Source organism: Rhineura floridana, chromosome 10, assembly GCF_030035675.1.
Source record: "Rhineura floridana isolate rRhiFlo1 chromosome 10, rRhiFlo1.hap2, whole genome shotgun sequence".
NCBI classification, from domain to species: domain Eukaryota; kingdom Metazoa; phylum Chordata; class Lepidosauria; order Squamata; family Rhineuridae; genus Rhineura; species Rhineura floridana.
The window spans coordinates 83,236,471-83,380,649 of NC_084489.1; the positions used below are offsets into that span (position 1 = coordinate 83,236,471).

General features: G+C 45.3%; 1 protein-coding gene across 2 annotated transcripts; it reads left to right on the plus strand.

The window, feature by feature from the left end:
- The first annotated feature begins 4,058 nt into the window (after positions 1 to 4,058).
- MINDY4 (MINDY lysine 48 deubiquitinase 4) lies at positions 4,059 to 107,396 on the plus strand. Of its 2 annotated transcripts, none has more exons than XM_061587627.1 (18): positions 4,059 to 4,338; positions 6,129 to 6,248; positions 7,526 to 7,743; positions 11,917 to 12,187; positions 16,779 to 17,230; positions 38,035 to 38,093; positions 39,980 to 40,089; positions 41,895 to 42,011; positions 43,298 to 43,386; positions 50,640 to 50,741; positions 52,168 to 52,231; positions 56,505 to 56,570; positions 59,028 to 59,095; positions 73,019 to 73,082; positions 75,194 to 75,355; positions 88,417 to 88,597; positions 93,517 to 93,589; positions 103,438 to 107,396. In XM_061587627.1, the coding sequence occupies exons 1-18, from the start codon at positions 4,276 to 4,278 to the stop codon at positions 103,484 to 103,486; spliced, it is 2,328 nt and encodes a 775-aa protein (XP_061443611.1). In that variant the 5' UTR covers positions 4,059 to 4,275; the 3' UTR covers positions 103,487 to 107,396. The 2 variants fall into 2 exon arrangements, with proteins under 2 accessions (XP_061443611.1, XP_061443612.1); XM_061587628.1 differs by lacking the exon at positions 4,059 to 4,338 and adding an exon at positions 4,615 to 4,694.
- Positions 107,397 to 144,179: the final 36,783 nt, after the last annotated feature.

A 144,179-nucleotide genomic window follows, 5' to 3' on the forward strand; every position in this document is an offset into this window, starting at 1 on the left:
TGCAGATGAGGGCTTCCTGCAGATACCATCTTATCAGGAGGTCCGTTCTACACAGTATAGGCAATGGACCTTTAGTGTGGCAGCACCTACCCTGTGGAATTCCCTCCCCTTAAATATTAGACAGGCACCATCTCTGTTATCTTTTCAGTGCCTATTGAAGACCTTCCTCTTTCAACAAGCCTTTTAAGTAGAGACCTTACCCCAGTCTGCTTCTGTGTGGGAATTGCTTTTTAAGTTGTTTTAAAAGCTTTTTTAAAAAATATGTTTTTAAAGATGTTTTAATGTTTTAAAATATGTTTTTAAGATGTTTTAGAGTGTTTTTAGTGCGTTTTTTTTTGCCACCCTGGGTTCTTACTGAGAGGAAGGGCAGAGTATAAATCTAATAAATAAATAAATAATAAAACAAGGCCCCAAGTTCAATCCCAGCATTCCCAAGTAGGCCTGAGAAAGAATCCTGCCAGAAACCACAGAGAGATGCTGCCAGTCAGTGTAGACAATCCTGAGCTAGGTGGACCTATGCTCTGGTTCCTATTCTTTACCTAGGCAAGCAAGAAACCTTATCAGAGTTCAAGGATGCATTGTAGGCAGGCAAAACCACTCAAGGATAGTGAAAAGTAGGGCCAATGAGGATTGTGACACTGAGGAGGAGGTGTGGGCCAGGGAGAGTCCCAAGGACCAGAGAGAGAGGTCTGGAGGGTTGTATTTGGCCCCTTGGCTTGAGGTGCTCCATCCCATTGACAATGTAAGTGCAGGTCTTCCAAGAAAGCTTCTAGATTTGTTTTTCCCTTGATCTGAAGGGCTGTGGAGTGTTTGAAGTATTTCTTTCTCACAAACATTAAGTATTACATGAAAATCAAGGACAACGCTATATTTGCAAATGGTACTTGGATGCTAATTCCCCAGGTCCTTGCAGAATAGGGGATGGCTTTGTTGAGGTCAGCTTGCCATTTGGGACTGAATTAAGATTTGTTTAAAAACTAAGCTCTGCTCTCTTCCCATTCACTATAATGGAGATCTAAAAATGGCTGCAATTCCCTTCTCCCTTAGATTTGCAAGTGGGAGACATGGCTATCTCTTCTGAGGAGACGAAGCCTGTCAAATTTCAGAACACTAGCTGTAGCGGTTCTCCCGATAGGGTAGACGTAACCATCTTAAGGTGGGTACACTAGGAATCGTAGGGGACAGCTGTGGTTGGTGTAAGGGCATAGATTCCCCATGAATGACTCAGTATAGTATAGTATCTTTATTGTGACTTTTAGCCATAGGCCTTACGCACATATTAAATAGTATAAAAGAAACAACAATTAGCTCTATTAATACAGATATTCATAACATAATAAGAAACATCAATTAGCTATATCGAACAGGGATTCTTTGGCAAAAGCCGCTCTCAATTTTTGGGCGGCGAGCGCGAAATTTGCGACTGCAAGAGTCATTAGATTAAAATTGTCAGAAAGGAGCAAGTTAATCATCTCACAATCAGTATAAGGCGCTAAAAAATCTAATTTTTTTTTTAAAAACTTTCATCTAGGATCTTCGTAAAGTGGGCAGTGAAGCAGATAATGAGCTAGCTCCTCTACGGCTTTACATCCATAAATACATTGGCGTTGGACCAATGGAGTGCCGTTGTATCGTCCCTCTAAGTAGGCAGTAGGCATAGCTTGAAAACGGAGAGCTGTAAATGCTTTCCTGATTGTGGCTCTATCGAACAAGACAAGATAGTTGGATATGAAATGGTTAAGTTTGAAAAGAGGGTACCAAGGTGAAAAAGGGGCTGTTACTATGGACATCCTGTCTTGGCTGGCATCACTATCAAAAATCCAGTTACGGAGGGCGGCTCTGCTAAGTCCCTTAAGTGTGGCTTGGGGGAGATCATATTTGGAAAGTATTACCTGGCACTCTGTTGCCCAACCACCCGCCTGTAATTGTTCAAGCCAGCATTGCTTGATCAAGGCTGAATCCTCCATATTAGAGATTTTAAGCCAATGGCGTATATAGGCTAAATCGATACGTGCTGCTAATGAGGGTAAGCCTAACTCCGCCCTGAGGTGGGCAGAAGGAGTCCCCTTGGGGAGCCCTAACACTTGTCTCATGAATATATTTTGTGTTGGCTCCAGTTTGGTTCTAGCAGTTGTTCCCTACAGTTCTACTCCATATAAAATTTTTGGGAGTATTTTGGTTTTTAATATTTTAATCATGGGGAGGATGAGTTGTCCTCCTTGAGTGAAAAAAAACCTTTTGGCAAGGCCTAAAGCTTGGGAACCGGCTAGAATCGCTACCTTTAGCTGTGGAGCCCAAGAGAGTCTGTTGGATAAATGAATTCCAAGATATTTAAAGGTGGAAACTTGCTCTATAGGGGCCCCATTTAGTGACCAGTAGTTCTTAGTTTTCATGAATTTGCCACAAACCATAATTTTAGACTTGGAATGGTTAATCTTTAAGTTCTGGGAGTGGCAATATTCCTCTAATTTTAGGATCATTCTTTTAAGGCCAATTTTTGTTAGAGAGCATAAGGCCGCGTCATCGGCATATAGTAAGATGGAAATCTTTTTATTGCCTGCCGAGGGGGGGGGGGAAGTAGGCGATGATAGAGCCATTACCATATCGTTGATGAAAAAGTTGAATAAAAAGGGAGCCAGAAGGCAGCCTTGTTTCACCCCTTTGTGGACTGGGACTTTGGATGATAAGGTGCCGTTGTTATCTAAGCGCACCTGAATCGAGTTAGATTGGTGGAGTGACACAGATGGTAAAAAAGACAGGGCTGTGCACATGAGGAGGCCTTCTCTGTGGTGGCCCCCAGGTTGTGGAATGCCCCATCCCACTGGTGTGTTTGGCCTCATTATTGCACACATTTCAAAGTCAGGTCAAGATGCGCCTGTTTGCACAGGCCTGTGGGAGTGGACAAGATCAGACTATCCCTCGCATGGCAGAGCTGTTGCTGTCTCTGCTGCCGATTCTGCTACTTTACAGCCTAGTTACTGCACAGACTATTGACCATTAGTATTGTGTAGCACATGGTTACCCTTTTGCAATGAGGTGTATGTGACCCATCCTGGGATCCCGTGGTGAAGGGCAGGCTATAAATGCATATAAATAAATGAGATCTTGATGCAGACCCGAGCCACATCTGCAGGGAAGCAAGAAAGCGCATTTCTATCAGGGCTGGGAGAGACATTCGTTCTCATTGAAAGGTGAGCATTTTTGTTGTGAAACAGGTGTTCTGAAACAATAAGCGAGCTGAAAAACAGCTTCACCGCTTCTCTGAAGGTCACAAGGCAGTTCTCCAGCCCACTAATGTGTACAAAAATGCATATGGGTATAAACGTGCCTATATTACTGGGGAAAAATAATATGCGAAAATGTGTTGTAGCAGGGGAAAGTGCCCTCCGAAAATGCGCGTATTAGAACACGCAAAAATGCTGATCAGTTTTCATGAGGACTTTTTTTATATTATTGCAAATGTGGAGAACTGAGCATAACACTTGAGAAATAAGAAACAAATGGAAGCCAAAACTGATTGGTTTTGCATAACCTTAACTTGGTGTTTGCATAACCATAATTTGTTGAAAAGGAGTGCTACTCAAAGAACATTGCTGACTTGAATCCACTGAAGGAAAAGCCAAAAAGGCATCTGATTGGCATTGCTGACTCTATCATTTTTTAAAAAAACCAAAATCTGGAGGATGACATGAAATGGACTGCCTTCAAGTTGATCTCGACTTATGGCGACCCTATGAACAGGGTTTTCATGGTAAGTGGTATTCAGAGGAGGTTTACCATTGCCTTCCTCTGAGGCTGAGACGCAGTGACTGGCCCAAGGTCACCCAGTGAGCCTCATGGCTGTGGGGCGATTCGAACCCTGGTCTCCCAGGTCGTAGGCCAGCACCCTCAATCCCCTTCCTAGCATGCGGCTGGGTTACTCTGGCGCACGGACGCATGGAATGCCTCGCACCGCACCCACATGCGCGCTTGCACAAGGCGGCTTCCATTCCAGCCTCCCAGCGGCCTGGCTCCAGCACACCAGGAGGGGGCGCCGAGCATTCCCTCCCGAGGATTCCGATCGCCACAGCAACACACAGCCACGGCAACGCAACAGACTGCCAACGGGGTACGGCAGGCTGCAAGCGGAGCCGAGGGCCTGGAAGCGCCGCAGGGAGTTCATGGCTGTGAGGAAGGGGCCAGGCAATCAGCGAGCCAGGGAAAAAGTCTCTCTCGCCCTCCCTTTTCTCATAACCAGCCAGCACACTCCCCTTTGCATGCTCTGGGAGGAACAGAATGGAATCCTCCTTCCTGGAAGAGGTGGCTGCATCCTTGGTGAGAGAATTTCTCAGCAAAAAGGTAAAAAAAAAAAAAGGAGACCTTTATAGTTGGTTAGAGTAATGCATGTGGTTAGGGTCCCGGGGGGGGGAAGGGAAGGAGCACTGCGTTTTATTAACCAGAGAGCCTAAATCACCTCTACTGTTTCCCCCGGATCTTGGGGAAGATGGATGCGTTGCAAGCCTTCCTGCTCTTTCATCCAGGCTGCAACAAGCGCCTTTCTCCGCCCGGGACTACATATCCCACAATGCACTCTGGTTACAGTGACGACGGAAGCAGATTCGCCCCTCGCGCTCCCAGACCCCGCCCTCCTGCAGAAGGCAGGTGTCACGGAGCGTCTGTGATGTGCGAGATGCGCCAGCAAGAGACGCCTCACGGTGATGCCTAAATATCAGAGGCTGTAGCGTTTACCCAGCTTGTTAGGAAAACTCTGTCCAAATATTATTGAGAGGAGGCTGTACTGAATAGACACTGAAGATGAAATGTACCCCCCACCCGAATGCAGATGCATTAGTGACTTTTCTAGTTAAATTTGGGTGGGTGGGTAGGTGGAAGGCAATAGACCTCCCCAGCTAAGAAATGCTATTAAAAGTCAGCTGTAGCCTCTCACTTTGTGACTATAGTATCTGATCCATGAAAAGCTGCGAAGTCACATCAAAACAAAAGAGAATTCTCAATATTAGGGTTTACTTTTTTAAAAAGTTTATTTCTCCACTTGTGACCAGTATCCATTCCACATATCTAATTTAAGCCAGGGCTATTTATTTATGTGCTTGTTTATTTATGTATTTATTTGCATGCCCCCCCCGTGTACTTTCAGCCACCATTTCATATTTTATTTCTTTGTTTCTTAAAGACATTTATGTACTACTGAATCATTTGCATTTCTTAGCAGTGTACATAAAATCAGGCCATGCATAAAATGAAACAATAATATACAAATCATAAAACCAAACATAGGGCAGCTTACAAGTTCATTAAGTAAACTGCAACTCACAACAACAAAAAGATAAGCTTAAACAACAGATGCTATTGGAGGTTGCTGATTCATAGGGTCACCCTAAGTCGTAATGGACTTGAAGGCACTTGACACACACATCCAGTTTAAACAAAACTTTACAGAAATGGTTTAAAATAATTGAAGTCTGGACAAATGGTTTTACTGGGAACCTTGTAAAAACAGGTTCTTTCTCTGTCTCAGTGAAATACAATCCCTTTCTTTACTCAGGATACAGCTGCCCTGCTGCCTTGCTGAGGATCATGATCCATTACAGAGGCTACAACTTGACTTCAGCAAAGTCAGTTTGTTCTTTAATGTGAAACCTAACACAACCCATACAAGAAAGCCACTCAGCTTCACTAAACAGCAGCCATGAGAGATGCTGAACTAACAACCATTTGTGTAGTTGTGATGAGCGTTGGTCACGGAGGAGGGGTGATCAGCTATACCTGGAGCGCACCACATCGATTGCCTGTGTTGTAAATGTAGTCTTTTGAGTCTTATCAGGTAGAAGAGGTGCCCAGGTCAAGGAGTTCATGACCTCTGCTTCTGAAAAGATCACCACCAATGTCCTGCTCTTGCGAACGATTTGAAGAGTACTGGTTTTAGGCAAATGTTGAGGCTGCGGAGAAGGCAACTTCTGTTGCCAGCATAATCCTTAAAGAGTGTTCCCATTTTCCGAGCAACTTTGCAGAGCTCCACAGGGCTTGCACAGGAGCAAAAGGAGACAACTTAAAGGGCAATTGTTCCTCCCCTCTTTCCCCAGCTGACCTTTTCTGCACAATGTCATTGGCCTCTCTTCCGCACACAGGGTTTGAAAAGGACAATTGTCGTGATGGATGAAGAGTTTCCTCGTACAGCTCTCAGCATCAACAACAGAAATGAGCTTCGCAATGTTTTGCACCTCCAATCTTTGTGCAAACAAAACAAGGTGAAAAAAAAATCCTTTGTACTAGTGCTCCAGATCATTTTGAAAAGCAAGGGCAGTAGTTTTATTTATTTATTTGATTCCATTTATGAATCGCTTCCCATAAACTATTTCAAAGCGCCTGCATGGGGAAAGCATCAACAATAACAATATATTTTTAAAAAACATTCTATACATAAAACCAATTACATGCATATATAAACAATTAAAAATAATGTGATATAAAAAAACCATTAAAAATAATTTGTAAAAACAATTTCAAATCCAATACTAGCATAACACTAGAACTCACGGAAATCCAGTGAAGTTGAATTCAGGACAGACAAAAGAAAGTACTTCATGCAACACATAGTTAAACTATCAAATTCGCTCCCACAAGAGGCAGTGACAGCCACCAACTTGGATGGCTTTAAAAGTGGATCAGACAAATTCATGGAGGAAAATGCTATCAATGGCTAGTAACCACGATGACTATGCTTTTCTTCCATGGCCAGCAATGTGCCCCTGAATACCAATTGCTGGAAACCGCAGGAGGGGTGAGTGCTGTTGCTCTTAGGTCCTGCTTGTAGGCTTCTCGCAGGTATGTGGTTGGCCACTGTGAGAACAGGATGCTGGACTAGATGGACCATTGTCCTGATCCAGCAGGGTCTTCTTATGTTCTTAATACAGATACAGACTGTGAATAAAGTTCTCCACTTAAAAGGCTATTGAAAAAAGGAAGGTCTTCAATAGGTGCCAAAAAGACAGTAGAAATGGAGCCTGTCTGATTTGTAATGGGAGGGAGTTTTGAAGGGGAGGTGCCACCACCTTAAAGGCCTGTTTCCTCTTGATGTGATGGTATCTGCAGGATACCCTCTCCTGCAGAGTGTGGTGATCAGTTGGGTGTATGAGAGGTGAGGCAATCTTTTTTACAAGGCAAAGCAGGGAGGTTTCTAGGGGTCTAGAAAACCAGGTTTAGGTTCAATTGTAGAAGTTTAAAGTTCAAGGTAGCAATTTCAGAAATGTGTGATTTTCCCCACCCAGGGTAGCCTAGACAGAGAGAAGAGATTGTGTGTGGACTGAGTAAGGATTTAAGTAGCACAGCAGTTCCATTGGTGCAGCTGAGAGACTAGCATCTTTTGCCGCATCCTACCTTTGAACTTTTCCATTAGAACAACGTGCAGATAAGAAATTGAACCCAAGCTTGCTCATTTCCTCCTCCCTCCACAGCCATTTCCCTTTTGTGTCCTGTCTTTTAGAGTGTAAGCCTGAGGGCAACTAACTCAGGTATTCTGTTGCAGGCAAAGGAGAGTCCACTGAAAACCCTTCTCGAAATCATCACCAGTTATTTTCTTGACCATTCGAACAACACCAAAGGTATTAAGGGGAGCCCATTAGCCCCACAGAAGAAGCTCTCCCAGCCCAGAGGTACAGAGAACTCTGTACTTAAGAATTATCTCTCCGATGAAGATGTCTGTAGGCAGACAGTGCCTGAAAGAAACAAAATCGAGACCTACAGGTATGCATGCACTTTAGTCTTAAAGCTCTGGGTTGCAATCATCTATCCTTGGCCAATATAGTTACTACTTACACATTAATGTTCATGGTCTGACTCAAGGATAGGGGATTTTTTTCAGCTCATGTGCAACATTCCCTGGTGAGCATCCTTCCTGGGGCTGTGCGTATGTGTGATTGCTGTAAACTGCTTTGATTTTTAAAAAAATTAATAGTGGTATACAAATATTTATATCTATATATAATAACGATGTAATATTTTTCTAAGCCGTCACACAAGGGGACGGGGCACGATGGCAGGCAGTGGAGGAGAGGGAGTGAGGGAAGAAGCAAGGATGGCAGGCGGGCGAGTGTGCGAGCGTGTGTGCGTGCGAGTGGGCGTCAGGATGTGTGAGTGAGCAAGCAGGCGGGGCAGTGAGAGGGTGTCAGGGTGGGTGGGTTTGTGAGTGTTGGGCGGCGGGCAGACTGTTCAGATCTTGTAAGTTCAGTTCTGTGGCTTCCTTTATGGAATCAATCCATCTCTTGTTTGGCCTTCTTCTTTTTCTACTCCCTTCTGTTTTTCCCAGCATTATTGTCTTTTCTAGTGAATCCTGTCTTCTCATTATATGTCCAAAGTATGATAGCCTCAGTTTCATCATTTTAGCTTCTAATTATAGTGTTGGTTTAATTTGTTCTTGTTGTTATGTGCCTTCAAATTGATTACGACTTATGGAGACCCTATCAATCAGCGACCTCCAATAGCATGTCGTGAACCATCCTGTTTAGATATTGTAAGTTCAGTTCTGTGGCTTCCTTGATGGAATCAATCCGTCTCTTGTTTGGCCTTCCTCTTTTTCTACTCTCTTCTGTTTTTCCCAGCATTATTGTCTTTTCGAGTGAATCCTGTCTTCTCATGATGTGTCCAAAGTAGGATAACCTCAGTTTCATCATTTTAGCTTCTAGTGACAGCTCTGGTTTTATTTGTTCTAACTCCCAATTATTTGTCTTTTTTGCTGTCCATGGTATGTGCAAAGCTCTCCTCCTGCACCACATTTCAAAGGAGTTGATTTTTCTCTTATCCGCCTTTTTCACTGTCCAACTTTCACATCCGTACATAGAGATTGGGAATACTATGGTCAATAAATGGCCTAAACAGGGCAGTGGTGAGTGCTGGAGGGCTGTTTTGTGAGTTGCCTGTGGGTGGGTGGGGACGTTTTGGGAGTTGTGTGTGTATATGTTTGGGAGTGCCTGTGTACGTGTTTGGGAGTGCCTGGTGTGTGTGTGTATGTTTGGGAATCCCTCTGTGTGTGTGTGTGGGGGGGGGGTTAGCATGCAAAGCACGCAGGGGCAAAGCTCCTAGTACTTATAGTGTTTTTGTAAGCCATCACAGCGTCATGCAGTGTGACAGCAGAATTCAGTGGGGTTGGGGAGACACTCGGTGTGAGGTAAGTGTAGCAAGGGCCTGAAGCAGGTGAGGATGGCAGGTGGGTGAGCAAGCAAGGTGGGAGAGCGAGGTGGCCTGGGCGAGCCAAGGAGGAAGAGTCAGGACAGCCCAGGGTCTTGCTCTGCTGTTGCTGCTGCCCCCACCTCACCGGCAGCCTCAGAGGTGGAAGGCAACAGGAGGGAAGCAGCGGGAGTGCAGGGTGGTTGCTGAGGCGGTGCCCCAGCCACTCCCCACTGTACCTGCATCACTCGCCTCAGCCGACCCCCTCAGCCGACCGCCTCCCTCCTCCTTACAGGAGAAGGTCTGAAGGGGAGGAGAGGAGGAAGCTTGGTGACTTATTTGGGCGGGGGGGGAGAGAAGAAGAGACACTTGACGATTTATGGGGGGGGCTGTTTGAGAGTCCGTGTGTGTGTGTGTGTGTGTGTGTTTGGGAGTTTCTACGTGTGTGTGGATGTGGGGTGATGCATACAGTGCACAGGGGCAGACAGACAGACAAAATGCCAGTGGTGTGCAGGGCGAGAAGCAACCGAGGGGGGCAGCTATGGATGTGACTCTTACCTTTCTACGGTAGAAAGGTCAGAGTTTTCTGTATGCACACCCAAACGCATGGACGCACACACACTCTTAAATGCACACGCACACACACTGCTCCATCTTGTATTTCTGCAAACCAGAGGCATTATCACAGTTGAAGGACACGTTCCAGCCAGGCGAAAGCACTTCAGGAGGGTGCAGAGTGTTGACCTAAACGAAGAAATTAGACCAGGGTGGGGAACCTGAGGCCTGCCATCCAAATCTGGCCCTCCAGTCCTCTCTGTCTGGTCCTCAGGACTTTCCCCAGGCTATGCTCTCTTCCAGGCCAAGCTTTTTTGCTATTTCTGAACGAGGCTCTCTAAACTTTGCTTTATCTCATTTGAAATTTAAGTCATTTTAAATGTGCGTTTCTTTTCCAGCTAAAAATGCCTGTGGAAAGGATTAGCCTTGCAGGTTGCAAAATGCTGTAGTCCTTTATAAATAAAGGCATTCAAGTTAGACATACTGCCTGTGGACAAATTCATGGAGGATGAAGCTGTCAGTGGCTACCAGCCACAGTGGCTATGTTCTACTTCCTCTGGATACCAGTTCCTGGTAATCACAAATGGGGAGAGTGCTGTTGCGCCTCCGCTCCTGCTTTCGGGCTTCCCTTTGGGGCATCCGTTTGGCACAGTTGTGCGAACAGGATGGGGGACTAGTTGGGCTAGTGGCTTGATGCAGCAACTCGGGTTTTCTTATGTTCTGCATTTGTTAAAGCAGCGCTCCAGGTCAGGCTGAGATGTAATTTAAAATTCCCAACCCTGAACCTCAGCGAACCTTGAATGCTAGTGTTGTAAAGCCATAATATTCAGAAGCACAAAGAGTGCTTCATTGAAAACAGTGAGGGAATTGTACTCTGCAAATTAATTTGAGAAGTGCAATCAAACTCTATAGACCCCCCCCTTCTGTCAAATTAAATGAATGTTCCCGGTGAATTCTGCATCAACAGCTTCCTCTTCTACAAACTCAGCCCCATCCCATTCGAGAGGGGTTTTTTTTGCCTTGAGCTTCCATGGAGCATAGTACACCTCTCAGTACAGCCACTCTCTCTCCCCCCCATGGGTTGCCAGATCTTCCCCTCCCCCCACAGGTTACCAGCACTCCCACCTTGCTCCCTGCACATGAGTCACCAGTGCTGCTCCTCCCTCCTACACAGGTCGACAGAGCTTCCCCTCCCCTTGGGTCACCAGTGCTCCCCTCCCTCCGTCCCCTGGGTTGCCAGCACCCTCCTTCCCCCCATGAGTCACCAGTGCCCACCATCCCTCCCTTCCCCCCAGGGGTCACCAGCACTCCCCCCTCCCTCACCCCACAGGTCACTTAGCCAGCTCTCCCCTCTCTGGGTGGCCAGACCTTCCCCCTCCCTCCCACGGGCCACCAGCCCTGCGCCTCCCCTCCCCTCCAGGTCACTAACCCTCCCCTCCCCACCAAACACATCCATCCACAGGACTCCAGGTCTCCTTCCTCCTGAACCCACCAAGCGACCAACCAAAGGCCAGGCCCAACCAGTAGCCATTGCTCCTTGGTGCCTCGCTCACTGCCCCCACCACCTCTGCCCACTCGCTTGCTCACTCTCCCGCCTGCTGCTGGGTGCCTCCCCCTCTATCAGGAGCTGAGCAACAGGGCTTACTTCTGATTAGGCATGATAAGATAGCCCTGTTAATAAGGCTAAAATAAATTCGGAGAGAAATAGAAAAGGGAATGTAAATTGCTGATGCTTGCTTAGTAATCTCATGTCTGGAATGGCAATCAACCCAACAAATACAATTGGTAGTTACTGTTGTTGTTTTCCATCTGCAAACGAAATGTGTCTGTTGACTCACCCCCACCCCCTATTTGCATTGTTTTTCGTTTCCACTGAAATGAATGGTGTGGAATACTATAATAACAACATAGTTTTTGTTGGAAGCCAAACTGCAGCGGAGTGGAAACAGCGCTGCATGTGGCAAACTTGGATCAGAACAGAAGCTATGCAAATAGTTGATCATGATGACAATAGTCAGAGTTCATGTTTATTTAATTCTAAGTTACCTCAGGTTTTCTTTAAAATATGTCATAAAAGTCACTTTGTGTTAAAACTTTGGTAATTGCACGTTTGTTTACAGACAGTCAGTTTGTTAGGCAGATGATTTGCTAGTCAGTCCATAATTCTTTCAATCTGCGGTGGCATCTGTGTCATTTCAGCTATGAGATTGATGAGGAAATAATTCGTCCAGCTGGCTTGTCCAAGCAGCATCTGTACAAGAACAGTGGACAAAGCAAGACTGGGACAGCATTCGAGAGCAGCTCACCTTCTGACGGAGAGAAAAGGCCGACCCATCGCTATGAGGACTTGCAAACACTTGAGCTGTCTCTGAACACCAGAACTACCATGAGGGAGCAACTCCGAGCCAGGCCTGGCGACCTCTTCACCAGAGGCACAATGGTGGCTGACTCCACGGCCAGCCCTCAAGAGGTTCATCCTAAACATTCAGTCTGATATATATTATTTATTGTGTTTCTAAATCATCTTTCTGAGAGGGAACCCCAGGCAACTTTTGCAATTTGAAATACTTACATTTTAAAAAATGGATATTGAAAAGAGTTACCAAGAGACGGCAGAAGGCGATGTACCCCAGTCTGAGTTAAAAGACATCAGTACCGGGTCATCTACCTGTGGAAGGGATGATATGTTAAGAGCATAGGAAGCTACCTTATATTGAGTCAGGCCATTGGGTCCATCTAGCTCAATATTGTTGACACTGACCGGCAGTGGCTCTGCAGGGTTCAGACATGGGACACTCCCAGCCTCATCTGAGATGCCATTGGGGATTCCAGCAGATGTTCTACCATTGAGCCATCGCCCTTTCCAAGGTAATGGTGACAGTCATCTGCCCGAGAACATGAAGAGTGAGAGTGCTTTGATGTCTCTCTCTTTCAGACAAAGATTGGCAAACGCTGTACCTGGATTGTTTGATTTATTGATTAGGACAGCTCTGTCTCTATACTAACTGTTGCATCCTGAAGGACTCTTGATATGTTAACAATTGGGGGGAGATCAATAGGTCCCAGTGCCCTACATAAACTTTCCCTATGAGGAAAGGAATTGCTTGGGAGGAAAAAACTGGGCCTTCCCCCAGAGACAGGGGTGGGACCTGGCAACACACAGTGTTTGCTCATTGGATGCATATGTGTGCAGGCTTGCTCCTGATTGGCCATCAGAGACAGAGACTGAAAATGGACACCAGAGAGACTGACTGAGTGATCTGATTGATGATGATGATGATGATGATGTGTGTGTGTGTGTGTGTGTGTGTGTGTGTAGGGGACAGAGAGGAGTGTGGACTCTGGCTGGGAGGCAGGGCAATGCTCCATTTTGACCTAAAGAACAACCTCCTCTGAATTACGCTGGGCTAGATGGACCCATAATCTGACTCGATGTAAGGCGGCTTCTGCATATGATGCCATCAGGTATGACTCATCCTGGGGTTCAGGGGCCATGTTTTTTTTATAGATCTTTTAGGAGAGCAACAGCTGGTATAGCACAGTGGGGAGGAGAGCCTGGCTGGGAGTCCAGTCTGTGAGCTCAAATCCCCGCTCGTGTCTCCTGGGTGTCAAAGGCCAGCTAAAAATCACCCCCACAGGGAGTGCCTCAGGGGTTACGTGCCCTGCCACCTGTGCAGCCGTGGGCAAGCTGCATAGTCCCAAGGAGCCCAGTTGCCCCCCAGCTGGCAGCTGCGGCCAAGGAAGGGGTGGCTTGTGCAGCTGTGGCAAGCTGAGCAGGCCCTAGCCAGCTGGGGAGGACTAGCCTCAGAGGGAGGCAATGGTAAACCCCCTCTGAGTACCGCTTACCATGAAATCCCTATTCATAGGGTCGCCATAAGTTGGGATCAACTTGAAGGCAGTCCAGTTCCATTTTTTGGGGGAGCTCAGCTCTGAAGCATCTTGCAGAGGAGGACTGGAGGCTTGTCCATTCGGGCAAGTGGGGCATTGCCCCACCAACCTCAGTCTGCCCTCACCCTGCCCCCACCTGTCTCCCTCCTTACTTACAACGTACCTCTTAGAACGTAGCAGGGAAGAGGACAAAGGCAAGACTAGGATTAATTGGCTCTGCCTGTCACTAGCTTGACCTCTGCTTACTGTTTGGGCTCCCTGCCTTCTGCCCCACCCACCTCAAAGGGCCTCTGCCACCACTGTAGAGAAGAATCAAGGACTAGGGTAGGTCAGTTGTGTTGTAAACATGCTGCTCTTAACGTTGTGAGCTATGCCATTATTCTGGGAGTGACTCAGCAGTGCAAATGTGGAACGTTAGGGCTCTTTGGTGCACAAAAAGGAAATGATTCCTTCAGCTTCCAATTTATTTAACTCTCTAAGGCAGTCGAAGTTTCTCAAACCGTGTTCCAGAGGAGTCCTGGGAGTCCTCAGAAGCTCATCAGGAGCTCCTTCTGACCAGCAACGGTAGACAAACATCCCTTTCCCAGCCTCTTATAACCTCCCCTGGCACACGAGAGAGCTGCGAGGGGTCTAGCTAGTGTTCCGCTTGAATGTGGAACTTGCCTCAAAGTTCTCCGGAACTTTCTGGGGTTCCATGAGAGACCATCATTCTCTGCTTCTTTATATGCCACTTCCCCACAAAGATTGTGCTCAAAGGAACTCACAAAATCGAAAATGAACAGCAACTAACCCCCCCTCCACAAAGAACAATGACAAATGCTGATAAATATATACAACATTCAGAAAAAGATCAATCCAAACATCATTGTATAAAGCAATGCAAATAAACAATTATAAAGTAGGGCTATAGGAAGTGGCCTTATACTGAGTCAGGCCATTGGTCCTTCTAGTTGATCCCAGGCTATGGTCTGAAGGCACATGAGGCCAGCACCTTGCTAAAGCTAAGCAGGGTCAGGTCTCGTCAGCACCTGGATGGGAGACTGCCTGGGTACCATATGTAAGCCGCCTTGGGTTTCTATCATGAAAAGAAAGGCGGGATATAAATGTAATCAATCAATCAATCAATAATAGTTCAGTGTTGTGTACACTTGACTGGCAGTGGCTCTCCAAGGTTTGAGACAGGAGTCTCTCCTAGGCCTCCTTGGAGATGCCGGGGATTGAACTTGGGGCTTCCTGCATACAAAGCAGATACTCTGCCACTGAGCTGCGGCCCTTCCCCAAGTAACAGCTTAAAACTAAACCTTTATTGCACCCTTCACCAACATGGCGCAACATGGTGCACTCTTACTTTTGAGTATGGCTTCCATCATCCATGATCATTGGCCATACAATATCTGGAGAGCACTAGGCTGCTTTGTGGCTTTCTCCACAGTGCGCCTGGCGCCAACATTATTGGCATTATGGTGCCAGGCTGTATATATCTCACCTTTCCTCTAAGGAGCTTGAGGTGATGTACATGGTTCATCTCCTGTCCATTTGCTCCTCACAACAACCCTGTGAAGTAGGTTAGGCTGAGAGAGAGTGACTGGCCTAAGGTCACCCAGGGAGCTGCATGGCTGAGTGGGGATTCAAACCCTTTGTCCCTCATGTCCTAGTCCAACATTCTCACCACTGTGTCACCCTGGCTGTCTTTTGTCCCACAGTAGTGGGGCAAAAGAAATGCGCATGCGTGCCACAGAGGATGGCGGCTGTATCACATCACCAGCAGCTCATATATTGTCTGTCTCCGCACTCCAGCCGATCAGAGACCGACTCGCCTCCTCCTTTCTCCTGTTGAACCCTAGCCATGAAAATCTACCCCAAGTCAAAATATTTTTCTCAGCCACGGAGCACAGTGAGAATCTTGCACTTCTGATGCCCCCAAAATTGGTGGTTGAACAGAAGTACCCTTGAAAAAGCCTTTGGGGTCTTTGCTCGCATTTGAGGATGAGGCTATCAGTGGCAGCTACTAGCCATGATGACTCTGCTCTGCCTTCATGATCAGAGGCAGCATGCTTCTGAATACCAGTTGCTGGGAACCACAGGAGGGGAGACTGCTGTTGTGCTCAGATACTGCATGTGAACATCCCATAATGGGCATCTGGTTGGCCACTGTGAGAACAGGATGCTGGACTAGATGGGCCACTGGCCTGATCCAGCAGCCAGGCTTTGCTTGTGTTCTTCGTTCTTTTTTTGACTTATTTTGACCACCACACAACAGGAGGTCTCAGCAAGCTGGTGATGGGCATCCAAGGGGATCAGAGAAATTCATGAAGGATAAAGCTATTAATGGCTACTAGCCATGATGGCTATGCTGTAGCCACTGTCAGAGCCAACATCTCTCTGAATTCCAGTTGCTGGGACTCACAAGTAGGGAGGGTCTACTCTGGTCCTGCTTGTGGGCTTCCCATAAGCAACTGGTTGGCCACTGTGAGGTTGTTGTTGTTATGTGCCTTCAAGTCAATTACGACTTATGGCAACCCTATGAATCAGTGACCTCCAACAGCATCTGTCATGAACCACCATGTTCAAATCATTTAAGTTCAGGTCTGTGGCTTCCTTTATGGAATCAATCCATCTCTTGTTTGGCCTTCCTCTTTTTCTACTCCCTTCTGTTTTCCCCACATTATTGTCTTTTCTAGTGAATCATGTCTTCTCATGATGTGTCCAAAGTAGGATAACCTCAGTTTCATCATTTTAGCTTGTAGTGATAGTTCTGGTTTAATTTGTTCTAACACCCAAATATCGGTCTTTTTTGTAGTCCATGGTATGAGCAAAGCTCTCCTCCAGCACCACATTTCAAATGAGTTGATTTTTCTCTTACCCGCTTTCTTCACTGTCCAACTTTCACATTCATACATAGAGATTGGGAATACCATGGTCTGAATGATCCTGACCTTGGTGTTCAGTGATACATCATTGCATTTGAGGACCTTTTCTAGTTCTCTCACAGCTGCCCTCCCCAGTCCTAGCCTTCTTCTGATTTCTTGACTATTGTCTCCATTTTGGTTAATGTCTCCATTTTGGATGCTGGATTAAATGGGTCGCTGGACTGATCCAACAGGCTGTTATGTTCTTAGCTGACATACACGTGACTGTAACCATCAGTATTCTCTATTGACAATTTACTGTAGGATTCCTTGAAAAGAAGGCATCAAAAACAACTCTCTGGAATCAGGAGCACAGAACAACCCAGGGAAGGGAACAGCACCAAGAACTCTTTCACTGTGCCGATGGGAGACTCCCAAGAGTGTACAGGAATTTCCAGGCAATCTGCAAATCTCTTGTCTTTGCACAGTAGCGGTTCCCTCAATGAAAGCAAGTATCGTTCACCCAAGCTCCTGGTTGGTCCATGCAGTGCAGGTGATGAAACAGTGAAACATTCGGCCAAAAGTGCAGAGGGCCCGCTTTCCAAACTGATACCAGAACGTCGCCAAGTTGAAGAAAGGAAACCTGCACCCATCTACACAGTGGAGATGAATGAGAGAAGCCAGCGCTTAAACTTTTTTCAGAGGCAGACAGGAGCTGAAAGTGGGAGAAAAGTGAGATCCCCCGCAAAGAGTGAATCTCAATTTATGGAGTGGAGGTAGGATCATGATGGGAGCTGTTTAAGATGACATATGTTTATTTATACATACTTGCATGCAAAAATACTTCACTAGAGTGCTATTGTTTTTGTAGGGTAAGATAACAAAAAAAAATGTTTCTGTTTCTCAGTTGGAAAAGAACCTCCTGCTCAGACTTCAGGTACCCTCCAGATGTTGAACTCCCATTATCCCTGACCACTGTCCATGCTGGCTAGAGCCGAGTCCAATAACATCTGGAAGGCACCAGGTTGAGGAAGGTTGTTCTCTCACTCATTTGAAAATAAGGAAAAAATTCCCCGTTGAAATATGACTTTTAACATTTCAAATCTTTTCAAATATCTTTCTGGGGAAATTTCATTTTCAGGTTTGTTTCGCAAGCAAATTTGACTTTTGGAAGTTTCACTTTGAGAAAGACGAAGGACAAAGTAACATTTTTAGATTGGTGGGGCAGCACCGGAAATGGCCTCTTCTGCGATCAATTGAAAAGTTCCTTTTCCTCTTCAGGGTTGAGCTAGGTATGGGGTTCAGAAGACATGGTTCAGCAAGACTGCACTAAGGCCAGTGCACAGCACTGATTGGCTAGTGATTGTGATGTCATCACCAAGAAACTCCCCCACTGCAATCTCCAGAACAGTGTTGCTCTTTTAAAAAAAAAACTTTTAAAAACAACTACTAATATTATAAATGAACCGATAAATGCATGAACAGCTCACCTGAAGCATAAGGGCAGAGGCTGAGCCAGCGTTTGATATGCTGGTATAAAGGTTTTTCGTTTAAATTGGAAAATCTGTCTCATTCCTTGAAGGTACATTGCCTAATCCATGTACCATGAACTCTCTTTATATTGAGTTATACCCAACTAGGTCATCCTCGGAGTAGACCCATTGAAATCAGTGCACTTACTCTGTATACAACCAATATTGTATGTCACCCCTTTTAACCAGAATCTAACCACTCCCCCCCCCTTAAATTTCATTAGAACGATTATATTTCTAAGATGGAATGCCTACCGTAGGGTCATGTGCCTGGAAGACCATCAGAGGGCACTCTTCGAAAAGCCATTGTCCCTGCTGCTGCTCTGTTTGTGGTTTGCTTCCCCCCCCCTCGCTAACTCCGAGATGTATTGCCAAAACGCTCTGACTCAAAGGTGACTAATGCTGCTGAAATATGTGCTATTGCTGCCCTTTAAGCAGAGGAGTAGCCTCTTCAAAGTTGGTTTGGTGCGTGATCAAGGGATTGTAACATCTTCCATGCAAGGAGAGAGTGAAGTTTGGGAGGGCTTTGAGTTTAGAAAGCAAGACTAAAAACATTTTTAAAAGCTTTCCAAATAGCCTTTAAAAAAAAAAGTTTAAAAACATTTTAAAAATAAAAAGGTTTAAAAACATCTTAAAAAGCAATTGCAGCACTGACACAGACTAGGATAAGGTCACAATGAGCTTCACTGGATGATCCCAAGTTCTAATGTTATGAGAACAAGAGAAGAGGGGGGGAAAACCCACAAAATATCTCTCTGCAGCATGGGCTCCTTTATAAATCTCTAACATATCATTCTCTCCTCCTTAAATCGCCTTGCTTGTTGTTTTGTCTTAATGTGTTTTTAATGTCTGTTTTTATAATATTTTAAAGTTTTTTTAGTGCTTTTGTTTGCTGCCCTGGGCTCCTGCTGGGAGGAAGGGCAGGATATAAATCAATCAATCAAACAAACAAATAAATAAATAGGCAATAGAGGCAGGATCACAGAGCATGTAACCATTCGAGACTTCCCGTAATGTGCATCTGGTTGGCCACTGTGAGACCAGGATGCTGGACTGGGTGAGCCACTGGCCTGATCCAGCAAGGCTCTTCTGATGTTCTTAGAGTTTGCCTTTAGACACATCTCTGGGTCATAGGGAGGAATACAAGACTCCGCCTTACACTGAGTCAGGTCACTGGTCCACCTACCTCTATATTGTCTACACTGACTGGCAGCAACTCTCTTAGGAGCATAGGACTGCGCCTTACACTGAGTCAGGCCACTGGTCCACCTAGCTCCATCTTGTCTGCACTAACTGGCAGCAACTCTCTTAGGAGCATAGGACTCCGCCTTACACTGAGTCAGGCCACTGGTCCACCTACCTCTATATTTTCTACACTGACTGGCAGCAACTCTCTTAGGAGCATAGGACTCCGCCTTACACTGAGTCAGGCCACTGGTCCACCTACCTCTATATTGCCTACACTGACTGGCAGCAACTCTCTTAGGAGCATAGGACTCCGCCTTACACTGAGTCAGGCCACTGGTCCACCTACCTCTATATTGTCTGCACTGACTGGCAGCGGCTTTCTCAGGCAGGAGACCCTCCCAAGCCCAACCTAGAGATGCCATCAGGGATTGAACCTGGGACCTTCTGCATGGCCCTCCCACTGAGCTCCGGCCCTGCCCCACAGTTACAGCCGTGGGGCATCCATTCTCCCCACCTGCCTTTGCCCTCAGGAAGGCCAGTCGAGACATTCTTTTCTTGTTCTTTTCATTCCCGTTTCTCTTGTTCTATTTTTCCCCAATATTTTTTTAAACTGTGGTTTGACATTTTCGAAGGCTCCTGTTGCTGATCAGCCTCGGGCACCTTGTAGTTTGTTGGGTTTTTGCCGACAGTCTAGTGACGGATTAAGAGCAAGAACCACGATGCTCCTTCAAGAGGACTGTCTGCTTAGCAGTGAACATGAGACATCAGTGGGAGAGGGCGGGGCCGGAGGGTTGGATTTCTTTTTCTTTTAAAAGCCGGCTAGAGAAAAGAAGAGTCTGGCTTTTAGGGCAAAGGGAAGGGCTAGTGCAACATGGGATCCCTTTCAGCGGCAGTTTGTTTTGTTAAGAAAATGAGAGTGAAGTGAAATATGGCTTATGCTGGACTTGTGCTGGCCACGCCTGCTCTTCTGCCTTAAGATTTTGGTGCCTGCGCAGCCATAAGGACACAGGAAGGTGCCTTATAGCGAATCAGACTCTTGAGCCATCTAGTCACTGCACACCGACTTGCAGTGGCTCGCCAGGGCTTCAGGCAGGAAGGTCTTTCCAGCCCTGCTTGGAGACTGAGGGTCACGCCAGGTGACAAGGCACTTGGGAAGAGGTGAAAAATCAGGTGGGCGCAGGGACTAGTGCTGCCGGTGAAGTTTACTTGAAGACATCTGCAGGTGCAATGGAACTGTGGAGGCTCATAAAAAAGCATGTAGTTCCCAGGGAGCTGCCTTTGGAGACTATTCCTCATCAAATCGCTACCTTTCCTTTTGTGGTTACAGAGAAATCCAACAGGTGAAGCCCTCACCCCCCCATCCCCATCTCCATGCAGCGATAGCAGGAAAGGTTGCATCCAGAACGTAACTACATCACAGACGGCCCAACTGATTGGGAGTGTGGCTCCTTTCTTGGGGTGGACTGATGATGTCCAGTGTGAGGAGCTTCTCTGTGCGTTCCACCTCTTATTATACAGCCGCGGGAGTGGCTGTATACTAGAGTCAGCATCGATTTTTTGCATTCCGCAATGTTAAATGGAAAATACTCCCCCATGCCATTCAGAGTTCTCATAATATGTTGAAATTAATTAAAAATCAGCCATGTTCATAGAGTCTCTGTAATCCTATTTTTGACCTTGCCCCATCCTCTGACCTTCATCTTCTGCAGTTTAAAAGTTAAAAAAATGCCTGGCTAATTTTTAATTAATTAAAAAATATTAACATTGGAGTCTATGATAGCGCAGGCATGTTCAGTAAGAACAAACTGTCAGTGAGCCAGACTCACAGCTGTTTGACTTGGCTAATCGGGGCCACATCCACACCAGACCTTTATTTCACTTGAGACAGTCTTCCCCCAAAGAATCGTGGGAAGTGTAGTTTGTGAAGGATGCTGAGAGGAGACTCCTATTCCCCTGACAGAGCTCCAGTGGCCAGAGTGGTTTAACAGTCAGCTGCTCTGATTGAAGCTCTGTGAGGGGAACAGGACATCTCCTAGCAACTCTCAGCACCCTTCACTAACTACACTTCCCAGGATTCTTTGGGAACTGAAATGAAATTCAAAGGGATCCTGATAGTCTGGAGCATTGCGCTGAAAACAACAGAATGAAATTTAACGGGCAAGTGCAAAGTTCTGCACCTAGGGGAAAAAAAACCCAAATGCACTGTTATAAGATGGGAGATACTTGATTCAGCAATACGACATGTGAGAAGGATCTTGGGATTGTTTTGATCACAAGCAAACATGAGCCAACAGTGCGATGTAGCTGCAAAAAAGGCAAATGCTATATCAGGCTATATTAACAGAAGTATAATTTCCAAATCACGTGAACTATTGGTTCCCCTCTATTCAGCACTGGTGAGGCCTCATCTTGAGTACTGTGTCCAGTTCTGGACACCACACTTTAAGAAGGATGCAGACAAACTGGAACGGGTTCAGAGGAAGGCAGTGTGGATGATCAGGGGACTGAAAACAAAGCCCGGTGAGGAGAGACTGAAAGAACTGGGCATGTCTAGCCTGGAAAAGAGAAGACTGAGGGGAGATATGATAGCACTCTTCAAGTACATGAAAGGTTGTCACATAGAGGAGGGCCAGGATCTCTTCTCCATCGTCCCCGAATGCAGGACACGGAATAATGGGCTCAAGTTGCAGGAAGCCAGATTTCGACTAAACATTAGGAAAAAAGTCCCAACTGTTAGAGCGGTACAACAGTGGAACCAATGACCTAGGGAAGTGGTGGGCTGTCTAACACTGGAGGCATCAAGAGGCAGCTGGACAGCCATCTGTCAGGGGTGCTTTAATTAGGATTCCTGCATTGAGCAGGGGGTTAGACTTGATGGCCTTGTAGGCCCCTTCCAGCTCTACGATTTTATGATTCTGTGATTCTTCCTCGGAGAATCCCCAGGGATCCAAGCCCTGATGCAGGGATTTCCTTTTCAGATATTCTTGCCCAGTCATTCAACCTTCATGGGTCTGGGCTCTCCCGGATGGTAGAATCTCCTCTCCAATGGCACTTGTCAGGGAAACTAGGGCACCCCTTTGGGGGCAGGGGAACACAGGTTGCTGCCTTATACCAAGCCACAGCATCGGCCCCTCTAGTTCAGTGTTACCTGCACTGACTGGAAGCAGCTCTCCAGGGTTCCAGACAAGGAGTCTCTCCCAGCTCTTCCTGGAGACCCTGGGGATTCCACCATGCATGCATTTTTTTTAAGATGAAGGAGGTGTGAAAATTGGAGGGAGAGATATAAATAATGTAAGATATGCAGACGATACCATACTACCAGCAGAAACCAGTAATGATTTGAAATGAATGCTGATGAAAGTTAAAGAGGAAAGCGCAAAAGCAGGACTACAGCTGAACGTCAAGAAGACTAAAGTAATGACAACAGAAGATTTATGCAACTTTACAGTTGACAATGAGGACACTGACCTGGTCAAGGATTATTAATACCTCGGCACAGTCATTAACCAAAATGGAGACAATACTGAAGAAATCAGAAGATGGCTAGGACTGGGGAGGGCAGCTGTGAGAGAACTAGAAAAGGTCCTCAAATGCAAAAATGTATCACTGAACACTAAAGTCAGGATCATTCAGACCATGATATTCCCGATCTCTATGTATGGATGTGAAAGTTGGACAGTGAAAAAGGCGGAGAAGAGAAAAATAAACTCATTTGAAATGTGGTGTTGGAGGACAGCGTTGCAGATACCATGGACTGTGAAAAAGACAAATAATTGGGTGTTAGAACAAATCAAACCAGAACTGTCACTAGAAGCTAAAATGATGAAACTGAGGTTATCATACTTTGGACGCATAATGAGAAGAACTGATTCACTAGAAAAGACAATAATGCTGGGAAAAACAGAAGGAAGTAGAAAAAGAGGAAGGCCAAATAAGAGATGGATTGATTCCATAAAGGAAGCCACAGACCTGACCTGACAAGATCTGAACAGGGTGTCATGACAGATGCTCTTGGAGGTCACTGATTCATAGGGTCGCCATAAGTCATAATTGACCTGAAGGCACATAACAACAACAAGAATATGCCGCTAGACCAGATGGAGGTAACTGGCTCATTTAATTATACTGCTATTGTCCCATGACCCCACTAAACCTTCCCTACCCCACCCCCTGTATTCACTGTAAAGTCACTGAACTTTTCTCCCGTGAACATTTTATGGACGAAATCTGGTGTTCTTAAATCCATTATCTTTAGGGGAGCTGGTCCAGGTTTACAGCAGAACTGTGAGATTAACTTCAACCCCGTTTCCCTAATTCCTCTCTAATGCTTTGAATCATTGCTGGCATCCCAGCCTGTAAAGTGAAATCCTGTTTGGGTTTGCAGATAAAACTTTCATCTTACTGTTTTTTTCCACAGTCTTGATTTTTCTAAGCTGCTACATGTGGTGAGGGTCTAAACAAGTTAACCCACTGGTAGTGAAAGTTGTGAACAGATTTTGAGACAACTGTTAACATACCACTTCCCCCAAGTGTTTCACTGCTGGGAAAAGTGCATTTGCTGTGGGGACTGAAGAAGCGCTTATCTAATATCTACACCACAGCTTAGTTTTTTCTTCTGCATAAAACTCTAGCAAAGCTTAGCAGTTTGCTCTGTCAAAGCTGATCCTGTGAGACAAGCCTTGGCTATCTATGGGTTGTATCCAGTGCTAATCAGAGTAGAGCCATGAAAATTAATGGACATGATTAACTTGGATCCATTAATTTCAGTAGGCGGACTCTGAGTAGCCCAGGCCTTAGACTCCAGATTTGAGGGCAGCATCCAACTGTCATGCCTTCAGATTGGAATTCTGATTTTCTGTCTCCTGCATCAGGATAGCTTAGGAACATAGGAAGCTCTCTTAAACCAAATCAGGCTGTTTTTTCCTCCAGTATTGTCTACACTGACTGGCATTAGCTCTCCAAGGTTTCAGAAAGGAGTCTCTCTCAGGCCTACCTGGAGATGCTGTGGATTGAACCAAGATTTGCTGGGGAAGGCCCCAAGATTTGCCTTGTATATTTTTTATTATTTAAATCTAGCCTGTTTCTGAATCACTCTGTGGTCTTTCAACTTTGATCTGTGATTAAAAGGAGTTTAGACTAATTCACAAAGGATAAAGCTATCAGTGTCTCCAAGGGATATTGGTTTGAGAGCTTTTTTGGCTAAAGGGCGGGGCATAAATGCCATAACGTAATAAATCAATACCAATGGCTACTAGTCATGCCGTCTGTGCACTAGTAACAGATAAAGGTGGCTTGTTGTCAACAGTTGCTGGAGAGCACAAGTGGGGAGAGTGCTGCTCTGACGCTTGGGTCTTGCTTTCAGGCTTCCCATTGGGCATCTGGTTGGCCATTGTGAGAACAGGATGCTGGACTAGATGGGCCCCTTTTGGCCTGGTCTAGCAGGGGCTGTCCTTATGAGAGTGCTGTTGCACTCATGTTCTGCTCTGGGCTTCCCGTTATGGGCATATGGCTGTACACTGTGAGAGCAGGATGCTGGCCTAGATAGGCCACTGGCCTGATCCAGCAGCCAGACCCTTCTTGTATTTAATGGTGGAATTGTCGCTATTGATTTTTCAAGGGAAGTCCTGTGTGACTGTCAGCTTTGGAAGGAAGTGCCTTTGAGTCTGGGCCCGGCCTCTGAGTACGGCCCTTTTCCCCATCTTCTCTCGCTCCCAAGCTCTAGCAATGGAAGAGAGCGCCACCACAGCACGCCCTTCATTTTCGGGCAATGGCTCCCATTCCCCAGCTTGACGTCAGTGCTGCCTTTGGTACCATGGCAGGCAGGAAACGACGCAGGGAAAGGGCCACCAGCGCCTTCCTTCAGAGACTAAACACCTCACTCTTGTCAACTGCGAGTATGCCGGCCGTCCTAGTTAGCAAGAGAGAGGAAACAATTGCTTTGTGCCACTGAGTAAGCGCGGGTGTTGGAAACAAGCCGGATACAGAACGAAGGGAGCTAAGGATAATGTTCAGACATCGCCTTCGGTTGCACAACTCTTCATAATGAGGCTCGGGGGGAAAGAGACGTTTGAGTCATCTCTCATTGCGATTCTGGATTTCCTCTTCCTGCATGGCCTGGGAGAGGGATGTGTGTGTGTGTGGAAGCTCTCAAGCAGCATCCGTGTGCATTACTCTGTGCCTTTCCTTTCCTTTTCCACTTGGTTCTCGGAGGTCATGATGCCATCCTTTTTCATTCATGTGTTTCATCTTTGGAAGGACGTTTGTAAGGAAGAACCTGATGTCTGGACGGTTGTGAGTCATGATGACGATATGCCTGGGAATAGTGTCTGAAGCAAGAGTGTTCAAGTGGACAAAAGCCCTGCTGGGTGAGGCCAAAGGACCGTCAAGTCCAGCATTCTCTTCTCAGTGAATAAAAATTTACTCCATATCCATGTTGTAAACCGCCCAGAGAGCTTCGGCTATGGGGTGGTATACAAATGCAATAAATAAATATCAGTTGGAGGAGTGATGCTATTTGGGGTGAAGGAAGGGTGTGTGTTTAACCCGGAGAAACAAAGATTAGAGGAGCATCCAGAGGTTGGAAAAGTTACTTTTTTGAACTACAACTCCCATCAGCCCAATCCAGTGGCCATGCTGGGTGGGGCTGATGGGAGTTGTAGTTTAAAAAAGTAACTTTTCCAAGCTCTGTGATGGCCCTTTTCAAATAATGAAGGGAGAGCGACTTAGAAATGTGAAATTTTGTTGCATAAGGACATAGAATCATAGAACCATAAGAAGATCTAGTCCAGCATCCTATTCTCACAGGGCCAGCCACACACCTCCGCGAAGCCTGCAAGCAGGACATGAGCGCAGCAGCACTCTTCCCTACTTGGGATGCCAAGCAACTAACATTCAGAGGCACACTGTCTCTGACTGTGGAGGTAGAAGATAGCCACTGTGACTAGTAGCCATTGATAGCCTTATCCTCCATGAGTTTGTCTCATTTTCTTTTACAGCCATCCAAGTTGGTGGCCATCACTGCCTTCTGTGGGAGCAAATTCCACAGTTTAACAGTGTGCTGTGTGAAGAAGTCTGTCCTGAATCTTCCAACAGGTTGAAGCATGGCCGTGTTCTGAAATGGCAGCCGGTGTTTGCCCAAATCCACCTTGTTTCTGTTGCATTTCTTCAGTCTAGGGAGTCACTCTGGTGTAGGCGTGCACAACTTGTGACCCACTTACATCTGTATGTCTGTCTTTATTTATTTATTTATTTATTGCATTTGTATACCGCCCCATAGCCAAAGCTCTCTGGGCGGTTTACAACAATTAAAAACATTAAAAACAAATAAACAATTTTTTTAAAAACACATTTTTAAAAAGCCATTTAAAAACACATGCTAAAATGCCTGGGAGAAGAGGAAAGTCTTGACCTGGCGCCGAAAAGATAAGAGTGTTGGCGCCAGGCACACCTCGTCAAGGAGATCATTCCATAATTTGGGGGCCACCACTGAGAAGGCCCTCTCCCTTGTTGCCATCCTCCGAACTTCCCTCCGAGTAGGCACCTGGAGTAGGGCCTTGGCTGTTGAGCGTAGTGTACGGGTGAGTTCATTAAGCTAAATGAAGCCCATTAATCATGTCTGCAGCTCGCCAGAGGCTCAGTCACCAGCATGCCTGCCAGAGACTACAAAAACAGAATTGCCAGTGAGGCTGCCATGCAGGGATGGCGGATTGCATTTGGCTTGGGGGCTCACCAGCATTGCAAGCATACTCAAGTGCCTTCAGTGCCACACCAACCACATTGTGCCATTTTAGGGGATATTTTTGATCTCCTGATCTCCCTCATGTAAAAGTACCATCTTGTTGGTTTGAATTAGAGACGGGGAAGAAATCTGATTTACATTTAGACCCAAGTTTCTCAAATTGCACTTTCTGAAACAATATGAGAACCGAAACACAGCCATCCTTTGAAATTTGCACTTATCCATATTTTGTGATGCAGCCCTCCAGCCAAACAGTCTTTACAAGAACGCATTCATGAGGGGATATAAAAATGAATATATTCGTGAAAAATGACATGCAATAAAGAACTATATTAGGAGGAACTGCTTGCAAAAATGTGTAAAATTGTCAAAATGGCATACAAAAATGTGTTTACATGAAAATGTGGATAAATTTTCATGAGGATTTGTTTTTTTTAAATGGCAAATTTCTGCAGAAATGTGAAGAACTGTGTTTAAGATTGGAAAAGTGAGGAACTGGGAGGACTGAAACAGAGGGATCTTTCTATCCCTAGTTCAAATGTAACTTTTCTTCCAAGACTGTTGAAAATGGCTCACATTCTCCAATTCATTGGGATGGCCTAGGGCCCTTTTTCTACCCACATTCATGTCTGCAACATCAGCTGAAAGTATGCATGCATAAAAAAAGGTCATGATGGACAAAATGCCAGGCACAGTTTTCACCATAATGCGAGGCTTCTCACATGCTGAGCTGTGAGAGCCATCAAATGACATTTATATATATGTCGCTTCCGCTTTAGTACTACAAAACTCATGATGCATTGAGACACCCAGGGAGCTTTAAGAATACAAAACCCCTATGGTGCAGAAAAACCCCACAAGAATATCTGGGTAGCTGAGTTAGAGTGAATAATTTGTGCTGGGGTAAGGTGGGCTGGGGAGGGAACAATTTCCACCCTAAAAAGGTGGAAGGTCCTATGGCACCAGTTGCATTTTTAACAGAATGCCGTTATTCCTTTTGCACCCTGCTTTTCAGCCAGAACTGGCTCTGAAAGTGCCTTATAATTAAAATCTATACAGAAAAGTAATTTTTGACTAGGGATATATTGGGGAGGGAGGAGCATTGTCCAGTCTCTTACCTCTAGGGCAGGCATGAGGAACGTCAGGCACAAGGGCCTAATGAGGCTCTCCAGCCCTCTCTGCTTGGCCCTTGGGATTATTTAGTGATCTTCTAGTGTGGCAGCAGCACCTATTCCCTGGGACACTCTGCCTATTAATCTTAGGCAGGCAGCTGCGTCGTGCTGTATCTGATGCCTGCTAAAACCTTTTTGTTCTGGGAGGCGTTCCCAGGAATGTAGTTTTATGATGCAGATTTAAAAATAACTATTGACTTTATTCAACTTGTGGTCATTTTTTTATGTCTATTGGTTTTAAAGTTTGATTTTTATCAGTATTTTCCTATGACTATTTCCTATTGTTTTCTGTCAGTGGTTCCCCAACTCTCCCCCCCCACGGACCAATTGAAAATTGCCCAGAGTCTTGGCAGACAATGGGCAGAGCAGTCTAACTTGTTAGAGGCCGGCCAGAGTGAAGCCAGCGGAGGCGGAGCTGATGGAAGGGGCTGCCACATGCACCTGCCGCTTAGAGGTCTTGTGGAGGGGAGGATGCTGACTGTGCCAGCAGGGCGCAGCGGAAGGAAAGAAAACTCATGTTTCTTTCTGCCACCCCTTTTCCCTGTGTACCGGCTGCCACGGGAGGGAGCCAAACGGAACCTGGATACCGCATAAGTCCCCCCCTCGGTCCCTCCTCTGACATGCCCCCGGGGTGTCCCTTTTTCAGGGGTTCAGCTGGCTCCCCTTATGCCAGGCTGGGCTTCCCTGACCTACTTTTCCTTCAGACCTCCAGCTGAGCCAGGGTGAGGGGCTTATGCTGGTGTAACCCACCTGAGCCGGGACACGGCCGGCTCAGCTGGAGATGTGCCACATCCAGCTCAGTGTAAATAGCAGCTGGATTATGCCCTTAGTGACTTTTCTGCCTGTTGTAGCTGTGTGATTTTTCACGGTATTCCATGTATTACCATGCCAGTTCCATAGAATACAATGCAAAATACAATACTAAATAGTAAAATGCAAGATAGCAAATAAAAGAAGCAAGGAAAATACCATTATTTCTTCATTTGTTTATTTGATTTATATCCTGCCCTTCCTCCCAGCAGGAGCCCATTAAAAAGCAATATGAATATTTCATGCGCTGCACTCACTCTTAGCAGCCAGTGCGTCTGCTGGTTTTCGCCGACACGCTGCGGAGCACCTGACTGAAGCTTGCGGTCTGCTGGTTGTCTGCGGACTTCAGTTTGGGAGTCCCTGTTTTATGTAAACTGCTTAGAGGTGTTGGTTTTTCTTTTAATTACGTAGTATATGAATCTTGTTATACCTTGGCACAGTCATTAACCAAAGTGGAGACAATAGTCAAGAAATCAGAAGAAGGCTAGGACTGGGGAGGGCAGCTGTGAGAGAACTAGAAAAGGTCCTCAAATGCAAAGATGTATCACTGAACACTAAAGTCAGGATCATTCAGACCATGGCATTCCCAATCTCTATGTATGGATGTGAAAGTTGGACAGTGAAAAAGACGGAGAAGAGAAAAACCAACTCATTTGAAATGTGGTATTGGAGGAGAGCTTTGCACATACCATGGACTGCAAAAAAGACCAATAACTGGGTGTTAGAACAAATTAAACCAGAACTACCATTAGAAGCTAAAATGATGAAACTGAGGTCCTCATACTTTGGACACATCATGAGAAGACATGATTCACTAGAAAAGACCATAATGCTGGGAAAAACAGCAGGGAGTAGAAAAAGAGGAAGGCCAAACAAGAGATGGTTTGATTCCATAAAGGAAGCCACAGACCTGAACTTACAAGATCTGAACAGGGTGGTTCACGACAGGTGCTACTGGAGGTCACTGATTCATAGGGTTGCCATAAGTTGTAGTCGACTTGAAGGCACATAACAACAACATGAATCTTGTTAAGTAAAAATAAACAAGCTGCAAGCAACAGCCCTTGCTAGCCCCATTCTGCCCCTGCCTTGAGTGCTTCTGCCTGGCTGGAATGTGTGTCCTTGAACTGTGAGTGTACCTCTTGTTTGCCAGAATCAAGGTGGGGTTATTTGTGTTGGGGGGGTTGTGTGTGTATATATATTGCAGCAGAACTCAGAAATGACTAGTTTGTTAAGACTGCTAGTTGAAAAAATAAAATTTATTACTACAAAGAGGTAAAGTCATACATGCTGAAGCAACTGTGCAGCTTGTATTCAGGAAGCCTTTACTAACTAACTGAGAAGAAAAAACAAAGAGAAGGGAGGAAGGGGAGGAGGAAATCTCGCAAAACTAACAAACACTTTAGACGAGAAGTCAGCAGAGGGAAGAATAGATAGCCTTTCTGTCTACACCCCCCTCCCACTGTTGACAGTCACTGGAACATGTGTTGGTGATTTACTCCCAACAATTTGTGTGTAGAAACCCGTGACACTTTCATGGCTGGAATATAGCCTACTGTACAAAGTGAAGAGTGGCATGTGACACTCCACTGACATTTATATCTGGCCCCACCCACTGGCGCCCCTGGCTCTGCCCACCACTGGCATGTGGCTGCCAGAAGGTTGCCCACAATGGAATGTGACCTGCAGGCTGAAAAAAGGTTCCCCACTCCCTTTGTCTGTGACAGAGAGAGGCTGCCAAGGGACAGGAACCAGTTGATGCTAAAATTGCAAATCTAGCCTTTCATTGATGTAGTCTTTTGTGAAACAGTCCAGGCTCCTCTCTCCAGAGAGAAGGGGCAGAAAGTGCTGAAAAATGTTGCCACTAAATTTATCCACTTGAAGCAAATTTGGAAGTTCCATCAGATGAAAATTTAGCAGGATTTGAAAGGGAATTAGAGCGAGTATCTTCTATGGGTTGTATTCAGCTGAGCTCTGCCCAGAATAGCCCCATTGAAAGCAATGAACCTAAGTTAGTCATGTTTATTACCTTCAGTGAGTAGGACTAGCACTGAAGACCACCAACTATATTTGGAGCTTAGGAAAATCCTTTTGGAGCTCTAGATTAATTTCTGAAGGCATCATGCAATGGAAAACCCATAAAACCCACAGACCAAACAATGCAGTCTAATTTCTCCGATGGTAAAAGGCTGCAGTTTGGTTTTTTTTGAAGTGGCCTGTGCCTGTTGCTTATATTAAAATCCCTTTTGCGTGTGTGTTCTATACTATGGGCTGTTGTAAATAGGAAGCTGTAGAGGAAGAGTGCATTATTGTATGAAAAGAAGGACTTTCTCTATCAGGTTTGCTGTTCATGTAAACACAACGCTTGTGATGCACAGAGATCAAAAGGGAAGGCTTGTCGCTTTGCAGGGAGCACCGTATGGTTTCCTTATAATGAGGCATATTTTTTTCCTGTCCCATGATAGATTGCTTCCTTCTTACAACACGCATGAACCACCACCCTCTCCGGCTGCGTGCTATGTATACAATAGTTATGATTGTGGGACTGTTGAAGTGAAAACAGTATTTAAAACGCTGCCAAATATTCTCCAGCCCCTGAAGTCCTATTGTTGTTGGAGGTGGGCTTTTGGCTTTTGGTTTTTCCTTTGGCATCGGTAACCTGAAAGCAGTACATGTACCCCAGTCATAGTACTTTACTCAGATGCACATCTGCAGCCTATGACACCCTCAGCCAGGAATGGGGAGAAATTGGGTTCAGTTTGCATTTAAAGGCAAACTTACCTAATTTGCATTTTCCGAAACAATATGCAAACCAAAACACAGCCATCTTTTGAAATTTGCACTTCTCTGAATTTTGTGGTGCAGTTCTGCAGCCAAGTAAATGTGCATAAAAATGTATATGCTGGGGTAAAGTGTGCATAAAGATGAATATCTCATCTGAAAATAACATATAAAAGTGCATTGTATTAGGGAAATTGCTTTGCAAAAATGTGTATGTTGAGAAAATTGCATGGAAAAATGTTTATATTAAGATACCCCCACCCCCCGGTGGTGAATTTTCATGAGGAAAAATTGCAAACTGATGTGGAAATGTAGAAAAACAAACTTAAGATTAGAGGTTCAAGGTTCTGGTTTTGGTGTACAAAGCCCTGTGCAACTTGGGACCAGAATATCTGAAAGATCGTTTTACCTCTTATATCCCCAGTCAATCACTGCACTCTGCAGGTGAGGGCCTCCTGCAGATGCCATCTCATCAGGAGGTCCGTTCCTCACGACATAGGAAGCAGACCTTTAGTGTAGTGGCACCTGCCCTGTGGAATTCCCTCCCCTTAAATATTAGACAGGTGCTTTCTGTTATCTTTCTGGCGCCCACTGAAGCCCTTCCTCTTTCAACAAGCCTCTTAAGTAGAGACCTTATCCCAGTCTGAGTCTGTGCTTTTTAAGATGTTTTTAAAGCACTTTTTTTGTTTAAAAAGTATACTTTTAAGATGTTTTGTTTTAATATGTTTTAAAGTCTTTTAGGATGTTTTAAAGTGCTTTTAGTTTTTTTGTTTGCCACCCTGGGCTCCTTCTGGAGGAAGGGCAGGATATAAATTAAATAAATAAATACATAAAAGTGAAAAACTTGAGAGAACCCAAAACTGACAGATTCACCCATGCCTACACTCGGCTGACTGGAGAGATTGTGATGGCAAGAAAGAAGCTGAAAGATTGCATTTGCCCAATTAATATGGGAATGATGAAATTTAGAAGGCCATTCCCCCCCTTTTCTTGAGTTTTACCTGAGGCCTAGATGTATACTGATCCACTAGGTATAGGTGATTGTCCAGTCCACTAAGGATAGTTGATTGCCCAAGCAAGGTGGATGTCAGTAGTCCCAGGTAGACAGGAAGACAAGGCAGGATCAGCACCTTGGAGAGGGACCAGTCTGTGGATTTCAAGACCACAGTTGGTGATCCTGAAGCTGAGGCAGAACATACAAGTTGTCTCAGCAGTGGCTAGGAGCAACATGCAGATGTTTATAGCCTGGACTAGATAGACATTGACTAGAAGCCCTACCCCCCTAAATGCTGCATCTGGCCAGTTACAGGGGTGGTGGCTTCCTCTGTAGACATTGGCTTCTTCTAGCCTCTGGTGTTTCAGGTTGAGGGAATATCTCTTCAGGGCTTTCCTGGTCCTCTGATGAGTATGTAGACCAATTATCAGGAGTGTGGGGGCAGAGCTGTCACCTCAGGGTTCATGGGAGCAGATTCTCTGGTCATTGTGGCTGTACATGTTACAGGCCAAGGTGTGGACCTACCACCCCTTTGGTGCTGCCATCAGAGGAGGACTCTGCCTGTAGGGATTCCTGGCCTGGGGCCATGACCCCACTATACATTGCACTAAGTGTATGCCCACCACTAAATAAAATAGCAACTATGCCCAAGGGATGCTCACATGTAGCACCTGAGACTATATATCCTTGTTATGATATCACAGTCCTATGCATTTTTCTACTACCCACCAGTGGTAGCCAATGATAGCTAATACCCTGGAAGATAGAAACAAAATTCAAAGGGATCTTGATGGGCTGGAGCATTGGGCTGAAAACAAGAGAATAAAATTTAACAGGGATAAGTGCAAAGTTCTACACCTAGGAAAAAGAAACCAAATGCACAGTTATAAGATGAGGGAATACTTGGCTCAGCAATACTACATGCGAGAAGGATCTTGGGATTGTTGTTGACCACAAGCTGAATATGAGCCAACAGTGCAATGTGGCTGCAAAAGATGCAAATGCTATTTTAGGCTGCATTAACAGAAGTATAGTTTCCAAATCACATGAAGTACTAGTTCCCCTCTATTCGGCACTGTTTAGGCCTCATCTTGAGTACTGCATCCAGTTCTGGACACTGCACTTTAAGAAGGATGCAGACAAACTGGAACAAGTTCAGAGGAGGGCAACAAAGATGATCAGGGGACTGGAAACAAAACCCTATGAGGAGAGACTGAAAGAACTGGGCATGTCTAGCCTTCAAAAGAGACTACTGAGGGAAGATAGGATAGCACACTTCAAGTACTTGAAGGGTAGTCACACAGAGGAGGGCCAGATCTCTTCTCGATCGTCCCAGAGTGCAGGATGCGAAATAATGGGCTCAAATTGCCAGAGGCCAGATTTCTGTTGAACATCAGGAAAATTTCCTAACTGTTAGAGTGGTATGACAATGGAACCAATGACCTAGGGAGGTAGTGAGCTCCCCAACCCTGGAGGCATTCAGGAATCAGCTGGACAGCCATCTGTCAGGAATGCTTTGATTTGGATTCCTACATTGAGCAGGGGGCTGGACTCGATGGCCTTAGAGGCCCCTTCCAATTTTACTATTCTATGATTCTGTGATGTGAAACAGAGGGAGCATTAGACATGCATTTCCTGGTTTTGGTGGCAGATGCACATTCAACATCATATATGTTTGGGCCTGAACCCTGCAGGAAAGCAAAATTGTTTTATCACTGCTGAAGGCATGCAGGATTCCCAGGCAATAAGCAGGTATTGGCTTATGAAGATGAATTAAACACAAGCCTTTACCCACACATAGACTCCTTTGGCTCAAGCTGCAATTAAACCAGGGAGTGTCTAATCAACTTGGTCCCCCATTTTGTTAGTCCTTCAAACTGTGTGTTAGTGTCCTGGCTCATTCAGAGTCTGGAAGCCACAGTTTCCCAGTTCAGATAAAATGCAAAAAGCTGTTAGGCTTGCAGCAAATCTGAAGTGATGCAGGCACTCTCTAGACCGCCTCGCTCGCAAATGCCTCCCTCTGAGGAAGGATCCCTTTCTCAGGATAAAGTCGAGAGCACTGGCTCGACAAGAAGAGGAATGCAGGGCAGGTGAGCAGGTGGAGGGAAGGAGGCAGAAGGAGGTGGTGAAGGAGTTGGCAATTGGAGAGAAATGGGAGAGGAGGCAGCAGCGGGTCAGTCTCTGCCGACCATAGTCAGGAAGACTGTGACCAGGTGATCCATGATACCTAAATGTTGATGGGCAACTTCAAGATCTTCACCGTCTCTTCATTTGGTTCTTTATCTAAACCAAACTTGGACAGGAGAACTCTTCAAACAGAGGATGCCTTCAAAGGGAGGACTGTCCTCTGTGAAGTAGGGTACATAGCCATCCTAGTGCATTGCTAGATATCCTAGTAAAAGATGACCCTATTCCACTGCAATTCCACAATTACATATTCTATCATTTTATTCACTTATAGCCCCTTTTGGTTCTATCACATGCCCGGTCTTTTTAAACATTCATGTTGGCTGATTTCTTCTGCCTTGACTCATCCCTAATGCCGGTGATTCATTTTCCACATTGTGCCACATTCATTCCATGTTGTAATTGTGCCGATTGAGTCACGTTTTGTTGAATCAATTCTGTATAGCTTTTCTGGGTGAAAACCAGTGAACTAGTGCTTTATGTTCTTAAGGTACAGAAAGCCTATCAGAGGTCCAGGAGGCACCTCCCCCCCAAAAAAATTCTGCTAGGATGTTCCCTGCTTTGCTCACCTCCCACTGGAAAGCCAAAACGGGAAACGTATGAATTGGAAGGATGTTGTAAGTTGGCAGTTATTGATAGAATAACATTGCAGCCTAATTTGAGCTGGGAATTTTTGGAATCCCAAATCCGGGATAGTGGCTTTTCGCTCTCATTCCCTCTGGGTGTGGAGCTGGTTCCCTACCCCACCCCTAGGTGACAAAGAAATTCCAGGAATAGTTTTTGGAGGAGATCCAAGCACACTTAAAAAGCCTGATGGGGAGAGCAACACAATGTACAAACTAGATGATAATACAAATAAGAATTAATAATGTAAGCAGAGCTCGGCTGCAGGATCAGGCCAGCAGCCCATCTAGTCCACCTTCCTGTTCTCACTGTGGCCAACCAGGTGCCCATTATGGGAAGCCCATAAGCAGGACCTGAGTGCAAGAGCACTCTCCACTTATGCAGCTTCCAGCATCAAGTTCAGAAGCATACTGTTTCTGACTATGGAGGCAGAGAGTAGCCATCAGGGCTAGTAGGCATTGATAGCCTTACCCGCTGTGAAAATAGCATAATCGCCAACTATTTGTGACAAGAGATGTTTCTGAAGGCGTGAGCTGAAATTGTCTCCCTCTATTTCACCAACCCGTTTGCAGGCGACAAAATAGAAGGGGCATTTTGACAGTTGTTTTTTCTACCCAGAGAGGGGATTTGGGGGTAGGGGCAGAATGACTGCCTACCACTGGAGGCTGGCAGCTGCCATTTCCCCCACTCCAGAATACCACATAGTGAATTTCCTAGTGTCATTGTGATGAGGGCTTCTGGGGGAGGGGGAAATGAGAAACGATCTAATTTGTTTGTTTGTTGTTGTTCTGTGCCTTCAAGTCGATTACAACTTATGGCGACCCTATGAATCAGCGACCTCCAATAGCATCTGTCATGAACCACCCTGTTCAGATCTTGTAAGTTCAAGTCTGTGGCTTCCTTTATGGAATCAATCCATCTCTTGTTTGGCCTTCCTCTTTTTCTACTCCCTTCTGTTTTTCCCAGCATTATTGTCTTCTTATGATGTGTCATAAGTATGATAACCTCAGTTTCATCATTTTAGCTTCTAGTGATAGTTCTGGTATAATTTGTTCTAACACCCAATTATTTGTCTTTTTCGCAGTCCATGGTATGCGCAAAGCTCTCCTCCAACACCACCTTTCAAATGAGTTGATTCTTCTCTTATCTACTTTTTTCACTGTCCAACTTTCACATCCATACATAGAGATCGGGAATATCATAATCTGAATGATCCTGACTTTAGTGTTCAGTGATACAACTTTGCATTTGATTGAAATTTGTACTTACCCAAATTTTGCACTACAGTTCTCCAACCAAACAACGCTTACAAAAATGCATATATCGGGGAAAAGTGTGCCTAAAAATGAACATGTGAGTGAATGAATGAGTGAATGAAACTTTATTTTTACCCCGCCCTTTTTCCAAACTGGAACTCAGGGCGGCTTACAAATAAAACTACATGTAGTTAAAAGCATACAAAAACATAAAATTAAAATACAATTAAACTATACGCAACCTTAAAACCATGAAACAGGCACTTAAAATACTAAAAAACAATGTAAAATAATAGCATAAAACAATAAAACAAACCTTATAGAGCCCAGTCCTAAACACCTTCTATGCCAAAAGCCTGTCGGAATAAAAAAGTCTTTACTTGCTGATGGAAGGATGGCAAGGAGGGGGCCATTCGTGCCTCCCTAGGAAGGGAGTTCCAGAACATAGGAGCAGCCACCGAGAAGGCCCATCTCACGTCCCCACCAATCACGCTTGCAAAGGTGTTGGGACTGAGAGAAGGGCCTCTCCTGAAGGGCCCGGGCAGGCTCATACAGGGAGATACTGTCTGACAAGTAGCCTGGACCTAGGCCATATAGGGCTTTATAGGTCAAAACCAGCATTTTGAATTGTGACTGGAAACAGACTGGCAGCCAGTGAAGCTGTTGTAACAAGGGAGTTGTATGGTCCCCGTAACCAGCTCCAGTTAACGCTCTGGCTGCAGCTCTTTGTACCAGTTTAAGTTTCCGAACAGTCTTCAAAGGCAGCCCCACGTAGAGCGTGTTACAGTATTCTAAACGGGATGTAACGTGAGTGAAAGTGACTTACAAAATTGCATTACAAGAGGCTTGCAAAAAATGGGTACGTTAGTCAAAACTGCTTAAAGAAATGTGTTGGTTAAGAGAAATTCACATTAAAATGCTGATGACGTCATGAGGATTTTTAAAAAATAAATAAATAAATAAATAAATCACAAATTGTTGCAGATATGCAATGAACTGAATTTCGGATTGGAAAAAATGAGAAACGGACAGAAGTGAAACTGACAGATTTGTTTTATATATTTATTTATTCTTTGATTTCCTCCTTTCCTCCCAGTAAGAGCCCAGGGATTCATCAATTCCTCCTTGCTCCCTGAATTTTCTTGCAGGGGTGGAAGATTTGGTCCTCCCCATCCGTTCTCCGTGTGGAGCGGGGACCAAACAACTGTTCCCTGTGCTAAAATGGCACTGCTCGTCTCTGTATAGCAGCCTCGTTGATAACCTGCATCCATCTGTGTGCTTCATTTGTTTCTGTCCAGAAAGACACCAGCATCCGCTTCCGGCACAGGCAGCTTAGGCCAAGACACGTTGGAACTAGGTATGTCCTATTCAGTCCTCATCCAGTTTGCTTATGGGGGAAGTGAATTGCACATGTTTGCCTATCTCTGTCTCCGGGGGCTGGCTGGAATTTTACAAGAACGTCAGAAGAGCCCTGCTGGATCAGGCCAGTGGTTCATCTAGTCCGGCATCCTGATCTCACAGTGGCAAACCAGGTGCCATGGGGAATCCAGCAAACAGGCCCTGAGTGCAAAGAGGACTCTCCCCATCTGTGATTCCCCAGCAGTGGTTTTCAGAGACATACTGCCTCCGATGGGGGTAGAACATAGCAGAACATAGCCATTGTGGCTAGTAGCCATCGATAGCCCTCATGAAATTGTCTCATCCCCTTTTGAAGGCATCCAGGTGAATTTCATAGCTTGACTACGCACCGTGTGAAGAAATACTTTCTTTTGTCAGTCCTGAATCTTCCAACGTTCAGCTTCATTGAATGTTCACAAGTTCTAATATTTTGTGTGAGGAAGAAAAACCTTTCTCCATTTCCTCCACATCATGCATTATTTTATACACTTCTACTATGACCCTACAGAGAGCCAGTGTGACGTAGTGGTTAGAGTGTTGGACTACGACCTGGGAGACCAGGGTTTGAATCCCCTCACAACCACGAAGCTCACTGGGTGACCTCGGGCCAGTCACTGCCTCTCAGCCTCAGAGGAAGCCAATGGTAAACCCCTTCTGAATACCGCTTACCATGAAAACCCTATTCCTAGCGGCACCCTAAGTCGGAATTGACTTGAAGGCAGTCCATTTCCATTTTCACTATGTCCCCTTTTACCTTTTCACTGAACTCAAAAGCTCCAAATGTTCGTAGAATTATAGAATAGTAGAGTTGGAAGGGGCCTCTTAGGCCATCTAGTCCAGCCCCCTGCTCAATGCAGGAATCCAAGTTAAAGCATACCCAACCAGTGGCTGCCCAGCTGCCTCTTGAATGCCTCCAGTGTTGGGGAGCCCACCACCTCCCTAGATAAATTGGTTCCATTGTTGTACCGCTCTAACAATTAGGAAGTTTTTTCTGATGTTCAGCCGAAATCTGGCTTCTTGAGCCCATTATTCTGTGTCCTGAACTCTGGGATGATCCAGAAGAGATCCCAGCCCTCCTCTGTGTGGCAACCTTTCAAGTACTTGAAGAGTGCGATCATATCTCCCCTCAGTCTTCTCTTCTCAAGACTAAAGATGCAGAAGGTTGCAGCCTTTCCTCATAGGGGAGTCACTCCATCCCCTTGATCACTTTGGTTGCCCTTTCCTGAACCTTTTCCAGCTCTACAACATTCTTTTTGAGGTGATGTCACCAGAACTGTACACAGTATTCCAAATGCGGCTGCACCATAGCTTTTCATAATGGCATTATGATATTGGCAGTTTTATTTTCAGTCCCTTTCCTAATAATCTCTAGCATGGAACCCACCCTTTTCGCAGATGCTGCACGCTGGGTGGACATCTTCGTCAACTTGTCCTCTATGACCCCAGGATCTCGTAATGAAAATATAAATTCTTCATGCAGGGATTTTTATGCATTTGTCAGTCTCTGGAGGGTGATAGTTGTGTGCATCAGCCAGGAGCTACGGCAAATATGTAGAGTGGCTGGACAGCGAGCCAGATGGGCGACTAATAAATTCAATAAATAAATAAATAGACAGAACACATCCTTAAAGACTAGAAGAGAAAGTATTTTTCTTTGTAAACTGCTTTGAGGGCCTTTGGCCGAAAGGCGGGGTATAAATAAAATTTAATAATAATAACAATAATAAAGTGTAGAGAAAGTATAACACATTAACTTGCCAAAGCTGCTAAAGTGAATGATATGGAATTACATATTTCTGTGTGCACATTCTGGATATTAAATGGCCATTTCTTTGCCCCCTTTAGTTGATGTTGACGATGAAGAAACCATGAGGGACATTTACAAGATCCCTGACTTTTCGACTCTACATGAAGTCCAAGTGACATCAAAGCCCATTGACTACTGTCTTGCAAGAGTAAGAAATGCATTGAGTTTAAAAGTCATTAATATAGCAGAAGGGTCCTAGCTCAGTGGTAGAGCACCTGTGTTGCATGCAGAAGGTCTGAGGTTCAATCCCTGACATCTCCTGACAGGACTGGAAGAGAGCCCTGTCTGGGATCCTGTAGACCCACTGCCAGTCAATGTAGCCAGTACTGATCTAGGTGGCCCAGTGGTCTAAGGGAGCCTATTATGTCATTAATGCAGATTGTTCTGTTAAATAGAATGACTAACAGTGAAGCAGACCAGTGTCCCCATATCTAACCCCGTGTGGTCAACTTTGACGCAGCTCTTTGAGGGGAGGTCCTTCAAAGCTTGGCTTTCCACCATAGCTGGCACACCATTAACTATAGTATCCGCTGCACATGCTCGGAGATACCCAAGCATGAAGGATTGCAGTTGTCTTATACTGAGTCAGACCCTCATCTATCCAGCGCAGTGGGTGTAAGAAGAGCCCTGCTGGATCAGATCAAAAGGTCTGTAGTTGAACATCATGTCTCCTACAGTAGTTGCTGAGATGCTTATGCATGCAGTCCTCAGCCTAATTTCAAAAGCCCTTTGCAGCAAACAATTCGGACTCTGTTCCTCTTCCACAGCCGGCTGGATGGGGAGGAGAGAGAGAGAAGGGGTGGCAAAATGAGAGTTGGGAAAGGGGGCGGCACTGTCCACTTTTGGCTCTGCCTCTGGCCAAGGCTAGCATGCACATCCTGACTAATTGCATCCAAGGGAAGAGGACCCTCCATTGGGAAAAAAAAGTCTTTTCATCTCTGGCCTATGGAAAGCCCACGAGCAGAACATGAGAGCAACCGGCTTCTCCCTTGATATTCCCCAGCAACTGATATTCGGAGACACTGATTCTCTGATCCTCCATGAATTTGTCAAATTCCCTTTCAAAGACAAAGAGCCACACGATTACTGAGAATGATCATTGGGCCTAGAAAGCTGACTGATGGTTGGGGGGGGGGATACAGGGGACAGAGAAATGGAATGGAGTATTGTAAGAGAGGGCATGGCTGGCTGGCTGGAACCCTGAACAGGAGAAATCCATGCGGTGATTATTTTGATGGAGGGCCCATTTCTCCCCTCCCTCACCCCTTTCATTTGTGTTCAAACTTAGTAATAAAAAGAGGAATTTATTTTTAAAAAGTAAGCCAGAATCATCAGTTGATGGGGGAATGGTAAGCAAATACTCTTAAAAGAAAGTTTTGCAACTTTATATTAATTATCTGTTCCCTGAGCAGCAGTGGGTTCTTTTTCTGTTCTAACTATTATCCTTAACACAGCCTTCCTGAGGATGACCGAAGACTGAGCCCCAGTGGATCTGCAGCCAAAGCCTCATTTTGTTACAGTGACACACAACAATTTTTGCTGAAGGAACATTGTAAGAAAAGGAAAAAATGACTCTCTGGTTAGATGAGATAACTATATACAGGATTTTAAATAAATAAATAAAAGTGTGGCTAGACACGCTCAGGCATTATGCCACTGTGTTTCCTGTTCCTGATTAGAAATTGCTGCAAATATAATCTCAGTGGGCACAGAATACTGACTGACTGTTTGGGGTGGGTTTGTCAGAAATAGAATGGAGTATCATGAAAGAGGGTATGGCTGGCTGCTTGATTCCCCCCTCCCCTTAAGCTCCCCCTGAAAGTTTTTTTTAGTACTTGTGCAAACATTGGGATTTGCTTGCACATCCCAGAGTGAAGAATTTGTTTTCACAATGAAAAGAAGGTTCCCCTTTCCTTTTTATTCTTAATCTCTTCTTTTTCTGTTGAAACTAAGGACCTAAAAACCCTTCTGTTTGGCTCCAGCCTGGGCTGCTTCAGTGAGGAATGGAAAATCCAGAGCTTTATATTTAACGATATCCCTCGGCTGAAGTACGGCATCATACAAAAAAAGGTAAAAGTCAAAAGATTGCCGTTCGAAGCCTCTTGGCCCAGTTCCCGGGGGAGATCTCTTTGGCCAGCGCCACTGAAGTGGAGCTGCATCCATGAGCCCAGCAGCATGCAAGGGAACTTTCCACTGGACTGAGTCCAAGGCCACCCATTTATATTTGCGTATAGCAGCCTTGTTTTGCACTCTGTTTTACTTAAGTGTATGTACATTCTTGCAAATGACCCTGTGCGAAATAGTCTAGTTGCAACGGCTGGTACATCAAGACTGCTTTTTGTGCACACAGAAGGTCCCAAGTCCAATTCCCAGCATTTCCAGAAAGGACTAAGAGAGACTCCTGTCTGAAGTCCTGGGGAGCTCCTGCCAGTCAGCGTAGACAGCACTGAGCTCGAAGGACCAGAGGTCTGACTCGGTATAAGGCAGCTTCCTGTGTGTCGTATCAGTGCACACATGTGGGCCATGCACATCAGTAAATCATCGCACGAAAAGCGCCTTGACGCAGTTGCGCTGATGACCGCATGAAAAACTGTTTGCTTTTGATTTTTAATTTTGTCGTAACGCACACTTGTGCATTCGTAATATGGCAGGGAGAGAGGCACAAAACGACTGAAGGAACTGGAAGTTGTGGCACACGGCGTTCAGACAGAATTCCTGATGCATCCATCCCACTTCTGGCACAAGAGCAGATAATCTGTAACTCCAGTTCTGTCCAGTCGTTCCCCTTCATATGTTCACTGAACGCACTGAGCAGGATTGTGATCCAAATATTTCAGTGTCTCAGCTCCCGTTAGCCCTGAGGACTGGCCTTGCTGGCTGGAACTGATAGGACTCGGACAACATCTGGGGTTTGCCACCCCTGCTAACTTTAGGATTGTGGTGATCAGTTTTAATGTTTTAATCTTTTGCTCCGGCCATGTGCTCGCAGGTCATTTGACCGTCAGGGGAAATCAGACTCTTGTTCCACCCCTGACAGCAGAACAAAACAACTCTGTGCTCTTGATGTTGGCATTGCCTGCATGTAATGTTCTGAGGATTTCTTCTTCTTCAGGAGAACGTACAGGGATGCAAACTTTTAATTAGAAGTGCAGCATTTTCAGTCACTTGCAATGTCTATGATGTTATACAGCGGCCAGAAAAACAACCGAAAACCAAAACAGACGCAGGAGACTGGCTAGAGCATGAATGAACGGGCGCTAGGCTGTAAAAACTGTAAAACGATTCTCACCAGCGTTCAACAGTGCCCATTGTTTATCTTCATCCCGTGCTTTCTGATCCTCTCTCTCTCTCTCTAGGGTGGGCCGTGCGGGGTGCTGGCAGTCGTTCAAGCCTGCCTCCTGCGACATCTTATCTTTGGAGACAGCAACGGGAACAGCGATACTTGGTAAGTCAGCAGTGTTTTCAAAACAGTGGACGAAAATCCCCTCTATTGTTGGAAGGGGAAAAGGGGTCTTCCTGGTCTTGACCTCATTAAAGGGAGATCAAGTCCGACTTGGAGAGCTCACATGGACTGAGGGGCTAATGCAAGTTGCCCTGGAAAGCTTGAGGCTTAAACCTCTTCATTGTTTGCATTAGCAAAACGGGCATTTGTTTGACGGGACGGGTGTGTCTAGGGAGGGCTGGTAAGCCAGAAGGAGCCTTTGCAGGAACTGTGTGCTGCTGTGCACACGCGCACACACATCCTCTGCAAGGTCTCTGCTGGTGATATCTGACCCACTCGGTGTCAAAGTTTTGCTTTGCTGCGCTTAGAGGCGCTTACTGTGCTGTGTAGCTTTTGCCCATAGGAGTGGACAGAAGCTTTTCACTAGTGCTGTGTATTGGATCTGGCTGAATCCTGGATCCTGAGCCAAACTAGGCCAAGTCAGGTTGACCTGACATTTGTGCTGATCACGTTGAGGCAGCCCTGGATCACCATAGGTTGCATTGGGTCTACATGGAGCTATCCGGGACTGTCAACATGAGGCGGGGTCAATGTGCCAGTGAGAAAACGGAGCAGAGGAGGAAACTCAGAGGCTGCTTGCCTTTATCTACTTCTTCCCTCCCAACCACGTGTTTAATCAGCGTGGCCCCAATCTGGCCTGGGACGATCCTAATTAAAACCCTAATTAAACATACAGTGAGGAAAGGGGGGGGAGGGAAAGCAGAGGCATATCTCTTTCTCCCCCTTCCTGACTTCATGACTGGTCAAGGGCCCTGAATCATTTTGGGGTCAGGATCCAGGTTGGGTCAGCCCCAGATCATCCTGAGTCAGATAGGAGCCACTCTGAAATACCCAATCAGGCCCCCAATTGGACTGAGGGAGCCGCGCACAGCCCTACCTTTGGCACATACGGAAGAAGTCAGAGGGGTCCTGAGGCAGCTGATCCTTTGGACCAGAGGGATCAGCACAGGATCCACATAGTCACCTCGAAGCTTGTGAGTGTAAGTCACACAGCATGCCTGACACCCTGAAATCCTCCAGCTGGAAGCACCCTCAGGACAGCTTCTATGATGCCTCCAGGTATACAGCTGAAATGCTTTTGTGTGTACTTAAAAATGGAGAAGGGCTGAGGCTCAGTGCAGGGGACGTGCGGCGCATGCTAAAGGTCCCACGCTCAACTCCCAGCATCTCCAGGTAGCGCAGGGCAAGGCTCCTGCCTGAATCCTTGCAGAGCCACAGCCTGTCAGTGCAGACCAGCCTTCTTTGACCCCAGTGTTTGACTAAAGCTCCCATCAACCCCGACCATTGGCTACAATGACTGGGGATGATGGGAGTTGCAGTTCAACAACATCTGGGGAGCTTAGGTTAAAGAGACAGTGCTAAGCGAGATGGAGCAATGGTTTGGCTTGGTGAGGGATGTTGGAGAACTCTGATGAAAACAGAAACGGAAGTGGAAATATGCCAATGTTCGCTTTTTCATCCCATGTCCAGGACGGAAATCAGTCCAGCGAATATGACCAGTATTCGCTGTTGTTGCTTTCGGTCAGCAAACAATACACAATTGATTACGTCCCCCCCTACTTCCTTTGCATTGCCTTTTCTTTGCATTTGGAGAGGAGCAATGTAATGACATTGTAATATATAAAATTCATGTAACCAATTATGTAAGTTGCGTAATTATGCCGTGGTGGACAGCAAGACTAATAGCATAGTTTTGGGTAGAAGACAAATTGCCCAGAACGGAAACAGTGCTGCATATGACGATGATGATGATGATGATGATGATGATGATTACTATTATTATTATTATTATTATTATTATTTATACCCTGCCCTTCTTCCAAAACTGGAACTCAGGCCAGCTTACAACTAAAAATGGGTACATATAATTTGGACATATAAAAATCTACATTTAAAATAAAATTAAACTCATTACAGCATTAAAACAATTAAACATCACCTAAAAATACCTAAAACCAATTTAAGAATAATGTAATCAAACAGTAAAACAATACGGGATGCCTCTAGAAGTCCTGTCTTAAACAACTTCTACTCCAAAAGCCTGCTGGAATAAATAAGTCTTCACCTGTCGACAAAAAGACAGTAAAGAGGGGGCCATTCTTGCCTCAGGGTGAATACAGGGTTGAACGGGGAGTGTTGACTTATAAGGCAGCTTTGTTCACATCCTGGAACACCTTGCCCCTCAAAGTGCGCTTGGCCCCCTTCCTGGTTATATGCAACCTTACTGGAAACCTTTTGCTTCTGGCAAGCTTTCATGAGGTAGACAATGTCAGTGTTTCTATTGATTTTTTTTTAACTACTGTGCCTTTCTCTTGTACTGTTTTTATGAAATTGTTATACACTGCCTTGATATTTTATATTTTTAAGACCCACCCTATATTTTTGTGATGTGATTTTTAGGTAGTTTTTAACTGTTTTCTTTTAATGATGTATTTTAAAACTGTTGCAATCTGCCCTGGGACATTTGGGTGGAAGGCAAGCAATAATAATAATAATAATAATAATAGGGGTAGATAAATATTTTTTATAAATAAAATAATAAATAGATTTATCAGGCTGCAAGAGTGCCCATTTGAGATTTTTTGAGAAAACAAACAAAAACTAAGCCAGCAATTTTGGGATGAGAAAGGATGGTCATTCGTATTTTATTTATTTATTATTTATTTGATTTATATCCCAAATTCTAACACAATTAACGCAATTCTAACACAGACGCAGACCGGGCTAGGTCTCAACTTAAAAGGCTTGTTGAAAGAGGAAAGTCTTCAAAAGGCACCGAAAGGATAGTAGAGATTCATATCATTAGGAGTCAGCGACAGTAGCTCATGGACCAAGTCTGCCCCACTGAATAATACCACCTAGCTCCTCCAGTTACCAACCACAAAGGAGGAAAGTGGGGTGTTGATGGGCAGTGTCTCTGACAAGGCTCTTGCAGCAGGTTATATTTAGGGATGAAAAAGGCCAAAGCGGCAGGGCCATAGCTCAGTGGTAGAGCATGTGTCTTGGATGCAGAAGGTCCCACGTTCAATCCCCGGCACCTCCAGGTAGGACTAGGAGAGACCCCTGCCTGAAACTCTGGAGAGCCACTGCTAGTCAGTGTAGACAAGGCTACGCTAGGTAGACTATTTGTTTTATTCCATCAAATATAGTTGCTGGCCAGGTTTGAAACAGATGCATGGGAAGGTTAATACCAGGTCAGTGAAAGACAAAGGGGAATTAATTTAAACAAAAAAGGGTTGATCAGGGCTGTACTGTCAGTCCCCACCCCCACCAAACCAAAAGGAAAAAAGTCAGAAGAATTTCCATGTACGTTCTGAATTGGAATCGTCGGCATTTTAGATGAAGGCACCACTTGAATTTCAGACAATGGCAAGCCTCAGCCTGGGATATAAGACTTGTCGACGTTGCCACCACCAGCCTTAAAATATCTACTAATTTGAGAAGACTAAACATCAAAAGCAAAGCACCAAACATGGACGAAAAGACTTTGGTGCTATTAATCTGACTTTAGTACAATGTGGAATGAAAGCCTTCTTCCTTCTCCTTTGAAGGACGTTGGGACATTTGTGGGCAAATAGATAAAGAGGAAGAAAGATCTTGAACCACTGACAGCTAATCTTGGTGCTTCTTGAGGGCATTTAAGCTCACAGAGTCAGGTGTTGGAGGTGCTCAGATCAAGAAGTCTGCTGGACAAGCATCAGTTCCTTGTGCCCTACAACATTGGGGGTGGGGGTGGGCTGTTGGCTGGGGTTGATAAGATCTGTAATCCAAAACATCTGGAGTGCACCAGGTTGGGGAAGGGTAGCCTACCTCGCACCTGGTAAGAGTGCATCAGGTGGGGCCCTACTTGTGTGGATCTTTACATGAGTAGGTCTTAGCACATAGCAAATACCCTAAATCAGCCTTTCCCAACTTTTGGGTCGTCAGATGTCGCTGGGCTACAACTCCCATGATTCCTGACCATTGGCCATGCTGGCTGGGGCCGATGGGAGTTGTAGTCCCGCAACATCTGGGGACCCATAGGTTGGGAAAGGCTGACCTAAACCTAGTATGGGAGGGTAGGTAAACCTGGGGCTCACTTCTGTGCTCCACCATTCATGTGACTTGAGGGCACAACTCCTGTAACATCAACAACTGGGAACATTTTCACCATGGAATTGTTCTTCAGCTTTAGCATCTCCCCCCCCTCGCCTCAGTTTAAATTCTGAGTTGAATGTTGAAGCCCAGGCATGGGGTGGAGGTACATCTAAAGCTCTACTCCTCAGCTGATGGAATTATGGAGAAGGCAAAAGGCGTCAACAGGCCATCATAGTCACTAAAGCCCATTTGTTGTCTTGGTTGTTCTTTCCCCCTCTTGAGGTAGCTTTTGCCCCACCCAAAGAATGATCTTCTACGTGCTACAGAATTTACCGTCCAGGGCAAGATTGTTTCCCAATATTTGGCCTTCAATGGCCCTTTTCTAATATCATCCCATTACTTCTGCTTTTAACTTTTGTGCTGTGCTAAGTATTTCCTTTCCCTCGTCTCCGTCCATCAGCTATTTCCAGACAGCTGCCATCACACTGTCTAGCATCATTTGGCCCATCTTTTCTGTCCTTCCTAGAAATCAATCAACCTTCTTCCCAAAAAGGGAGTGTGCCATGCTTTGAACTGAAGATCTGCAATGGAGAGGGCATTAAGACAAGGATGTCCAGGCTAGGGAGTTTGCTTGCAGATCGTAATGCAACTCCCAGTCAGATTATGCCTTTCTCCAGATTTTTCAGCACAGTTTCAGTGCACAAAAAACCTGCGTAAAATATGTATTGTACATCAGAGATGCCTACAAAATGCACATTCTGTGAATGAATGCATTGAAAAGTGTGTATTTTATATTTTTACAAGGGCACATTTTGCATAAAGAGGGCATACAAAATTGTGTACAATTTAAATGTAACATTTTTGTACATCCTTTTGAAAAATGTGCACAAAACAGGATGGAACAGACCTAGGAGTCCCAGCAAGACTGACCTGGGAGGGGATAAGCTGCTCTGTCCTTCCCTAGCCCAGCCTCAAAGGAGAGTGTGGCTCAACCCCAACATTTCAGCAGATGCAGCTTACTTGGGGCATGGGAAGGAAGAGGCATATAGGCCGCAATGTACCCTTCTGCACAGCTAACAGTGTAATCCTTTTCATGTTTTCTCAGAAGTAAGTCCCAGTATGTTCAGTTGAATTTACTCCCAGATGGGGATGAGGAAGAAATTCAATGCCTAATAGGTTCTTCTCAAAACAATATGTGAGTTTGAAATGCAGCCATTGTTCAAAATTTGCATTTCTCCGAATTTTGCAGTACAGTTCTCCAGCCAAGTCATGTGTCCAAAACTGCATATACTAGGGTGAAGTGTGCCTACACATGTATACATTATTGAGAATAACACAGAGAATGCATTACATTAGGGAAAATTGCTTTGCAAAAATGTGTATATTAGGCAACAATGCATTCAAAAATGTCTGTTAGGAGAAATTCATGCTAAAATGCTGATGCATTTTCATAAGGATTTTTTTAAAAACAAATTGTGAACTGATGTGAAAATGCGTGCAGCTGAATTTAAGATTGGAAAAAGTAAGAAACTGAAATTGACAGTTTTGCTTATCCTGACTCCCAGTTACGTGTGCTTAGAATTGAAGGCTAAAGCCCTTAAATGATCTCACGCAAGAGTATCTTAAGAATCGCCTTCACCCATATGAGGTTGGCCAGATCTTGAGATTGTCTTCTGAGATCCTCTTCCATATCGCCCCCTATCAGAAATGTGGCAGGTGGGTCCCAGGGACAGGGCCTTTTCTGCGCTGATGCTGAGATACTGGAACTTGGTCCATGAGCTACTGTGGCTGACTCCTAATGATATGAATCTCTGTTATCTTTTCGGTGCCTTTTGAAGACTTTCCTCTTTCAACAAGCCTTTTAAGTTGAGACCTATCCCAGTCTGCGTCTGTGTTAGAATTGCTTTTAATGTTTTCTTTAATAATATGTTTTTAACCCTTTTTTTAAAAAAAGATGTTTTAAAGCTTTTTTAAAAATGTTTTTCATGTTGTTTTGTTTTAATGTATTTTAAGGTCTTTTTATGATGTTTTAAAGTGTTTTTAGTGTTTCTGTTTGCTGCCCTGGGCTCCTGCTGGGAGAAAGGGCGGGGTATAAATAAAATAATAAATAGAAAAAAGGGAGAGGAATGTAGGTGTGTGTAGGTTGCAACCTGGAGATCTGCGCCATAACTTTAAAGTGGAAGATGAAGCCGTGTCCATTTCTCTCACCTTTCCCTGTTCCTGTTCCCTGTGCCTCTTTCCTGCTTGCTATGAACACTCCTGATGCTGTGCTCAGTTTGGCCGCTGGGGCAGGAGGCAGAGCCAGCTCCATAGACCGAGGAAGCTGGGCAATTGCCATTGCCCCAAGATTGGAGAAGGGGGCCCACTTTACCCAGAGGACTCAAGGTGGCCACAGGCTATGTGGGAGAATTCTCAGTTTATAGGCCCCAATGCTTCTATTGGAAGGGGGGCCATACTCCCTTAAAGGGAGGGCAGAACCCCACGGAGAGCAGGTTGAACACCACTTTCCTGGCCAGGCAAATCACTATTAGGGAGAGGGAGAAATTTGCACACAAAAGATCCCAGGTTCAACCCCCAGCATCTTGGTGTAGAGACCAGAACAACTTTTCCCAACCTTGGGGGTCCCCGGATGTTGCTGACCTACAGCTCCCATCAGCCCCAGCCAGCATGTCCAATGGCCAGGAATGATGGGAACGGTAGCCCAGCAACATCTGGGGACCCAAAAGTTGGGAAAGGCTGGTTTAGAACGTCCCCTGTCTGCAACCTTGGAGAGCCGCTGCCAGTCAGTGTAGACAGTATTGAATTAAATGGGCCAATGCTCTAACTCAGTTAAAGGCAGCTTCTGACGTACCTGTGGCTTAAGGAAGAAGGTCCCAGGTTCAATCCTCTGCAGCATCTCCAGGTAGTGCTGGGGATGTCCCCCATCTGAAACCCAGGAGAGCCACTGCCGGTCAGTGCGAGCTGTACAGATCTAGATGGTTTTACTTGGCACGAGGCAGCTTCCTACGTCCTGCCTTTCCCTGTAGAATGGTTTGACCTTTCCACAGCCAGCTCACTTCACCCTGCAGAGTTTGCCGCTGGTGACATTTTGTTCTCTCTTTCCCATCTCGCAACGGCAGGTGCCTTCAGGTATCAGAAGCGAAGAGGACCAAATGCCTCGCTTTGGCTCTTGCCGGCATTTTGTGGCGTGCAGGGAGCAGCCAGAGAGCCGCGGTTGCCTTGTAAGTGCAAGACACGTTGGTTTTGACAAGACGGAGCAGCAATCCCTCTCTCCAGGCACTCTTTCCACTTAAGCCGCTGCTTCCCGAGAAACATTGGGGCTCTTCAGAAGCTTGTTGTGACACGTTTCACCAATAAGGAGATTGATAAGGGAGGGTAAGCTTCCTTCCCAGACAGCTGGCCCTCTGTTCCTGATTTTCCCCTGCAGTGTTTGAGCATGACAGGATGCAAAAGGAAAATCGCCCAGATTTTTTCCCTTCAGGGCTAATAGCAGCCACAGATCATCATCAGGACCATAGTGAGGGAGGTAAGGGTTACAGCGGCTCATCCTGCACAGCACAAGTCCCAAGAGCCATCAGTGCCTTCCACATCTGCTGTCACTTTTTTAAAAAACACACACCCCCTGGTATGGTTGCAAAAGATAAGAATATCAGAAGAGCCTCCTGGATCAGGCAGTGGTCCTACTATTGCAGAATCCTGTTCCCAACTAGATGCCCATTATGGGAAACTCACAAGCAGGACCTGAGTGCAACAGCAACTCTCGCCTCCTGGGGTTTCCGGCAACTGGTATTCAGAAGCCTCCTGCCTCCGACCGTGGAGCAAAGCATGGCCATCGTGGCTAGTAGCCATTGTTTGCATTGTAAGGGTTACACACGAAAAAACCAATGATAGCGAATACTGCTTCTATTTGCTTGCACGATTTCCATTCCTGACCTTGGACGAACATGCAAATTGCAGGAATTTCCACTCCCATTCCCGTTTCTGACAGAATTCTCTGACTTGTTCTTATTGTTTTTATGTACAGGACCATGTGCATTTGATGGCGCTATAATAATAATAATAATAATAATAATAATAATAATAATAATAATAATAATAATATCAGCTGCCTCTGGTCTGCTTTGCATGCCTGGAGTGAAAGATGTCAGACTGGCAAGCATGTGGGACAGAGCCATTTTAGCCGTGGCCTGCCTGCTGTGGAATACCCTACCCCAATAAACTCTCTCTGCTCCCTCCCTGATGCTGTCCCAGAGACTTTTGAAAACCATCCTGTTCTGGAGGGCCTTTGGGAGGGCCTGAAGGCTGAGCCTGAAACTGATTTTATCTTCCCCCCTTTTTAGTTTTACCTCTTTAGTCCCCTTTTGATATCACTCTCCTAGATTTCTTAACTTTATTTTCTTAATTTTATGTATTTTTATCTTTTCTTAATGTTTTTTGTCTTTTTTTTATTGTGAGCCGCCCTGAGTGCCCTATTTTAGGGTAGAAGGGCGGGATAGAAATAAATTAAATAAATAAATAAATGTTAACATCCTTAATTGATGCTGATTCCAAAGGGCACAATCCTTTGATGACTCTCACACTTAAAGAATGGGGCTTTTCATCTCCTGTTTTCCTGCTACACCTGTTCTGTTTGTCTGTTCTTTTTAGGTGTACGGGAACACAGCAATTCACCCCTGCAGGGAAATACAAAGCGGATGGGATCTTGGAAACGGTACTGCTTAAGCACATTTTTTAATTAGTTTTTGAAACTTGTTTTTGTCATTTCTCATCATATAAATATCGCAGTTCGGGTTGCCTGTCCTCTGTTTTGTATGTGTGGAATTTGCAATCTCGTTTTGTACGTGTGGGATTTTCAATATCTGGTGCAGCATTTGGCATCCTGAGAATCCCCGCTATCCGTCAAACAAGAAAAGCATGCTGCTAGCCCTTAAGGGCAAGCAGAGTGGAACTGGCAAATGTGTAGTCAGGGTCTGGTAAATGGAGAGAAGCCAGAGCAAGTTTCAGCAAGGCTTTGGGTTTATCCACTTAACAGTTATTTGAAGACTCCGGAATTGTGTGCATGTAGTTCCCAAAGAGAGGGAACCTGAACTTTTCTTTATTCTGTCAGGCCTGCTGTTAGGGAGGGGAGGAAGTGTAAAAAACTATGCATTCCACAACAGCTTTTCTTTTTAAAAAGCGAACATCAGGACTCCATTTTACATGTTTGCATGCAACGGGTAGCTAGCCCCAAGCTGAGGAGGCCACAATCTGGTTCAAAAACACCATCCACTCCAACAAGTTTACTGCCCAGTGGAAGACGATATATGTGTGTGTGTGTGGGGGGGGAACAGGACACAATAAGAGAGATGAAATCAAGATGGTGATGAATGGGAATGGACATCATAAAAAATGCAGCACATTTCAATCAACGTCTACCTTGGGGGGGCACAGAGTTTCATGGTCTGTTTCCTCAAAAAGTGTGAGATCCCTACCGACACTGCAGCGAATGGAGGGGGGCTCCCATCTGTTGGGGAGAAAGAGAAGGGAGGGAGAGACCATAGCTCAGCGGTAGGGCACCTGCTTTGCATCTTCACTTTTTAGGTGATGGAAAAGTCCTCTGCTTGAGACCCTGGAGAGCTGCTGCCAGTCAGAGTTGACCATACTGGGCTAGACTGAGAAATGGCCCTACCTTGATATAAGGCGTCTTCCTGTGCTCCTGTGCGTTTGTGCACATACATGCCTTTCCCCCAAATCCCGCCTCTTCCCCCAAAGCCATTGCCTTGATCCCTTTGGCCTGCATGCCTGCTTGAACCAAGTCTTAGTACGTGCCGGTTAGTCGATTGCTACAGGCAGCTCAGCTCTGAAGGCAGCTCAGAGACTGCAGCGGGTGCAGAAAGCAGCGGCCAGATCAGAGTCGGCGTTGCCGCTGCAGAGCTCAGGAGGGAGGAGGAGCATGTGGAGTAGGTGCTCCAATTGCATGCATCCGTAGGGACCTCGACTCTAATGTTAGGACAGTTGAATCCATTGAGGTACCTAGATCACAGTCTTGTCCTCAATTATTGGATGAGTTTCAGTTGGTGCAGCTTGAGGAAGTTGACAAGATGCTTGGACTGGTGCGCGCAACCACGTCGGTACTGGACCCTTGCCCCTCTTGGCTAGTAAAAGCTAGCCGGGCTGGAACTGCCGGCTGGGCCAAGGAAGTGATTAATGCCTCCTTGAGTGAGGGAGTTATCCCTCGCTGTCTCAAGGAGGCTGTAGTGAGACCTCTCTTGAAGAGGTCGTCCTTGGACCCAGATAATTTGAACAACTATCGACCGGTAGCGAATGTCCCATTTCTGGGCAAGGTCTTGGAATGGGTGGTTGCCAGCCAGCTCCAGGCGCTCTTGGATGAAACCGATTATCTAGATCCGTTTCAATCCGGTTTTAGGCCCGGTTTTGGCACTGAAACAGCCTTGGTCGCCCTGTATGATGACCTTTGTCGGGAGAGGGACAGGGGGAGTGTAACTCTGTTGATTCTCCTTGATCTCTCAGCTGCTTTTGATACCATCGACCATGGTATCCTCCTGGAGAGACTCGCGGAGTTGGGAGTTGGGGGTACTGCTTGGCAGTGGCTCCGCTCCTACTTGGCGGATCGTCTCCAGAAGGTAGTGCTTGGGGAACATTGCTCGATACCCTGGACTCTCCATTGTGGAGTCCCTCACTCAGGGATCGGTTCTGTCCCCCATGCTTTTCAACATCTACATGAAGCCTCTGGGTGCGGTCATCCGGAGTTTTGGAGTGCGTTGCCATCAGTATGCTGATGACACGCAGCTCTATTACTCCTTTTCATCTTCTTCAGGTGAGTCTGTTGATGTGCTGAACCGTTGCCTGGCCGCGATAATGGACCGGATGGGAGCTAATAAACTGAAACTCAATCCAGACAAGACTGAGACGCTGTTGGTGAGTGCCTTTTCCGCACAGATGGAGGATGTTCATCCTGTTCTGGATGGGGTTACACTCCCCCTGAAGGAACAGGTTCGTAGTTTGGGGGTTCTTTTCGATCCTTCCTTGTCACTCGAGGCTCAGGTAGCCTCGGTGGCTCGGAATGCGTTCTACCATCTTCGTTTGGTAGCCCAACTACGCCCCTATCTTGGCGGTGACGACCTCGCCTCAGTTGTTCATGCTCTAGTGACCTCTAGACTGGATTACTGTAATGCACTCTACGTGGGGCTGCCCTTGAAAACGGTTCGGAAGCTGCAGCTAGTGCAAAACGCAGCAGCCAGATTATTGACGAGGACCAATCGGTCCTCACATATTACACCTGTTCTGGCCCATTTGCACTGGTTGCCGATTTGTTTCCGGGCCAGATTCAAGGTGCTGGTATTGACCTATAAAGCCTTACACGGCGTGGGCCCGCAATACCTGATGGAACGCCTCTCCCGCTATGAACCTACCCGTACACTTCGTTCGACATCTAAGGCCCTCCTCCAAGTACCGAGTCATCGAGAAGCTTGGTGGGTAATGACAAGATCCAGGGCCTTTTCTGTGGTGGCCCCCGAATTGTGGAACAGTCTCCCCGAGGAGGTACACCTGGCGCCTACGTTGTTATCCTTTCGGCGCCAGGCTAAAACCTTCCTATTCTCCCAGGCATTTTAATACATTTTAATACATTTTAATATATTTTTATGTATTTTAATGTGTTAATACTTTAGTTATCTTAAATATTGTTTAGTGTTATTATGTATCTGTATTTTATATTTAGTGATTTTGCTGATTTATTGTATTATTGTATGTTGTACACCGCCCAGGGAGCCACTGGCTATGGGCGGTTTATAAATGAAATTAAATAAATAAATAAATAAATCAGGTAACACCTGTCTCAGCACAACTATGCTGGTTGCCTATATGATCCCAAGCACGTTCAGAGGGCTGTTTTTAATTTATAAAGCGTGGCTGGGGAAACTTTTCCAGCCCAAGGCCTGCATTGTCTTGCAGGAAACCTTCCAAGGGGTACGTCCCAGTGGTGGGTGGAGCCAGAGGCAAAAAGTGGGTGGGGCAAAAGATGTGACGTTTCTTTTTAACCACCCCAAAGAGCCAGAGGCCTTGATACATAGGACTCAACACACACACATGCATCTCTACCCAGGCAAGACAGAGCCGCGGTCACAGTTAAAAGGATGTATTCCAGTCTGGCAAAAGGACTTGGGGAGGGTGCAGAGCAGGGCCACTAAGGAGAGCATCCTGACGAAAGGGTGTGGCCTAGGAAGAGTCCTAAGCAGTGGTGGCTGGTGACCATTGGGACTGGTGGGGTGGAAGGCTGGGAGGTCAACAGTAGGTGGCACCAGAGCCAGTGGCAGGCAGAGCCAAATAATTCTAGTTTGTCCACATCTTCCTCCCTGCTGAGTTCTGCAAGGGCAATATTGAGGAGGAAGCTGACATCCAGTGCCACCCCCTGGACTGGTTGTAGGCAAGAAGGCAGGCAGGAGGGAGCTGGGTGAAAGCAGACTGTAGCTGGTAGAGCAGTGCCCCATCTTCCCTAATGAACCAGCCTCCACTGGCCCTGAGGGCAGCCTAATGATGCCAGGGGGGCATGTTTGGCTCCTGGCCTTGAGGTTCTCCATCTCTGCTATGAAGCGTTATGTGGCTCAGGACTCCAGTGCCTAACGAAATGTATTATTTTATTAAGTCGATTCATATCCTACCTTTCCTCCAAGGAACTCAAGGTGGTGTACAAACATGGTTCTCTCCCCTCCTGATTTTACCCTCACAACAACCCTGCAAGGCAGGTTAGGCTGAGAGACCATGGCTGGCCCAAGGTCACCCAGTGAGCTGCATGGATTTGAACCCTGGCCTCCCAGTTCCCATCTGATGCTCTTAACCACTCCCCACATGAATCTGCCCTTGCCACACTTGACAGTAGCCATGCCTATGTATATCTGTTTGGAGTTTGTTACCTGGACCTTGGCTGCATGCTCACATTTTATTTGTACCTGAATTACATCTCACATTTTTTCCCCACTTCACAGCTTATGTTGCATTTTGCCACAACATACGAAGACCTCCTGATGTTTCTGCAACAAAATATTCATCAGGTATGAATCTCCGCTCGGTTCACGCAGTTCTGCAATGCTCCATTTGCACAGCAAAATAACAAAAGTGTTTTGTGCGTGTGATTGTTCAGAGTATTTATGGCCCGCCTTTCTGTTAAATTTGCATGATGGCATACAGGACAAAGTGATAAAGAATTCTGTTGTGTGCACCTCACTCTCTGAGTGGCAAGAGATTTCAAGGGTGTGAATCTCATACCTGAGGGTGTGGCTTTCTTAAAATGCAGGTCTTTGTGATACATGGTTTCACGTACACATATATATACAGGCTGTGCATAAGATGCTCACAGCATTCACACTCCAGTTGGGGTGGAAGGATCTGTCAGTTTGGTTCTCTTAGTTTCTTCTTTTTCCAGTCTTAAATCCAGTTTCCCCCATTTTTGTGTTTTGTTTTTTTTAAAAAAAATCCTCAACAAAATTCTTAAGCGTTTTGGTACAAATTTCTCCTAGTAATCACATCTTTTGTATGCAGTTTCGACCGCACACATTTTTTGCAGGCAGTTCCCCCTCATATAATGCATTTTTGTATGTTATTTTCACTAGTATATTCACTTTCCCCCCACACTTTTCTCCAGTATATGCATTGTAGTCAATATTTGTTGGTTGGAGGGCTGCATCTCAAAATTCGGAGAAGTGTGCATTTCTAAGGAGGGCTGCATTTCGGTTATATTGTTTCCGAAAGTGAGAATTTGAAAGATTTGGCCTGAAATGCGAACTGAATCAATTTTCTCCCTCATCCCTGATTCCAATAGATCTTTTCCCCCCATTAGGTTTCTGGAAAAACCCCTATAGCTTTGGATTTAGCACAGAGAGCAAGTGAAGCCCTCGGTGTGTCTTCTCCAGCCCACTTCGAGACCTATGCTCTCCTCCACATGCAGAACCGCACCTTGGTGACATTATCTCCAGCCAGGGGAGGGAGAAAGACCTGTCCCCCACCCCTGCTTCAACTCATCGCCCAGAATCTTTAGCTAGCAGTTTCTATGGAACACATTAGCCTAAGCTTAACATAATAAAGGCAATACTCAGCAGACTTAGCTAAATCATTATCGTAGCAAAGAGATTGGTTTCACCACTATAGCTGTTTCTTCAGAATCCCATCTTCCAGATATAAAATCACAGGATGAGCAAGGACACCAAAAATGACATCCAGACTAGTTCCTGATGTAATGGGGGGGGATGCAATACAAATAAAATCCAGGAAAATCAATCAATCACAGTAATAAATAATGTGATGTTTTGGCTGGCCTAATAAAGGTATTGACCTAATATAGACTTCGGGATTTTTTCTTATGGGGCCAACATGGCTACCTTTACTTTTTGAATAACAAAAGTGCATAAGCACTTATAATGTAAAAACCTCCTAAAGCCTCCTGTTGAAAAAAGGAATCCCTCTTAACCAGGTAACTAAATATAAACCAAGTTGGCACTAGGCCAACCTGTCTGGGCAAAGTGCCCTACAAATAAGGTGCCATCACAGAAAAGGCTCTGTCTGTGGTCATTGTCTGCCTGACCTCTGGTGGTGGGAGCATCCTGAGATGGATCTCGATAGAGGAGCTCAGTGTATGGGCAGATTCATGCAGGTACAAGCAATCCTTTAGATGCCTGGGTCCTAATCTAGGCAGGGCTGTAAAGACTAGTAAGGATGATCTTTGAATCGCGCTGGAAGCCACTGAAGCAGTTTTCATACTGACCAGATGTCTTCTATGCTTCTTCCTATTAGCAACTAAGCTGCCACATTCTTGATCTGCTTAAGTTTCTGGATAGTCTTCAAAAGCAGCCTGGAGTACAACACGCCGTACTAATCTTCTCTGGACATTAGCAGAGGATGGATAGCCATGGCCAGGCTTTCTCTGTCCAGGAGCTGCAGCTGGGATGCCAGTTAAAGTTGGGGGAAGGCGCTTCATACCATAGATGCCAACTGAGTCTCCCCAGTGAGGTCCTGATCTAAGAGCACTCCTTTGAGGAGGCTCAGTGGCAGAACACCTGCTTTGCATGCAACCTGCCCCAGGTTCAATCTGTGAGACAGCTGGGCCCCCATGGTAAAAGCATTTGCATTGCCCACATGAGGTTAAGTGTCTTGACAATTCCAGGTATGGGAATAAGGCAAAAAGCTACACAGCAGCTGCCAACTTAAGGAACATACGTTTTGGACACCAGACAAGTAGTTTTGGGAATCAGACACACTTTTACACAACACTCTGGATGTGTGGGACACTGAAATAGGTTTTGGACACTCTTGTGCAAAACTATGCCTGAAACGTTTGCCAAAAGAATAATATAGTGGGTGATTCTGTTCCATGAGGTCAATGCCACCACCTGTGAAATATTTTAAAGAGATTTCATAGAGAAATATTTTTAAAATAAGGTAAATGGATACATTTTTGGTTCTGCCATGAAGCACCTCACAGCTCAATATTACGCTCTTCTTCCTTTCCTTTCCAGTTTGAAGCTGGTCCATATGGATGCATTCTTCTGACTTTGTCTGTGATATTATCAAGATCCATCGATCAGTGAGTACATGTGCATTTCTTTCTGAAAGACGGCATTGGTTCTTAAGCCCCCAGGATATATTTGTGAGATGTACAGCATGGCTGTGTCGAAGTATGCTTTGGCTTATCACAGACGGAATTCCTTAGGCCCAGGTTTCTCGGAAATGGGCCGCCCTCCCTTCATGTTTGCAGTTTCAGAAGCACATGGACAATGCACATGCTCCCTGCAGCACACATGCGCAGAGAACAACCATATGTGCTTGTGGATTCATGCACCTCTGTATCGCCGACAAGAGTCAGTGGTTCGGTGGTGTAGCAAACGCTTTGCATGCAATAACTATGCATTCTGCTCCAACAAACAGTGTGTGTTCACTTGCATACATGAAGTCAACTCCATGGAGCTATTCATATCAAATTTTCAATATCAGTTTCTCAGTCCCTTGAGTACTTGTTGTCTAAGCTGCAGAGTGCTAGAAGTGAAGCTTAAGAGCCAGTTCACACTCACCCTAGCAGTGTGAGAGCGCCATCCCCATGGCTACTTCCCACACCGCTCCACACATGGAAAAACCACAAGGGAGAGGCATGATCATGTGTGTGTGCTGAGCAGTAGTGTAGTGGCAAATTCAGAAGTGCAGGATCCCGTCAGGAGTTACGCCCCCCCCTCCTTTTTGCTGCATGGATGGGAATGAGATCCTTGTTAATGCCTTCTCCCACAACAACAGACATCCCTATGAGCCAATAAGCATGAAAGAGGAAAGTGTTAGCTAGTGGCTGGCTCACCTTCTTTCACTCTGATTGGCTCCAATCAGCAGGAAAGGTCAAGGAAGCATGTTGGAAGACTCTTCTCAGTGGCTAATACACTCCCCTTTCACGCTGATTGGCTTGTAGGATGCTGGAGACATTGGGACCCTGTTCCCAAAAACATAAGGGGTCTAAAAAACCCTGCAACCCTGGATGACTACACCTCTGGTGTTGGGGGGGACATAGGTCTCTCAGTGACTTAGCTATGAGCCTTGTGTGGGTCTTTCCATGTGATTCTTCCTTTTCTACAAGGTTCCTTCGTATTTTCCTGGAATGGCAAGCGGAGCCACAGTGGAGAAAGTAGGTCCAAACCACCAAGAGCAACTGTGAACCAGCCCTCTCTCAACCTCACAGTCACACCTGAGCCCTGACGTAACTCCCCCTAATCCCAGATATGTGGGCGGCTCTTATTTTGTTACTCTTGCCGCTCCTGATCATCATCTGTGGTGCTTTTTGAAAGTTGAAAGAGCTTACGTACTTTCATCAGCGGCTTTCAGCCGGAGGGCCGCATTCCCTTCTAAGCAACCTTGGGGCAGGGCGTGCTTCCCAGTGGTGGGCGGGGCCAGAAGCCAAACTGGGTGGAGCAATGAATTCATTTTTTTTCCTTCGTACAATAGGCTGGGCTTCTACATATACTCATACCCTCCTCTCTGTCCTCCATTCAGGCAAGCAAGAGGGATGGGTCAGGGTACAAGGACACATTTCAGCCATGCATCAGTGCTCAAAGGAGGGTGCGAATTGGGGCCAGTCAGGTGTGCCATCTAGGGAGGGTCCCGAGATCCAGGAGGCCATTCAATTCCTGGGCCTGAGGTTGCCCATCCATGCTCTACAGTACCACAGCTGTGACATTATTTATTTATTTATTACTAAATTTATATCCTAAAACACTAAAAGCACTCTCTTAAAAACAAAAGACTTTAAAACATGTTAAAACATCCTGGAAAACGTACTAAGACAAGACGTCTTGAAAAAAAGTTTTTTAAAAAAACTGCTTTAAAAACATCTTAAAACGCAGTTCCAACATAGACACAGACTGGGACAAGGATACAATGACCCAGTAAGCTTGGGATGGGGAACGCACAGCCGCTGATCCAATTTCTCATGACCCGCAAGGTCACTTGACCCACCAGTCGCTGTGAGCACATGGTGTGCATGGGCCCTGTCACAATGCTCCATTGATCATGGGCTCTCCCCCACCCTCCTCCCCAAGGGATGAAGAGATGGAGGGGGAGTGAGGGGCGCGTGGTGGCAAAGCCTTTGTGCCCACCTCCACCAAAACCCTGCTTGGCATCAGACCAAAGGAGGGGGCTAGCCAGTGGCTTCTGACTGGGGGATTTTGGTTCTGCGGGAGGAGCAGGATGGAGAGGATCTCCCTTCCAAAGCCCCCACACCATCAAATTGCAGACTCCTGCAGCGATGCGCTGTCCCACTGCGTTCAGGACAAAGGTAGCACGTCAAGGACCGAAGAAGTGGCCTTATACTGAGTCAGGCCACTGGTCTATCTAGCTCAGCATTGTCTGCTCTGACTGGCAGTGGCTCTCCATGGTTTCAGGCAGGGAGCCTTCCCCAGCCCTACCTGGAGATGTCGGGGATTGGACCTGCCACCTGCCACGTGCAAAGCAGATCCTCTGCCAGTGCTCAGTTGCCCATTAGCAGAGCTCACTACGGAGCCATGGAATCTGCTCCCACAGTAAGTAGTGATGGGCACCAACTTGGATGGCTTTAAAAGAGGATTGGACAAAATCATGGAGGAGAAGGCTATCAGTGGCTACTAGCCACCTTGGCTATGTTCTATCTCCACTGACGGAGGCAGTGTTCCTCTGAATACTAGTTGCTGGGACTCACAAATAGAGAGTGTGCTCTTTGCACACGGGTCCTGCTTGTGGTCTTTCCATGGGCATCTGGTTAGCCAATGTGAGAACAGGATACTGGATTAGATGGGTCATTGGTGTGATCATTCACTCGCTGGATTGTCACCTTGTAGTGGTGAGTGGGCTTGCGTGTTCCAATGAACCCTGTGAGCGATGCCGTCGGGAGTCATGTGCTCCCAGCAGGGTCACCCATGGTGGTAAGGTCAAGGGAGAGGAACCAGACAAAGAACGATCCAAGAATGTCCTCAACGGCAGAACAGGTGGAGAATAACAATGTGTATGTTACAATGGCTGTGAAGGCAGATGAAGGCTGCAGCAGATAAAAGACTTCCAATAGTTGTGCTACCCATGCCATTGGATCAAAGTCTTTTTCTGTCAAGATTGTGTTGATTGTTGTGCGCCGATCTCCCCACATAAAACAAATTCACACACAGGCATCTTCCAGCCAAATTATCTCGGAAGACAATCTTACTCGGCCACGAGTGATCGCCAGTGAGTGAGTGGCCTCATCCAGCAGGCTCTTCTTGTGTACTTATGCCAGTCCTGCGTCTGTTGCTTCTGAGTCTGTTGTTGTAAGAGGGAGAATGTCTGTGAATACCAGTTGCTGGGAATCCGAACTGGGGAGAGTGCTCTTGCGCTCAAGCCCTGCCTGCGGGCTTCCCATTGGGGCTTCCGGTTGGCCATTGTGGGAACAGGATGCTGGACTAGATGAGCCTGATCCACCAGGCTCTTTTAGGTTTCTCTGCATTTGAGATTGGGGTGGGGGCAGTTTCAGGGGCTAAAAGAGAGAGCGAATAGCTTGCCTAAGGCCACCCTAGTGAGTTGTTCCCTAATAGATTATTTGAAGCGGGGATTTTAATGCTCTCAGTGTAAAAAGTGGAGCGGCAGCTCTGCAAATGTAAACATACACAGCAATCAAAAAGCCATTAGCTTGAGAGCTGAGAGGAAGCAAGCAGGCGAAATAAACTGCCCCACTTCTTATCTTCTGTTTATGTTGAGCAAGCTTAATGCATTTATCCCTTATCACTCAGGAGAATGACTTATGGGTTTGGAAGCCCTTGTTTAAAGGATCAGGGTGTTCTGCCTTCAGTATGTTTTTAATTACAGATGTCAGAGCCTTCCCCTTCAGATTAGGCAAAGAAAGAAGATAGATTTCCCTTGGGAGTCCTCCCCCCATCAGGAAAAATACGTACCGATGAGTTTCTGGTACAGACACGGCGAGGGGTTGCAAACTGACATAGCTGGCATAGTTTGGGAGGAGCAAAGAGAAGGCCAAGGAGGGCTGGGCAGCTGTCATCATAAGGCAAACAAATTTCACAGGTGGGAGCCCACACAAACTAGACAATCAAGCCCTGATTTTTCCCCTTATCCTTTGGTAGGAGCCGGGGTTGACATGAGAAGCCCAGTAGCATTTGGAACCCCAAGCCACATGGCAGCCATGTCTTGCTTTCTGAGAGGCAGAGTGCAGCATGGGCTCCTCCCCCAAGCCCTGGGGTTCTTCTAGTGGCTGCCGGTGTGGTAGGGCAAAACCGCCCTCCCACATGGCTGCAATTTACCTGGACTGGGCTGGGGCTGGACAGTGTGGTGGCGAGGTCAGGGGTGTACCAGTGCACTATTGGGAGCATTGATTGGCACACCCAGTGATGGTGGCGCCATAATTGTGGCTCTGGCATCCCAGCACATTGGCCAGGACTTCATGCAGGAGTTTGGTTTTTTTTGGGGGGGGGGGCTGCGATGTTATAAAAATGTGATCACCAACCTCTAAACTGATCTGGTGTGGTTCATTCTGCCGCTTCAAGGCTCATTCTGTTGTATGTTTAGAAGATCTAGTCTACAGTAGGGCCCCGCTTCCCGGTGCTCCGCTTCCCGGTGTTCCGCTAATGCGGCGGCTTTCCTCCCCTTTTTTAAAGCCGCTTTTGCGGCATTTTCGTGTCATTTTTGTGCGACGCGCCCCATTAAAGTCAATGGGGTTCTGCTTTACGGCGATTTCCGCTTAACGGCGAGGGTCCGGAACGGAACCCGCCGTATAAGCGGGGCCCTACTGTACTACCAGTGGAGGCTCCTCCACTGGGCAGATGGGACAGTGCCCCACCAAATTCTTCCCTCAGCCAGTCCCCGCCTGCTTGTCTTCTTACTTGCAACCAATCAAGGGGTGGCTCTGCCTGTCATTGGCTCTGGGCTCCACCTGCTGTTGGTCTCCCTGCCTTCTGCCCTACCAGTCCCAAGGGGCACCAACCGCCACTGGCTACTACTCCTGCCTTGCTTGCAGCAAGCAGGAGCTCAGAGTGCAAAGATCAAGTCACAAAATATCCAGAACGTTGAAAGTGCTAAGAGAAAGGAGCCGTCAACCAAAACAACCCAACCAACTAAAGCAGCAATTTGCCACATTAATTTGAAGACAGGAATTAGCCTACACAATATGAAAATGCAGGAGAACAAGCACATTTTAGAATGCAGAGCCAGCCTCTAAATCCTCAATTTTAAAGGGAGCTGGACATTTTTTTCAGGAAGGTAAGAGAGGCCACAGAGAGGCATGGCAACTCGAGTTTTGAGACCACCGTAACGTGACGGATTAGAGGCTGAATCACATTTTCCATGGATTAGAATAGATTGGTTTTAATGGCCCAAACAGTCCTCTCCTTGACCTTCAGTGTCCCTGAGATTTGGAGTTGTTTTCTCGCCATGGTTTTTTCTTTTCTTTTGTTTTAAATTGATGCTTTGTTTTTGTTATTAAATATAAAAACATCAGCGATTGTTTCCTCCATCCTCTCAAAAAGAAGAAAAAACATTTCAGGGTGGAAAAGTTTAAAAGTTTCAGGAGTTTTTGGGAGTCCACGCTGTGATGAGTATCTTAATTCAAAACATGCTTAATCCACATGGGATGCATGTTCAAGCAAACATGGGAGATCAGAAGAAAGTCGTTCTGAGACACAGAATGATGGTCACACCCTTGCACTCCTAAGAAACGTTAACCAACTAGCAAAGGGCCTGTTATTATGACAGGTGTCACGTGTGTGGGTGTTAAGAACATAAGAAGAGCCTGCTGGATCAGGCCAGTGGCCCATCTAGTCCAGCATCCTGTTCTCACAGTGGCCAACCAGGTGCCTGGGGGAAGCCCGCAAGCAGGACCCGAGTGCAAGAATACTCTCCCCTCCTGAGGCTTCCAGCAACTGGTTTTCAGAAGCATGCTGCCTCTGACTAGGGTGGCAGAGCACAGCCATCACGGCTAGTAGCCATTGATAGCCCTGTCCTCCATGAATTTGTCTAATCTTCTTTTAAAGCCATCCAAGCTGGTGGCCGTTACTGCATCTTGTGGAAGCAAATTCCATAGTTTAACTATGCGCTGAGTAAAGAAGTACTTCCTTCTGTCTGTCCTGAATCTTCCAACATTCAGCTTCTTTGAATGCCCACGAGTTCTAGTATTATGAGAGAGGGAGAAGAACTTTTCTCTATCCACTTTCTCAGTGCCATGCGTAATTTTATACACCCTCACACTGGCCTGCCTTAATTTTATGGTCATCACCAGAGGGCCTTCTCTTACATAGGAAGCTGCCCTATACTGAGTCAGAACTTGAGACGGAAAGATCGGTCCATTTCAATTCTCTCAGTTTCTCACTTTTCCAGTCTTCACTTCTCCAAATTGCTGCAGCAGTTTGAGATTATTTAAAAAATAAAATCCTCATGAAAATTCTCCAACATTTTAGTGCAAATTTCTCCAGATAAACACATTTTTGTAGGCAGCTTTGGGTAACGTATGCATTTTTGCAAGCAGTTTCTTGTGGTATAATGAATTGTTGTGTGCTGTTTTCACCCATTCGTGCACACTTTCTCTTTTTGTAAACATAGTTTGGTTGGCGAACTGCAGTGCAAAATTTGGATAAGTGTGAATTTCGAAGAATGGCTCTGTTTTAGTTCTCATATTGTTTCAGAAAGTGCAGGTTTGATAGATTTGGCTTGAAATGTGAAGTGAATTCAATTTCTCACCCATTCCTAGTCAGAATACAGATCCCATCTAGCTCAGTATTTTCTCTAATGTGACTGGCTGTGGTTCTCCAAGGTTTCAGGCTGGGTTCTCCCCCAATCCTACCTGGAGATTTCAGGTATTGAACCTGGGACCTTCTTTATGTAAAGCGCATGCTCTACCACTGAGCTACAGCTAGGGATGGGGGGGTGATTTTGATTCAGTTTGTATTGAAAGCCGATACGAAATTTGCACTTTCTGAAACAACATGAGACTTGAAACACAGCCATCCTTTGAAATTCACACTTACCCTAATTTTGTGATACAGTTTGCTAACCAGTGTTTAGAACAATACATATATCAGGGGAAAGTGTGCATAAAAATGAACATATTAGTAAACACAATATACAAGAATGTGTTGTCAGGAAACAATGTTTGCAAACGTGTACATTGAGTCAAAACTGCATACAAAAATGTGTTTATTAGGAGAAATTTGCCCTAAAATGCTGAAAGGTTTTCCTGAGGATTTTACGGTACCTGATGCACTGCCTCTCCCGACATGAATCCACCTGTACACTATGCTCAACATCTAAGGTCCTCCTCCGGGTGCCTACTCCGAGGTAAAGTGGGAGGCTGGCAACAAGGGTGAGGGCCTTCTCAGTGGTGACCCCCCAAATTATGGAATGATCTCTCTGACGAAGTGCACCTGGCGGCAACACTGTTATCTTTCTGGTGCCAGGTCAAGACTTTCCTCTTTTCCCAGGCATTTTAGCATGTGTTTTTAAATTGTTTTTTATTTTTTTTAAATTGTGTTTTTAAATTGTTTTTTGTGTTATAAAATTTGTATATTTGTTTTTATTGTTTTTAATTGCTGTAAACCGCCCAGAGAGCTTTGGCTATGGGGTGGTATATAAATGTGATAAATAAATAAATAATAATTTTTTTAAAAAAGTTTGCAAATTTCTGCAGAAATGTAGAGAACCAAATTAAAGATTGGAAAAGTGAGAGAGTAAGAGAACCGAAACTGGCAAATCCTTCTATCCCTAGTTAAAGCCCTTTCCCTTCATTCTCTGAATTCAGGCGAGTGACTGCCAGGGACAGAGTGAGGCAGCCACCTCATGCGGGACAAGCGGAGGGGCAGCCCCCCGGGCTATTTCTCTTGAGCCCTGTGGCTGTCTGCTTCTATTGGAGGACAGAGCTATGTATGCCATATGGCTGGTCCTGCACTGCCAGCACTAGCTTGCTGCCCTCGGGTGAAGTCAAGGGCATTCCCCCATTGCCAGTTTGGAAATAAGATCCCAAGCTGCCAGTCCAGTGGGCCTCTGCCTATGGCATGGGGGGAGCACATCTAGTCCTTCATTGCAAGCAGCAAAGTGTTTAGAGCTGGCTCTGACCAAAGCTAGAGTGCTGCTATTATTATTATTATTATTATTATTATCATCATCATCATCATCATCATCATCATCAGAGCTTTGCACATACCATGGACTGCAAAAAAGACAAATAACTGGGTGTTAGAACAAATTAAACCAGAACTGTCACTAGAAGCTAAAATGATGAAACTGAGGCTATCATACTTTGGATATATAAGACATGATTCACTAGAAAAGACAATAATGCTTGGAAAAACAGAAGGGAGTAGAAAAAGAGGAAGGCCAAACAAGAGATGGATTGATTCCATAAAGGAAGCCACAGACCTGAACTTACAAGATGTGAACAGGGTGGTTCACAACAGATTCTCTTGGAGGTTGCTGATTCATAGGGTCGCCATAAGTTGTAATCGACTTAAAGACACATAACAACATCATCATCATATCATTTCAACACTGTTAAAAACACAGCTTAATCTACCTCACAGGGTTGGTATGAGGATAAAATCATATTTGCACGCCTCCTTGAGCTCTTTGGAGGAAAGGTGGGATAAATGTAATAATTAAATATAGCATAAAAACAAGCAAAAATCTACAAACCCCATTTGTGCAATCCCCCCCCCACACCACCTACCTTACATTTAAAGCGGTGTCCTATCATGGCAGTCATGGCAAAGAATCCTGGGAACTTTAGTTTGTTAAGGTGCTGAGAGTTGTTAGGAGACCCCTGTTCTCCTCACAAAGCTACATTTCCCAGAGTCCCCTGGGAAGAGGGAATGATAATCCGCTCAGCCACTTCAGGTCTGGTGCTGGGCAAATAAATGAAACATCTGGCCTACAAGACAGTTGTGGGTCTGGCATGGACGTTTCAGGGAGCGGCTAAGTTAGCTTTGTCAATATCACAAAGCTGCAGAAATTGGGATAAGTAAGATCCAGTAAGAAATAGCCTTCAGCCATAAAAAGGCTGGCTGGAGATATGGATGTCTGGCCTTGTGGCTTTTATGCCTGTGCACAAATCCATTAATGGCGGCATGTACAGATGTCAAAACAGAACATTCCTTAGGAGATCCATGTGCTCATGCTGGCCTTTCCTAGAAGCCTCCCATGTAATTATTTGAGAGCTTTTTTCCTCTCTCCCAACCCACGTTCTATTTCCGTTACCAACCCCATAATTGTCTGTTTTGTGAATGTTAACAGTCTGTTGCCATGAAGAAAGGGTGTGAGGCAACCTATAGAGGATTATGACCTCGCCCTATGGGCAGGAGTGGCGAGAGTGCCGGCCCTCACTTGAAACACACACATCTGGCTGTCTTTTTAAAGTGGCTGTGACAGTCGGAAAATATATCATTATAAAGTAGAAGTGGGGGGGGTTGTTTGTTTTGTGTTTGCTTGTTAGGGTTTTCCCCAGAAGTAAAATTGGGAGCATTTTACTTTCTGTTAATTAATCACATGGTTTGTGGGGGAACAACCTTTTGGCTCCGATCTTACTCCAAGAAACATTATTTGCAAACGATACGGAAAGTCCTGGAAGAGTGGAAAAGGAAGAAGGAATGAGAGAAACCTTGGACAGATACACGTCAAAGACATTGTGAGCATAGAATGAGGGCGAAGGAGGCCTGGGCAGGTGTTTACCAGTGGCCAAGGAGCCACATTCTTCACTCTGCCCCCTCCCCCAAACATACGTAGGGATGGGGGAATCTATCAGTTTTGGTTTCTCTTAGTTTCTCATTTTTCCAGTCTTCAGTTCAGTTGTCCACATCAGCATATTAGTTTGTGAAGTCCTCATGAGAATTCACCAGCGTTTTAGTGCAGATTTCTCTTAATATAGAGAACCATCTGAGGCCCGCTGTAATGAATTTGCTTGGCACTTCCAGGATAAAATCTTTAGCATCTGCCAGCACTCCAGTATTATAGCAGGTGAATCAAGCGGGATATCCAGAGCACAGCCTTGAACCGATTTCTTGGATGAGTTTCAGGTGCTACAGCTTGAGGATGTTGACAAGGTGCATGGACAGTTTCGTGCAACCACTTCTGTGCTGGATCCTTGCCCTTCTTGGCTAATAAAAGCTAGCAGGGATGGAACACCCGGCTGGGCCAGGGAAGTGATTAATGCCTCTCTGTGAGAGGGAGTGGTCCATGGCTGCCTGAAAGAGGCGGTAGTGAGACCACTCCTGAAGAGACTCTCCCTGGACGCAGAAAATCTTAATAACTATAGGCCGGTAGCAAATGTTCCATTCCTGGGCAAGGAGCTTGAACGAGTGGTGGCAGGCCAGCTTCAGACATTCTTGGATGAGACAGATTATCTGGATCCATCTCAGTTGGGTTTCAGGCCTGGTTTTGGCACGGAAACAGCCTTGGTTGCCCCTGTATGATGACCTATGTTGGGAGAGAGACGGGGAGTGTGACTCTGTTGATTCTTCTTGATTGATCTCTCAGCGGCTTTTGATACCATCGACCATGGTATCCTTCTGGGGAGACTGGCTGAGTTGGGAGTGGGAGGTACTGCATTGCAGTGGTTCTGCTCCTACTTGGTGGGTCAGCTCCAGAAGGTGGTGCTCGGGGAACATTGTTCGGCACCCTGGACTCTCCAGTATGGGGTTCCACAGGGGTCAGTTCTGTCCCCCATGCTGTTCAACATCTACATGAAACCGGGTGCGGTCATCTGGAGCTTTGGAGTGCGTTGCCATCAGTATGCTGATGACATGCAGCTCTATTTCTCCTTTTCATCTTCTTCAGGTGAGGCTGTCAATGTGCTGAACCGGTGCCTGGCTGCGACAATGGACTGGATGAGGGCTAATAAACTGAGGCTCAATCCAGACAAGACTGAGATGCTGTTAGTGGGTGGTTCTTCTGACCGGATGGTGGATATCCAACCTGTCCTGGATGGGGTTGCACTTCCCCTGAAGGAGCAGGTTCATAGCTTGGAGGTTCTCCTAAAACCATCTCTGTCACTTGAGGCTCAGGTAGCCTCAGTGGCACGGAGTGCCTTCTACCAACTTTGGTTGGTGGCCCAGCTATGCCCCTATCTGGACAGGGATAACCTGGCTTCAGTTGTTCATGCTCTGGTAACCTCCAAGTTAGATTACTGCAATGGGCTCTACGTAGGGCTGCCTTTGAAGATGGTTTGGAAACTGCAACTTGTGCAAAATGCAGCGGCCAGATTGGTAACAGGGACCAGACAGTTTGAACATATAAAACCGATTCTGGCCCGCTTGCATTGGCTGTCTGTATGTTTCCGAGCTCGATTCAAGGTGCTGTTTTTAACCTATAAAGCCTTACATGGCTTGGGACCACAATACCTGATGGACCGTCTCTTCCAACATGAACCCACCCGTACACTGCACTCAACATCCAAGGCCCTCCTCCGGGTGCTTACTCCGAGGGAAGCTGAGAGGCTGGCAACAAAGGAGAGGGCCTTCTCAGTGGTGGTCCCCAAATTATGGAATGATTTCCCTGACGAGGTGCACCTGGCGCCAACACTGTTATCTTTTTGGCGCCAGGTCAAGACTTTCCTCTTCTCCCAGGCATTTTAGCATGTGTTTTTAAATGGCTTTTTTAAAATGTGTTTTTAAATTTGTATATTTGTTTTTAATGTTTTTAATTGTTGTAACCTACCCAGAGAGCTTCAGCTATGGGATGGTATATAAATGCAATAATAATAATAATAATAATAATAATAATAATAATATAGACATTTTTGTATGCAATTTTGCCTCATGTACACATTTTTGCAAAGGAGTTCTCCCAAATAGAATGCATTTTTGTGTATTATTTTCACCAGTGTATATATAAATTTTTCACACTCTACCCTTGTCTGTGCCTTTTTGTACATGTTACTTGGCTGCCATTGCAGTATTTGGGGAAGTGCAAATTTCGAAGGATGGCTGCGTTTTAGTTTTTGTATTGTTTTGGAAATTGCAAATTAGGTAGCTTTGCCTATAAAACAATTAATTAAAGCGTTAAAACAGAAGCAGAACCTGAAACCAGTAAAACAGCGATATAAAAACACATACAATCAAATAACAGAAATTCGGAAGATTCTCAAACACGTAGATCAGGGTACAGTCTTACGGGTCAGGGAAAGCCTGGACAAAAAAAATCTTTGCAAAATGTCTGAAGCTGCTGATGGCTGCTGCTTCATGCATGACAAAGGGTGGGGTATTCCACAGTAAAGGGGCAACAGCAGAAAATGCCCATTTTAGGGTTACTGTCTGAAGAATGAATAAATGAATGAATGAAATCAAATAAATTAGGAAAGGAGCTGTTTTGAATTATGGAAACCCCTGTCCATATAGACATTCATCATACTCCATTGTCTGATGAATTGGCCCCAGATGCCTGATACGCTGACCTAGGGCTAGGTTTATGATGTACTTTCTTGCCTTATAATTTGAGTAGACAGGTCCATTGTCCACTGGTAGAGCTCCTGAATGCATTTCAGGTTCATTCTGCAGAATCCTCTAAGGAATCTCTAGCAGCAAGGCTGGAGAAGAAGTCCTGCCTGGGACCCTGGAGAATAGCGCTCAATAAGGCTGTGTACATACCATACATTTAAAACACATTCGAAGCACATTATTTCCCCCAAAGAATCCTGGGAATGGTAGTTTTCTAAAGGGTGCTGGAAATTGTAGCTCTGTGAGAGGTGAATATAGTTCCCAGGATTCTTTGGGGAAAATAATATGTTTCGAATATGCTTTAAACATATGGTGTGCATGCAGCATTAGATGAACCAGTGGCCACAAGAGCTTTGTGTTCACACTTCACTGTCCCAATGGGGTGCCTGGTAGTCTCTTCACCAGGTTATCTGTGTGTAATGGTAACTGCCGTGGAAGGAGGAATTTCTGTGCAACCCTGAGCTAGCTATAAATCGTGAAGCTGCATCCTTGATGGCTTTCTCACTAGCACAAATGATGTGAAGTGCAGATGTTGCTTCTCTGTGAATGGCTTAGGTGCAGCTTGAAATTCCCATACCATTTGCACCCAAGGATGGAATTAGAACTTCCTTCTATTGTCCAAACTTGATGTCCCACAGCCCCTAATTGACGCAGGTTGCATCAGTCACTTGTTTCGAGCAAAGCTTCGGGATGTTCTTGGTGTGATTGTTCCTTAAGCTAAGAAGTGGCCAGTGGCCAAATATGGTTCTCACTGAAGCCCTGTTAAGTGTGCAATCATCCCTTTGCTGACATATTATTTTATATCTGCTTTGTTGATTTAGCACTGAAAATACTGGTAGCAGTAGTAATAGTAATAATAATAATTTTTATTGAAACAAACTCTTTGAATGTTCTTTCCATGATCGCTGCAAAATACTTTTTTTAAATACAGTAGCTTCCTCAGTATTTTATACAGATTTTATTTTGGCAATGACAGGAACAATCAAGTTGATTCTCTGGTTTTGTTTTTGGAATGAGATTTTATTTAAAGAGAGGCAGAGAGAGAGAGATTTTAGTATTTTACTTTGAGGGAGGATTTTAAAGTTAAATCCTTCTTAAAGCACTCAGATTCCTCTGGAGTCTTAACTTAATCAATGCAAATGTATAGTCTTACATTCTTTTAAAAAATTCAAAAATCAAAATAATAAAGGAGTTTCAGGCAGTCTTCACCAGCTGGTGCTCCCATATGTTTTGGACTTCATGCTGGCTGGGGCTGAAAGGAGCTGCCATCTAAAACATCTGGAGGATACCACGTTTGGTAAGGGTGATTTAAAGTAGGCAGCAGATGAAATTGCACACCAGTTGTAATGTGCATGCTTATTCCAGGGCGTTTCTCTCCCATGACAAGATACGGCAGTCACGTTATTGAATGCTACTGATCCTGGCCAGTAAGCAAAGAACTGGATGAGAGTGTTGTATGCGGGACTGCCTTTGAAGCGTTTTGGAAACTTCTGTTAGTCCAAAGTACAACTGCAGAGTTGCTATCTTACTATTTTTTTCCCTCCTAGAGTTCGTGGAGATTTTGATGTGATCACAAACCGATTGATTGGTGCATATGGATACTGTACACAGGTAAATATGGAAAAGTCTCTGTGATGGGGTCAATATATATATATGCCAGTATATTTATGTCAGGGGTTGGATTTTTGAGCAAGTGCTGTGGGTGAAACTCCCTTAGGTCATTTCTCTCCCCCCTCCCCCAGGAGACAAAAAGAAAAAAAGCGCATGTGCGCCCACTTTTCCAAGGGATCTGGTAAAATTTGGTTCTAGAAGAAGGAATCAGCCTCAAAAGAGATGAAAGAGGAAGTGAGACAGAGTGTCACTTTCCCAACTTCCTCTTACGTTATTTTCAAGGGAGAAAAGGATAACCTCACTCAACCCATAACCAAGGAGGCAGTGAGTAGGGGAGCTTACAAGGTTCGTGAGTGTCATGGACAGACCTCGCACTGTTGTGTCCACGGGCACCATGTTGGTGACCCATGGTGGACATATTATTTATTATATATCAGGGGACTAGAAACCAAGCCCTATGAGGAGAGACTGAAAGAACTGGGCATGTTTAGCCTGGAGAAGAGAAGACTGAGGGGGGATATGATAGCACTCTTCAAGTACATGAAAGGTTGTCACATAGAGGAGGTCCGGGATCTCTTCTCGATCGTCCAAGAGTGCAGGACACAGAATAATGGGCTCAAGTTGCAGGAAGCCAGATTTCGACTGGACATCAGGAAAAACTTCCTAACTATTAGAGCCATACAACAATGCCTAGAGAGATAGTGGGCTCTCCGACACTGGAGGCATTCAAGAGGCAGCTGGACAGCCATCTGTCGGGAATGCTTTGATTTGGATTCCTGCCTTGAGCAGGGGTTGGACTTGATGGCCTTACAGGCCCCTTCCAACTCTACTTTTCTATGATTTATGTAAATAGCCTAAACAAGGGCTTGGGGTGTGTGTGTGATACCAGTGCTGTCAAGTAACCAAGTCGTGATAAGCCACAGTGCTGTTTTTGATGGAATGCAAATAAACTGTGTATCATCACCCAGGAAGAAGCATGGACCACTCATGCAGGGTTGCAATGGGGTTCCTTGGGAAACAGAAAATACAGGGAGTCGCCTACATGGCAGCCATTCATATTACTCCACCCCTATGGTGGGGCATGGCCCAACAGATAATGATTTTTGCAGAAATCAAGCAGGGGTCCAGCTGCTTTTGGCTAAAACCCAGGTTGCTTTATTGGCATGTTGGATGTGACCTCCTGCCAAGCAAGATGTGTCCACCTTGGGCAGCAAGCCCTGCCCATGAATGGGCATAGCGGCAATCATGTGACATTTGTGCTGGCATGCCTGATGATCCAAAAGGAAAAAGTGCACGGCTGTTTCTGAATGCAGGAGACTCTAGGGCAAGGATGGAGAGCTGGTGGCCTGGCAGATGTTGTGGGACTCCAACTCCCATCATTCTCAGACAGCGTGGCCAATGGAAAGGGATGATGGGAGGTGTAGTCAAATGGCATCTGGAGGGTTGCAGGCTCCCTACCTGCTCTTCTGTGGGTGGTAGATTTGGAGGGGGAAAGGGCAGAGGGAGGGATAAAACAGGAAATGTTGGGGAGGGAGGGAGATAACATTGGATGCAGTGGGGGATCAGGAACCAGGATGAGAATTTGGGGAGGGCCGTTAACAGATTCCTGGCAAGAGAGGATGGCCTTTAAATGGCGGCCATTGGGGCTGTGCACTGGACTTGGCCAAGCTCTGAACCGAATTGGCCAATTTGTGGGAGGAGGGGATCCGGGCATCACTCAAGTCAGATTGAGACACCCCTGGATCTCTGTGGGTCAGGTCAGGTGGCCCAGAGCAGTCTGGGGCTGTTGGGGTGGTGGTGGAGCGTCACACAGCAGGGAGAGGCAAGTATTGGGCAGAAAGAAGGAGAAAAACTCAAAATGGGAGGGACCAGCTGCATCTTCCGAGGAGAAGGTAGTGGTGGATGCCTTGGGATGTGGGGCGTGGGCTTTCCCGCCTGACCAATCCTTCCTGCCCAGCCTTGCCTTCCCGCCCAGTGCCGTACCCTCCTCGAAGCAGCACCGCATTTTGACTTCCACCCCATGTCCTTCAAGCATAACACGGGCACCAGCCGGCTCTTTCTACCTGCCCAGTGTGTGTGTTCCTAAAGCCCCCTTACTCTGTTGAAACCAGGAACTGGTCAACCTGCTGCTTACTGGCAAAGCCGTGTCCAACGTCTTCAACGATGTGATGGAGCTGGACTCTGGAAATGGCAACATCACAGTCTTAAAAGGCGTCACCAGCCGCAGCGACGTGGGTTTACTGTCCCTCTTTGAGCACTACAACATCTGCCAGGTATGCACCACATGCCTCTGTCATAAAAAGAAGTAAATTTCTGGTGAAACTGACATTTCCCCCTTTGTAGAAAGGCCATCTTTGATGTGCTGTGTCGGTGCAATCCGCCATCTAGTTCAAGGGGAGAACCTTTGTGGAGCTGAGCCACAGGGTACCACGCTTTCAGACTTGGAGTGAGTGTGTTTCCCCCACTCTGTTTGTTTCCTGTTCAGTGGTTATGCTCTGTGCTGCATCCACCTCCTACAGAATTCTAGGAGGAGACAAGGAGAATTTTTAGAATTAATTCCTTAGGAATACTAGGACGTAGGAAGCTTCCATATCCCAAATCAAACCATTGGTCCATCTAGCTCAGTATTGTTGACACTGACTGGCAACAACTCTTTGGGGTCTTTCCCAGCCCTGTCTGGAGACAGCAGGGACTGAACCTGGGATGCTTTGAGTGAAAAGCACATGCCCTCCCAAGGAGCTGTGGCCATTCCTCATAATTGGAGCATAGGCTTTTGCCACAATCTCTGCCGTGCTTGCAAAGGAGCGCTCTGCACCCCACAGAATCGAAGATGCAGCCGACAGTCAGGTAGGTCTTGGCCTTTTCATAGGTTTTCCCACCCAGTGCCTGCTTGCCCTTCTGATGCCCTGCCCCCTGACAGCCCCGGATCACTCTGGGCCACCCGACCTAGACCAAGTCAACCCAGGGCTGTCCCAACCAAACTCAACCAGTGCCTGGACCCTCCCGAATCAACCCGATTCAGTTCAGGCATCGAAAGGTCATCTACGAAGGATGGCCGTGAGAGAGAGGCTCTTTTCAGTGGTGGCCCCCTGGCTATGAAATGCTCTCCGTAGGGAGGCATGTCTAGAGCCCATGTTGTTGTCCTGTCAGCATCAGGCGTTTCTCTTCTGCCAGACCTTTTAGGACCACCATATTTTAAGGGGTAAACCTAAGCCCAACCGCTGCCCATTGGGGCTGAACAGAGTGATGGGGCCACCGCTGTACCTGCAGCTCTCCCACGCAGGGTGGCTGGGGCAAAAGGCTACAGACAGAAATCTCACCTGTGGTTCTTCCACCCACCTGCACTTTGGGTGAGTGGAAGGAGGAGGTCTGTGGTGAGAGGGCACTGGCATGTCCCTCCGCTCAATCGAAACCATCCCTAGACCGGCACAAGGGGGAGGGCAGTGTTAAATTGCTGTTCCTGCCCCTCTGGTATGGCGGGCGGTTTCAGCTTCTGTATGTAAAAGTTGTCTTTCACTCCTGTGATTTCTGTTGGTCTTTTGCATCTGTGCGTTATCCTGGGTCGGAATGTTAAGATTTATTGTGCCTTCCCCTTCCCCTTGAAGTATAATTGTCATGTTTTTCACTGTTGTGCCTGATGATGAGCAAACTTGTTTATGAGGCATCAAGCAAGTCTAAGTTATAAATAGAATAAATAAATGAATATTCTGTGTGTTGCCCTCCAAAGGGATTCTAGCATATATATATATTTTTTTATTAACACACAGCATCTGGGGGAAATTGGGTTCCTGGTGAGTAACTTAATCAGTTGCAGAAATCCCTGCAGAGGGCATGTCAGTTTTTGCCTGCCTGCCTGCCTTAAGAAAAACTCCTGATGCAAAGAGGCTGGCTTTTTCGAACAAGAACATGTGGCTGCCACTGCATCCTGGAGCTTTAAGTCTTCAAGCGCACCACAGCTCATGAAGGAGGCCGTGAAAAAAGCCAATGAAATTCTAGTGGGTTTATTTCCTCCAGGGCTCAGTTCCGAAGGGGGGTGGGTGGGTGTGGCTGCTATCTCCTCTCTACCACAGATTCATAATCAGAGGGAAGCTTCGCAATGCCCTTTTTCAGCGATCTGCCTCCACAGTGGTGTGACCAGAAGCCAGAGTGAACCCAAACCTTTGGAATATTGCTTACACGCATGTGTGCGCCCACGCACACACCTCCTTTCCAGAGTTTCAGTAAATAGACCCAGTCAGCATTGACTTGACTTGCAGTAACTGAAACCAGGGATGGAAAATCTGTCAAGAGAGTCATGGGTTGGTCCTAAACGTAATTTCTAGAGCAAGGCTGGGGAACCTGAGGCCTTCCAGAGACTGTTGGACTCTGTCCCCCATCATTCCTGACCGTAGGCCATGATTGCTGGGCCAGATGGGAGCTGGAGTTCATCCAGCAACATCTGCAATGCCACAGGCTCCCCGGTCTGGAGCATGGGGAGTCGCGGGAATGCCCCTTTGGATTTTCTAAAAGACCGCTTGCCTTTCATTTCAGAAGATTTGTCCTGTTGTGTGGGCCTGTGGTTCTTTGCTAGAAGATTTGGTGCTTAGCCATTTGGAGTTCCTAAGATTATGCACATAAATAAATCTGACGTGTGCCTAATGGAGAGCGGAAGAGGGTGGGGGTGCAGGCGCTGTGCCCACGCTGGGTGGAAAAGGCCACCGAGTCCCACATTGCTGCCCTCTTCCTGGGTCAGTAGTAGTGTCAACATTTCCCCCTCTAGACAAAGGCTTGATTAGACAGGTTAAGCCAGTCTCTCCTAAGAACATCAGAAGAGCCTGGCTGCTGGATCAGGCCAATGGCCCATCTAGTTCAGCATCCTGTTCTCACAGTGGCCAACCAGGTGCTTATGGGGGCCCCACAAGCACCACATGAGCACAACAGGGCTCTCCCCACTTGTGATTCCCAGCGACTGGTATTCAGAGGCATACTGCTTCTCACATTGGAGGAAGGACATAGCTATCACGACTAGTACCCATCATCCTCCATGCGTTGGTTTAATCCTCTTTTAAAGTCATCCAATTTGGTGGTCGTCACTGCCTCTTGTGGGAAAGAATGAATTAGCTCTGTGCTGGTTGAAGAAGTTCGTCCTTTCGTCTGTCCTAAATCTTCCACCATTCAGCTTCATTGGACTGAGTTCACTAGACAGCATTTGGGCCTCTCTGAAGAGAGAGGCCTGGAAATCTCATCCAGACATAATGGACCCCAAAGACTTGTCCTGGCAAAATATCAAACCTCATCTATGGTTCTCCAGGTCAGGATCTGTTCCTTCCTTCCTTCCTTCCTTCCTTCCTTCCTTCCTTCCTTCCTTCCTTCCTTCCTTCCTTCCTTCCTTCCTTCCTTCCTTCCTTCCTTCCTTTCCATATTTTTGCACCTCAGCTGAGGCAACCAGGCACATAATAGCCAGGCATAGAAAGGCGACCACATATAGTGATGGGTGAGATGCAGTTGGGCCCCTTTTGAAAGCCCTGGATTGCTCTAGGTGGACCTGGCCTCACCCACATCTATCTGGTGCTGCCTTGACCCACCCCTGGGATTTGGCCAGAGCGGGTGCCCAGCCCTAGCGAGTTCACTCTCATTGATTGATCTCCTTGTCAAGACTGAGCTTGTTAAATTTATTCTGATCTCTTGATTGTTTGCATCATATCTGCTCTCTTCATTGCCGTTCATGCTCTTTCATTTCTGTTCAGATCTGCAAGCAATCATAGAACAGCCTGACTAATCTTATATTTATTTTCAAACGCAGCCTGTCCATGTGGGAATGTGATTTATTAATGACAAATCCTTCACTCTCCTTGAGATAGCCACCAATTTATTTTATTTTATTTTATTGCCCTACCAAGGTCTGTTTTGCTAGTCACTCTCCGTTCCACATCATTTATTTATTATTTGATTTGTATCCTGCCCTTCCTCCCAGCAGGAGCCCAGGGCGGCAAACAGAAGCGCTAAAAACACTTTAAAACATCATAAAAACAGACCTTAAAATACATTAAAACAAAACAACATTAAAAACATTTTTTTTAAAGCTTTAAAAACATCTTTTTAAAAAGGGTTAAAAACATTTAAAAAAAACATATTAACAAGCAATTCTAACACAGATGCAGATTGGGATAGGTCTCAACTTAAAAGGCTTCTTGTTGTTTTCTCTCTTTGGGACACTTGGCGTCACTGCTTGCCCCCCAGAACGTCTTCCCTGCAACGATCGCCTTTTCCATCAAGGACTGGGTTGCCTGCTGTGCCTGTGCTCCTCTGATAGATCCATCCTGGATTAGAAACAGGTTGGAGAGGAGACCCGTAGCTCAGTTGTAGAGCATATGCCTTGCTTGCAGAAGATCCCAGATTCAGTCCACACCATTGGGCTGGGAATGTCCCCAGTCTGAAACCCTGGAGTGCCTCTGCCGGTCAGTGTGGACAATACTGAGCTAGATGGACCAATGGTCTGACTTGATATAAAGCAGCATCCCATGTTCTTTCGCTCCTAAGCAATCCAACCATGTCATTCTTACCAGGTAAACATAATGACCTGGACAGGCTGTTCTTTAATATTATTATTTTTTTCAACCAAGAAAGTCTACCGGCCGGAGGTGGCAAACAGCATTTTAGCGCTGACAGTATGCAAGAAGTCTGGAGGCACGTGTTACAGTTATGAAGCTGGTTCCAGTGGCGTGGTGGAGGGGGAACGCAGGAGACCACGGCTCTGAGGCTTGCTTTTTAGAGCAGAATTGATGACACTATTTAACAGGGCACCAGGCTGATTGATAGAGCTTCCTTGCTCTGGCGAGTGGATGAGGCTTTCAAGTCTGTGACAGATTCACACAGAGGAATTGAGAGGTTGAGGCCGGATACGTCTTTTCTTTGATGGGTTTCCTACTACAAGCCTGCAGTTTCAGTGGCATCACTTCTATGCGAGGTTGTTTTGCATTTCTAACTAAAAAACTAAAGAGTATGTTTCAGCTGGTTGAAGATAGTTCACTGAAACTCAGTGCGCTTTTGCAATCTGAATTTATTTTATAAACACCTATGACTGTCAGCTGATCTTAATAAACTGGGTGCTCTGGTAATGTAGCTCTGTTCTTTGTGTGTGTGCATATATGGATCTACACAGCTGTCTGCATGTTTGACTTCTCCATGGTGGTGTAGCTACTGGGCTGTCCTGATGAGCTCCTATACTTCAAAAGTGCTTAACTAAACTTGGATGGATCAACACTGAAGAAGATCAGAGAGGGGTTCTTTCCATCACTTCCGTAGATTAACCATGCCCTGTGTGAAGAAGTACTTTCTTTTGTCTGTCCTGAATCTTCCAATATTCCGCTTCTTTTGATGTCCCCAAATTCTGGCATTATGAAAGAAGGAGAAAAGCTGGCCCATCTAGCTTAGTATTGTAAACACTGGCTGACAGCAGCTCGCAGGATCATTCGGACCATGGTATTTCCGATCTCTGTGTATGGATGTGAAAGTTGGACAGTGAAAAAAGCAGATAAGAGAAAAATCAACTCATTTGAAATGTGGTGCTGGAGAAGAGCTTTGCAGATACCATGGACTGCGAAAAAGACAAATAGTTGGGTGTTAGAACAAATTAAACCAGAACTGTCACTAGAAGTTAAAATGATGAAACTTTGGTTATCATACTTTCGACACATCATGAGAAGACATGATTCACTCGAAAAGACCATAATGCTGGAAAAAACAGAAGGGAGTAGAAAATGAGGAAGGCCAAACAAAAGATGGATTGATTCCATCAAGGAAGCCACAGACCTGAACTTACAAGATCTGAACAGGGTGGTTCATGACAGATACTCTTGGAGGTCGCTGATTGATAGGGTCGCCATAAGTCGTAGTCTACTTGGAGGCACATAACAACAACATCCTTCACAGACCTAGTACATGGAGATGCCAAGGACTGAACGTGAGACCTTTTACGTGGGAAGTATGGACTCTACCAGTGAGCTATGGCCCTTCCCGAAAAGGGATCCATGAGAGGGTGCACAGCTGGAACAGCAGGTCGCATTGACAAGTTACATCTCGTGTTTTGCCTTGAACCACAAAAGAAGGGGAACTAAATACCAGTACTTGATTTAAGGCTTTTGGGGTCTCTGCTGGGAATCTTGTCCAAGCCGAGAATTTGATTTGATGAAAGTTGCTGGGAATATGATTTATAGACCTGAGATGGATTTTTGATGTCAACAAACTGAGCTGGGCCTTTGGATTTACTCTAAATGCAGTTGGGACAGCTGAATTAATGAACTTAGCAAAAGATTGAACTGAGAGTTTGAGCTGATGGGAATCTGATCTAGGGAGTCTGGTTTAGCACACATTTGAATGACTGGCAGTAAGGTATAAGCAAGCCACATGGAATTTGTAATAGTCAGAAAGTATGGCCATTGCCAGAAAGTGATGGAAGGGAGAGATATTAGCAGATGTGCATACCCTGAACAATTACCAAAAAAATGAAGGGAAAATATTGCTAACCATTTGTTTAAGGCAAGGAACAGGTGAGAGATACCATTCAAAATTAATACCTGTTTGCATTCTGGTTTGAGTTGAATTTACCCTGGATGATGGACAGCAGTGATGTATGGAATATCCCCAGTCAGAAAGTGATTTTAACAGCAAAGGAGAAACTGCATTTTGATTTATTAGATGGTGAAGATTTAGGTTATCGGGAGCTGTAATCTAAGTTAGGGAAGTGAAAGAAATAATAAGGAATTTAAGTTCAAATTTGCCTTCAGGCCCAGATGGCTTTTCACATGAATATGATCAGCAATATGCAAACATCTTGGCATCAGTATTAACACTGGGTATTAACCCCAGCTTGATGGAGAAAACAGTTGCTGAGAGATGTAAGGAGACAGCCATTATATTAATAGCAAAACTTGGAGAGGAACTCTCTTATACTGAGTTATTCAGACCAATATCTCTGCTGAATGTGGATTATAAAATTTGGGGTGGCAGTGTTATTGCCACTGGCTGTCCCTAAGCATATAATTAATGGGAAAGGTGGCTTTGTATAGAAGATTATCTAGTAAATTGAGGAAGTTTTACAGTTGCATTATAAAAGGCAATGCTAGATTAAGGCTCATGCTTAAGAGTTTTTCACACAGAAAGCATTTGCTCAAATACAATGGTCTTTTTTGCAGTAGGTTACTGTTAATTTTTCACCCATTCAAAACATTCAAATTCCTTTTCCTTCTGATATGATGAAAGACCAACTTCTAAACTATTAATAAATATTAATTAATAAATATTAATAGCCAACTTTCCAAATCAAATTGCATTATAAAAAGGATAATGCCTCTTGCTTTTCTGGATGGAGGAAAAAGAGGGATGTGTGAGTGTGTGTAGGAATTCGCCTACTGAACAAAGATACAATTTACATCAGTTGCTCAACCCACTTTTGCCTGTATCTCTGCCCACTGCCTGCATGTGGCCCTCAGAAGATTGGCCAGAAGGGAATATGGCCCTCAGGCTGAAAAAGGGTCCACACCCCTGTGTTAGTGTGTTTTGTGCTGTCATTGCAAGTGGCAATAGGAGTTCACGTGGTGGAAGCCTGGCCCCCGTTTTATGTCATTCACAAGACCCCAGAGCGAACCTCATTCCAAGGCGTTGGGGTGGGGGAATGGTGGCCTTCCTTTTCTAGTGAGATGGGATGAAAAAAGGATCAGAGAAAATGTATCAGAGACATTTCAGGACCCTTCATTTTCTTGTAAGGCTTTCTGAAATAATCAGTGTGATATGCTCTGTGGATGCCGGGAGAAGTTCTATTGTTGTTGTTGTTATGTGCCTTCAAGTTGAGTACGACTTATGGCGACCCTATGAATCAGTGACCTCCAAGAGCATCTGTCATGAACCACCCTGTTCAGATCTTGTAAGTTCAGGTCTGTGCTTCCTTGATGGAATCAATCCATCTCTTGTTTGGCCTTCCTCTTTTTCTACTCCCTTCTGTTTTTCCCAGCGTTACTGTCTTTTCGAGTGAATCGTGTCTTCTCATGATGTGTCCAAAGTATGATAACCTCAGTTTCACCATTTTAGCTTCTAGTGACAGTTCTGGTTTAATTTGTTCTAACACCCAATTATTTGTCCTTTTCACAGTCCATGGTATGCACAGAGCTCTCCTCCAACGCCACCTTTCAAATGAGTTGATATTTCTTTTTTCACTGTCCAACTTTCACATCCATACATAGAGATCGGGAATACCATGGTCTATACTGATGCGTTAAATGTTTGGAACTCCCTCCCATTGCCTGTCAGACAGGCATTGTCTCTATTATCTTTTTGGTGCCTGTTGAAGACCTTCCTTTTTCAACATGCGTATGAAGTGAAGATTTTTATCCCAGCCTGCGTTTGCATTGGATTTGAATTTATGTTATATATATATATATGAAACAGCTTTATATATGTTTTTATTGTCATGTTTTATCGTTAAATTGGTTTGGGGTGTTTTCATAGAATGCACGTGTATTATTATTGTTGTTCTTGTTGTTATTAAAATTTGCCCTCTTTGCACTAGCTAGTCCTTTGGGACACCCAAAGGGACTTGCAGTAGCCTGTTCCTCTTATTCTGAAAAAAAAGAAGGAATAACCTGATTCCCTCCACCACCACCAGTTGCACCTTGGAGTATTGTAAGCAGGGCTGTGGAGTCGGTACGCCGAACCTTCGACTCCTCTATTTTTCTACTGTCCGACTCCACCCAAAATTGCTTCCGACTCCACAGCCCTGGAAAGGGCTGTAAATGTCTTTTTAAATTGGAAGCTCTCGTAGGAGCATTTTTATCGCTGCCTGAATATGCGCTGATCTTGGCGTCACAGCGTTTGTCTTCCCCCGGGTCCTGGGTCATACGCTGACACGCAAAATGTTTTCCATCTTGAGTTCTGGTGAAATGCTCAACTGCGGCTGACTTCATGGGAAGCTTCTTTGACATTGTGAGTTTATATTTTAAAAAATTTGTCAATCAACATTTATTTTGAAGTCGGAGTCGGTACATTTCTACCGACTCCGACTCTGACTGCGACTCCACCCATAATAATAATAATAATAATAATAATAATGATAATGATAATAATAATAAATAAATAAATAAATAAATTTAATTTCTTTGCCGCCTATCTGGCCAATGGCCACTCTAGGCGACTTACAAAATCGTTAAGATACAATTGATAAAATACAGTGATACAATATAAAAACAATACATCTGCAACAACAATTGCTTCCGACTCCACGACTCTGACTCCACAGCCCTGGTTGTAAGTATTGAAAGCAGAGAAGAGGCCTGGGCTTCATTCTTACCATCATCTCTTAAGCAGCTTGAGGAAGAACGCTGCCACCCTGCTCTAAACAAGGGGCAAGATAGCTGTGGATGTTAAGAACTTCCATGCTGGAAGTGACCATGGTCACCTTATTGTTGAAATGAATTAAATAGACCATCATGGAGAAAAACATGAATTAAGTCAAACAAGCATAAAGACCCTCCTGGGGAGATGGCAATTAGTCTCTCTTTGAAGGAGCCCCTTTCTAAAGGGTTGACATTTTCCAAACATGAAAACCACTGCTCAAAATTAATGAGAGAAGGTCAGAGCTCCATTGATCAGAAGGGCAGTGAGGCTCTGATCATGTTGGAGCTGCCATTTTCCCCCAGCAGTGGATGTCTGTGAAGGTATGGGAAACAGTCAAAGGAAATGAGAGGCATATTTTGTGTTCTATTTTGTTACCTCATTCATCTCTGCACAACCATAGCATGTTCCAAGCTGATTATCCAAAGTTGGCTTTAACTTTGAAAATATATAGACTATGGATATGCACCGGCTGCAAGATGCAACATATATCTGTATCTGTGGCTTTCGGAACCAGCCCGATCTGTTTCAGAGCTGCTCTGTCTTTCCAATGAGACTTGTTATTCAGACATAACTTTTCTCTTCACAGAAGTAGATGAAATTTGCAGGCACAGAAACCCCTCCAGAGTTTGTTAAGCCTGTCAAATTGTAAGCAGATACATCCAGAGATTTTTCTGTAGGCCATCTTTAAAATTTGATATTAAAAAAAAGTGAAGTCTATAACTTTTTTTCCTGCCAGAATTGGATGCAATTTTCAGGAACAGCTATCCCCTCGAGGGGCTGAAGCCCACCAAATTTCAGAATGATAGCTGCAGTGGCTCTCCTGCAAGGGCAAATGTTAATGTTTTGAGGTACAATGGGACTCATAGGGGTAGAAAAAGAGCGTAGTTCACTGGGAAAGACGGGTGGGAAAAATGTCACCCCAGTGGTCATTTGTGGAGTTTGGGGTGGGGGATACATTGGAGATCTCACCGTTGTTGAATCAGAGTATTGGATTGGCAATAAGGATCACTCTCAGATCATGTGGAACAACGGTGGGGCCCAGTACTTGGTGTGACTTCTCTGTACAGTCTTCAACATTTCCTATAATCCTCCACAACGGGTGGACAGATTTTAGAATTGTGGGGAATATCTTGTCTTTTATTAGAACCCCAAGATCCACCAGCATCCCCCTAAATCTGTTCTGGAGGTTCCCCTAATCCCCTGGAGAAGATTTGCTAAGGGTATGGAGGCACAGAAGGAGAGGGAGAAGAGGTTCCATTGCGCAAGTGGAAATCCTTGCGCTAGAGGATCTATTTAGTTAGATTGTTGCCCTTACCCTTAGAATGAAAGAATTCTGAGCCCAGGAATTTGCTCTGAGTACCAGAACTGAACTGATCTAACAATCTTTCCACACACAAATCCACTCCTCGTTACCCCAAGCATTCTTCATGTCAGCAGTATAATTTGTTTTTTGGGACGAGGGGGAGTCATTTTGTTGCAGTTATAATTAAACATTGAGGAGTCAGGAATCATTGCCGACGTACTGCAAAGCACCTGAAAACTACCAGGCGATCCAGATCTACCTTCTACTTATCCCTGCTCTGTAAAATGCAGGAATTCTGTATTTGGTTATGGAGGGCTTTGGGGTGTTTTTGGCTCCTTGAAGCTCGAAAGTTTGAGAACCAATGTTTTCATTGGGTGGCATTTGTGGTTGTACTCCGGAGAAATATTTTGGTATGTTTCTAATTTCACTTCAAAAGACATTCTTAAGAATTTGTGTCTTCTGGAGGAGGGAGGGGAACTGCTTGTTTAGTTTTCAAAATGCTCCCATATGCATGTGTTAGAAAGGAAATCCTTACGATTTTATCTTCCCCCAATTGAAATCTGCCTTTTGCTCTCTTTTTTTCCTGACAGCATATTTATAACTTTGTGTCTCTGTTCATAACTCAAGAATTTATCCAAGAAACAAATCAACCAACCAACCATTGTATGGAACAATGGCTTTCAAAATAGTAATTAACAAAGTAAGGAGGCAGAAAGCAGTATATCCATCCAGTAAGGGGAAAATAGGGTTACCTAATTGTTCAGTTAAGAAGAAACCAGGTCAGGTGGCTTTGTAGTAGTAATAATAATAATAATAATAATAATAATAAAATTATTTGTGAGTCACCTATCTGGCCGAATTAACGGCCACTCTAGGCGACGTACAATAACATAATAATACAATATATAAATCAAAAAACAGTCAATAATTAATATAAAACCAGCCTTCCAATTAATAACATCATAAAACTAATCGACCCCAAAAACCCTATAGGCCTGCCTGAAAAGCCAGGTCTTCAAGGCCTGGTGAAAACCCATCAGGGAGGGGGCATGCCGAAGGTCAAAAGGAAGGGAATTCCAGAGGGTGGGGGCAACAATCGAAAATGCCCTCTCTCTGGTCTGCATCAGCCTGGCTGTTTTGACTGGCGGGACCGAGAGGAGGTCTTGTGTGGCTGATCTCGTCAGGCGGCATAATTGGTGATGCTGGAGGCGCTCCTTCAGATAAACTGGGCCGAAACTGTATAGGGCTTTAAAGGTCAGCACCAACACCTTGAATTGGGCCCGGTAAACAACTGGTATAATGATATAATGTCTCAGACACAGTAGCTCCATTCATGACTGGTGTCACAAGTCGGTATCATTGGGCATCTCCTGAGTGCCCTTACCCCAGTAGAGGGCACACTGACTTTATGCACCTCTTTACCCAGGCCTTTGACACCTGAGATGTGTGTGTTCAGGACCCACCCTGTTCCTGTGACTATAATTTGTTTTAACTGTTTTTAGCGCTGAATTTTAAACTGTTGTAACCCGCCCTGCTGTTGAACACAACAGAATGAAATTTAACAGGGATAAGTAGAAAGTTCTACACCTAGGAAAAAAGAAACCAAATGCACTGTTGTAAGATTTGGGAATACATGGCTCAGCAATACTACATGCGAGAAGGATCTTGGGTCTGTTGTTGATCACAAGCTGAATATGAGTGATCAGTGTGATGTGGCTGCAAATCCAAATCGTATGAAGTATTGGTTCCTCTCTACTTGGCCACATCTTGAGTACTGCGTCCAGTTCTGGACACTGCACTTTAAGGATGCAGACAAACTGGAACAGGTTCACGGGTGGGTGATCAGGGGATTAGAGGCAAAGCCTTATGAGGAGAGACTGAAAGAACTGGGTGTGTTTAGCCTGGAGAAGAGAAGACAGGGGAGATATAATAGTGCTCTTTAAGTACTTGAAAGATTGCCACACAGAGAAGGGCCAGGATCTCTTCTCCATCGTCCCAGAGTGCAGAGCATGGAATAATGGGCTCAAGCTGGAGGAAGCCAGATTTCAACTGAACATCAGGAAAAACTTTCTAACAGAGCAGTACGACAATGGAACCAATGACCTAGGGAGGTGATGGGCTCTCCAACGCTAAAGGCCTGCAAAACTACCAGCCATAACAGCTATGTTCCACCTCCACTGTCAGAAGCAGTATGTCCCTGAATACCTGTTGCTGGGAATCTTAAGTGGGGAGAGCCCTGTTGTGCTCAGGTCCTTGCTGGTATGCTTTCCATTATGAGTATCTGGTTGGCTGCTATGAGTACAGGATGCTGGACTAGATAGGCTTTTGGTCTGATGTAGCAGGGATCTTCTGATATTCTTAATCACACAGGTCCTTCCCACCCAAGCTAGGAGGGAGGCCTACAATTCTTTGGGAAAGACTTGCGCAGTTGGCCTTGCCAACAGGGCTCAGGCTTTCAAATGTTACATCAGGGAACTCTACGAAACAGCAGTAAGATTTGAAAGGGCCTTTCCCCTTTATTTGAAATGCTTATCGGGGGGGGGGGGTTCTCTCCAACTCGGAAGATTAGAATTTTATTTGTTCAGCCATTATGCAGTTCTGAATGTTTAACATTGAATTAAACATCTTTTTTAAATCCGTGCACTTTTGTTCCCCTTTGCTCAGGTTGGTTGCTATGTGAAGACCCCCAAGTTTCCAATTTGGGTTGTGTGCAGCGAAAGTCATTTCAGCGTACTCTTCTGTTTGCGGAAGGATTTGCTCGGAGACTGGAAAACAGAGAGACGGTTTGACCTCTATTACTACGACGGCTTAGCCAATCAGCAAGACGAGATCCGTCTAAGCATTGGTAGGGAGACAAACAACCAGACTGAAGCTGTGCAGCTGAGGCTGGGCATGTGGTTGATATCATGCATTTCGTGGAAATGGTTAGGATGCTGTCAAATGTCACATTCCTGTTTGGGAGGGTAGGAATGTGCTCTGTGATTGTGAGGTCCCTCCTCCCTGTCTCTTCCCCCTTTGGATGCTCAGCTTAATATGTTTGGTTAAACCACAGTTTGTTATTAGATTTGAACTGGCAAACTGTGGTTTAAGTGAACCTTCCAAACATGGGTGGAGACCATGGTTTGATCCTGGTTTTCAATCCTGGCTTCAAGGGCTCACTCCAACCACAGTTTTCAGTTTGGATTTAACAGCAAAGCTGTAGTTTCATCCAACTAGGAGTGTCCCATTAAGCAGGGAGCATTTTGAGAGGAGGGAGCGCATGAACACAGATCTCATCCCAGGCCCTTCAAACTATGGTTTGGAAGATCAGGGTTGTGATGCAACTGTGGAGTCCATGAAATGGTGACAGTTGCCAAAATTTGGAGAACAAGCCACTATGGGTGTCATTCTTCCTTGTTTGCATTACCCGTTCAAAATATATTCCTCTGGATGTTTTACAGGATACCAATCCCTGATAGATTGCTGCACTCAGTCCTGGTCATTTTTTAAGAGTTTTGCAAGTCTGATTTCAGATCTAAATCCTTTCCGAACCCTTTCCACAAATACTCTTCTACTATCATGTTTCAGCGTGGATTGATCTCTCTGTTGACAGTCTGTGTACTTTTGCATGTGTTCACATAGAAATCTGGCCCGCCCCATTTCCATGTTAATCTGCAAACAACTTTTTTTTAAAAAAATGTGCACAAAAGGGCTCGTGCTGGGAGGAAGAGCAGGATATTAATTAATTTAATTAATTAATTATAACGCTTGTATTTAAAATACATATTTTGACCTATTTCAGAATGCACATTTCTAAATAGCAATTAGATACCATTCAAAATAGAAGCAGTTACATGATAGCATCGAGGGCTTTTTTTGTGACGGTGCTCACCTCTCCTTTTGTAACCCGTAGCCGCCGTTTTGTGTTGGCACCTGCAGGACTTTGATCAATATATGAGTACCGCCACCTCATTTATTTATTTTTTTACCAAAAAACACTGAAAGCATCCATCGCCTCTCCTAAACTACTGTCCTTCAACCTTGGGTCCCCAGATGTTGTTGGACTACAACTCCCATCATCCCCAGCCAGCTAAGCCGATGGCCAGGGTTGATGGGAATTGCAGTCAAACAACTGGGGATCAGAGGATGAAGAAAGTTGCATCTGGTTGCCTTTCAAGAGCTACGGTGAATGTAGGTTTCACTTTAAATGCTTTTTGTCTACCCCCGCTTTTTTTAATTTCTCACTTCCAGCCTGCAATTATAATGCCTGCAAAGTCCAAAGTTTCCAGTCTTTGTTCTTTGGTGTATTGTCTTGTAGCAATCCGAACTGTGGAAACGCTTTGCCTTTTCCAGACCGCCCACGTGTCTAACCATCTTAGCTCCCCACAGCCACCGGCTGCCGTGAAGTTGAGGGCTGCTATTCATAGAGGACCAGCAAGGGAGAGGCGTGTGGGTGTTCTGAAACCGAGAGCTGTCGTTCAACGAGGGGAGAACTAGGGGCCAGGGGAGTGGGATTTGGTGCTGAGCGCTGGCATTTTTCCCCCCTTCCTTCTGATTTTCGACAGCAGTCGACAGCTATGCGCCGTCTGCCTGCCACTTCCCTCCCTCCATCACATCCCCAGAAGGCGGCTGCAGTGGCCAAATTCAGGGCCAGAATAGATGGTACTCTGTTGTATGGCTCACAGACACATCTAGCTTTTTAAAAAATTCAGCTGCTAGCATGGTTGGGTAGTGATAGTCAACAGGAGTGCCGCATGCAGGGAGGCGGTGCTTAACCCTTCCTTGCCATGATCCTGATAAAAACTAACCCCTTGCAGAGCAGTGAGCAGAAGGGGAAAAGCTTTCATTGGCTGGAGGGACAAGGAACCTCAGGCCCAGGGCCCCATATGCAGCTTAGCTTTCCAGGCCACACCCCTCTCCCCAAGCCACACCCCTCATCACCCCTGCTCCACGCTCTCCTCAAGTGCTTTTGCCTGGATGGAGTGTGTCCCTGAGTTTTGGCAATGCCTCTAGCTTGCCTGGATGGCAGATGGAAAGATGTGTCTGTGTAGTGTGTGTTTAGAAGTCTCTGACTGTGGCCTAGCTGGAATGGAACCTGCTATACAAATGTAAAAATTGCATCTGTAGCTCCACCCAGTTTTGCCTGTAGCCGCTCCCCTTTTTTGCCTTTGGCCAAACCCACCAATGGCATGCCTCCTCAAGAAGGTTCCCCAGAAAGCCCTTGGGCTGAAAAAAAAATCCCACCCCTGCTTTTTAACAGAAAGCCACTCTGTCAGAGCCTGACCAGCCAGGGAACTGGAAAGAAAGCCCTATGAGGAGAGATCGAAAGAACTGGGCATGTTTAGCCTTGAGAAGACTGAGAGCTTGGAAAAGTTACTTTTTTAAACTACAACTCCCATCAGCCCCAGCCAGCATAGCCACTGGATTGGGCTGATGGGAATTGTAGTTCAAAAAAGTAACTTTTCCAAGCTCACTCTGAAAAGTTGCCACACGGAGGAAGGCCAGGATCTCTCCTCGATCGTCCCAGATTGCAGGACATGGAATAATGGGCTCAAGTGGCAGGAAACCAGATTTCAGCTGATCATCAGACAAAACTTCCTAACTGTTAGAGTGGTACAACAATGGAGCCAACTACCTAGGGAGGTGGTGGGCTCTCCAACACTGGAGGCCTTCAAGAGGCAGCTGGGCAGCCACCTGTCGGGGATGCTTTAAGTTGGATTCTTGCATTGAGCAGTCGGTTGGACTTGATGGCCTCAGAGGCCCCTTCTAACTCTACTATTCTATGACAATCAGATTGCTTCAGCCGCAAGACTAGCTTCTGAAAAAGAGGATCACTTAAAAACAGGTGTGGAGAACCTTTGGCCCTCCAGATGTTGCTGCAACTCCTGTCGCAACTCAGAGCAGGACATTTAGGGTGGCTGCTCCTGTTCTGTGGAACAGCATTGCTGAAGAGATGCGACATTTGCCCACTATCTGCACTTTCCGGAAGCAACTGAAGACATTTTTGTTCCAACAAGCCTTCCCAGCTGGATGAGTTGGTCTTTGCCATGTGTGGCTATTTGGCATTATTTTTTTATCTGCTGCTATTTTTCCTATATTGTTTTAAACTGCTTTTTAGCTGTTTTTATTGCATATTGTACATTGTCTTGAGACGTGTGTGGAAGGTGATGAATAGCAATCTTCCTCAGTCGTCACCATCAGCAGCATCCTCACACCTGGCCATTGGCCATGCTTGCTTGGGCTGATGGGAATTATAGTTCAGAAACATTTGGAGGGCCAAAAGGTCCCCACACCTGGCTTAGAATATATCAGTTGCAATCACTGCAGTAAGTAATTATGTATGGCTAGGGGAACATATCTTTCATGCTGTTTTTTGTATTGTCCCTTATCTGGGCAGTAGTGGAGGCTGATGGCAAATCGGGCTAAAACCTGGAGCAGATTCACTGCCCCACTGACATCGGAGCCACAAGTACTCCACTGTTGGGCAGCAACGATTTTCACATGGTGAAGGAACAGCTTACATCCCTGTAATCAGCAAGGAAAATATATGATCCAGGCAGATACTTGTTTGGAGAGATGCCCGATTCATACATTTCTTCCCCCTAAAAAACAAAAATGAGGGGCATCATGATTGCACAAATAGAGCCTCTGCATGGAGCTCCACATCATATATTCATAAACGGAGGAGGGCACACAAATGTCCCTCCATCGCATGAAGACAATTGTTGCCCAGATAACTGCGCTTAAAATACCATCCCCATGTTTCCCCTGTAACATTAATGCAGGAACTGGGATGTGATATGCTTGGTAGAGAAATTTGATCTGGATTGCATTTTAAGGAAACCTGCCTAATTTGCACACAGCTCTCCACTGAAATCCACACTTCTCCGAATTTTTAAATGTGATTTTCCAGCCAAAAAATGCACACAACGTTGCATACATTAGGGGAAAGTGTGTGTAACAAATGCATATATTGGCGAATGCAGCATACATACAATCTAGTGACTGTAGCATACAAAAATGCATTATATTAGGGCAAATTGCTTTGTAAAAATACACACGTTAGGCAAAACCACATAGGAGCAAAATGTGTATATTGGGGAAAATATGCGCTGAAATGCTGATATTTCTTGCGCGGTTTTTTTTAAATCAGGAAATGATGCGGAACTGTGGCAAACTGAATTCAAGATTAGAAAAATGACAAACAGAGAAACAGAAATTGACGGGTTCAGTGGCGTCACTAGGGTTGGTGTCACCCGGGTGCGGTGCGCACACCCCGCACCCACATAGTGGGTCCACCCATCCCTACACTGTGTCTGTGTGGATTCTCAGGGATGAATTGACTGCTGGGAGCACCTTAACCCTTTCCCTACCTGCCACTTCTTTCCAGCATATGCCTCCAGGTTTGCTTTTCAGGGTTTGCCCCCCCCCCCTCCAAAATGAGAATTGTGTGCCCACCAGAATGGGGGAAATGTCTTGCAGAGTGTGTCTTTGTGTCTTGAGAGGCAGATATACAAAGGAGAAGTAGCAGTTGCAGGAGGGGTTTATTTTATTTTATTTATTTATTGTATTTATATACTGCCCCATAGCTGAAGCTCTCTGGGCAGTTTACAGGGTTAAACCCTCTTCCAGCCTGCCGGCCTGCCGGCCCTCCTGTGTGTCTCTTCTCACTGATGAACAAGCTTCCCCTGAGACTGCCACCCTTCTTTACATTTCTCCCCAAACATGACAGATGCTCAGTCGGCACATGTGTCATGACAATGGATGTCTGATTTATTCCTGCAGATACTTCACAGCCTTACACTGAAGAAAAGGAAAATGACCTCATCCCTCCACTTGAACACTGCATCCGGACCAAGTAAGTGAAATCCACTGCGGGGTAGGGTAGGGGATCCTCCTCCACTACTTCATCAGAATAATTTTTCAAAGGAGTCACACTTTTTATGTGTCATAGGAATGTAGTTGGCAGTCAATTCCAAGGTGCAGAAAGTCACGTGCTGGTCTATGGAGGCCTGGATTGATGCTGGCTTGAAAAGCAAGCACATCTTATTCCTTTTACTCTTGTGATTACTTCCTACCAGAGACAGAGTGGCCACTATCTGATCTATCTATTTCAGTTAGGGACCGGGGAGAATTTTAATTGAGATTGAATTTAGAGGCAAACCTACCTAATTTGCACTTTCCAAAAGAGCACACGAACTGAACCGCAGCCATCCTTCGAAATTCACACGTGTCCAAATTTTGCAATGCACTCCTCCAGCCAAATAATGTGTGCAAAAATGCAAATACTAGTGCCCATATAGATGTGCATATTGGTGAAGAGAAATACAAAAATGCATTATTTTAGGGGAAATTGCTTTGCAAAAATGTGTACGCTAGGCAAAAATGTATACAAACATGCGTACTTAAGGAGAAATTCTCACCAAAAATTAGAAACTGAGAGAAACTGAAATTGACAGATTTGCCCGTCCCTAATTCTCAGCCTTACTAAGTTACTGCAAAAATGTTTACTTACCTGATTTTTGCATGTAAGAGCTGGTAGAGGTTAGGCAGAATATTTCATCCCTCCTTTGACAGTCCTTCTTGTGAGTCCAAAGCTACTAAGAAATAATCATTGGAGACAAGAAATTAGGGATATCGATTTCGGATTCTCTCAGGTTTCTGTTTTTCCAATCTTCAGCTCAGTTTACTACATTTCCATATTAGTTTACAATTTTAAAAATAAGTCCAAGTGAAAATGCATCAGTATTTTAGTGCACATTTCTCCTGGTATAAATATTTTTGTATGCAGTTTTTGCAAGCAATTTCCCTTAATATAATGCATTATAATGCATATCATGTTATTTTCACCAATATATGCATTTTAATGCACATAAGCATTTTTGTCTGCAGTTTTATTTTGGTTGGAGAACTGCATTGCCAGATTTCAAAGGAGAACTGTCTTTTGATTTGCATATTGTTTCAAATGAGAATTGGGTAGTTTCACATTAATATGCAGACTGAAACCTTGCCTTATCACCCCAAGTTGACTTAAATTGCAATACCATAAAGACAAGAAAAAACTTAAGAGATATGAAAATGGCAGATGAAAATACAACCAAGAAATAATTAAAGGCGAGAAACTTACCATAGAAGCTGTCATATGCCTAACAGCTCACAGGGTTATTGTGAGGATGAAATGAGGAAGAGGACCGCATTGTGCCACCATGAGCTCCTAAGAGGAAAGATGGGATGTAAATGTAATAAATAAATCAAAATGGGCATTGCTAGATACCTAAAATATCATCATGATGTTGTCTGGGAAATATAACTCAAGAGCAAATATTACAGTTTGGGTGCCACCACAGAAAAAGCCCTTTCTCCAAAAGCCACCCGTTGAACCCTAGGGGGCTGAATGTCTGGGGCTCTTGCCGGACCACACTTCCCCCCGCCCCCAGGCTACACACATCATCTGCCTTGCTGTGTGTCCTCCTTGAGTATTGTTGACTGAGTGGAATGTGTCCTTGAGCTCTGCTAATTGCTCTTGTTTGCCTGAGTGGAGGATAGAGGGGTGTGTAAGTGTGCGTAGGAACTAGCCTACAGTGCAAACATAAAATGTGCATTGTTGCTCCACCCACTTTTCCTTTTGGCCCCGTCTGCCTCAGGCTGAAAAAATGTTCCCTTCCCTTGCACTAAACCTCTGGTGAAAGAGGCACCCAGAGAAGGGCCCAAATAATTGTCTAATACCTTTTCAAAGGCATCAAAGCCCATGGCCATCGTCACATCTTGTGGCTGCGAGTTCCACAAATTATGTGCCACTGGAAGAGGTCTCTTTGGTCTGCCAGGAGTCTCCTGACAATCAGTTTCACCAGATGGCCCCCAAGCGCTGGGATAATGATAGGGAGGGCTCTTGACACCATGGGAGAAAAGCATGCTTTAATATCTTCCTACGAGCTTATTCGTCTTTTCAGCGGCGAGAGGTCTCATGGCTGTAACAGCAGCTTGGTAGGCAATGGTCAGCAACTGGCGTTTCTCCCTTTCACCACGTTCCTGGTGAGGAAAGCTTTGGCAGCCCTGCCCACTTTTTTTAATGGATTCATGGGGCCTTATGCAAGATAGCAACCCTTTTTTTAGTAGGAATAGAGGCTGAAACTCTGCTGTGCTTACTGCCTGTGATCCTTTCCCATCCCTGCTGGCCTGGATGCAGCCCTTCCTAACCCACTTACTTACTAAAGCCGATCTTGTCCATCTGTAGCCTTGCCTGGCCACCTCCCCAAACCCTGTGCTGCAAAAACGATGCCCTTGAACTGTATATTATTTTGTTGTCAAATGTAGCTGGGAAGCCTTGCAGGTTGAAACTGCAAACGGCAGCTTTTCACTTTCCGTCTTCAACAATGCCAGTTAGATTGCACACTGCTTAGCAAAAGGCATTATGTTTTGCCTACGTGCATTTTCAAAAGAGCGCAAAGACTTTTCGAGACAGTATTAAAGCCTTTGTTTGAACATCGCAATCTGTTTTGTCGCTAATACTCTTTCAACAAGCCTTTTAAGTTGAGACCTATCCCAGTCTGCATCTGTGTTGAAATTGCTTTTTAATATGTTCTTAAACTTTCTTTTTTCAAATGTTTTTAATCTTAGAAGATGTTTTGATGGCTTTTTTTAAGTAACGTCTTTAGAGATGTTTTGTTTTAATATCTTTTAAAGTTTGTTTTTATGATGTTTTAATGTTTTAGTGCTTTTGTTTGCCACCCTGGGCTCCTGTTGGGAGGAAGGGCGGGATATAAATCAAATAATAATACTAATACTCCCTAATGGTTTTTTCCCACTGAGCCAGTGTGGCGTAGTGATTAAGGTGTTGGACTATGACCTGGGAGACCAGGGTTTGAATCCCCACACAGCCATGAAACTCACCGGGTGACCTTGGGCCAGTCACTGCCTCTCAGCCTCATGAAAACCCTATTCACAGTAAAAAAAATGTAAATTGACTGCCTTCAAGTCAATTCCGACTTATGGCGACCCTACGAAGAGGGTTTTCATGGTAAGCGGCGTTCAGAGGGGTTTTACCATTGCCTTCCTCTGAGGCTGAGAGGGAGTGACTGGCCCAAGGACACCCAGTGAGCTTCATGGCTGTGTGGGGATTCGAACCCTGGTCTCCCAGGTCGTAGTCCAACACCTTAACCACTACGCCACACTGGCTCTTTGAAGGCAGTACATACATATATTTCCCCCACTTAGGCCTTTTCTTTACATTCTTTATCATTTTCAAGTGATCGATTTTCAGAGGCTGGAAAGCTGTATGATAAAATAACTGTTGCCTGCAGCACATTTTTAAACTCCATTTTTATGCCTATTTTGGCTTTGTCCTGCTCAAACAGATTTGGTAGGTTTTTAAGTACTCCAAAAGCCTGCAAAACCTGTTTGATCAGAAATAATACAACCATTTGTACAACAACCAATTATAGTTGTCTTCCTCATATCCGTGTGTCATTGAAATCGGAGAAGGCGACCCACCCACCTCCCTTTCTCATGCCGTTCCCAACCTCAGTCTCCTGACGACTAAGGAAAGAGCCGCCACATGTCCACCCGTTGCAACTCCCATCTCAAGACACCTATGCAAACATTTGGTCCAAGAGACGAAAGGAATGTGTGTTTCTTGAGTTGTTTGGGCAATGCCATATGGCCTAATGTATTCCATCACCCCAACGAAGAGAGAGAGAGACTCATATCACAGTCCCAGTTCTCTGTTGTTTTCTTTCTCCAGCAAAGGAAATAATGTCTGTTAGCTCTGCTTGAGGGAAGACTGCAACTTTGATCTTTCCAAAATCTGAAAGCCAGGGGTATATTTTGTTAACTCCAAAGATCTGCCTTTCCTGGCATTCCCTTTGCTTGGATGTATATCTGTGGAATGCCAAGGTTCTTTTCAAAGAGCACATTCCGCTAGAATAGTCAATCGGAATTGCCACAGGGGTGCATAATGTTAGGTAAGGTGGGGGAAGAGCAAAGGGGGAAACATATCTGACCGTGAGATGCCACCTGGCACAGTTTACCCTAACCGGAAAATTTAACCTTCTGTTTTCTTTGACTGTGATGCTTCCTGACCCTGCAAATACTTGTCCACAGCTGTTGAGCATATGCAGGACTGTTTCTGGGCATGGGCTACCCTGGGGTCCTTAGGGAGGAAGGGCAGAATAGAAATGTAATCAAATACATAAATATAAATCAGTAAATCAGCTTCCCCCAACCTGGTGCCCTTCATATGTTGTTGGGCTACAGTGCCCATCATCCCTGACTGCTGGCATAGCTCTAGAATCATAGAGTTGGAAGGGGCCTATAAGGCCATCAAGTCCAACCCCCTGCTCAATGCAGGAATCCAAATTAAAGCATACCCGACAGGTGGCCGTCCAGCGGCCTCTTGAAGGCCTCTACTGTTTAGGGTTGCCAGGTCCATGGCCTGAGACTGATCCTGCATCTTTAGGAGAAGAGAAAATTCAGCCAAGTGCAGGTGTTCTTGCAACCCTGTAATGGGAAAAACCACAAGGTGGAATTCTCCCTTCCCCCTGCACAACTTGTAAAGATACAGAAGACCTCTTGGTTGCCAGGCCCTGCCTCCAAGAGGTCTTGTATCTTTCAAAGTTGTGCAGAGAGCAGGGAGAATTCCACCTTGTGGTTTTTCCCATTACAGAGTTGCAAGAACACCTGCACTTGACTGACTTTCTCTTTTCCTAAAGATACAGGATCAGTCTCAGGCCATGAACCTGCCAACCCTACTACTGTTGGAGAGTCCAACAACTTCTGGAGGGCATGAGCATGGAGAAGGGCTGTTCCAGATAGGGAGATGTACCTGTGCCACCACTTTTCCATCTTAATCTGAGCCGGTATGGTTTCTTCCCCCAAGGTCCTTGCAGGACCACGTTGCCTGCCTGCCCACCCCACTGGGAATTATTTGAATTAATTATGTCGATTCATTATATTGCAGGAGCTTAAGCATCCACTCGTTTCATCCTCACAACAGCCCTGTGAGGTGGGTTAGTCTCAGGGATTGTGACTGATGCAATGAGATTCATGACTAAGTAAGGATTTGTGCCTCCCTCTGGTCCTAGTCCAAAATCACACTGACTTTGAGGGCCACCACTTCCCCACACACACACATTTGTCAGTGTGTACGGTTGCCAAATGGCTAACAGGTGGGGGAAATACCCAGAACATTTCTGGGCCTCTTCCTAGTTTTCTCTTCTGCATCTGACCAGCCTGTTCCCTATAACACCTCCCAGCAAGGCCTCAGAGGTGGTTCTTTACTCCATCTTCTGCCTGGGAAGTTCTCATCCCAGGATCCCTTTTGTGATGAGCAGCCCTTAAAACTCCTCCGATTTTCTGGGCTCGCCGCTGAAGTTTATAACCTCAGGAGCCCTCCCTTGGCTATCTCTTTCACAGCTGCTCCTCTCGCAGCTGACTCACTCTGCCTGGTGGCTTGTCTCTTTTGTTTGTATAACCACAAGCCCCACCCACCCCCGGTCTCCTGCTCTCAATTAGTATTTTATTCCAGCGGCTTCACTGGGACAGAGATTCTCCCCCTCTTTTAGTCCTTGACTCTCCTTTGTTACCATGTGCTTGCCAGCAACCCTTCCTCTTCCTCCTTGTATTTTTCCTACTGTGGTAAATTCTTTTACACTCTCCCATGCCCACTCGCTGCCTTTTATCTGGGTGCAGGGAGGGTGCGAGGGCATTGCCTGTGCCGCCTTTGCAGCCTGCCCCTCCCAGTCCCTCCCAGTAACATGCAGTCTGGCCATGAGAATGAAGCCGAGTGAGCCACTCAGTTGCTGCAAAGAGTGCGCAGACGGCATCCACCACATGGGCAATGCAAGTCCTAAGCTTGCTTATTTATATTTATATCCCACCTTTCCTCCAAGGAGCTCAAGGTGGCATATGTGGTTCTCCTCTCTCTCCATTTTATCCTCACAACAACCCTGTGAGGTAGGTCAGGCTGAGAGACTGTGACTGGCTCAAGGTCACCCAGCGAGCTTCATGGCTAAGTGGGGATTCCAACCCTGGTCTCCCAACACTCTAACCGCTACACTATGCTGGCTCTAAAAAAGGAAAAGAAAAGGCCGGATAAGGCCTGCTGTTCTCGAACCACTACAGTGATTGTTGTGGCAGAGCAACGACTATCTGAAGGAACCACTAGGCTAAGCGTTCATCCCTCATCCTCAGATATCATAAAAGAGGAAATAGTTTGCAAACAAATCTCTGAAGCATGCATCTTTAGGAGAGGAGTATTCTGGCTTCCATATATAGAGATAACGTGAGCCTGTCAACCAAGTGCCTTTCTTTTCTTTTCTTTTTTTAAAAAAGGCTATTGAGTGTATTCAGTTCAGAGATTATTGTCACGACCGTGAACCATAACGAAAAGAAATAAAGTAGCATTGGACATAGCTCCATAAAATAAGAAAAACAGTGTCAAAAGCCCCTAATATTCTCACCCATCATGGTAACATTCTGCATGTTATTGTTTACATTTTTGGGGGGGGGATTTGCTGTGGAGCTGGCAACAGTGAACAACCTGCTTTGCTCTGATAGCTCTGCATGAATATTACCTGTTAGTTCTTGCAGAGGGTGGGCCCCGAGGAGATCAGCTTATATACAAGTGGAGTGTGGCGGGGACTCCCATTGCGGGACATGTGGCTTGTGTGGGATATAGATGCACTGAATGAGCAAATCTTGAAAAATAGCTGCTGCAAACCCAGCCTAGCGGCTCAGCCCCTTTTATTGCCCCCCACCCCTTTAAAGAAAGAGAGGGACACATTTGTTTCTTTAATGTTATGATTTGCATCCATCGCTTGCCTCCAACAGAGATGAAAAGAATAACTGATAAAACGTATTAGAACTAGGGCTGGGGGAGAAATTCGATTCAGTTCACATTTAAAGCTGAATCTATCAGATGTTTACTTTCCGGAACAATATGAGCACCAAAACGCATCCATCCACTTTTGCACTTATCTGCACTTTGCGATGTGGCTCTCCAACCAAAAAAAGTTTAGAAAAATGCAAGTGGAAACTATGCATAAAAATGGATACATGAGTGAAAGTGACGTATGCAAACCCTAGGAGGAATTGCTTGCATAAATGTATATAGTACTCAAAACTGCATGTTGCACTGAACTGATGAAGAATTTTCATGAGGATTTTTTTTAAAAAAACACAAGTTGCTGCAGAAATGTGGAGAACTGAATTTAAGCCTGGAAAAATGTGGATCAGAGAACCGGAAATGACAGATTTTTCTATCCCTGATTAAAAATTACTCCTCTAAAACCGAATCAAACAATATCTTTAAACAGCATAACAGTAATAAGAGGCCAAACAGGCAAGCAGCCTGCCTATCCAGACTATTAATATTAGCTAAGGATATGTATAGATCAGCGTCCAATGACCTGGTGCTCTCCAGTCATCAGCTGTACTGACCGGGGCTGATGGGAGTTGTAGTCCAAAACATCCGGAGGGTGTCAGGTTGGCGAAGGCTGGTATGGAACTGCAGAGCTTCAATTTCCACTTTTCTGCCTCGTCTTTTCAGACATTCATTGTGACTCTAGAGAGGACCTTGGTTATCCTTGCTTTTAGGAATTTAGGAAATTGAAGGTACACCCAGAATGTGCATCTAAATGCAGATGCTGTCCCTTGCTTTCAGTGGGATGTGAATCCCCACTCTTCAACCCTTCACCAGCTTGTACATCAGTTTGTACATTAGCTAGCTACTAATATTTTTCTCTTGCTGGAAAAACAAAAATAGACAGAAGACTTTCCGAATATTGCCTGAACTGACAATGTGTCAGAAATTGAACATGACAGATTGTTACTGTATTCCTTTTATTTGCAAATTTACAAAAGAAGAAAATTCAAATTAACATACAATACAGAAGTTGTATTGTGTACAACATCTTTGTACGTAGTTACAGTGGAAAGGTCAGAGACCTGGAGAGGATTCCAGCTTTCTGTGTGTCTTTCTTTAAACAAATAAAAAAGGGCTTGTATAAGAGACGTTAAACACGTCGTGCTGTTGCATCCCCAGATTGACTCTTAAGTCAATTCAAGTGGCAAACTGTCCTGTTAGCAAAGCTGGTTTTCTTCTTTTTTTGAAAGAAAATTGATTTCCCTCATCCATTCCCCCCACTTTTAAACCTCTCCGTATAATTCCCAAGTGTATTTCGACAGTCAGTTTTGGCTCCTCGCTCAAGCTCTTTTGAAGTTACAGCCATAAATAAACATGACTGTCAAAGACTCCTTAAGAGAACAATCAGTCCAGGCTGATTCAAATCTCGGCCCACTTTCTGAAGGCCACCGGCAGGAAGGGATTGCTGTTGAGTTCCCATTGTAATGGGAGTTCCTTTGACGTTGTGCCTAAGCGGTGGGTGACAGCTCTCCTCCTAACACCCAAAGAGGATCAGGGTCAGCTGTCACCACCTGTACCTGGTCCACGGCCATACCACCCTGACCACCATGGGCGTGGAGGCATGCGGGCCCAGCCCTCGGGTGCTGACTTTCTGAGACGCGGAGGAGGCCGAGCTGCTGGGCGCTGACACCCAGGGCTCCGAGTCTGAGTTTGAATTTACCGACTTCACCCTGCCCAGCTAGACTCGGATGCTGCCCGAAGTGGGGGACGACATGGGCAGCGACAGCGGAGGAGGAGGAGGAAGTTCTGTGCAAGGCACCCCTGGAGTCCCCGGAGGGGCAGTGGGGTTGCCCTCTGTTGCCTCGCCTGGGCAGCTGGACGCCCAAGAAAATCAGGACAGTTGCAAATGCAGTTCAGCTGGCTTTGAGGAGACTGGAATTTAACACAGAAAATGCAGTTACTTGTCCCACGGATAAAGCCACCATTAAGAGCTACTATGTGCATTGTTATTTAACTTTTGCAGATTGTATTTGGTATTGTTTTATTGATGCATTTTTATATTGTATTTTATATTTGTGCTTTTTGTAAGCCGCCTTGAGGGCCTTTGGCCAAAAGGCGGGGTATAAATAAACTAATAATAATAATAATAATAATAATAATAATAATAATAATAATAATAACAGGGATTGCCTGCCTCATTCAGTCATATAATCTTAAGCTAAACTTACCACCCACAAACTTCATTTCCCTCCATATGTAGACTCCAGGCCCATCAAACTTCTCCATCTGACCCCATGGGTGCTGTCATCCTGCCCACGTCCTCGCCATTTACTCATAGTTGTAGTGGCTGCTTAGAACTACCTTCTCTGTAGGGGCAGGTTACCATTTTAATGGGAACCTACCAAATTTGCAATAAGTGAACCGAAATACAAGCTGCCATTTGAAATCTGCAAACTGAACGTGTTTGCAAAAGTAAATAATGTACAAAACAGCATATTAGGGAACACTGCTTGCAAAAAATGAGTCTATTAGGCAAAACAGCATACAAAAAATGCATATATTAGGAAAAATGAGCACAACGATGTGTATAGAATTTTCATGCTGACTATTTTAAAAAAGAAAGGCATCCCAAATGAGATGAACTGAAGGTTGGGAAAATCAGAAACTGAGAGAAATTGAAAGGGACAGAGTCATCTATCCTTCTTTCTGAGTAGACTTGGTTAGTGATGGACTGTGACTCTCACTGTTTTAAGCAGTGTTCACACCCAGAGAGTTTCATAGGAAGAAGCTAGGGTCAATGAGATTATGGAAACCCATCACAGTTAAATCCTTTGTTTTGCCCTTAGGTGGAAAGGCGCAGCAGTCAACTGGAATGGTACAGAACCCATCCTGTGACCTCTCTGACCACACTGACTAAAACCAAACCCATTCCCACCCTAATAGAAAGCTGGGAAGGTGGCGTGTGTGCTTTCATCGCGTGCAACAAGACCGAATGACATCGGATGGATGATGACAGGATTTCGGCGCTCCGTCGGTTGTGTAAACAGTGGCTGCACACATTCTGGGCTTTTGCTGTGTGCCGTGTGTGAAAATGGAGAGCCAACCTTGACAGCCAAAACAAGCTGTGGGAAAGGGCAGTAAATCTGTCAACTTCTACTCAAGTTCCATTTCTGAATCCAGTCCACGTCCTGCAATTGTGTCTCCTACTAAACAATGCTGAATGCACCCACTTTTATATTTTAGCATTTGGACCTTTTTCAGTCTTATTCTAAATCAAGGAAACAGAAGCATACACAGCGAAAGAGAGAAGAAACTGTTCTTTCTGATACTGTCATTCATCAGTTAACTTAATGGTTCCAAAACACTGCCAGGATATCACTGCCAACACTTTTTCTTATTTTCATGAACTGGTATCTTCTCCTTTTGTTGGTATTTTGACTTCAGGCTACTGAGAGACCCAAATCAACAGCATTGTCCCTCTCTTAATTCTGCTAAGGGACTGTGGGCCCATCTGGAATGCTTAAAAATTGTTGTGGGTGCCAGCCACAAAATGGCTGCCATGGAGGCATGACATAACACAAAATGGCTGCCGTAGAGGAGTGGCATAAAACAAAATGGTTCCCGTGGGAGCATGGCACAAAAAATGGCTGCCGTAGAGGAGTGGCACAATGGGTGCCACATCTAAAAGAGTAGAAAAAGAAACAGGGCCTCAAAATGGTGCATGCGTTCCCTCCCCCCAGCAGCTGCCCCATCACTGGGGCAAAAAACACCTACATCAGCCATTGCTGTGCTCCCTCTATGAGAGTTTGAGGTGGGAGGGTGGGCAACCAGTCCTAGCATCAAGTGAAATGCGCTCATGTTGAGAGGGGGTCAATGTCGGGGAAACTGAGCTAGTACAAAGAGGAACTGAGCCAGAAGAGCAAAGAGATTTTTGTGTATTGCAGATTTTTGAGGGGATATTTACTGACACCTTTCTCAAGCACTGTAGGATGTACTGGTTGGCAGACTGGTGCCCTCAGATATCATATTGGCTGCTCCTATGCTCAGGGATACCTTTCCTTGTCTAGGCCACAATATTGTTTGACAAAGAGAATGATTGGGTTGCAATTCTAAGCAATGAAAGTAACACACTGTAAGCTAGTTAACTATTTACATTTGTGTTGATACATTATATTCAGCATGGCTGGCTTGCCAATATGTAGGATGTAGGATTTTATGGGAATTTCAATAAGGTACCAGGACCTGACATGGAGGTATCCTACAAATCTCCTATCAGCTTAACTTCCTTGGTCCAGGAGCTTTCATCCACCAGATGAACAAAACTGGTACAGCCAAAACCACTGATGTCACATCCACACCATACATTTAAAGCACATTTAACACACTTTTAAAGCACATGGCTTCCCCCAAGGAATTTGAGTACTGCTGTTTGATAGGGATGCTGGGAAGTGTAGCTCTGTGAGGGGTACACCCAGGAATCTTTGGGGGGGGTGTCAGCCATGTGCTTTAAATATGTGTTGAATGTATGGTGTGGATGTCATCTGAGTAGCAAAGTTGAACTAAAGCTTTATTGAGGACGCCTGCAAAGTGCCTCCCACCGACGTCAGACAAGCGTACAAAGGAAAGGCAAATAAAAAGGTTTCTTACACTTCCAAAGACAGCCTTCCACTAGTAGCAGTAACTAATAGAGAGATGACTTGTTAGCCCAGATCCCAGGGGGTAATCGATCATCACAGCAACCCAACCCATCATTCAACAGAGCAAATCTCTCAAAGTAGTCCTCTAGGGTCCAAGCCAAGAGACTTATCCCAGGCTTATCTCTCCCTCCCTTTTTATGCAGTTGTTTGTGACCCAACTCTGTATATGTTGCCCTTCCCTGATTGGCTGTCCACACCTCCTCTTTATGGACTTTTCCTGGCGACTCCAGGTATATGGCACATGTTCCGTCCATGAGTCGAAGGTTGCAGAAAATCCCTAGATGGTTATTTGGGTACTTCCCATTTCTGTATCAAATGGTACAAATCAGCAGACTCTTCATTCCCACTTTCCTCTTCTGCTTGTGAACTGGTTCTTCCTATTCTCGCTCTGGCCGAGGGTGGGGAACCTCAGGTCTGGGAGCCAGATGGGGCCCACCAGATACACTTCGGACTTTCTCTGCACCCTTTGCCTGGCTGGCATCTGCCCTTGAACTGTGTTAGTGCCTCTTACTTGCCTTGAATGGAGGATGGAAAGGGGTGTGTCTCTGTGTGTATGCACCTCTGACTTTTGTGCCAGTGGAACGTAGCCTACTTTACAGAGAGTCAGAGTCACATCCATTGCTCCACCCACTTTTGCCTCTGGCCCAGCCCACCACTGGCATGCAGCCTTGGGGAGGTTGCCCACAAGGGAGCACAGCCCTTGGGCTGAAAAATCTTCCCCACCCCTGCTTTAGCCTAACTGCAGTCTATATTTCCTGTTATGGTACATCCAGGTTCTTATTAAGAAATAGCAACTTCCCCCAGCCCCTTTTCTCCATGTGCATGAGGATGCATTGTGTTATTGAAATAGATTTATTGCTGTAGATCAGGGGTAGCCCAAATGGTGCCCTCCAGATGTTGCCGAAGTACAGCTCCCATCATCCCTGATCATTGGCCATATGCTGGCCAGGGCTGATGTGAATCGGAGTCCAACCTCATCCGGAGGGCACCATGTTGGCTACCCCCATATAGATTTCTCCTCCAGGGCCAGCATCCCCATGGCAATTCCCAACAACCAATCCCATCCGTTTAAAGTTATTAGAAGTCAGCTTGGCCACAATCTATTAGGTTTCCTTGCCCCAGCTGGCACGCATAATTCACATGGATCGACGAGAGGGAAACTGTGATGGTCTTCACTCATGTAAGGCGTTCTAATAGGCAGTACAGCTGGGAGAGAATTTGCCAAGGGGGTGGCAATCTCTGTGGTGGCTAAAATGTCTAGACTGGGAGGACTCTGCATCCCAGTAATTCTGGGAAATACGTTCTCCTGACATGTAGTGAAAATAAAAATATTGTTGTGCACCACCCCAGTCTCCGAGTGGTGTGAGATTCCAGGGGTTGTTGCGCTTATCCGGGGTTTAGTTTCTGTGGAAAGAAGTTCAGCAGAAACTATGGTGTCTTATAGGCTATATGGTTTTTATTTATACATATTAGCAACCTGAGCTTAAGATAGAGGGGTTCACAGCGTTACCAGTCCAATAGATCTTGTTTTTCTATCAGGCTTGCAGGGAGGCACCCCAAAGCCATGGTGCAGAGAGCAAGCCTCTCTGTGTCTCCCTAGTTCTCCACTTCTCTGTACTAGCGTAAAAACACACTAGCCTTCCTTCGCTCTAGGATGTGGGGAGGATGGCCTCTCCTGAAAATTCTGAATGGCCTACATTGCTCTCTGGCAGATCCTTACACTTGTTAATGGCGGCACTTGACAGACCTAACAGGCACTCCGTTAGATTTGCAAAGGAAATTAGTCTGACTAGTGGAGCAGGGTTCTTTCTTTGCAGGTTGTATCTCTTACAGGCACACAATTATAAACCAGAAAGGGTCTCAGAGATACCATCCAAACCCACAATCCTATAACAATACATAACCCTGGGACTGGTTTCTCCTTTCGTTGATCAGTTTTCAGTGATGTTTACACAAAAGCACTGCGCTCGGGAATGTGTGCATAATTGTTTCCTGGTGATCCTCCCCACTTCCTCTTCCTAGGTGGAACTTGGCTTGAAATCGTCATGGGCTATGACAAGGTAGCCTTTGGGCTGGATTCTCTTATTTTAGTGAAATAGTTGGGGGGAGGTGGGCTGGGCTTGTGGAGGGGGGAGGTCAAAGAACTGCAGGCAGGTAAGGGGTTCCCCACGTGTGCCTTCAGTTTATCAGGAGTGAAATGTGCCTCTCAGGATATCTTTGGCTACAGTTTACTATAATTCCTTTTCCCATTCATCAAAGCAAAAATACAATATTTAGGAGAAATATTTTCACCAGGAATGTTGTATGTGGCTTTAGCAATGCTCCTTGTAGCTTCAGATTTTTATATATAAATTTTAAAAGGCCTAAAGAGATACACTGGTATTATTATTATTTATTTATTTGTTTGTTTGTTTGTTTGTTTATTTATTATTAATTTCTCCTAGCAGCAGCAAATGAAGGAATTCAGCATTTCTGTTGACTGTATTAAGGACATAGGAAGAGCCTTACTGGATCAGGCCAGTGATGCATCTAGTCCACCATCCTGTTCTTACAGTGGCCAACCAGGTGCCCCAATGGGAAGCCTGCAAGCAAGGACCTGCACACAAGAGCATCCTCCCCTCCTACGGTTTCCAGCAACTGATTTTCGGAAGCATCCCGCCTCCAATCATGGAGGGAGAGCACAGCCATCATGGCTAGTAGCCACTGATAGCCGTATCCTCCATCAATTTGTCTAATCTTTTAAATCTATCCAGGTTGGTGGCCATCACTGCCTTCTGTGTGAGTAAATTCCAGGTTAACTATAGAATCAGTACTTTCTCATGACTTGGATCTGCCAACATTCAGCGTCATTTAATGTCCATAAGTTCTAGTATTACGAGAGAGGGACTAAAACTTTCTCCACATGATGCCTAATTTTATGCACTTCTATCATGCCTCCTCTTATCTGCCTTTTCTCCAAGAAGCCCCACATGTTGTAACTTTCCTCATAGGTGTAACTTTTCTTTGAAGGTGGAACAGGGAACCTCGTGATCCACATAACTACACAGACCTTTTTGTGGGATTAATCCGTGAATCACTTCTGTCAACTTCAGCTTTCAAACATCTTCAGGCTACTCTTAGGAAAGTACCTACATGCCCAGGAATGCTCTTGTGAATTTCCTGGTCCTGGTTTCAAGACACCTTGGGATTGTAGCGAAGAGTTTGCTTGATCAAGCAACCAATTTTAGCCGTCTGTTACCAGTGAAACAGCATAGAAGGTGCTCTGCTGCAGTCTTATTGTATGTTGTTCCGGTTAATGTCAGAAATTCCAGGAACTGGAGAAACATCATTGCTCCTTTCCGTGCAAAAGTCACGTAAGAAGAGCCCTGCTGGATATAATCGAGTATTTGTTTACCATGGTGGTCACTGAGATAGGAAGGAAGGAAGGGCTTTATAACGAGCTAGGCCATTGGCCTATCTAGCTCATTGACCGGTGTCAGCTCTTACTTGTTCGTTTGTTTTTTGATTTCTATCCCACCCTTCCTCCCAGTAGGAACTCTTCAAGGTTTCAGACAGGGTGTCTCTTAGCAGTGGTGGCTGGTGCCTGTTGGTGGGGCGGAAGGCAGGGGAGCCCAACAGTAGGCAGAGCCAGAGGCAATGGTTGGTGGAGCCAGAGCCAATGACAAGCAGGGGCAACCAATTCCAGTTTAGTCCCCATCCGTCTCCATGCTGTGCTATACAAGGACAACACATTAAAGAGGAAGCTGACAGGCAGTGCCATTTCTGGACTGGTACTATGTAAGAAGGCAGGCAGGTGAGGGCTGGTTGAGGGCAGACCGAGGTCGGCGGGGCAGACTTACCTGGAGATACTTTCCCAGACTTACCTGGAGATACTGGGGACTGAGCCTGGGACCTTCTGCATGCAAAGCAATTGGGAAGTTCACCAGTAGATCATGAGAACAGAAATCCTCCCCTGCTGTTGATCACAAGTAACTGGTGTTCGATGGCATGTGGTCTCTCGCTTTGGAAGCCATTTAGCCATCAGAGGCAATAGCCATTGACGTCAGTGAAAGTAAAGCTGCATCTCACACTGCAACTCCTGTCATCCCTGACCATTGGCCATGCTGGCTGGGATTGATGGGAGTTGGGAGTCCAACAGCATCTGGAGGGCCACAGGTTTGCCATCCATGTGTGTGTAGGGGAGAGACTTGGACCTGATTTACACATGCAGCAGAATGATGGGGAGTTCAGAGAGAACGCAACAGAGTATATCACCTCAGGCTGCAGGTGGGGGAATCATTTATGAATGCTTTCCTAGATTTTTTTTAATCCCTGCACATAGAAAAGTAGTGCATCTGGGCGAGCTGGCTCACACCTTTCTACCTGGTGTGCTAGGATGTGTGCTTTGAACCTGCTGGAAGTTTGTTTACATGGGGGGACATTCCGGAATGGCATCACGTGACTGAAGCCTAAACTGGTACATTCCACTCACCATCTTAAGATCCCAACCTCCTCCTCCCTGCATTTTGCTCCATCCTTGGCAGTTTCTGCTCACCCATCTGCTGCCTGCTGCTGATACTTTAAGGGCTTTTAAAAAGTGCACATAAAATGCTTGTGCAGGTTGATAACATCATGTGACGTTTGGTGCTAAGGTTGAAAAGAATATGTATGGCATTCAACTAACGTTTTTGCGCTAGTGCTAAAATTAGTGCTAGTGCAATAGGGTTCCCCCCACTTCTCCCCAAATGAGTGCCCCATACCATCCCCAAACCTGCTCTGAAGGATTGGGGAACCTCAAGAAGAGATTTAGGGAACATGCAGGGGAGGAGAGAGGGAGATCATTGTTGCGCAGATGGAATGATTGCCTTACACTGCATACAAACCTATTTACCAAAACTTTACAGAGTCGGAGTGTCTAATTATTAGTGGTACTGCTCCTTCTCTGATTGTTTCTATTTTTTTCTTGTTGATTTTGTTGCTGAAATGTTTTTATTTAATTCATGAAACAAGATATAACCTCCTCTGTATATGCTTGGACAATAATTCCCAAATTCCAAAACAAATGTTCATAAATTGAAGCATTAATAGGCGAGTCAGATGGATTCTGCAGGGACAGTCTCAAGGAGAATTTGCAAATATATCTTTATACCTGGTTATTCGGAGATCTTTTGGGGGACAAATTTACCATCTAAATTGTTTGTGCTATCATTTCCTCAGTGTGGAGCTCCACAAGGCTCAAGCAGCCTATAGTTTTCTGAGTTAATATTATGGCTAGTCTACATTTACTTTTGCTTTAGTTTGTTCATTGGTGTATGCTGGCAAGAGGCACCTCTCCATGAGAGAGCAATCCCTCCTGTTGATAAGTACAATACCAGCTTCCTGTTTGCTGGGTAAACTGTGAGAGACGGTCCCAGCCGGCTGTCGTGTAATGGGACTTCCTGTATATTAACAGCTTGTATAGATATATTCATTTTCATTGAAAGAATCCAGCTGCGAGCTCCAAAACAAGGAAGCAATTTGCTCTCCAGGAGTTTTGTGTAGGAATTTGAAAATGGGGGGGGGGGAGAAGAAGCACGCTTTTGTGTGTGGGATTCAAAGGAATGTATGAAGAGCTCTGCTGGATCAGGTCACAGGACCAAAAAGCCCGCCATCCTGCTTCTCACAGTGGTCACCAGTGGGAGGCTTATGAGAAAGGAATGAAAGCAATATCCTTCCTCAGTTGCTTGTCCCCAGCATCTCTGTTCATAGATTTACTGCCCTTGACTATGGAGGCTCCATCAGTTGTTAGCCTATCCGATTTACTTGTTCATTCAAAGCAATTATACCCTTCTCTTCAGCTGGAAAGGCTCCCGGAGCATATCACAGACAGTGGCGGCTGGTGGCTCCATGTCAGTAGGGCAGTGGAATCCACTCCAGGTTTTAGTCCAAACTTTAAAGCACTTTGGACAGATCCTTGAAAGTTCAGACTAAAACCCAGAGCGGATTCCACTGCCCCACTGACATGAAGTCACCAGCAGCCACTGATCGCAGATCAATAAAAGCAATATAACCCCTGCCTTAACAGTCTGAAAAGACATGACACAAATGGGAAAAAAGGATGAGGAGGGAAGAGGAAGAGAAGCGAACTCAGGCACCAAAAGGGTGCGGCCTTGGCATGCAGTGCTAGGCAAGCCCCAATAATTGTCTAATTGTCGGAGCTTACAAAGCACCATGCATGAGGCTTTCAAACCACCTTTTAGCCCAGCTGCTGCTTTTCCCTCCCCACCCGTTATCATAAATGACATCAAGTGAAAGGCAGTTGGACTTGGTGTAGCCAAAGCGGCCTCGCAGGGCAAATGGGACATCCTGGTGGATCTAATCAGGCCTGTGGGCCACAGGTTCCCTGGTGTTCTAGGACCTTGTTGTAATCTTCCAATGTCCCATCACTCCCATGGCACCAGGAAAGGCTCAAGGCAGCCCCACTGGTATCATCAACCCCCCCGTCCCAAGCAGATGGTTCTGTTGTTCTTTCTTGCGGGGCAGTTGGTTCTGAAAGCCCAGTAGATGCTCAGCAGGTGAGAGCAGCAGGGAGTGGAGACAACCGTGACTCCCTGTCTCTTGCTGCTTATCTTCCTCACAGGGCAGTTGGGACAGATGGCCCTGGTGAAGTGGGGAAGAGAGGTCCAGCCCAGCCAGCTATGCCTTTGATAGATTTTAAAGCCATCTAACTAAGTGAGTAGAGAGCGAGTGTGGTGTAGCGGTTAAGGTGTTAGACTAGGACCTGGGAGACCAGGGTTCGAATCCCCACAGAGACATGAAGCTCACCGGGTGACCTTGGGCCAGTCACTGCTTCTCAGCCTCAGAGGGAGACAATGGTAAACCCCCTCTGAATATTGCTTACTGTGAAAACCCTATTCATAGGGTCGCCATAAGTCGAAATCGACTTGAAGGCAGTCCATTTCCATTTTCAACTATGTGAGTGGCCACCATTTCAAGTTGGGGCAGTGAATTAAGAAATATTTCCAAAGGTCTGCTCCAAACCTGCTGCCAATGAATGATCAGTGATGCCGCCCAAACTTAGGATTGGTCAGTTCAAAGGCCAAATTTGACAGGTCCAAATATAGCTGGATGTGAACTGAGTTTGGCCGTCTCTTTAGCGATAGCTAAAGGGCTATCAATGGCTACTAGCCATGATGGCTGTGCTCTGCCACCCTAGTCAGAGGCAGCATGCTACTGAAAACCAGTTGCCGGAAGCCTCAGGAGGGGAGAGTGTTCTTGCACTCAGGTCCTGCTTGCGGGCTTCCCCCAGGCACCTGGTTGGCCACTGTGAGAACAGGATGCTGGTCTAGATGGGCCACTGGCCTGATCCAGCAGGTTCTTCTTATGTTCTTATAGCCAATGTTCTTGTAATTCAGTCCAAGATTGGGTTTAGTTTGCAGTTTGTGCACATATGCATTCAGCATGATTAAGTATAATCCTATGTATGTTTACAAAGAGGTAAGCCCCACTGAGTTTAGTGGGACTTACTCCTGAGGAAGTGAGTATAGGATTGTTGCTCTATCTCTGTCCACTGCTCCAGAGCTTTGCCATCGGCATAACTTTCCCTTGAGCACCAAGGCCACTACCCTCTCCAGGATGAAGTTTGACATGGAGACAACAAGCCAAATGCTCTTCGGCAAAACATTATCCGCCAGTCCAAGAAAGCATATTTTAGGGCAGGCGTGGGGAACCTTTGGCCCTCCAGATGTTGCTGAACTACAATCCTCATCATCCCTGGCCGTTGGCCATGCATGCTGGAGCTGATGGAAGGCGTAGTTCAGCAACAACTGGAGAGCCAAAGGTTCCCCACACCGTTTGAGGAGCAGAAAGTTTTCCCCAAAGGTCCTCCCCGATCTCTTTCATTGGATGACCCCAAATTCTAATCTTACGGGAGAGGAAGAGAATCGGCTTTCTTCACGCCATGCATTGTTTTATTAGACTATCATTTCTGCCCAGTTGCATCTTTTTTCTAAACTAAAAAGCCTGAAACAATGTGTTAGTGTTTGTTTTTATTGGTTTTAATCTAAGTCACTTTTGTAAGGTGAGCAACTAACAACCAACCGATTTGTAGCATTTTGATGCCCCACTTTTAAGAAATGTCACTTTTGTTCCTTCTATTTCTGGTCTTTATCCAAAATGGCACCACCCACACTCCAGAGGGAGATGTTAGCAGGCTCGTGGGAACTTCCTTGACCTCTAGGGTTGCAGAAGCAGATTTTCTTTTACAGGAAAAAAAAAAATCCTAACAGCACAATCCTAATCCCCCCACCCATGTTGATAGCCAGAGTGGTGGTGGATGATGTGGAGTGTGGAGAGAAGTGCTGCTGGCTGGGAAGCTCTGCCATGGTCATGATCCAGCCTTGCCTACTTGCGTGGAACGCTACTGCTCACAGTACCCAGTGGAAAGCCCTGAAACAGAGCCCCATTGATCCCCTGTGGGGGAGAGTCCCTGGGCCCCTCTGCTATGACAGCCTGGAGCTGGCATAGCGCACACACACACACACACACATCTAAAAATCATTTCTCACCTTCTGCCCTGGCCAGCATGAGCTAGCAGTAGATCCACCACTCTGCTCCTTCTTGTCCCCCATTGGGAATACTCTACGGGGGAGTGGGTGGGAGAAACAGATGAAACTCCTAAAACAACCCAATGTGGACGGAGCATGCTCAGTGGCCACAGAATGCTGACTGTTGGTGAGGAACAGAAAACCAGGTGGGAGTGGGAAAGGAAAGGAGTGGTTGGAAGCCCAAACAGCAAGCACTCCACCATCCACCGTAGCTCAGTGGTTAGAGCATCCCAGGTCCAATCCTCAGCCTCTCCAGGTAAGTTAGGGACAGACTCCCTGTCTGAACCCCTGGAAAGCCGGTCAATGTAGACAATACTGAGCTAGACGGACCAATGGTCTGACCAGGAATAAGTCAGCTTCCTGAGTTTACACTGCAGTATTTTGGTGCCAGCCTCACTTGGGATCCCTCTGCTGTTTCTCCTCAACAGAAGCCTCCACGTTCATGTAGAAATGTTGCTTTAGGGTAATCATCCTAAGAAATGTGGTCGGTTTGATCGGGACTGGCCAGGAGGCCTCAGCAGTTGAGAAAGGATGTGACGGCTTTGTCACTGGGATGGAAGTTAGCGTTTTGCTGATAACACTTGACAAGTGGGCTGAGAACAGGGCCCTGGGCTCTTGCCAAGGTTGGGAACCTTGACAGCTTCTGAAGTATGTGTGAAGAAGCGAGGCTCCCATTCCACAGCAAAGCCAAAGCCTGAAAAAGAGATGGGGGAGGGATGTAGGAATTTTCAGTGTGTGTCTGTGTGTGTGTTGGGCTTCTTTCCAAATTGTCTTAAACTAGTTTGGCACAGATCATCAGCAAGTAAACGTACCAAGCATTCACTACCATGCTTTTTGAGAAGTACACATTCATTTGCAAAATGCAAGAAAAGAATGTGCCGGACAAACATGTGCCGTCCCTTCCTGCCGCTGCTACAATGCGCAGAGAATAGATATCAATGAGTTATGTCCAACAAGCATAATCCTCCCATCAGACCTGTTTATTTTGGTTGAGCTTTGTGAATAACAGTGACGGCTGCCAAACAGTGATTTTTTAATATATATATATATATACCTGGCCTTCTGGGGAGAGAGGCATAAACAGAATGTGGAGGCTGCAAACTATGAATGTGTCAGGGTGGTAAAACCTGGTGGGATTTGGAAGGACGACGTCAAAGGGAGATCCTAGAAGCCTTGGGTGGCTCAGAGATGGACTTCAGTCTGCCAAAAATGGGCAGGTTTGTGTGCATCAGAGGTATAAATCTCTAATGGAACAGGGTGCAAACTGGAGTTATAGAATCCTAGAACAGCTGAGCTGGAAGGGGCCTCTAAGGCCATCAAGTCCAACCCCCTGCTCAATGCAGAAATCCAGCTTAAAGCACAGAGTCAACAGAGAACATTGTTTTACATTATTATTTATTTATTGCATTTATATCCCACCTTTCCTCTACGATGCCCAAGGTGGCTCACATACTGTAGCCCTTCCCCTTCCCATTTTATCCTCACATCAACCCCGTAAAGTAAGTTGGGCTGAGAGACAGTGACTGGCTCATGGTCAACTAGTGCACTTCATTGCTGAAGGGGGGCTTGCACCCTGGTCTCTCAGATTCTAATCTGATACTCTTATCAACAACAATAACAAAATTTATATTGTTATTTCTTCTTCTTCATCATTATCCCACCCTCAGTTCCCAGGGCAGGTTACAGCAGTTTCTGAAAACATTTATCTCAGCTGTCAAAGGCCCAGGTAAAGAGGTGCGTCTTCAGCATACTTCAGCTAAAGCACCTTGGACAGCTCCTTGCAAGGTCGGACTAAAACCTGGAGCGGATTCCACTTCTCCACTGACATGCAGCCTCCAGTCCCCACTGCTAGGTGCCTTTCTTTGAATTATCAGTTCACACCTTTTAAGGCCAGAGATTGAACCAGCCTTTCCCAACCAGTGTGCCTCCAGATGTTGTTGGACCACAACTCCCATCAGCCTCAGCCAGCATTGCCAATGGTCAGGTAAGATGGGAATTGTGGTCCAACGACATCTGGAGGCACACTGGTTGGGAAAGGCTGGATTGAACTAAGAAGGAAGAAAAATCCCTGCTGGTTGACATTTTGGTTCACAAACATAACCTCCGCCTGTCCGAGCCGGAGCTGAATGGGACAGAACTGCAATGTACTTCCTCTATTTTATTGCCCTCATTCACTTCATGTCATGCCAATAAAACTTGATTTAGGAAGTCCTAATCATGAAGCGCTGATGTTTTTAACAGCCCCTCCCAAAAGATTTCCGGTGAGCTTCGTTGACTGTTCTCTAGAAAGCTTGCCTGGAACAGTAAAAAACATCTCTCTTCTTCCTGAGAGCCTGTGGGTAGATTGCCCTTGTCTTTTTTTTTAAGGAAACATGACTGGACTTTGTTTATAAAGTACTAAATACCTTTTTGCCATTTCAACAATCTGTTTCCCTTCTGTTTTGAGGTTGTGAGCCTACACTTGTAAATCAGGTTGTCCGCTGGCAATAAATATGTCTCTGAAATGGTAGCTATCCCCATACATGATTTGTGGAGCATTGTAACTCCCCCTCTCGTAACACTCGTGGACATCCAATGAAGCCGAATGTTGGAAAATTCAGGACAGACAAAAGAAAGTCCTTCTTCCCACAGCGCATGATTAAACTATGGAATTCGCTTTCACAAGAGGCAGTGATGGCCACCAACTTGCATGGCTTTAAAAGAGAATTAGACAAATTCAGGGAGAATGAGTATCAATGGCTGCTAGCCACAATGGCTATGATCTACCTCCATAGCTGGAGGTGGTATGCTTCTAAATACCAGTTGCTGGAAACCACAGGAGGAGAGAACGCTCTTGCACTCAGGCTTCCCATGAAGTGACTTTGAGAACCGGATGCTGGACTAGATGGGCCACTGGCCTGATCCAGCAGGATCTGCTTATGTTCTTATAACTCAGGATACCATCTGATTTCTTCCCAAGAAGGTCTCATATATAATCCCATCACACTTTGGAAAGGCATTCCATGGGTCCACCTTCTCCAACCTGGTGCCCTCCAAATGCTGTTGGGCTCCAACCCCCATCAATCCCAGCCAGCATGACAAATAGTCAGATATGATAAGAGTTGGAATCCAGCAACATCTGGAGGGCACCAGCTTGGGGAAGCTTCCTTTGGCCCTTTGGTGCTGCCAAACAGGAAGCTTCTACATATCTGGGGGTAGGGATGGGTGAGAATTTCGATTCAGTTCACATTTCAAGCAGAATTTATCAAATTCACAATTTCCGAAACAATATAAGAACCGAAACCCAGCCATCCTTTGAAATTGGCATTCATTACAATTTTGGGATGCAGCTCGCCAACTAAACATTTACAAAAATGCATACATTAGGGGAAAGTGTGCATAAAAATGAATACATGAGTGAAAATAGCATGCAAAAAGGCATGAATGGATGAGAAATGGCTTGCAGAAATGTGCACCTTTGTCAAAACTGCCTACAAAAATGTAGCTTTCTGGAGAAATTCGCACTAAAATGGTGGAGAATTTTCATGAAGATTTTTTTTAAAAAAAATTGCAGTTCGCTGTAGAAATGTGGAGAACTGAATTTAACATTGGAAAAATGAGAAACTGAGAGAACCGAACCAGCCAGATCTTCCCATCCCTAGGTGGTGGATCTGGAAAGAGTTTGTTTATTATCTCAACCCTAAACATGTTGCCTCAGAAGCTCCACTGAGTTAGGGACAGGGGAGAAATTCAATTCGGTTCACATATAAAAGTGAACCTGCTTAATCTGCACTTTCTGAAACAATACTTAAACCAAAACAGCTGTCCTTCCAAATTCGCACTTCTCTGAATTTTGCAGTGCAGTCCTCCCGCCAAGCAATGAGTTCCAAAATGCACATACTGGCGTAAAGCATGCATAAAAATGCATATATCCATGAAAATGACATTAAAAATGAATTATATTGGGTAAAATCGCTTCCCCAACATACGCATATTAGGAGAAACTCACTGATGGATTTGCATGAGGACTCCTCCCCCCTTGAAACTGATGTGGAAATGTGGAGAACGGAACTGTAAAAACGACGAGGAATGGAGAGAACCAGAAGTGTCCAATTTGCCTACCCCTCCTTTTGCTCAATGAGTCTTGCTCCATATAAGGGCATGGCTCTAACTCCATGTAGTGATGGCTGCCCCTGCTGGTGGTGGTTAGGATGACATGCAGACTTCTCTTTTCTGGCATCTGCCAAGGAGAGGAGCAGCACTGGGGAAGGGGGACTACCCCATGCCAGAGGCCCCAGCTTGCCATGGCAGGCAGAAAGCTATAGACAGAGGTTTTCCTGCTCGAGGTAACAAGGGCTTTCTGGAATGGGGCACTGGCAACTTTGGCTCCACTAGATCCAGAGCTTCACAGATCCTTGAGCCTAGTGCAGGTGTAGTGGGGAAAATATGCCCCACACTTTCCCATATTAAAGTCCTGTTTCTAGGCAGAATTCCAAGGTAACTCTATTGCTTAAAGCAGGGGTTGGGAACCTTTCGTCAGTCCAAGGGCCACATTCTTGCCTGGATCACCTTCTGGGGGCCAAATGCCGGTGGTGGGTGGGGCCAGCAGCAAATGCAGGCGGGGCTGCAAATGCAAATGTTTACCCTGGTTTTCTACACACACTCTCACCACACTTCTCTAGCCTTCAATCAGGCAAGTAAAGGCATGATCAGGATTGAAGGGAGCATTGCAGGGAGGCAAAAGCTCTTGAGTTGGATGCAGAGCCAGACCGGTGAGGGGCGTGGCCTGAAGAGAGGGGGAGCAGCCTGGGGAGAGTTCCGAGGGCCAGGTAGACAAGCATGGAGGGCCACATTCCCCTTGCACCCGAGGTTCACTTCCCCCACCTTAAAGGGTGACATCTTTGAACACAGAATGTCTCTCGGACAAGGAATTTGGACGAGATGACATTAATTCCGTTGTAGCGCAAAATGGAGCCTTTGATAGCATTGTGAGAGTCCCCCTTCCCCCATTTCACAGACATTGTGCAAAGGACGGAACTTCTTGTTCCAGCCTATGGAAGCATTTCAGCGCAGCAAGACAGGGGACTCTCAGTTTGGTCTGGAGCTGACATTTTTGAGCATTCAAAGCTCAGGGCATAGGAAACAGCCCTGGTGACATTATTCAGCTTTCAGTGGCTCAGCCACAATGTGCCAGGGAGCTGTGCTCATATGAAACTCCCTTAGAAGGAGGGGTTACTTACTGCCTTGCTATTCCTTTGAGTCAACCCTCTGTTTTGTTGGATTTGAATTCCATGTGACTGGAATAGCCGCCGGGAAGCTTCTCTTATGTCAAATAAAAAGAACTGTCCCAGGAAAAGTTAAGATGAAAGAAAATTTAAGACAATTCCTTTCTTTCTTTCTTTTAAACAGAATTAATGAGCCACCACCTAGTTATTTCAAGTTCATATGCAGATTAGAGCTCTCCTTCTGGATTCTGTGCTACAGAATTCCACCCACTCCAAACCCCCGTTTCCACTATTGTGAATATCTGGATGCTGATTTTCAATCTAGCAACTTAAACAAAGAAAAAGATTTGCCAAAGGTCAACTCAGTAAATTACATCTGTTCAGCAGTTTCTACGTCAATCATTTTAAGCTTTCATCAATCTGTGTTTACCAATAAGAATACATTTTTGTTTGTTTGTTTGAAGGCTGTAGGTTCTGCAAGATTAGTTCTGCAAGCTCAGCACCAGCCCTTCAATAACACGGCTACCTGGAAGAGCAATGGCTACCAGGTCGACAGATACAATGTGCAAGGTACTGGGTGAGACTGGGAAGACTCCACACAGACAATGCTGTGTGTGTGTGTGTGTGTGTGTGTGTGTGTGTGAGGGTCTCCTAGGCCAGGGGCAGACAAACGTTTGTTGTCAAAGAAGCACATTTCCTCTGGGATACATGTCAGGGGCCACATGTCAGTGGTGGGAGGGTGGAGCCCGAGCCAAAAATGTGTCAGGCCGGAGCCAACAGTGGGTGTGCTTACCCTATTTTCTCTCTTTTTTGGCTGCCTTTTCCTTTTTCTTTCTGCTACTCTACACTCGCTCTCTCACTCTCTGCCCCCCTTTTCTCTCTGTCTGCCACTCCTCTCTTTCACACACTCACTTTCTGCCACCCCCTTTTCTCTCTCACGCTTGCTTTCAGCCACCCCCTCTCTTTCTGCTACCTCCTTTCCTTGAATTTCCCCCTGCCTTGCCACTCATATGAAATTAGGCAAATGCCCTCCTGAAATTGGGTCAAGGATCACATGGCATCTAGGGTAGGCCCTCCTAAGCACCCTTCCCAAAGGCAAATCCTACCTTGGTGTAGGAATAGTAGACAAGCAGCTGGTGGCAGCACTCTGACGAATCCCAGAGGAGCAGATGCAAATGTGACAACCAAACATCAAATAAACTTTGTCCTTCAAAATTACATGAAGTCAGTGGTAGGGATGGGATCTGTCGGCCGGTGCAGGTTCGCAAGTGGTTTGTTGATCAAACAGGCTGGCATCGATTCAAGTTCCTCTGTATCCACTAGTCACTGCTTTTACCAATCCATGTTTATTTTTCGCTCCAAAAAAATATTGATATTAATACATCAGTATTAATATCAATATTTTTAAAGGATCTGTCGATATTCCTCTTTGTTGTTATTGTTATGTGCCTTCAAGTCAATTACGACTGATGGCGACCCTATGAATCTGTGTCCTCCAAGGGCATCTGTTATGAACCACACCCTGTTCAGATCTTGTAAGTTCGGAAATGTGGATAAATTATCATTTTTGCAATTGATGTCTTAGAGGCTTTTTTTTTAAAAAAAGGTCTGTTTTCAAAAATAGCCCCAGAAATTTGCTGCATTAAAATCTGATCCTTAGTTTTTGACAATAAGTGAATTAATGTAAAATTCGGTACCAAATCCAAATTGGAATTCTAGCACATTCCTAGTTAGTGGTCAGCAGGTTGCTTCAGGAGCTGCCAAGGCCATAGCAACCTGGCATGGCCCACCAGCACGGATGTCTCCTGCCATGCACCTGTCCCCCACCCCTGCAATCGCTGCGGGCTTAGCTGCAAGCAAGGTGGCAAGCAAACCTTTACATTTCCCACAATGTCCCTGAAGTAGTGTCATTCTAAGACATTGTGGAAAATTAAAAATGCCACACACATCCCCACTGAGGATGCCATTTACATTTCCCACAATGGCCCGGAAAGATATTACAGGGGAAATGAAAATGTCTGCATGCTGTGCTTGCTGCCCAGTAAACCCACAGCTAAGGCACTCTGACACACTTAGAGGTCCACCAGAAGACACACACATGAGAACAACCCTTAAATCTGCACCCAGTCCTGATGGCCCGGGCAGTATTCAACCAGCATGTCCCATCACTGGAAGGATTTCTGCTTGTGCAATGGGACATCCCCCCTTTACTCACCCCACGTGTGCCTTGCACCTTCCCAAATTTGCTCCAGAACCCCTAGAACAGATTTAGGGGGTGCATGGGGGGAGAAGGGGTAAAATCCTTGTGTTGACAAGACCGTGAATTAGCCCTATGTTAGATACAGTGCCCTGTCCTGTCCCTTGTCACTGCTTCCAGATGAGGAACAGCAAGGCAAACACACAGGCGTTCATCCTTCACAACAGATAACAGTATTTTGTGTGCTCTAGAATCCCTGTAGCTAAGTACCAAATGAAATGCAAGCAACAACACCAAAAGATGTAGGCTATCAATGACCTTAAGCCTTGTCTTTTTTGCACTAGGGTGGCCACAGCACCAAGGGAGAGGAAATGGACTACCACCACACAAAAAAGCAAGATGGTACAGATCTGCATAAAATGTGCATGTGCTAATTAATAGGTATAGATGCAAAGGTAGAAACCATTCCTATATTTTAAATAGAAATGCAACACATTTCACCATAATACTGTTCAATCTGCTGTCCAGGTGCTAGTTGCTGCTGAGCAACCTCAAAGCCCCTGATTCCCTTTCTTATGAATCTTTATTGGCGAGCCAGTGTGGTGTAGTGGTTAGAGAGTTAGACTGGGACCTTGGGAGACCAGGGTTCAAATCCCTGCTCAGCCATGAAGCTCCCTGGGTGACCTTGGACCGGTCACTGTCTCTCAGCCTAGCCTACCGCACAGGGTTGTTGTGAGGAGAAAATGAGGAGGGGGAGAACCCAATTTTGTATGTCACCTTGAGCTCCTTGGAGGAAAGGCGGGGTATGAACGTAATAATAATTTACACCAGATCGATCAAATAGAGGACTGTCCTCTGAGAGCTCTTCAAAGAGAGGACTGTAAAGGAGCAGCACTGATGGCCATCCAGTTATGTCCTAAGTGACACTGTAGTCAAGAGTTGGCGAGGCCTGAGAGAAATCAGAGCATGAATTGTGCTAGCTGTAAAGGAGGGGGGAAAGGCGTTGGGGAGGGTTGAAATGTTTGGAACTGTGAATAAAATGTTAATTGCTAGAAGAGGGAAGGAGGGGAAAGTCTCTGGAGATCTCAGCCAATGAGCAAACAGGAATCACTTTCATCTTTGGAAAGAATGCGGCTAAGGCTGTGAAAGAGAAGCTATTTCTTTTAAAAAAAAATTACCAACCGTTACAGCCAATGGCTGTGTGTGTACGTGAAGGAGAGGTGGGGAACGGAGGGGCTGGGAATACGTTCGGAGCCAAAACGATCAGTGTACGGTCTTAGGGTCAATAGTAGGGGGGAATGATGGCCACTAACCAACCAGCAACAAAATAAAATAAAAATAAAGCAAAACACAGCAGGGTTTGTGGGTGTGTGTGTGTACTGTTTTGTTTTGTTTGGATTGGACTGGAGGCAGTTGTCAGAAAATGAAAAGGGCATGGCTGTTGTCCTCTATAAAACATGGGGCTGATGGCCTAGTTCTGTCCCAGAACCTCCTCTAGACTCCGCCCCATCTATCTATCTATCTATCTATCTATCTATCTATCTATCTATCTATCTATCTATCTATCTATCTATCTATCTATCTATCTATCTATCTATCTATCTATCTATCTATCTATCTATCTATCTGTCTGTCTGTCTGTCTGTCTGTCTGTCCAGTTGGCAACTCTACAGCCCTCTTCAAGCATTAAAATAAAGGGGGGTAGGGTGGACGAGCACACTTGCTCTGCCTCACTCTATAGCTTCTGTTTCTGTCACCCCCCTCATTTTTTAAACTATTCTTTTATTTGCAAATTTAACAAAGTGGGTGAGAAAAGGGAAAGGATTATTTAAAAAAGAAAAAGAAAGGAAGGGAAAATAAATAATCATTTGAACACATTTCTTATAGGCATCAATTTCATGTAGATACCACCTGTTTGATCATCTGGAGGGCTTATGTTAACTTTCATATTTAACTTAAGATGGATGCACTGATGGTTATTGTATCCTTAATATGAGATGATGATTTATAATATAATAATATTATGTGTGTGTCCTCCCCAACTCATGAAAAGTGACAGTCTGAAGCTTTCTATCCATACACATTTCAGGACAGGGTTCTAAAGGGGACTTTAACTCCCATCAGCCCCACCCAGCATGGCCAAGGACTGATTGGTCTGGAGTCTGGAGAAGGAGTCTGGAGAAGGGATGGGGAAGAATATCCGCTAAATTGAACTTAGTACCGGACTTTGACTGAATCCGACAGCCCACTGTCTTTTCGGACGGGTACTGATTTCTTGTAAGAGCCAGTGTGATGTAGTGGTTAAGGTGTTGGACTACAACCTGGGAGACCAGGGTTCGAATCCCCACACAGCCATGAAGCTCCCTCGGTGACCTTGGGCCAGTCACTGCCTTTCAGCCTCAGAGGACGGCAATGGTAAACCCCCTCTGAATACCACTTACCATGAAAACCCTCTTCATAGGGTTGCCATAAGTCGGAATTGACTCGAAGGCAGTCCATTTCCATTTTTCACTGATTTCTTGTGGTGGGCTGCAGCTGGCTTCCCCCCCCCCGATTTTAAGTAATTATCTTAGTTATTGCAATCGCTGTTATCCATTAACTTCCATGGATTTACATAAGCATTTACGTTAAAAATTACATTTTTTTGCCACCAAACCCCCCACAAAACAGCAGATCGAATCGGCAAGCACCAAAGCAAGCGAGAACAACAAAAAAAAGGCAGATCAAGATTCACTGACGGATTATTGGAATACAAGCGGATCAGAACTAGGCAGTGGACCCCATCCTTAGTCCAGAGACATCTGGATGGCCACCGGTTCCTCACCCCTGATATTAAAGCATGAGGTTCCTTCTGCCCTCCACCCCCACGTATATGCACGGTGGTTCCTGTCTCTATCTTTCCTTTCAGTTCAGCAAAGGAAACAACTTATTGGCACATTCTTTTGTAGTCTTGGACTGGCTTCTTCCTCTGAAATGAATAGGGAATCTTTTATGTACTGGAGGTTTATCTGCGCAAGGGGCTGCCCGTGGGCTCTGGATCAGGCCACTGATTTTGAACCTAAATCCACCCTAGGGAAGCTCTGTCTCCTATTTTGCAGAGGACTAGTTGAAAACATCCTCCATTTGAGTGGCTGTGGTCTGGTGCACGTCCACTTTAAAGGTGCAGAACCCTAAGGAGAAGCATCTGCAAGGGCCTTGGAGTGGCCCATCGCGTCGGAAAGGGCCGCAGCTTAGTGGGAGAGCATCTGCTTGGCATACAGAAGGTTCCAGGTTCAAACCCAGGCAGGGCTGCCTGAAACCTTGGTGAGCCACTGCCAATCGAGTGACCAATGGTCTGACTCGATAGGAAACAACTTCTCCTATCAACTGCTAGCACCGGGACAGCAGATTAAGCAGGCACACAGCTCACCTGGTCACAGCCGTCCCCGCTATGGTGAGATGTATTCTGTTTAAATTCTAACAGTGATTTACAAACATAAAGCTATGCATCTAAATTACCACATGCACATTTTGCACAAATCTGTGTCCCCTTTGGCCCTCTATTTTACTGAGGCATTTCCTCCTTCTTGGCAATGTGTGAGGCCACCATGTTCAGACCCCGTGCCAGTAGACAGCCAGGTGGTGCATGGGCCCAAGGCCCCTGTCCGCTCCCAAGGGGCCCCTGCCTAGATCTACAGGTTAGGGCTGGGAGGGTGGAGCTCTGTGATCCACGATGGAATCAGGACATGGAGCCCAGAGTTGTTTAACAAACAAACCCTCTTCCCAGGGAACTCTGGGAACTGTAGCCCTGTGAGGGGAAGAGGGGTCTCCTGACAACTCCCAGCACCCTTAACACACTATAGTTCCCAGGATTCTTTGGAGGAAGCCAGGATGGTTGAAAGTGGTACGATGCCGCTTTAAATGTACAGTGCAGATAGGGCCACAGAGAGAGAGAGAGAGAGAGTCCAGTTCTTGTCTTTTCAGCCTTCAATCTTTGGGTGCAGGAGGAGGTGTCTGAGAGCCTGTCAGCTTTTCAGGGAAATGAATAATGTTTCTGAACATTGTTCAGCATTTCACGGCTGTCAACACAATGAAGAGAAAATAAGCTGTTGATTCCTTGGCTGCACCACCCCCTCTAAAATGCCCCTGCAGTTTGTTCATAAGTCACAAGAATGATGAGCAGATTTGAGTACTGAACACTAATGTGTTTTAAACTGTTTTGAATGTCGTATTTTACATTGTTATAATCTGTCCTGGGACCTTAAGTGAAGGGCAGGTAATATATCAAATTAATAATAGCAATAATTAATAATAAGGTGGCTTAATTCCAGTGATGGCATTTGAAAGGAGTCGTTCCAATTCCTTCCCCAGTCTTCAGCTTCTTGTATTCTTTGCTCTTCTCTCCCCCAAGCATTCATTTCATTTGCTCCAGTTTCTACTATACTGAGTCAGATTGTTGGTCCATCTAACTCAGTGTTGTCCACACTGACTGGCAGTGGATCTTCAGGATTTCAAATAGACATCTCTCCCATCCAGGGGTGTAGTCGTCCAGGGTCTGGGGGGTGGGTCGTAGGCCCCTTACCTTTTGGGGAGCCAGATCAAGCTGGTTGCTGTATCTGAGGTTCACAACATCATCGTATGAAAAGCACTGTTTGAAAATGGCAGTCCAGAAAAGACCTCCCTTTCCCTAGTTGCAGGCAAGCTTTCACCCCTTCAATAGGTCCTGCCTTCATCTGTTAACACTTAGGTCCATCCAGAATTTGTTACCCTAAAGAAATTCTGGCACATCAATGCAGCCCTGTAATTTTCAGTTAAGATGGCTCCCAGCAGCCGTTGGCAAACTTCCTAAAGACGCTCTGCTCTAGAAAAGGTTAGCCATTAACATTCACTTGGTTGGAATGATCAGATTCCTAAAAGGACACACCCAGCTCTCCTTAAAAAATGATATGGTTTTCCTATGATATTTTGGGGTGGGGTTTTGAAAACATTTTTGAATAGTCCATCATCAAGTGGGATACATATGAAGCTGAGCTGAAATAACTTACTTTGTTTTTTTCACCATCTCATTTTCCATGAGTGTCTAAAAGTGCGTCCCCTTTTGTGTGTGTGTTGGCACTCATTGCAAACACATTTAGTTTATCTCAGCACTATCCTTCTTGGTACTAGTGTCCTCCCTCTTCTTTACCCTCACTGTCCTCAACCTCATTTGCCCTCACTGTTTTTTTTATCATTAATTTTTATTCAAATTTTCAAAAACAAAACAAAACAAAACAAAAATAATTAAACAATAAAATAAAATGTTGACTTCCGATTTGTCACAGATCAGTTATAGGTCTACAATATATAACAAACCTGTCTCTTAAATTATATTACAAAATCACTTTCCTCCAGTAGTTATCTTAATTAATCATCAAATCTCATAAACATTACTTTATTCTTTCCACAAAAAGTCAAAGAGAGGTTTCAATTCCTTGAGAAATATATCTATCAATTTTTCTCCAAATAAACATGTCGATTAATCCATCTCATCAAATCTGTTAGGTCCAATAATTTCAATAGCCATTCTTCCTTTATCAATATTAATTCCATCTTCCATCTTCAATAATCCTGTTAAGTCCAGTAATTTCAGTAGCCATTCTTCCATTATCAATATCCCATAATAATCTTGCTGTCATAGCCATAGTCATATAATAAGAGTCTGATGGGAATTTCCTTTATCACAAATATTTCCTTGCCATCAATTCTGAATGTGTTGCTGAAATATTGTTGTAAAGTCATATCTCTGTTCTTCTTTTTTATGAAATGCACTGGCACATCTCTTGAGAGTTTTTCCATTGTCACATATCTGTAATTAATTCCATAGATTTTTTCTATGTCAAGCTCCATCACATCATTCCAGTCCAGAAATTTATCCAAGACATTGATAGCTTTATCTCTAATATCTTCATTAATTTCTTCAGAGACAACGTTGAATTCCAAACAGTAAATTTTATCTCTAATATCCATAAACTCCAAGTCTTTTTCCAGTTCCACATTTGTTCCAATCTCCAGGGCTTGCATCTTCCCTTTAATTTTTCTTTTTTCATCTTCTAATGCTTGTCCAGTTGTATCTCTGATCTCATCAACCTCCTCTCTCACAAGATCCCCTATTTCTTTAAGCTCCTGCTTCATTTTGCCAAATTCAATTTTCATCTCCTGTCTACCCTGTCTCAGGGTTTGTTTCGTTATCTCAATCTCATCCATTATTTTCTGAAGCATAATTACTTCCAGGATCTCAGCCACTTTCTTGATTGCCATTCTTAAAACCAGGAAGAAAAAAAAGACCACTTCTTATTCCAGCAACAATTGGGTTAATATTCCAAGCCTGATGACATCACAGTGTAGACAGCACAGCCTGCCTTATCTCTTACATGTTCAGGAATGCAAAACAAATTTAGTTCACAGCATCAAAACAGTTAGTGGCATCGTGAACAAGCAGATTCGTCAAAATGAAATAGACCAAAAAAAATAGTCCCAGACACATAATACTCCAAAAGTTCATAAATCAGATTTATTTATTTTTTTTCTCCTCGGAATAGAAATCCCTCATCCGTTTATATCTTTAAAATGCACAAATTCCAGGCCAGCTTTTTGCAATAATAACAAAGATAAGCTTTTTCAATTTCTTTCCTCCTTAATTTCGTGAATGAAAGAGAAGAGTTATAACTCACCCAGGGATTCTTTATAGCTGATTCATTGACAAATCTCTTTTTGCTGCAACAATTTAAACCAGATGATAAAAATAGAAAGAAGGATGCTTGCCTGTTAAAATCCATTTTCCTTTGAAGAAAAGATAAACGTGTCGCTTAATCAGTTAGAGCTTGTTTGGAAGTCCGTCCGGCACTGCTGGCTGAACCTTCTCTCATAAACTAATGAAATCCAGTCCTCCCAACAAACACAGGCTTTTGTGGTTAATCTCTACGTTTCTCCCTGCCCGGGAGAAAGTCTTTACCAGTAAAAAAAAAACGTTCTGACTGATTTTAAAACTGAAAAAGCTTCCTCTGAGACGAGAGCTCGTCTCAAAGGCAGGCACAGGCGAAGTCACCCTTCCCGGAAGTCATTTGCCCTCACTGTTGAGTAGTCCTGTGTTGTTGTCGATAGTATCCTGAGACACTACATCTGACCTAATGATATCATGCATGCTTTTTTAAAAAAGAAAGAATCATGTGGGTCGTCACAGCCAATCAGATTTAGCAGCAGTGTGGGCAAATGAAACCAAGGACAGTGAGGGCAAAGAAGGAGAAGGGAAATGGTACTGAGAAGAAGCAGCAACCAGGAGAATGAAAAGGTGCCAAACAGTTCCAAAACAATGCACGTGTTTGGCGGGCATTTTTAAAAACTCATCTGTTGACGTGAACCTCAACATTAGAGAATATTTTGGCAGCCCAATAGGAAGTAGTCTTACTATGAGTCAGGCCAACCTTTTTCCAACCAGGTGCCCTCCAGGTATTTTAAACTAAAATTCCCATCGGCCCTGGCCAGCATAACTAATGGTCAATGATGGCAGACGTTGGAGTCCACCAACATCTAAAGGGCTCATTCTCTCTGCGTGTGTTTGCTACTCTCAAAGAGTCCTGGGAATTGCAATAGAGGGTGCCTAGAATTCTCTGTTTAGCCCCCCATCTTCCCCTTGGAGAAGTGCAATCCACAGGGTTCCATGGGACAAGGGTATAAGTCAGCCTTCTCTAACCTGGTGCCCTCCAGATGTTTTGGACTACAACTCCCAACAGCCCCAGTGCCTTCAAGACTCCACCTGAGGTCATCTATTTCAGCTGGAAGCAATTTCCCAAGAACTGAGACAGAGGACTTTTGGAGCCCTACCAAGCTGCACTGAGATCTTTTAAACTGGAGACACCGGAGATTGAATGTGGGACCTTCTGCATGCAAAGCAGGTGTTCCGCCATTGACATGCTGGCTCCAGCCTCCAAATTCTTCCTGTAGATTTGGTGAACCCAACTTTCCCTCTCTAGTGACAAAGTTATCACTCAGTGGAAGAGTTAAAGACTTTCAATCCTATTTGTACTTCTTTTAATGTTTTTTTTAAAGAATCAATTTGTAATGTGTGATGCGTGCTTATCTCCAGGAAGAAAGAGGAAAAAGGAAGAGGAGGGGGCAAGCATCTATTTTTGCTACCTTTCCCATCCCCTACTGTAAAAAGCTCTCTGTGTCCCCTCTTTCTTTTCTATTTTTCTTTTTGTTTTGTTACAAAGTGGTGTTTATTTAAAAATTAGCTCTTTGAGATGTCTGTTGGGAAAACTGAGTGACGCATTCGCTGGAGATCCAGTTATTCTCAGGAAAACAGAGGCAGCCCACGTGCGGGTGAGTCACCTGGTCCTATTCCACTGGACAAACTCAGATGGAAGAGGAAACCTCTCAAGAAATATGCCACCAACATAAGGAACTAAGGGAAATGCGCCCATCCTTTCTGGGAATGCCAATAGGCATCAAGCGCTAAGTCAGGCACCAATAAGGGGTACCAGACATTTGACTTTGATCTCCCTGGCATTGTTTGACCAAAGGCGGAAGCTGAAAGCCAAGGCCTGAAGCCAACAATAAGATCCACAATGTAGTTTATTGTTAATGTTCATGACACACTTCTTAATTACTACAGTTAGCTCAAGGCTAATTTTTTGGTGACACCCACTGGCTAAGGAACAATTGTGATAAGGATTGATAGCCCGTCAATTTTGCAGCCCCCAAAGTAGAGATTAGCCCGCTATACATCCTTTGTTCCTCCCAGATTTGCCTCTGGTCCCATCCACCATTGTTACATGGCCCTCCAAAGGTTGCCCTGAAGAGAATATGGCCCTCTCACTGTAAAAAGGTTCCCTGGCCCTGTTTTATATGCTGATATTGTTTTTATTGTGCTTTTTTAAATGTGAAGTTTCTTGTGAGCCCCATTGGAAGGATTTGTGTCCTGAAAGGTGGGACACAGATAAATTGTCAAAAATAAATGAATGTCCACCATCCCTTCTTCCCCGTTTCGACAGAAAGGCAGCAGAAACGCACATCTCAATACTGCCTTTTGTCTCTGAAAAGTGTCTCACAATCTACCCAGCTTTCATCTGTTAGCCTGAGGACCTTTACACGAGAACAAGGTAAAGATTAAGGCCATACAGGATTTTTTAAAACTGCTTTTATTGCCTTTTTAGAGCAACAGTTTCCTGAAAGTTATAGCACGGCAGAGGACTTTTTTTTTTTTTGGCTGAGTTCCCCTCTGGCAGACGAATTATACTTTGTCTGCAGCTAGAAAATGGAGTTTGCAAGGGCAATCTACAAATGCCAGAAGTTGTCCTGGCTGGGCAAATGGTAGAGCTACAAACCCAGTAAAGGCCTCACCTAGCCCTGCCACAGAGCCATGACGTGTAGTGGTTAGAGTGGCAAGACGAGAACTAGGAAGTGCCAAGTGTTCATTTGGGTGATCTTACTTGGATTCAGATTTGCACTTTAGTGACCCAGCAAGTTAGGAAGTAAAGCAAGGATGGGGAACCTCAGGCCTGGGGGCCATATTGCAGCTGTCCAAACCCCTCTGCCAGACCCTCAGGACTCTCCTTAAGCTACACCACCTCTCCCCAGTCACACCCCATACTGGCCTATCTTTGCACCTTCCTTGAGTGTTTTTGCCTGACTCTAATGTGAGAGCCAGTGTGGTGTAGTGGTTAAAGTGTTGAACTACAACCTGGGAGACCAGGGTTCGAATCCCCACACAGCCATGAAGCTCACTGGGTGACCTTGGGCCAGTCACTGCCTCTCAGCCTCAGAGGAGGGCAATGGTAAACCCCCTCTGAATACCGCTTACCATTAAAACTCTATTCATAGGGTCGCCATAAGTCGGAATCGACTTGGAGGCAGTCCATTTACATTTGGTATGCAAATTCTGTTAAATAAAGTTGGAAAATGGGCTAACAAGGTTTTGCACTTGCCTGCAAGCTAGGATTGGCAGGTGTGCATACGAGAGAGAGAGAGACCTGTTTATTAAACATTCGTCCTGATTTGTTTGCAGGGAGATTGGATGAAGTTGGATCTTTAAGGAGCGTCTGTTCTGATTTATTTGCGTGGAGGTTTAATGATGTTGTGTCAAAGCAAGTGTTTCTCCCCACTTTCCAGTCCCTTTCCTTATCTCAAATCTTTTGGGGGAAATGGGTTTATGGCACAAGACCACCTAATCAGCTATAATTACTTAACCTGAATTTCCCACCATGTGATTGAATCCCACCCAGAAATAGCAACAGTCTCAGGCCCCATCTGCACTAAACATTTAATGCAGTATTATACCTCTTTAACAGTCATGGCTCCCCTCCCCAAAGAATCCTGGGAACTGTAGTTTGTTATGGGTGCTGAGAGTCGTTAGGAAACCCCATTTACCTCACAGAGCTAGAGTTCCCAGTGTGGTTTAACAATCAATCAGTGTAGTGGTTAAGGTGTTGGACTACGAGCTGGGAGACCAGGGTTGGAATCCCCACACAGCCATGAACCTCACTGGGTGACCTTGGGCCAGTCACTGCCTCTCAGCCTCAGAGGAAGGCAATGGTAAACCCCCTCTGAATACTGCTTACCATGAAAAACCTATTCATAGGGTCACCATAAGTCGGAATCGACTTGAAGGCAGTCCATTTCCATTTCAGTGTGTCCTTGAACTCTGATCATGCTTCTTGCTTACCTGGATGGAGGGTAAAGAGGGCTGTGTGAATGTGAAGAAGCTTGTTGTGACCAAGGTTGGGTGGGAAAGTTTTGAGGCGCCAGACTCTGACATTGAGGACTGTGAGGATGAGCCGGGGGAGAGACAAGCAGTAAGGATAGTCCACAGAGTGCACAAATCCCAGTCACTGAAACCTCAACTCCCCCCGATCCTGCCCCCCAAAGTGCAACCAGAACTGTCAGAGACTGCCCTTTTGGAGGCTGTTCTGTTAGACACATCCTCCTCGCCTGCATCTGCAGCAGAGGCATCGCCTGTTTCAGCTGACATTTCCCTGCCCCACAGATCCCCATGGTTGAGCAAGCTGACCGCCCACCACTCTCAGAGGGGGTCACTGAGAGCCATCCCCCGTCGCCCCACATGCACCAGAAGCAGAAGTGGGAGATTCAACAGGCGTTGAGGAGGAGCCAACGGCTTTGCGCGAAAGCCAAGCCTTCTTAAGGGGACACAGGGGAGGGGTTCATTGCTGAGTCAACGTCACAGTGCTGCGGAGTTATGCTTAGTCAAAGTGAGTCAGAGAAAAGTTCCTAGAAAGCTTAGTTAGGTTAATGAGGTACACTGCTTTTGATGTAACTGTAACTATATTAAAAAGAGAAAAAAATCACAGCTGCGTCTGAGTCTGGATATCTCGACTTCAGGCAGGACAAAGCTATCCTACTGTACAAAGATAAATCCACAGTCCTCGTTCTGCTTATTAATATCTCTGGTCCTCTGCAACACTGACAGCCATGTTGCTCCTGGAAGGATGACCAGGAAGTATATAAGAACATAAGATGCCAGTAGCCCATCTAGTCTATCGTGCTCACAGTGGCCAACCAGATGTAGGCTGCTGAGAAGTCTATGTGTCTGGTTTTCCAGAAAGACATAGGAATGGGTTAACACTGTGCAGAAAGTGCCCAAGGTCAGCATGCAGCTGGCAAGAACGAAACATCTATAAAAGCCTTGAAAGAGAAACTGCAAGGTGTGGGGGTGTTCGGTGTTAGGAGAGCTAGGAAAGTATTTGTGTTTGTAACTCTATTAGAAAATCCTGTCAGTAAAAGACTCTTAACCAGTAACTGTGTCTGTGGAAATCTTTCAGCTGGATCTATTACTACTGGGCTCTAGGTGGGCACACGCTTGGCACACACGCTGACAATACACCGCTGCAACAGGGGTTATGGGCCCAGCCTAGAGGGCCAAGCAACCCAGCCTATCGGCCCAAGCAACACAGCCTAGAGGGCCAAGCAACCCAGCCGAGCTGCTCAAGCTACCCAGGAGCAGAGAACCAAGGAAGAGTGCTTATTCGTGGAAATCGGAGAAGGAATAGTGTCTAGCAGTGTTCAGAAGCATGGCAGTTTCACTTTCAGCCGGGATGCCTTTGGAAAGGCTCACTGAATGAAACTATTCCAGTTGGCGTCTCAGGATGCAAGCGTTCCTTATCAAGGAAGATTTATGGCAGGTGATTGTGACCGACCCACCGGCGGATCCGCAACCGGCTCCGTGGATTCAAATGGATGAGAAAGCGACGGCGTTAATCATCTTGGCTGTTGATGACTCTCAATTGCTTTTTATTCAAGATAAGCCGACGGCTAGGCTTATATGGACTGCATTAAACGAAGTGCATGTGAGACAAACAGCAAGCAGCAAAATTCACTTAGCACGTAGACTATATCAGATGAAGCTAACTGAGGACAGGACGATGTCTGCCCATCTATTGGAAATAAAGAAGCTGTTTGCAGAGCTGCAAGAAAGGCATGTGGTGCACACACAGTTGCAGCAAGTGTACATCATACTCTCTTCATTGAATTCATCTTGGGATCCGATCGTGAGCTCGTTGGAAGCTATGCCAGATGATGGTCTGACAGTCGAGTATGTCTCGGGCAAGCTGCTCCTAGAGTGGGAGAGACGGAAGGAAATGGCTGAAGGGAGGGAAAGAACTGAGAAAAGGGAAAGCAGAAAGCCAAACTTCAAAGACACAGAAGCAAGATCGTTTGGACTAAAAGCCTGTTATTTTTGTGGTTCTACAACTCATTTACAAAGAGACTGTGAAGCGAAGCGAAAAGGATGAGGCAGGAAGCTGTCATGTGTGCAGCTGGTGAGTGCTGACAACTGCAAAACTAAAAGCGGCAGAGACAGTACTGTATGGGTTGTTGACTCAGGGGCTACCCACAGTATGGTGCATAACTTTGTTCAAAACTACACTTCCCACGAAAGAGGATGTTGTGCTTGCGGATGGCACGCACAGACAGGTATTGGGAAAGGGTACTGTAAAGTTAAGTGTATTGAATACCATTATGACTGATGTATTGTATGTACCAAGCTTAGAATGTAATGTCTTGTCTGTTAAGAAACTGAACGCAATGGGATATGTTGTCACGTTTAGACAAGGAACATGTGAGATACAGAGAGGGGACAAACTCTGTATGAAGGGGTATCTTAGGAATTCACTGTTTTACATGCAATTCAAAACTACAGGATGTGCTACTGTGAGTGCAAACAAGAAGCCTCATGACAGATGCATACATCAATGGCATAGGAAACTAGGACACGCTGGTTTTGGTACTATCATGAAAACACCCAGTAACAGTGTGGATGTGACACTAAAAGAGTGTAATCAGTATGTGGAATGCGATGTATGTAATCAAACCAAAGCCACAGTTGCTCCCATATGTAAGGAGGCAGAGAGTAGCACAAACGCACCATATCAAATGATTCATGTTGATTTAGCAGGACCGTTTCAAAGGTCACAAGGTGGTGCCAAGTATTTTCTGGTGATTGTAGACGACTATACCAGGTTTTGCACCGTATATCTGTTACATGCAAAAGACGAAGCAGAGGGGAAACTGAAACAGTTTGTGAAGAAAGTTGAAGTGCAACATGGTGTAACAATCCAAAGAATACGCTCTGACCAGGGGGGAGAGTTCACTGGTAAGACATTAGAGCAGTATTTGTCAAAGAAAGGAATAGACCAGTATTTCACTGCACCGTTTTCTCCGTTTGAGAATGGGATAGCGGAGAGGAAAAATAGAACACTTCAGGATGCAACTAGAGCCATGTTGAGAGACTCTGAGTTACCAAATGCGTTTTGGAGAGAATGCATGTTGTATGCCAATTACATCCAAAACAGGCTGTATCATAGGGCAATTCAAATGACACCATATGAAAAGCTCAATGGGAAGAAACCTAAACTGCAGCACATTGTAAGATTTGGAACAAAGTGCTGGGTGCACGTTCCCAAGGGAAAATGGCATGGGAAGCTAGCACACAGAGCACAGAAAGGGAATGTACTGGGATTCCAAAATGCATATTATCGTGTCTGGATACCAAATCAGAGCAGGGTGGTGCTTAGCAGAAGCATAAAAGTCAATGAACAGGATTGGGACAACAGTGAATATGTTGAATTAGGCAATTCAAGTGAACATGATGTAAACACAGAACATGAGATAAAACAGGAGGAAGAGGAACAACCTCTTGCTGGAGCGGATGAGAGAGGCACAGAGGAAACAGAGTCTCAGGTAACATTAAGACGCTCTGAAAGAGCAAATCTAGGCAAACCTCCTGAAAGGTTTCAGATTGGCACAGTAATAAGCCAGGAAACAAACAGGTACATGGATGACGGTGAAACACTGTACCTAGATTGTGTTAAATAAAACTGCAGAACAAATTGTAATTGTGGAAAGCAATGAAATGTATGTATTTATGTCTTTATGGAAAAGGTGGGAACTGAAGGCTGCTGAGAAGTCTATGTGTCTGGTTTTCCAGAAAGACATAGGAATGGGTTAACACTGTGCAGAGAGTGCCCAAGGTCAGCATGCAGCTGACAAGAATGAAACATCTATAAAAGCCTTGAAAGAGAAACTGCAAGGTGTGGGGGTGTTCGGTGTTAGGAGAGCTAGGAAAGTATTTGTGTTTGTAACTCTATTAGAAAATCCTGTCAGTAAAAGACTCTTAACCAGTAACTGTGTCTGTGGAAATCTTTCGGCTGGATCTATTACTACTGGGCTCTAGGTGGGCACACGCTTGGCACACATGCTGACAATACACCGCTGCAACACCAGATGCCCCTGGGAACCCCTAAAGCAGGGCCTAAACATTAACATTAACAGTCCCATGTTAAAATGAACTCTCTAAGCTCTGATCATTATCTAAGAAGTGCAGTGTCTCACATGACTGTGATTCAGCAAAAATTCCAAGGTTCATCATTGTTGCTCTGACCGGTGGCAGCTAGTGGCTCCATTGTCAGTAGGGAAGTGGAATCCACTCCAGGATTTAGTTCAAACTTTCAAGGAGCTGTCCAAGGTACTTCAGCACCTAAAAAGCGTGGGCTAAAACCTGGAGCAGATTCCACTGCCCAATTGACATGGAGCCACCAGCCACTACCTGCTCTGGCGTTTGCCGAAGTTGGTGGTTCCTTGGGCCTTACACGGCCCAGATGAACAACAAGCTTCATCCCGACTTTTCACAGAGCACCCAGAAAAGTTAGAGGCAGTAGACATCCAGCCACTTCCTCTAATTCTTCATTACGCCAGTATGGATCTGCGTGTGTATAAGTGTATGAAACATGACAAGGGAAGACCAGCCAACCAGCAACACATATAATGGAAAACTACAGTGTGTTAGCCTAATAAATCTCAGGGGAGGGACATTAAAACACTCGCCCCGACAGTGCAAATGGTGTTCATGGTTTTTTTCTCTTTTTCAAAGCTTTTAGATGCAACTCGATATATTGATATGCTTCTCACTAATAGCAATTAATGGATAAAGGAAGCTTCCCTGATGTAAGAATTTCCATTTTCTGATCTGCATAAGGCATTTTCAAAAGCCCTTTTTCCCAAAAAAAGAAAAAGAAGCTTTTTCTCAGTTTTTTCTTAGGGCAGGGTGGGTGGTAGATTCCTCACCCAGGAAATCCAAAACCTGTGGCCAAACATGCAAAATTAGAGGAATTGGCCTCTACAATGCATACTCAGTGTGTTGAGGGGGTGATTAAGGTCACATTCACACCATACATTTATTCCAGTATTGTTCCACTTTAAACAGTTATGGGTTCTCCTGAAGTATCCTGGGAACTGCAGTTTGTGAAGGGTGCTGGGAGTTGTTGGGAGACCCCTCTCCCCCTCACAGAGCTCCCATTCCCAGAGTGGTTTAACAATCAATCCATCTTCCCAGGGAACTCTGGGAATTGTAGCTCTGTGAGGAGAATAGGGGGTCTCCTTTCAGCACCCTTCACAAACTACACTTCCCAGGATTCTTTGGGGGAACACGTGATACTTTAAAGTGGAACAATACTGGAATAAATATATGGTGTGAATGTGGCCAACATTATTGACTTCATGTTGTATGCCGGAGGGCCACTAATTTGGATGGCTTTAAAAGAGGAGACAAATTCATGGAGGATAAGGATACCAATCATAATGGCTATGTTCTGCTTGCAGTGTCAGAGGCTGTATACTGCTGAATACCAGTTGCTGGAAACTGCAGGAGGGGAGAATTGCCGTTGCCGTCAGTTCCTGCTTGTGGGTTTCCCATAAGCATCTGGTTGGCCACTGTGAGAACAGGATGCTGGACTAGATGCTCCATTGGCCTGATCCAGCAGGGCTCCTCTTATGTTTTTATATCCCAGAGAAGATTGGGAAACTAGCAGGGCCTAGAGATATTCCCAAACTCTGTGAGGCCATCCCTTGAATGCTATTTTGAGTCTGGATGAGGGATGGGCTCAGACAATTCCATCCCATTTCAGTCTCGCTGGCATTCAGTCATAGGTCCATTCCATCCTGTTGCATCTCATTCCATCTGTTCCATCCTACTGCATGCATTTTGTGTGCACTTTCTGATGCTTTCCAGTGCGTTCACTGGCGAAATATGGATTTTGTACACTTTGTCTTAATATGTGCATTGTTGTAAACATTGCTCAGCTGGAAAACACAAAATTCAGATAAGCGCGAGTTTTGAATGAAGGCCGCATTTCGGTTGTCATACATTTTGGAAAGTGTGGATTTGATAGATTTGCCTTTCAGAGCAAACTGACTCAAATCGTTCCCCCTATCCCCACCTTTGGGGCACAGATCACTGCTTGCTGTAAGATCTTGGGAGGGGGTTTGGGCTCATGTGGGATTTTGTGGGAGCAGGTGATTTTTTAAATACTCTGGTCCCAAACCATTTAGGGCCAGAGATGAGGTTTCTGAATGGATCATAATTAGTCAACGTGGGAATCAGAGCTTGGGAAAGTTACTTTTTTGAACTACAGCTCCCATCAGCCCCAGCCAGCATGGCCACTGGATTGGGCTGATGGGAGTTGTAGTTCAAAAAGTAACTTTTCCAAGCTCTGGAATCAACCCTGTGATCTAGAGGAAGAAAACTCAGGCTCTCACCTTAACCTGATGGCAATGATGATATGAAGAAAGAAAATGTCCTCCTTTGCCCCTTTGGTCTTGTCTTGGAGAAGCATGGCTCAACTTACTTAAAGCTACGCTCCAAAATATGAGATCTACAACAGCATGCCTGTCAACATTCTTTAGGAAATGGGAACATTTTGTGCTTTGCTGACATACTGTTGTAATAAAGTTCAGCATCTTTGTCTGGGGTTATTCAGCAGAATAGCTGAGAGTTCTAAACAACTTGGCAATGTTTATGCTTATGTAACCTTGAAATCCACAAGGCTGCTACGCTTTGGATTTGGAATAGGTGGGGTGGGAGGCTGATGGAGAAGCATCTATGATGCTTCAAAATGAGGAAGCGCCAGACAAGTGTCAAGAAAAGCCAGACTGATGGACAGAGGATGATCTTATTATCCTTAGGAAGCTTTTGTGCTATGCACATGAATGCATGTGGGACAACTTTAATGTTGCATTACATGTGTTTGCAAAACCTGGATGGCTAGACAGAAACAGAATCCTTTCCAAGGCTTCAGCTACTTTGCAAATCAATTAAGATAAATTGGAGTGGGCTGGTTCATCTTGCATGGTCTACATTTTGTTTTGCTGGAATCCTCATTGCCCACCAATGTGCTTTCAATTTGCAAACCAAGAATGCAGATTCAGCGTCTCGTTCACAGTTGACAGAACTGATCCGTGATTAGAAACATAAGATGTGCCCTGCTGAATCAGACTAAGGCTCACCAAGTCCAGCAGTCTTTGCAAGAATCCCAGCAACTAACTTGTTGTAGGGCAGGGTTGGGACCTGAGGCCTTCCAGAAGTTGCTGGACTGCAACTCTCATTATCCCTGACCATTGGCTATGTTGGTTGGGGTTGCTGGGAGGTGGAGTCCAGCAACCTCTGGAGGTCCAAAGGTTCCCTACACCTGATTAAGACCCTTCATATGATATTGTAAGAAAGAACTGTTTTGGTCTGGTATTAAGACCTTACGGGACTATTCAACCCCTGGCTGCCAATGGCCAAGGATTATGAGAGTTGTAGTTCAGCAACATCTGAAGGGTCAAAGGTTCCCTACACCTTAACATTTTCACATTTACTCTAGTTTAGATAAGAACTTATGAGATGGTTACTCCTCTCTGCCAACCTTGTGCTGATGTCCGGTATGGGACCAACAGGGCCTATGGCCTCATGAAAGGGACCAGAAGGTGCAGACCCATTTCCTTCCCATCTCTTTAGCTCAGCCTTTCCCAACTAGTGGGCCACCAGGTGTTGTTGGACCACAACTCCCATCAGCCTCAGCCAGCATTGCCAATGGTCAGGAAAGATGGGAATTGTGGTCCACTAGTTGGGAAACGCTGCTTTAGCCCTACATGAAAAGGTCTGTAAGCTATTAGCTATTGAACAGCGTCAAGAGTTCCAGCAACAGTTGCACAGACATGCACTACACCTCAAACATTGCCAAATGGAAAATATTGACATAAAATATCAACAGTCATTGGATGCTATATACAGACATTCTGGGCTCCTGCTGAGAGGAAGGGCGGGATATAAATCAAATAATAAAAATAGTAATTCTGCAAACATTGAGCATCAAGATATTTAGAGAAGGCCTTGAGATGAAGTGGTATGGACATATTTCAGCTCAACTCTCTTTACATCTAACTATCCTCATACCTTCATATAAACAACTATTAAATTCAATGGATCTGCTCTGAGCAGGATTAACGTTGAATGCCTCCCCTTGTTCTTAGCTGGATTTTATTGTTTTAGAGCTTGTATTTTATTTGTTTTTTGTCTTGTACATCACTTCGATGGCTTTATGCTGTGAAGCAGTCTATAAATTTGGGCACTCAAATTACCGCTGAGCAATAGCCTTCTCACTAATACGTTTTTGCATGAATGTGGCCCCTTCTGCACTATACATTTAAAGCAGTATTATACTACTTTAAACAGTTGTGGCTTCTCTGAAAGAATCTTGGGAACTGTAGTTTGTTAAGGGTGCTGAGAGTTGTTAGGGTAGCCTTATTCCACTCACAGAGCTTCAGTTCCCAGAGTTCCCTGGGAAGAGAGATTGATTGTTAAAATCACTATGAGAGCTGTAGCTCTGTGAGAAGAATAACAACTCTCAGCACCCTTAACAAACTATCATTCCCAGGATGCTTCAGGGGAAGCCATGACTGATAAAGTGCAGATGTGGCCTATTATATACCGCACCACATTTACAAATAACTCTCAATTGGCTATAAGGTCCAGCAGCTTTACCTGGGTTGTTGTCTTGGAAGAAAAAGTGGGCACAAGGCGTGGGATTTTAGTCCTAGGAAAAATATTTATGCTTCGGAGGTCTGGATGATTGAAGGGATCAGGAATAGGAAATGCAATCTTTCATCTCAGGGGTTATCAGAGGAACTGAGATGCCAGAATACTTGCAGTCAAAGACAGTTGGTATTTCACAATGTTTATAATTGCAGATCATTTATGTGTGAGAAAGGAAATCCTTTTGTTGTCTTTCATATCTGAAATGTAACATTGGCTGGCACTTATCTCTTGCTGCTGTTGAACTCAGGGTTTTCCCCCTCCCGCAAAATTTTTATCCTGAACTGACCTCCCTGCAGCACTTGCTCCTTGTCTTGATGTTAGTGGGCAAGATGAATAAATGTTTCCCTTTCAGAGCTCACTCAGGTGCTTCCAAAATCCTCCTCATCCAATTTCCTCCCCGCAGATGTTTGAATTCCAGATTATCTGGTCTTTCCCCAGAAAGTGGGGGAAATTGCATCCAGAATTCTCTGTTGTTTGGTTGGTTTGGTTTTAATTTCTGGATTTTGTACAGTTTTGTAGCACCCATAGTTTGCAGGGCTGGCATCATATTTGGGAACCTGCTGATGTCCCCAAGGGTCAGAAGGGCCCATCAACACCCCCAGTGTCTCCACCTGGGCTGCTGCCCAACATTGCTACTTCCCCTGCCACTGCATTCCGGGGGCATCAACGGCAGCTGGTGCCTCCAATGTCAGTGGGGCAGTGGAATCCACTCCAGGTTTTAGTCTGAACTTTCAAGGAGCTGTCCAAGGTACTTCAGCTTCAGCACCTTGGAAGCTCATTGAAAGTTTGGACTAAAAGCCAGATCAGATTCCATTGCCCCACTGATGTTGGAGCTACCAGGTGCCACTGAGGTGGTGGTGGTCTAGTGCTGCTGCACACTGCTGCCAGGGCCAGCTCCAGGCATGCCGGGGCCCTTGGACATCAGCTTGCCCTGGGCCCCAGCGTGTGCATGCATTTGCACTCAGGTGCGTGAGCGCGGGGCCCTCCCACACCTACCTGTCTCCTGTCTTTTACTATTGCCATTAACCAAGATGGCGGCCACGGTTTTCCTGAGGGGATGAAGCCTCCGCCGCCATCTTTGTTGATGGCACGTGTGCGTGCTACGCGTGCGCATCTCTGCCATCAACTAAGATGGCGGCAGGGGCTTCAGTACTTTAGGGAAACCATGGCCGCCATCTTCATTAAGGGCAATACTAAAAGGCAGGAGACAGGTGAGTAGAGGGCATGGGGCCCCCGCGGATCACCGTGGATCATGGAAGAGGAGCGGAGGGGCCGCTGAGGATCCCCCTGTTACTCTGTAGCTCCAGGGGCCCTCGGGCCAGTGCTCCACCTGGCCCGCCCTTTAGAACCAGCCCTGACTGCTGCTGTCACCGCCACTCACTCACCACTGGCATGTGGCCCTCAGAAGGCCTCTTAGAAGGGAATGCGGCCCTTAGGTTGAAAAAGGTTCCCCATCCCTGGCTTAGGGGCTGCCACAGAAAATGCCCTCTCCCAGGCCCCCCTCCTCCCTGAACTTTTCAAGGTGACAGAACTACCAAAGGGGCTCCTTTGTTGGAATGTGACATTAACAGAAATTCAAAATGGAGTGATACTGGCAAGTCCAGCCCCTTTGCCAGTGAATGCACAGGGTCGAGGGGGTCTTGCTTTCTCCCTTCCTCTGTATCTACATAGAGTCTTTGTATGCTGAACGTTAGTTCACCTAAGCGCACAGGTTATCAACAGCAGTCGTCCAATGCAGGCGGAGGATAGAGTAGAGCCCACTCAAGAATCCTTGAATCCAGAAATTTTCTATTTGGGAATCATACTTCAGGCAGCAGAATAGTCTTGATAATGTATGCTGTTTATTCATATCTTGCACACTACATGTAATAAAATGCATTCTAGGTGGCCTTAGCCAGCATTACAGAAACAGACAGATAGGAATATATATCAGCACGAAAGAAGTTGCTGGATATCCATTTAACATCAAAATATAATAAGACTTTGAAGGCACATCTTTGTTAAAACAAGTTAAAATAGATGAAGGACTGAGTTAAACTCTAAGTCATATTATAGATTCAAAGTTACAAAATACATGGAAATACAAGTCATGATACATCACCCATCCGATGTCATGGATGGAATAGGTGGATGGTTGTCCTGCTTTCTTCGACCCCCCAATCCAGCAGAGCTGAGGGGTCCTGAGTGCTATAAAACCTGGTCTTTTATATACTTTCTTATCAAAGGGAAGGCGTGTTCCCAAGGCCTTATCAATTATGCTGCCTGCTTGAAGTGGCACTAGCTGTCTTTCTATGCCTTCTCCTAGAGACGGCAAGTATGACTAACCAACCCTTTTGTCAACAACTAGTTGAATGTTGTGTTGTTAACCATACCATATAAGGAGCTTCCTCTTAAACAGCCAGAATGTTGGCTGACTGGCTAGACGTCTTATCTTATATCAATCAATTGCTTTATTTGCTTTCAGCCATAAGCCATTGCATAGCGAACTATAAACATTAAAACAATAAAATGCATTTATAACCAGACATCATACAGTTACGTGCCAGGATTTAGTAAGTTTACGACTTAACATGTTTGGCTCTAATCTTTTTGGCAGCAAGAGCAAATCTTATACATACATCAACATTCTCATGCAAAACACTACTTTGTTCAGAAGGGAGGACCCCAGAACCCCATTTTTTAAACAACCCCTTTTAAAAACTTTTTAGCTCTCGTGCTAAGCAAAATAAGCAAATTAAGCAAAATGTAAATTATTTCAGCACATTGTATGCATATTTTAAGCCATTATCTGGGCTTGCCCATTTCAGGAGGGTGCCTAGGAAACAGGCAGGTAGAGGGCTCATTGTCAGGGCTTTTGGGTCCTCCTGAATCATTTAGGACCGTGGCACAGAGTGGTAAGCAGCGGTAACGCAGCCGAAGCTCTGCTCACAGCCGGAGTTCGATTCCAACGGAAGGAGGTAGTCGAATCTCCGGTAAAAGGGGTCGAGGTCCACTCAGCCTTCCATCCATCCGTGGTCGGTAAAATGAGTACCCGGCATATGCTGGGGGGATAAAGAAAGGCCGGGGATGGAATTGGCAATCCCACCCCATATATATGGTCTGCCTAGTAAACATCGCAAGACGCCACCCTAAGAGTCGGAAACGACTCGCGCTACAAGTACGGGGACACCTTTACCTTTAGCTGCCAGAAGGTGCTATCCTTGCATACAACTGTATCATGATTCTTTTTGCATGGAGTGCATTGAACTCCAATGTACAGGAGCACAAACAGAACCTAGAGACAATCATACCTACAAGGGATGCTCACACAGTGCATTCAATGAGTGTGCACCTGTAAACACAAATAGGTGAGCTCTACAGTGGAACTGTGATGTTCAGCAGATGTACAGTCTGTGTATCTGTGTACACAATTGCTGAGCTGCACAAATCAACAAGAGTGCACTCTTTCACACAAACACTTGTGCATGTGTAACAGCAGCTTCAGAGCTTGGAAAAGTTACTTTTTTGAACTACAACTCCCATCAGCCCAATCCAGTGGCCATGCT

Coding starts and splice junctions, on each gene's coding strand:
- MINDY4 (XM_061587627.1), top strand. CDS start 4,276: ATGGAATCCTCCTTCCTGGAAGAGGTGGCTGCATCCTTGGTGAGAGAA. Junction 17,231..38,034: donor TCTCAATTTATGGAGTGGAG/GTAGGATCATGA, acceptor GTTTCTGTCCAG/AAAGACACCAGCATCCGCTT. Junction 88,598..93,516: donor CGAGATCCGTCTAAGCATTG/GTAGGGAGACAA, acceptor TTATTCCTGCAG/ATACTTCACAGCCTTACACT.